General features: G+C 38.3%; 5 protein-coding genes and 1 long non-coding RNA gene across 26 annotated transcripts in view; 4 read left to right on the top strand and 2 right to left on the bottom strand.

The window, feature by feature from the left end:
• The first annotated feature begins 380 nt into the window (after window positions 1-380).
• LOC123754323 (uncharacterized) lies at window positions 381-58,588 on the top strand. Of its 2 annotated transcripts, XR_006772375.2 has the most exons (4): window positions 395-550; window positions 19,168-19,570; window positions 42,054-42,238; window positions 58,281-58,588. It is a non-coding gene; the product is annotated as an uncharacterized lncRNA (long non-coding RNA). The 2 variants fall into 2 exon arrangements; XR_006772374.2 differs by lacking the exons at window positions 42,054-42,238; window positions 58,281-58,588 and having other exon boundaries at window positions 381-550; window positions 19,168-19,729.
• Window positions 28,994-61,680, bottom strand: LOC123754322 (zinc finger-containing ubiquitin peptidase 1). Of its 9 annotated transcripts, none has more exons than XM_045736614.2 (12): window positions 61,449-61,640; window positions 59,800-59,929; window positions 58,924-59,688; window positions 56,851-56,986; window positions 56,417-56,523; window positions 52,971-53,139; window positions 52,309-52,432; window positions 48,730-48,871; window positions 46,942-47,033; window positions 45,341-45,468; window positions 40,633-40,862; window positions 28,994-30,931 (listed from the first exon to the last, which is right to left on the bottom strand). In XM_045736614.2, exons 2-12 carry the CDS (start codon window positions 59,857-59,859, stop codon window positions 30,887-30,889), a joined length of 1,998 nt encoding a protein of 665 aa, XP_045592570.1. In that variant the 5' UTR covers window positions 59,860-59,929; window positions 61,449-61,640; the 3' UTR covers window positions 28,994-30,886. The 9 variants fall into 9 exon arrangements, with proteins under 9 accessions (XP_045592570.1, XP_045592575.1, XP_045592569.1 ...); XM_045736619.2 differs by having other exon boundaries at window positions 59,874-59,929; XM_045736613.2 differs by having other exon boundaries at window positions 61,472-61,640.
• Window positions 61,681-63,741: 2,061 nt separating this feature from the next.
• Window positions 63,742-84,091, top strand: Cdc45 (cell division cycle protein 45). The gene is made up of 13 exons (XM_045736608.2): window positions 63,742-63,893; window positions 65,524-65,676; window positions 66,211-66,348; window positions 68,477-68,545; window positions 69,272-69,421; window positions 70,641-70,702; window positions 72,093-72,254; window positions 73,179-73,310; window positions 73,601-73,861; window positions 74,803-74,941; window positions 77,116-77,321; window positions 79,253-79,329; window positions 83,747-84,091. Exons 1-13 carry the CDS (start codon window positions 63,843-63,845, stop codon window positions 83,809-83,811), a joined length of 1,665 nt encoding a protein of 554 aa, XP_045592564.1. The 5' UTR covers window positions 63,742-63,842; the 3' UTR covers window positions 83,812-84,091.
• A 511-nt stretch (window positions 84,092-84,602) lies between these two features.
• LOC123754320 (mucin-3B) lies at window positions 84,603-94,776 on the bottom strand. 5 transcript variants are annotated; one of them, XM_045736610.2, is made up of 2 exons: window positions 94,620-94,776; window positions 84,603-89,534 (listed from the first exon to the last, which is right to left on the bottom strand). In XM_045736610.2, the coding sequence occupies exon 2, from the start codon at window positions 87,051-87,053 to the stop codon at window positions 84,876-84,878; it is 2,178 nt and encodes a 725-aa protein (XP_045592566.2). In that variant the 5' UTR covers window positions 87,054-89,534; window positions 94,620-94,776; the 3' UTR covers window positions 84,603-84,875. The 5 variants fall into 5 exon arrangements, with proteins under 5 accessions (XP_045592566.2, XP_045592567.2, XP_045592568.2 ...); XM_045736611.2 differs by having other exon boundaries at window positions 94,629-94,770; XM_045736612.2 differs by having other exon boundaries at window positions 94,294-94,765.
• A 9,144-nt stretch (window positions 94,777-103,920) lies between these two features.
• The window catches only part of drn (doctor no), a 126,524-nt gene continuing 108,548 nt past the window's right edge, over window positions 103,921-121,896 (top strand). For 2 of the 8 annotated variants that reach the window (XM_045736596.2, XM_045736597.2), the window contains exon 1: window positions 103,929-104,051. The gene's annotated coding sequence lies outside the window, so the exon portion shown is untranslated. Of the gene's footprint in view, window positions 104,052-104,160; window positions 104,293-121,896 lie in introns of those variants that run through there. The other 6 variants (XM_045736603.2, XM_045736599.2, XM_069326399.1 and 3 more) reach the window with 5 other exon arrangements.
• LOC123754556 (PE-PGRS family protein PE_PGRS33-like) overlaps window positions 119,399-121,896 on the top strand; it is a 5,919-nt gene continuing 3,421 nt past the window's right edge. The window contains exon 1 of the mRNA XM_069326748.1: window positions 119,399-119,478. Within this exon, the coding sequence (XP_069182849.1) occupies window positions 119,399-119,478 (80 nt within the window). The remainder of the gene's footprint in view (window positions 119,479-121,896) is intronic.

Raw genomic sequence — 121,896 nt, 5'->3', positions numbered from 1 at the left:
AGTTAATCATACTAATAAGTGCATCGTTAGTGCCTTTTTGGGGTCTGAAGCCATATTGGCAAGAGCTAAGTATATTGTGTTTGACTAGATAAGAGTAAAGGTGCTTGCAGATTAGTTTTTCAAATATTTTTAAGTTTGGCTTTTTGTCTTATCAAGATCTTGATAATTTTCAACTGTGAAGACGTGGTCGAAGGACTCCACACCCATTATGCTTCATACAGTAAATATTGGTAAGTTATCTTATTATCATATTTGCAGAGATATATTAACAGAACAATTAAAAACGTGTAGTGTACTCTATATATCAAAATATATTACTTTGAAACCCGTATTAATTACTTAAAAAAAAATGGGCTACTTCTATTACAAATTCGCTACTTTTAGACCGTCAGCTCGCTACTTTCAGCAATTTGGCCCTGGCAACCGTGCCTCAGGGCCGGCGCTGGTGGAGACTTGTCTCGTGTTGGGCCACACATTTGTGGTGTGACATCATTTACCTGATTTACTCTAGTGGCCTCGACGAGGTCAGGAAGACGGCGGTTTGTCGAAGGTCTCCCCCATTATTATTATTTGTGCTGATGATCTTTCCAGAGTGACTTTAAAATTTAAATAGAGTTTTGGCATATACTGCTTCGGTGGGTAGGCGGTTCCATGGGTTTATAACCCCGCGGGTGTAAAAGCATCTCCTGTTCTCAGTCCTACATTGTGGCTTGTTGAGCTTGACACCGTTGTTCCTTTGGGTCAAAAGGAGCAACCATTGCTCCTTTGGGTGATAGTCAAAACACTAGAAAAATAATTAAAACCAAATGGGTAGAACATAAGAGAGAAATGAACCCTAATGAACTGAAAAGCTATCCAACTTTTGTCTATTCAAATATAAAACCAAACAGTACCTAATTTCATCTTCATAGTCTTCTACCTAGAGCTTTATCTTCACACTGTTTCTAGTGCTACCCAATCCCCCATTCTTTGTACCTAAGCCATATTCTTCACCATTGTTATCTTAGATCATCTGTTATCATGGTTGTTGTATTGAGTGCATATTCTACTGCATTACTCCTAGTAATGATCCTCATATTGTGCTTCAGTGATCCAATGTATAACCCTTAGATGTTTTCCTAATTGTACTTGGGATTCCTTGTTCATTATTGTGTATTGTTATTCTTGTGTATTGTTCTGATCTGCTTTTGTGTCAAAAATTCTTGCAATGTACCTGTAAACATTTTTTTTTTACAATTTTACTTTAATTATCCTATTTAAAATCATCTGTACTTGTAAAGTAAAGCTGTAAAGTACTTGTTAAACACTTTTTATCAATTTTACTCTTATTTCTCTAAAACTTTCTGTTAGTTTAAGGATTTGCTCTAAGGTTAATTTAAGGACTTTCCTGAAATGCTATGCGTGCTAGTGGCTTTACAATATTGTAATTTCAACTTAAACTCTATGTTCTCTCTTAACCCCCAATGTACTTTCTTGTATATATATAAATAAATAATAAATAAATAAATAATATAAGTGTGGTTTTCTAACAGGAAGATCTTGCGTAAGAAATCTACTTAATATATATGACGGAGATTTTAAAGGAAAGAGATGGTTGGGTTGATTGCATTTTTCTGGATCTAACGGAGTTTTTTGACAGTCGCACATAAAAGATTGTTTTGGAAACTGGAACTTATTGGAGGGATGATGTGAAGACTTCTAACATGCATAACAACATTTCTGACAGAAAAATGAGGGCCAGTAGTCAGAGGCACTGATGACTGGAGAACTGTTACTAGTGGAGTACCACACGATTCAGTTCTAACACCAGTAATGTTCATTATCTATTTCAATTATCTACCAGAAGGAATACAGAATTATATGAACATCTTTGCTGATGATACCAAGCTGCTACTTGGGAAGATAAACTTTTATGATTGTCATGCAGTACAAGTTGACCTGGACAAAATAAGTGTATGAAGCAACATATAGCAGATTAAATTTAATGTGAATAAATGCCATGTATGGAATATGGAAAAAGAGAAAATAAGCCACACAACCTACAAATTATGTGAAAAGGCTTTAAAAACCTTGATAAATTAAGAGATCTAGGTTTGGTTCTGGATAGAAAGCTGTCACAGAAGATCACATAGAGAACATTTTGTGAGGAACATATGCTGTGCTTTCAAACTTTGGAATCAATTTTTAAATACATTGATGGCAAAATATTAAAAGATTTGTTCATGACCCAATTTATTCATAACGGTTGTATAGTGCCATTATCTCAAGAAACACATCAATGAACTGGGAAAGATGCAAAGATATGAAAATAAATAGCTTCCAGAACCTAAAACATGAGCTTTGACGAGAGACTAGAGGTGTTAAATGAAGTATACCAAAGCTAGAAGATAGAAGAAAAAGAGGCAATATGATCACTACATACAAAATATAGTAGTAACAGAAATCAACAAAATTGACAAAGAAAATTTCTTGAAACCTGCAGCTTCAAGAACAATAGGCCATAGCTAATGTAACAAAGATGCCAAAAAAACATCTGAAAGTTCACTTTTGCAAACAGTGGCCGAGGGTTAGAACAAGTTCAGTGAGAAGGCAGTGGATGCCAAAACTGTCAGTAGGTTTCAAAGCACTATATGATAAAAAAAAGGGTACAATATTGGAAATATGGGACATGACTAGTGTAGCTCTCATCCTGTAACTACACTTGGCTAATGACAAATGCACCCTGCCAACCCCATCCCCCCTCCACAGCTGTCATCTTGTAACTATGCTTAGATAATTACACACATACATACACTTCCAACAATTTCAAAACGTGTTTGACTAAATATCTTTGAACTCAACTGACTTGAGTTTGTTCAGCAATGGCTTAAAGCATATATTTAATTATTATTAGATTGATTTACCAATTTTTAAAGCAAATTACAGTATATCTATATTATTTTATCTACGTTTAAGTTGATTAATATTGAAGATCAGAATATTAATGAATCATTATTAAACATTCTTTTCCTTCAAAACATGATTATATTTTTTTATAGTAATTTATGGTACAGTACTTAGTTAAAAATTCTGAAATGTTTATGTACAAGATGCACATCAGAATCTCAGTAGCTACTCTACAGTGAATACAGTATTAAAACATTACACTAAAGAAAGAACCACAAAAGCATTACCTGTACTATGCAGCTGTCTTAGTGTTCTTCACAAAAAATTAAAGATTTACTACTGCATCTACAAAACAGTGGTAAGAACAACAACAATAATTTATCGTTCATTATTATTTAGTCATAATATTTTATTATTTAGTCATAATATTTTATTTAATGAGTATTGGTATCAGTTCCTTACTAAATACAGCTATATGTCTCTGGATGGATCACTTGAGGCTTCATGCCTTAGTCTAACTAAATGTCTTTTACTGGGAAGCTCGTAATGGGATTCTTGTATATAGGTGGAGTTCCACTTGGGCAACACCATTTTCATGGAATGGGTTAGTTTAGTATTCTTTCCTCATAAACTACAATAAAACATCATTGTTACAATCACTAGGTTTACTTCACTTACAATCCTGTACTGTATCCCTATTTCATATTACTGTATGCAGTTCACATACCATTACCAAATATTTGCCAGAATCCAGTACAGCACAAAATACAAACTTCTCATTATCAACCAGCAGGATAACAGTTGTAAATAATTAAAATACATCATATACTAAGTCACACAATCATCTGAAGGTAGCCAATCATTCATATGTGTGTTTAATAATAGTAGATCTTCTATTTGTATGAAGATAACAAAAATTAGTTTTCCCCAACATTTAACAAAATTGTATGTAGGAGCCTTAATTTATGTCAATGCATCAGACTAAAGATTTTATATATACAGTATTTCCTTGCCAAGTTGTACCAAAAATGAAATTTGCTATTAGATGGAATGTTCTGTTTCCATTCTATTTTTCATATCTGAGTTGCATATTAAATTTTTATGATCAAGTTTGCCAATCAGTTATTATTTCAAGTAATAAACACTACTATATACTGCATGTGATTTGTAAATAATACAGGTTTTGGTTACATACTAATATTAAAATTAAAATTAATACAAAAAATACCAAATGAATTTACATTAACCTCTCCTTTTAGTATTCTAAAATACTAAAAATAAAATTTAATATTTACCTAAATTTATGTAAATTTTTATATTACAGTACATCACACAAAAATAGAAGTAATACCAAGAATAAAGAGAATTGCTTAGGAACTCCAGGGAAAAGAACTCATAATACACACATACTGTGCAGCATAATAGTCAGAATCTGATAGGTGTAAGAGGCACTTATTAATTTTAATCTGATTACAGTGTGACCTCAAAAATCTGGACTATAGTATTATGTACCATTTTGGGACCATACAAGGTTTTAAAAAATTTTGTTTTTAAATTTTGGTTCAGTTCTTAGCAAAATGCTAAGATATTTTTTGATAAGTGCAAACTCAATATATAAACAAGGATTTGTTCAGTATTATTTTTAATTTTTAAGTTACCTTTTATTTATTATTTATTTTATTTATTTATTTATATGTATACAAGAAGGTATATTGGGATTGTGAGGATACATAGCATAGTAATTACATGCTTGTAAAGCCACTAGTACGCGCAGCGTTTTGGGCAGGTCCTTAATCTAAGAAAATTTTAAGTAGGTAAATACTAGCAAAATTTAAAAAAATGATAACAGTTACATAGCAAGAAAAAATAAAAGATGAGAGAAAATTGTAGGTATATTAACACACATAGGTAGCTCAGGTTGATTGCAATGACAGCTTGAATGGTAGTTTAACAAAAATTAGTAGGCACAATACAGCATATGGCTAGCACATAAAAGAAGACAGCAATGAACACAATGATAAAGTTGTTAGGATTAAGTACATAAAGATTGGGAGATTGGGTAACACTAGATACAGAGCAAATTTAAAGCTTAGTGTAGGAAACTACGAAGATGAAATTAGGTACTTTTTGGTTTTGTTTTTGAATGAGGCAAAAGTTTGACAGCTTTTCAATTCACTAGGGAGTGAGTTCCATAGACTAGGTCCCTTTATTTGCATAGTGTTTACACAGATTAAGTTTGACCCTGGGGATATCAAAGATATATTTATTTCTGGTGTGGTGATAATGGGTCCTATTACATCTGTCCAGTGAGAGTTTCAGAGCATGGTTTGCATTTAAGAACAGGGTTTTGTAAATGTAGTTGACACAAGAGAATGTGTGGAGGGAATTAATATATAGCATGTTAAGGGATTTAAACATTCTTGTACAGCCACTAGCACGCATAGCGTTTCGGGGAAGACCTTAATCCTAATATTCCCTGGAATATGACCCAATGATTTGATCTCTGTACCCCATTTTTCCCCTGCTCCTGTGAAGGGGCATGCCATTTTGAAATGGTATATGCTCCCAATGGGCTGAGAAATCACAAGAGCATGGTGTACTGTGACCTTTTAGTGTGCATGTAACCTTTTAGGAAGTCCATATTTATCCTTGCAAACTGTCTGAACTATCTCACTGAAATTTGTGACACTGAACGCTTCTCTTTCATTTTCTTTTCTATTAGAATTCTCTCTCCTGGTAATAAATTCTAAAATCTTTATTACACACAGAAATCACAATAGCGTGATGCATCAATGAACAAATCCACAAGGGCCGTGGCGAGGATTCGAACCTATATCCGAGATCATCCCAGACGCTGCCTTAATCGACTGAGCTGCGACATGGTCAAAAGAGTTGAAACCAGAAGTTCTACTGAACTTACTTGGATCCTGCAGCCTCTCCAAGACACAAACCAGGAGTTGCGGGAGTTGTGTAAAACCCTGGTTTGTGTCTCGGAGAGGCTGCAGGATCCAAGTAAGTTCAGTAGAACTTCTGGTTTCAACTCTTTTGACCATGTCGTAGCTAACGTAGGTTCGAATCCTTGTCACGGCCCTTGTGGATTTGTTCTAAAATCTTTACTTTTAGTTTTTCCCCAAAACAATGTGTGCCAACAGCACACTTGACCAGCCTCCTTTCCCCTTCAGCCATGATCACTTTTAACATCAATTTATCATTTGGTGTATATTATGATATCTGTTCTTCCTCATATCTGGTATATAGCAAAACTATTCTTCCTGGTAAACATCTTTTGTACTTGTAAATGAAGCAGTATTCAAAGATAAATCTATGAAAATTCCTGGAGTAATGAGAGGTTGACGGCACCAGCACAGAGTAAAATTCACATGGGCTAGGACAGACTCATACTGTGTCAGAAGGACTGGAATAGCTACATAAAAAATTGAGCTTTAAGTATAATAATAAGCCACTCTTTGGGTAGAACCTTTGAGGCTAGAATCATCTTTGGCACTGATATCCAAGGGACATTCACAGTACACCATGCTCTTGTGATTTCTCAGCCCATTGGAAGCAAATACCATTTCAAAATGGCATGCCCCTTCACAGGAGTAGGGAAAAATGGGGTACAGAGATCAAATCATTGAGTCGTATTCCAGGGAATATTAGGATTAAGAACTTGCCCGAAACGCTATGCGTGCTAGTGGCTGTACAAGAATGTAAGAACTCTTGTATATATAAATAAACAAAAAAATAAACAAAATTCCACCACTGATTGAGCTTGCCCAAAAATAACTAAAGATACAAAACATACAATCTTACCCCAAGACATGTTAAATATTGTAAGAAGTTGTTTTTTCCATCATCATGGGGCCTGTTGGCCAGTGGGGCCTGATGGCTAAGTGGATAGCGCTCGGGGTTTGAAATCCTAAGGGTCTGGGTTTGATCCCCGACGGAGGCGGAAATAAACGGGTTGTTTCTTTCACCCTGATGACCCTGTTCACTTATCAATAAATAGGTACCTGGGAGTTAGACAGCTGCTATGTGTGGGGATGTGTGTGTGAAAATTAGGATTAAGGATTTACTGAAATGCTATAAGTGCTAGTGGCTGTACAAAAATGTAAGAACTCTTGTATAAAAAAATAAAAAAAAAAAAATAAAAAAAATAAAAAATAATAGTAATCCTTCTCCCAGATGAAGTAGACTTCCCTTCCAGTCGGAAACTAGCCATGTCGATTATCTGGCCGAAGCCCTCACCTCAAGGGATCCAAATACCTGTACTGTATCAGCCACAGGTTTGTATAAGACATGTGGTTGATTATGAGAAAGTTTTATACCAGTAGACACTTGTTCACTTGGTAGCAAATGAGGATGGAACAAGAGAGGGTAATTTTAGCTACAAGTGTAGCAAGGAGGCCTGTACTAACTGCATAGCCAGGACCTTTGACCCCACATTTGGGAAAGAAAGGGAATTTGTATACTGCTTAGGACTAAAAACTAAAAGAGGAACATGGTCAAGTATTGGTAAGGCCATACATCCTGCCTCCTGATTGGTGAATCCTTGCTCAAGGAAGTGAGATGTTACACTAATCAGGAAAGTCATTCCTTTGTCAGTAGCCATAGGATAGCCATAGGATCTATGGGGCGGGAAGATTTCGTTACAATCCGTGTTTAATGTCAAGTTAACCTACAGTGACAATATTCATAAAGAGTATTAAAAAATCCATTGGAATTAGTACAGTATTTGTATAACTCTATTGTTTATTCAAGATTTGTTACAGTAACAAACATAACATGATAATCATAAAACAGTTGTGTACCTAGAATTTGGTCTATTAAAGTATCAGTGAGGTGATTAAGTACAATGGAGAATGGTTGCAATGTAAACTTATTATACACTTTTCAAGGAATTCTAAAAGATAGATATGTTTGTACCACAAGGTACACTGGGAATCAAGCCTGAGTATTAACAATGTCAAATCTATCTGAATTTTTCCCATGTTAAAAATTCGTGATAATTAAGGGTAGGTTTCCTGATATTGAACAACTGTTCTCATAGTAAAATCCTAAAGAATTTTTAAGGTTTTCATTCCAGAATTTTGAAGCCCAGATTTTTGAAGTCACTGTATTTCACACTCAGATACCATTCATTTACTGTACTTGGTAACATGACAAATAAATATACAGACAAGATTTTCAAATACATGTACCTTTAGGATACAGGCAAACTTACTCTTTTATATCACAGCTACAAATGAATGTTAAGTGGTTGTTACTACATCAACTTACCTCATTCTGGTGTGCACACCAAAAATAATTTATAACCTTGTAAATCACACTTTCTGGGAGGGCCACATCAGTAAGTCCCAAATGCTACAACCTTAGCCAAGGAGTGCCTACAAGTGACTGGGACCAGAACCTGGCCTCATCAAAGAGGCTAAGGGAAGCCTGGGGATCAGAGATCACTACACTACAGTACCAGGAAAACCCTACCAGAAAGCAAACCATTGCTCCAAAACAAGCATCTACTTGAACAAATTTGGAACCCTGATAATGTTAATGTGAACCTGTTGGCAAGTCATGGGCCTTTGATGTTTACACTGTGGTCCCTAATTGAGCTTATAGCACCACGACTTTTCATTAGATTTTTTACTTTGTAACACATTTCTCACCTCAGTATATTATAATTTTATTGTGCATAGTTTGGAACTGTATACTGTATTGCTGTACAGTATCATCCATAAGCACATGAAATATCTCTCATCTACATTCCAAACTGTAAGTTACGGCAACAAAAGCAATGCCTAAATATGCTTGCCTGCCACTAGATAGGTGATCCAGGGTCTTGACCAGTCAGCCAGCTCATTCACAAACTTGGCTCATATCTGATGACACTCAGCTTTAAAGAGCTGTCAAATTTTGACCTGAAGACAAGTGGTTGTGGCTATCCCTGAAACAATCAATGGTGTGGAGCCATTAATTGATTTTGTTCCATATTTAGCTTCACATTTTCTTTTCCACCCATCTGGTGAGTACCGTGAGTTGTCAGTTTGCTCCAATTGTAGTGGTCAGTTATACCAATATTCAGTTTGTAATGAATTGTAGTGGAAGCAATACTAGTGCTTCCCTGGTATTCACCTTGCAGTGCCCTGCCCCTTACCTTCTCTGATATACTAGCTTGTATTGCCCCTGCCCTTCCAGGATTATCTTCCCTGCAGGGCTCAATTTGTCTCTGTTCAAGGTATTGTATCTCGCTTCAGGGAACTATCAGCTTTGGTCCCTCTCCGAAGCCAGTAGATGGAATGCTAATTTTAGCAGGCCAAGTGGTATGTTTTTTTCTGTAATCAGGCACTAGACTGGAACTGGAAGAATGTTGGCTTAAGTGTTTCATGTGTATCTAGGTTTTTCCTTCAAGGCAATCAGTGCTGCTTTATATGTGCTGGCCTTGCCATGTGAGGTTGGGGCAAGCAGATCCATGTCTTAGTGCCTAAGTAGTCCAAGTCATTGTTGGCAATGGATCACAAGGCTTGTCTCAAGTTGGCATATATTCTCAGGGTCTGTGCAATGCAGATCTTTTCTGGGCAGTTGCATTTGGAGTCTGGACGCCTTGTTGTCAAACCCGATGGCCACTGCTTTGTGGTCCGTGCAGCAGATAATATGCTCAAGCTACTTGCACTGCTTTAGTAAGATGCGGTGATGGACTTCTGTGCATCTCACCAGACTTCATGGCAGGCAGTGTTGAATTCTCTCCAGGATTCCACTTGGTCTCTTCCTTTGATTTTCAGTATCCTGTTCTCTACTGTTCCTTGAAATGGAGGTTGTACAGGTGTTAGTGTCTGTACAACTTTTCAACTGTTTAGCTAAATGTTTCCGATGTGATTCAGAACCTAAACTCGGCTTCCAGGCAGTCGAGAAGTCGGACTCTTGGCTCAGTTAGGGATTCTGTGGCATAGGTTCCACGGGCACTTGCAGTTCTACCAGCAGAGGCATTTTACCTGGTTTGGTGGGCAGTATGGTTCCTTCCACTAATCTTATTGTTGCATGCCCCAGTAATGGTGTGGTGATGGAATGTCCAAGTGCCTTTTGACACACACCCAAGATGCTTGGGCGTAAAGTGTCGTGTCTCGGTCTTCGGTGAGTGTGGCCCTCCGTACCTTCAGAGCCTTTGAGTCTTGCACAGCCATCTAACTCCACTCATCTGCAGTCACTGGAAATTTGTTTGGCAAGTGGTGATCACTGTGATGGCCTTGCAGTAGGTGTTTCCCATCTGTTCTTTGTTCCCATGGTGACACACACACTAGAGCCATATTTCAGTCTTAACCTGTTAATATCAACAAGTATATTTGCAACTTTCCAGATGACCTTGTGTGTCCCAAGTTCGTCAGGTTATTTTTTAGCAGTCCTTGGTTCATTTTATTGGGATTTAGTCCAACATGAAGTTCTTGGGATTTAGTCCAACATGAAGTTCACATTCTCAGCATGTTGAATGTGCCTGTGGATGGCCTCTTCTGCTTTCATCTGATTTTTGCACAGTAGTCAATGAACAATGTGACCTTCCTCTGGCTTTGGAAGGCATCTTGGCTGTCCTCAAGTGTACCTGTTCAATTGGTTATTGACATTTGGTTACAGCCTGGGTGGCATCATGCTCTTTGTCTTCTCACTATGTTTTGATGTTAAATGCACATCATTTCTGGAGTGTACGTTAATGCTTTGTTGGTTACGGCTGTTTTCTCTGGTTCCTTGTTCTAAAGTTTGTCTGCCCCAGGTCACTCAGACGGTGGTCTAGCTTAGCCTGCCCGACATACTGCATACCTCTGTTCTAATGATTCCATGGGTTTGAGATTTTGTCAGCCTTCTTCACCAATATGTCTATGGGAAATAACAGACCAAAGGGTTTCTGGAGGTCTGAGTATTAGCCTTCATTATTTGTAAAGTGTTCCTCGGCCACAATATGCTTGGGTGTCTGGTCTAGTGCTGAGTACCATTGCTTTTTTACATCTCTTTGATCTACTCTCTCCAGTGGTAAGCTCTAGCCATCTTCATGTGTTGTTTTAAATTTATGTTTGTTTTTCAGATTTGGCCTCCTCTGATGAGGCTCCATTGTGAAATAGCATCAATAATAGCTCCTGATGGAGCCTTCCCAGAAATCCAGTGTTGAATGTTATAAACTGTCTCTTCTTTGTAGGCCACTCAATAGCGCCTTATTATCTTCCCATACAGTTAGAGGGGGTTAATTTTGGATGATTCGTGATTGAGCTGGGTAGCTTACTGAGATATCTGATTCTTTGGGCTGCCATCTGGTGGCAGGTAAGAATCTAAAAGGTGATTTTTCCACAATAACAACTGTTGACATTATCATCATCAGGATTACAAACTTCTCCATTGCTTCTTGGTGAGATTTTCTTGGTACGGAAAATACAATGGTTGCGGGTCTTACAGGGTTGGGGGGTTTCCTCATGCCTTGAGAAGCTACTGAGTGGTTCATTATAAATGGGCATTTCATTACTGTACATTCAACGCTGCATTTCGGTTTAATTCCTCAATCATTTAACTTTTCTGTAATACTACAATGTAATATTTGCCTTTTTTATTTTTATTTTTCTTGGTTTAAATATATTTTGGATTCTTTTTTACCTATATTTCACTCTTCAGAAAAATAATATTGTATTATTACTTGGAATAAAATATATTACTTGTGCTGACATTAGGACGAGAAAAGTAATGAGTAAATTTTTGTGTAAGCATTATTAATGATTGAAACCAACCAAGCCATATAATAAAAAAAAAACTAGTTATGATCTTAGCCCATTTTACCTTTAATTATAGAAAACACTTAATGTGAACTTAGCAGCATTATTTGTCTAATAATCAACAACTACACCTTAATTAAAGAATAAGTGCCAAACTGATTTGCATATTTTCATTGGCTATAGCTTGGTCCCCTACTTACATCTGTTTATTTGCAATAAAGCTATCTTATTACCTAGTTTATATCCAAGATCAGGTTATTAATGTCTTCATGATAGTTAATACAAACTTCAAATAAAGATGTAACAACGAGGAAAAAATATATGGAACTCATCACAATAAATTTTAACTTAATAATGGAGTACGTCAGTGAGTGCAATTGTAATTTAAGACCATATTTTGCTGCTTAGCAGATCAATGCAAATTAAGACTACAGAACTGTATAACCTATCAATATAGATTAAAACATTTTAAAAACACTTTAAACTGTATATTAAAACTTGTATGAAAGATAAATTGCAATACAGTACTCTAAAAAAATCAAACTGCAAGGAACATTGGAATGAATGGGTGGGTTGGAAATAAGACACTAATCCATGTATTAACCCTAGCCCCAGTTAGTGTGTCATTTATAAATATATATTTATCAACATACTCTATATAATAATTACACATTTTCAACATGCCACTGATAAGGAAGAGGGCAAGACAAGAATATATATATTTCTGACACACCTAAAAACTTTCAAAGGCTGATAAACAATGTACGTAATCCACTTGCATATTGAATTTCACATCTGTTGAGCTCTTAACAAAAATAATGCCCAATTCGTGGTACAGCTGCCTTTGGTGCATATTATTTTATGTGATTTGCAAATTTTTTATCATTTGACTTCTAAAGTAAAAAAAAAAAAAAAGAAAGTCACTAATGTTCAAAATATTATAGTAATTGAGGATGCCAAGAGTTCAGCATTTAGAAGACAACCATCTTTACGTTTCCTTCAGTTAAGAGTGTGGATTGATGAGACTGACAGAGATGTATAAAAACAACATGCTTTAATTACCTTTACACCAAGACCGACTGATAAATTCCTATATTATTTTAACAATCCAAGATACCATACTAAATATCATTGGAAAACTGGATAGTAGTAGTTTATCACATCTAACCTCTAATTGGCAGTGGGTGAGTTCATGAGAAAACATACAATTGCACATAATTATATTATATTATATATATATATATATATATATATATATATATATATATATATATATATATATATATATATTAATATGTGCAATTGACAATCACGAAACACTGATCATTTGTAAGCAGAAAATCCACAGAGAAACGGAAAAGAAAGATGAACGTTTCGGCCGATGAAGTCAACACCAGACTCGGTCTGGTGTTGACAAGGCCGAAACGTTCACCTTTCTTTTCTGTTTCTCTGTGGATTTTCCGAGCACGCGCGCACACACACACACACACACACACACACACACATATATATATATATATACTGTATATATATACATACATACATACATACCACGGAGGAAGAATTGAAACAGTAATTTCCTTAAGTACTTTCATATATTAATACATCTTCAGAAGGAATGATTTACAAGTTATGTTGTTGTTAAAGATTTAGCTACTCAGGACGAACTGTCCATGTAGCACGGGCTATGGTGAGCCCGTAAACAGATAATATAAGTTATATTACAAGTTAACACTTTCGCGCTTTATATTAGAGATAACTCGTCGCCGTTTTTTCTTACGATTCCGCATAACAGCCTACTTTTCTCGTCCATCGAAAAAATATTTCTATAAATTCCATTTTTTAACCGATATGGATGGGGATACTCTCAGATTATATACGTTTTATTTGCGAATTTCTTGGTACCAGAATGAATATTATATCACATAAACTTCTATGAGTAAAAAAAAAAATACACAAAGTATGTTTGGGGGTGTGGCGAGCGTGTGGCAGTGGGTTCCCGTTAGCCGTTGATATATCCAACACGTGGGAAATATTTGTATGTGTTATGTATATGTCTGTGTAGGGAATTTTACTGCGATCACTGTCATACAAATTATAAAATGTTTCAACAAGTATAAACATGACAAACATCAAACGAACGAAAACAATGCGTTCGTTTCTGCCGCGAACGCATACTGAGCGACGTGGTTCTATATTTGGCGCTTTTCTTACACATGCTTTGTACAAATGTTATACATTTCAACTTATAGAAAATTTTATTGCGAACACATTGGTATAAAAAAGAAATACGTACATAGAAAAGTAGGGTCAGGAAACATATAAACTTTCCAAGCATCATTTCCCCCCTGTGTTTTCGCCAGTGCGCTCGCGGCTAACTACTCTCCACTTCACACACTCTTGCGGGTGGGCAATTACCTATATTAAACATTCATATGCATATGTCCGTGTAGAGAATTTTATTGCGATTCCAATGATACCAAAATTAGCGATGTAGGACAACTGTAGGCTTCGCAACCATTAAGAGAATGGAAACATTTTGTTGCTGTTTGGCGCTCTCGGCGAGTGATCTGCATAGTTTTTTATTTGGTGTTGATACTCCTTATGCTTGGGCGGCATTTTATAGGTATGGTCTTATAGACAATTTCATTGCGAACACAGTGATACCAAATTTAAATACGTGCGCCTTCAATTATTGTCAGGACAGTCAAAAGAGTGTACACTTTTTCGGTCTTACCGCGTAGGCGGGCGAAGTGCCGAAAGCATCTGGGGTATTGCTTTTTTTTGAGCGCCGAGAGCGCGAAAGTGTTAAGTACAGTATTGGACAAATATATAGGCAGGAGAGAGAGAGGTGAAGTGAGGTGAGGTACAATGAAAAATGAATGGAAATTAGGTGGATATAAATAAGAGCCACATAAGAAATGCAGAAGGCCTATTGGCCCATACGAGGCAACTCCTATTTATACCCACCAATAGGCCCACACATGGATAATAATAGCATAAGATAGTAAATATTTACAATGAATTAGTGAGACAAATGTGTATCAATGATCCTATTCAAATCGCCCTTTAATTGATAAATCAAAAATGGATCTAAGTTATATAAACCACTGCTAATGTTCAAAATATATTCTTTTGTAATCTGTATTAAAGTAGATTCAATTATGTTCCTATTGAAAGTGATTTTACAATTCGTTATTGAAGAAGCCATCTTCCAATCTGGTGAGAATTTTCTGACAAATGAACAAACAAAGCATTAGACCATGTTTTTACAGAGTACAGTATTTATGTTGCGAAATTCTACATTTCAAATCTTTAGATGTTTGCCCAACATAGAACCTATTACAGTCTTTACAAGGTATTTTATAAATGACACAATTATCACTAAGTGATAATACGGGGCCAATAGGCCTTCTGCATTTCTTATGCGGCTCTTATTTATATCCACCTAATTCCCATTAATTTTTCATTGTACCTCACCTCACTTCACCTCTCTCCCCTACCTATATATTTGTCCAATACTTGATTTATATATCATTCCTTCTAAAGATGTATTAATATATGAAAGTGCTTAAGGAAATTCCTGTTTCAATTCTTCCTCCGTGGTCTGACACTGTCACATTTTTCATCACGTGTTAATTTTCATGATTTACACACACACATATATATATATATATATATATATATATATATATATATATATATATATATATATATATATATAATATGTCGTACAGTACCTAGTAGCCAGAACGCACTTCGGCCTACTATGCAAGGCCCGATTTGCCTAATAAGCCAAGTTTTCCTGAATTAATATATTTTCTCTAATTTTTTTCTTATGAAATGATAAAGCTACCCATTTCATTATGTATGAGGTCAATTTTTTTTTATTGGAGTTAAAATTAACGTAGATATATGACCGAACCTAACCAACCCTACCTAACCTAACCTAACCTATCTTTTTAGGTTAGGTTAGGTTAGGTAGCCGATAAAGCTAGGTTAGGTTAGGTAGGTTAGGTTGCCGAAACACAATTAATTCATGAAAACTTGGCTTATTAGGCAAATTGGGCCTTGCATAGTAGGCTGAGAAGGACGTTCTGGCTACTAGGTACGACATATATATATATATACTGTATATATATATATATATATATATATATATATATATATATATATATATATATATATATATATACGCACACACACATACATACATATATACTGTATATATAATTTAATGAATGCCACACCACAGTTGCCTAGCAAACTGAGTTTTCATGAAAAACATAATTTCAAAAATGTTCTTTTATGGTATTTCATTGAATTATATATGATTATAATTTTGTTATTTGAGTCAAATATAGAAATTTCGCCAAACCTTACCCTCTCAGAAAATTTATTAAAAAGGACTGAAACGACTCTACAGGTCTCTCAGAAAATGTAATATTATGAATCAATACAATTTTTAGGGAAAAACACCAAACAATTTATACCTGACTCCATGAAAATTGCAAGGGGGATCTCTATAAATGCTGATATTTCTTAAATCATTGACGTTAGGCAAATCCCAACATGTGTATGTCCAACCTATACCCCAGATCATTTTCCCTGCCAAGTTGGGTGAGGCTAGCCCCAAGAGTCTAGCTTCCATCCTTAAACTGACATTTTCTATATACAGTACTGTATACAGAATATATACTAGTGTGGATACCCGGTGGCAATACCTGGGATAGTCTCTCCACCCCATTCTACCTCTCCACACATCACTCCTCTCCCATCCCTATGCCTGGCCAGGATGAAGCCAGAGGAAACTGGTGGAAGTCCGTAGCGATTCTGACATGCAAATCAATTGTCGGAGCTGGGTATAGGGGCAAAAGTCTCTCTGAGCCATCTAGTGACTGGTTCCCTCTTAAGTTTCCCTCAGGATAGATGCCAAGCTTGCTTGAATGCTGAAGCTTCAGCGACTAATCTGAGTATCTAGTGGACCATTTTTGGTAAGCAGAACTAGCACTGTGGGATGAACCAAATGTTAAGTTAAGGCCTAAATGAGTGCTCATTTAGATCCCATTGAAAGGCATTAGATCCTCTTCCATCCCCCACTACTCCCTCCAATCTCTTCAACTTTCCTTTTCTCCCCCTCCCTCCATGTTTGGCCTTCTACCTGAAACAGAGACATTTCCATTTTACATACTGGGAGCGAGTACTCAGCATTGCCCGGGTCTGTCTGTCTGTCTCTCTCTCCCTCTCTAAATACTTACATTAATTTTACAGAGCTATTTTCACCACTAACCATCTTCCCAACTACTATTTTCATCACTCAATCAAATTAATTGAGTTAATTGTTTTCAAGTAAGCTATAAAGCCTACAGACATCACATTCGTGGTTTAATTTAAGACTTCAAGCGATTTCATGAAAAAAAAGATGTGGCATGGGGGTAAGTTTCAGGCTCGTATTTTTTTTTAAGTATTTAACATGCCTACCCTGACCAGCTTATGTCTGTCCCATACTCCAAACTATTCCCCATGCAAATTTGGGTAAGGCTAGTCCCTATTGTCTGGCCTCCAATTTTTGACAGAAAAGACATTCTTATAATATAGCTATAATAATAATAATAATAATTTATTCACAAGAAGGTACCTTCTACTTGAAATGGTAGGTGATATTACATAAGATTGGTATCTGTACATTCTTGCAAAGCCACAAACATGCATAGCATTTCGGGCAGGTCCTGTATCTAACATGTCAGGTAAGATAAAAAGGTACATTGTAGTAACGTTTTATATCAACAAATAACTACAATATAAATTGACAGAGGTGATTACACTGGTAAAGATATGTCTTAAGTACAGTACTAATATTGGGGAAGTGGTAGTACAAGATACAGTGAGAGTTTGAAGCACAGTAGGAAACTATGAGGATGAAATTAGCAACTTTTTAGTTTTGCTTTTGAATAGGGCATAGGTTGGACAATTTTTTAATTCATCAGGGAATGAGTTCCAAAGACTGAGTCCTTTTATTTGCATGGAGTGTTTGCACAGATATAGTTCGACTCTGGGGATATCAAAAAGATATTTATTTCTGGTGTGGTGCTCAGGGGTTCTATTACATTTATCAAGGTAAAGTTTCAGATCAGGATTAGCATTCAGGAACAAGGTTTTGTACATGTAAATAGCACATGAGAATGTGTGAAGTGAGTGTATGTTTAGCATGTTAAGGGATTTAAACAGAGGGGCTGTGTGTTGTCTGAAGACAAGAGTTTGTTATAGTTCTGATAGCAGATTTTTGATGAGTGATGATGGACTTGAGGTAATTTGCAGTGGCTGAACCCCATGCACAAATACCATATGTAAGATAGGGATAGATTAATGCATAGTATAATGAGAGGAGAGCAGAGTAGAGAACATAATATCTGATTTTAGAAAGTATACTGACCGTTTTTGAGCTTCTTTTTGGCTAAGTGTTGTATGGGGGTGCTGAAGTTCAATGTATAGCTCTTGTCAATGTATAGGCCAAGGAACTTTACCTCATTTTTATTGGTAATGTTAAGAACATAAGAACATAAGAACAAAGGTAACTGCAGAAGGCCTATTGGCCCATACGAGGCAGCTCCTATTCTATAACCACCCAATCCCACTAATCCCACTGACAATGTTAACATTGTCTATCTGAAGTTGAATTTAATTTGATTTAGTACCAAATAAAACGTAGTAAGTCTTTTCTATGTTTAGTGTGAGTTTTTTGGTTGACATCCATGACTTTTTTTTTAATTCATTATTGACAATATTATTTAGAGTGTGGGGGTTGGGGTCAGAATAAAGGTAGCAAATACCTTCATCTATTCGACTGGGAGGTAGCAAATACCTTCCAGTCAGCAAATAGTTAAGGTTTAAGAATGTTAGAAACATTTGGTAAATCATTGATGTATATAAGAAATAGGAGAGGTCCTAAGATGCTGCCCTGTGGCACTCCTACTGTTAATGATGGAGTGGGGGGAGGTTATGTTATTGATGGCTACATATTGGTGTCTGTCACTGAGATTGGAACGAATATAGTTCAGAGTAAGGCCTCAGATACCATAGTGATGAAGTTTATGTAAGCAGTTGTTATAGTTTACAGTATCAAAGGCCTTTCTCAGGTCAATGAAGAGGCCAATTGGGAACTCATTTTTGTCAAGGGCTGTGTTAAAGCAGGCTAACAATGGCATCATTGGTACTCTTGCAGGAATGGAAACCAAACTGGCAGGGGACTTAATATGTTGAGTTTTACAAAATAGGAATAGAGTTGTTTGTAAATAATTTTTTCAAATATTTTTAAAATTATAGGTAGATTTTATATTGGTCTATAATTATTCATGTCAGCTGTCTAGCATCCTTTATGAACTTGCATCACTCTTGCTTTTTTAAGGATATCAGGAAAAGTATAACACTAGAGAATTGTTGAATAGCAGAGCTATGGGTAGTGCAAGAGCAAGTAGATATAGGGGTACCTGAGATTGCCTGGGTCAGTTGGTCTGAATGTTTGTCTCTTCTCCCTATCCAGCCCAAGTAGCTGGATGGTAGAACAACGGTCTGGCCTCTATCCTCTCACCTTCGTCACGACTAAAATCCATCACCAACAAGTAAAGAATTTACAACATTTATGTATGTTTTGGTGTCCCAGACAATGTTAGACGTCCAGACAGTCAACTACTCCTATCCTCCCCCCTCCCATCAACTTCTTCAAGACCCAGACGTACCGGCACTCATAATGTAACCAGCAACTAGTTTAAGGAAGTGTTGGCACAGGATGTTATGTCACCAGGAGGGGTATATATAGCACCTGATTGGCTCGCTTAAGTCAGTCTCTGCAGGTGGTCTCAACAGAGGTGTTTCAACATTGCTTGCTGCCCATGATCCACGGAACCCATTTCGTGCCCAGTTTGTGGTGTTTGGAATATTAATTCGTAAGCCCCTTTTTTGCTTGAATATTATTGTTTAATGTAAATTTAAATTTCATGTGTTCTCTTTATTATTGGTATCGTATAGCAGTCAAGATTTGTATGTCAAGCTTTGAAGTCATTTATTTTTTGGTTTCTTTTTTGGAAGTAAATTTGTTATATTTTTACTTGAGTTTACTTTAATGTTTGCCCATACTTTCACACTGCAAAGGTCAAATGGGATTTTTGTTTAACTTCATGATTATGCATGAAGCATGCCACCAGCTGGGTATTACTACAGTACAGTACCTACTTACATTACAATCAGTCAATCTATATACAGTACTGTATATACAGCATATATATACAGTACTACAGTTTACAGAGCGCACACACACATATATATAACAATATAACAATCAGCGTTCGAAGACCTCGTCCAGCTCCTCAGAAGTTATATATATACAGTATAGTATAGTACTGTATAGTATAGCATAGTATACTATATATATATTTACTACTATACAGTATAGTATAGTACTATACTGTACTATATCTATATCTATCTATATATATATATATATATATATATATATATATATATATATATATATATATGTCGTACCTAGTAGCCAGAACGCACTTCTCAGCCTACTACGCAAGGCCTGATTTGCCTAATAAACCAAGTTTTCATGAATTAATAGTTTTTCGACTGCCTAACTTACCTAACCTAACCTAACCTAACTTTTTCGGCTACCTAACCTAACCTAACCTATATAGATAGGTTAGGTTAGGTAGGGTTGGTTAGGTTCGGTCATATATCTACGTCAATTTTAACTCCAATAAAAAAAAATTGACCTCATACATAATGAAATGGGTACCTTTATCATTTCATAAGCAAAAAATTAGAGAAAATATATTAATTCATGAAAACTTGGCTTATTAGGCAAATCGGGCCTTGCATAGTAGGCTGAGAAGTGCGTTCTGGCTATTAGATACGACATATATATATATATATATATATATATATATATATATATATATATATATATATATATATATATATATATATATATATATATATATATATATATATATATATATATATATATATATATATATATATATATATATATATTTTATTAAATATGACCGAAAAAGTAAGATTAATAATTCTAACACGAATTTTCTCAATCTTTCGTACATTATGCTTCACTGTTGGAGGTAAATCAAAAATCACTTCTCCAAAATTTATTTTTATTTTGGAGAAGTGATTTTTGATTTACCTCCAACAGTGAAGCATAATGTACGAAAGATTGAGAAAATTCGTGTTAGAATTATTAATCTTACTTTTTCGGTCATATTTAATAAAATATGTCTACAGGAAAGACTGCTACCAAAATATACTAATATATATATATATATATATATTGCCCCTTCTAGGTTTTTAAAAATATATATATATATATATATATATATATATTGCCCCTTCTAGGTTTTTAAAAATATATATATATATATATATATATATATATATATATATATATATATATATATATATATATATATATATATATATATATATATTAGTATATTTTGGTAGCAGTCTTTCTGGTAAATATATGCTGTTGAATATGACCAAAAAGGTAAGATTAATAATTCTAACACAAATTTTCTCAATATTTATCTTTTTCTTCACTGTTGATGGTAATTGAAATATCAATTCTCCAATATTAATTTTTTATTTATTGTCTGACGCCTGAACGCGTTTCGTAATTTCTTATTACATTTTCAAAGACTTAGTTTACACATAAAAGTTCAAAATTGTGCATTAATTGGCTATTAATGCACAACTATATTCTACCACTTCAAGACCCCGAACCAACACAGAAGCAGCAAGAGGAGGTATGTACCAATAGGCCTTCTGCAGTTACTTCCATTCTTATGTTTTCATACCCAATTTATACCCATTGTTTCGTGTTCTGTCTTGTGTTTGTCACCTCACCCAAAACTTTTGTGCCATATCACCTTGTAGTGAGAAGATTATCCCAATAATATACTCGCTCCAAATGCATTGTCAACCTTTGGAGATGAATGAGGTGAGGCGTTGCCCGGGCAACACAGTGAGGTGTTGCCCGAGCATATAAGCAGCAGAATAGCAAACATTAACTAGTCTTCTTTCAAGTGTGGTCTAGAGCAGACACTTGCGAGATACTGTACCGACGCTCAGTGCGCTCAACTCACACCAAAGTATCACCTGTGTACTTCTGTATATTCGACCAAATATATATATAGTATCTTAGTGTCTGTGTTTATTTGTCACCATACTTTACGTAACAATAGAATCGTTACAACCTCACCCAAAACTTTTGCGCCATATCACCTCACCCAAAACGAGTATAAGTACGATGAATTTTTTACGTGTAAACTAAGTCTTTGAAAATGTAATAAATTACGAAATGCGTTCAGGAGTCAGACAATAAATAATAAAAAAAAAAAAAATGAATTTTGGAGAATTTATATTTCAATTACCATCGACAGTGAAGAAAAACATAAGAAATATTGAGAAAATTCGTGTTAGAATTATTAACCTTACCTTTTTATCTTAGCTCTTTAATATCGCCTCTACATTGTCTTCTATGGCTCACTGAACACAATGTTTAATTTCAATTAGGACATATCAATTTTGTCTAATGGAGGTACTTACTATAATCCAAAGATTTATCCCTCTTTCGTGGAAGAAATGAGATCAGCAATGATCAGACATTCCCTTACCCTAATTCTAGTAGCTAGCTTTACTAGCTAGTAAAGCCATGCTTTACTAGCATGGCTTCACTCTTGTAGCCATGCTGATGTATAAATATCAGTAGGATAAAAATTACGAATTTGCTTGTCCATTTGTGTTTGATGCCTCAAAAGCTTTTGATCTACTGACTTCAGTGCCAACAATCTCACTATTTTTATTTACTCATTATATTATGTATCTCATTATTGTTATCAGTTTCTCCAGCTTGTCATCAAGTTCCACTCTTGTCCATGGTTACTTGTCGGTAGGCTGTATTTATGATCAATAATTTTTTTGGTCTGGTTTTGAATCTCAAGTGCTAATACCTAAACATTTGAGTTTTACATGTAGGTGTTCCTTCACCAATCCGGCAACACCACCTTTTCTGTATATTCTAATTAGGAAAGACCTGGGTAAACACTAGCTTAGAAATAGGGGAGTTGATTTATTAAACAAATTACCAGGTAATATAATAGATGTGAGATCACAGGATTGTTTTAAGTGAAGATTAGACATGCAGGTATATGAATGGGTAAATCTAATTCCATAAAATTTCAAATGCTTAATTCAGAATTTGGTACTGTATAAAAATGCTTACCTGCATAACATTGAATTCGGTTTGTTTTATAGAGTACCCCACAAATCAATAATTGCCTGTGTGTGTGTGTGTATGTAATTACCTAAGTATAGTTACAGGATGAGAGCTACGCTCGTGATGTCCCGTCTTCCCAGCACTCTTTGTCATATAACACTTTGAAATTACTGACGATTTTGACCTCTATTACCTTCTCACCTAACTTGCTCTAACCGTCTACCACTGTTTGCGAAAGTGAATTTTCTTACATTTCGCTGGCAGCTTTGTTTAGTTTAAACCTATGACCTCTTGTTCTTGAAGTTCCAGGTCTCAGGAATTCTTCCTTTTCGATTTTATCAACTCCTGATACTATTTGTATGTAATGATCATATCGCCTCTTTTTCTTCTATCTTCTAATTTTGGCATATTTAATGCCTCTAACCTCTCCTCGTAGCTCTTGTCCTTCAATTCTGGGAGCCACTTAGTTGCATGTCTTTGCACCTTTTTCAGTTTGTTGATATGTTTCTTAAGATATGGGCACCATATAACCGCTGCATATTCTAGCTATGGTCTAACAAAAGTCTTGAACAATTTCTATAGTATTTTGCCATCCATTTATTTAAAAGCAATTCTGAAGTTAGAAAGTGTAACATAGGCTCCTCACACAATGTTCTTTGGATGGTCCTTAGGTGATAGAGATTTAAGGGTGGTTCTAGATAGAAAACTATCAGAATTCTTTAAAGATTTCACACATTTTATAGGTTGTGTGGGGTCTATGTTCTATTCCACATTCCATAACATGGCATTCATCCACATTAAATTCCATTTGCCAATTGGTGCTCCATATACTTATTTTGTCCAGGTCTTCTTGAAGGGCATGACAATCATCTAAGTTTCTTATCTTCCCTATTATCTTAGCATCATCAGCAAACATGTTCATACAATTCTGTATTCCATCTGGTAGATCATTTATGTAGACAATGAAACCGGTGCAAGAACAGAACCTGTTGTACTCCACTTGTGACATTTCTCCAGTCTAATACAGTTAAAAAAAAAAAAAATTCATCCATGTTAGAAGCTTACCTGTTACCCTTCCAATATGTTCCAGTTTCCAGGACAACCTCTTATGTGGAACTCTTGTCGAAAGCCTTTTAGGTGCAGATAGATTCAGTCAACACAACCACCTCTTTCCTGTAAAATATCTGTGTCTCGATTACAGAAACTGAGTAAATTCGTTACACTAGATCTTCCAGATCGAAAACCATACTGTCTGAAATTATATCGTTTTTCTTCAGGTGTGCTACCCAGTTTATTTTACTTATTTTTTTCCAATATTTTGACTTGTGTATAATTGATACAAGTGTATCATTGATACTTGTCAATGATACAGGCCCATATTTGAAGGGGTCTTCCCTGCTGCCACTTTTGTAGATTGGAACTATGTATGTGACGGAACATCCACTTCCCTCATTCTTGTGGCCTGCTTGATGTGTTGATACATGAATGTCTCCAGAATGAGGGTACCTGCTTGAAGGGCTTCTAGGAGTTCTACTCCCCAAGCCCGACCCATGGCCAGGCTCGACTTGTGAGAGCTTGGTCCACCAGGCTGTTGTGTGGAGCGGCCTGCAGGCCCACATACCCACAGCCCGGTTGGTCCGACACTTTTTTTTTTTTTTTTTTAGAAAAGTCTAGTTTTCTCTTGAAGATGTCCACGGTTGTCCCGGCAATATTTCTTATAATTGCTGGGGGGATGTTGAACAATCGTGAACCTCTGATGTTTATACAGTGTTCTTTGATTGTGCATATGGCACCCCTGCTGTTCACTGGTTCTATTCTGCATTTTCTTCCATGTCATTCACTCCAGTATGTTATTTTACTGTGTAGATTTGGGACCTGGCCCTCCAGTATTTTCCACGTGTATATTATTTGATATCTCTCAACTTTGTTCTAGCGAGTACATTTGGAGGGCTTTGAGATGATCCCAATAATTTAGGTGCTTTATCGCGTCTATATATGCAGTATATATTCTCTGTGCTCACTCTATTTCTGCAATCTCTCCTGCTCTGAAGGGGGAAGTGAGTACTGTACTGAGCAGTACTCAAGATGGGACAACACAAGTGATTTGAAGAGTACCACCATTGTGATGGGATCCCTGGATTAAAAGTTCTCGTAATCCATCTAATCATTTTTCTGGCTGACGCAATATTTGCTTGGTTATGCTTCCTAAAAGTTAGGTCGTCAGACATCATTATTCCCAAATCCTTTACATGTTGCTTTCCTACTATGGAAAAATTTGATTGTGGTTTTTTACCCTGTATTATGTTTAAGGTTCTCATTTTTACAGTATCTGAGTACCTAGAATTTATCGCTGTTTACAAATATTTAAAACAGGTTTACAAATATGCCTGTCCAAATGTCCTTCTTTCTTGCTTTGTAGGCCTCTCAGTCTATTGCTTTAAAGTTGAAGTCACCCAGTATCAACAGTAATGATTTATCTATCTGCTGCTGTTATAATCTCTCTCATGACCATTATGTGGGCCTCTCGTTTGTCATCCAGTTCTTCCTTTGTCCATGTGTTGCTTGCTGGTGGTCTAGACATTTACAAGTATCAGTTTATCATCTAGATTCCAGACATGTAATGCCATTTTGTCAACTTCTCGAGTGCAGATGAGTCGCAATAATGTGGCTGAAAAATATTGACCAAATCACACACTAGAAAGTGAAGAGACAATGACGTTTTGGTCTGTCCTGGACCATTATGAAGTTGATTGTGTACCATTATCACAATCAACTTGATAATGGTCCAGGACAGACCGAAACGACGTCGTCTCTTCACTTTCTAGTGTGTGGTTTGGTCAACTTCTCGAGGGTTTTCAAGTATGAACTCTCTTGCCTTCAGGTGTTCTTTCACCAGAACAGCCACTCCTTCCCCCTTCCTAGTTTTCCTGTCATGTCTCCAAACTGAGTAGCCCCTTGGGAATACAACTTCATTTATAATATTTTATTCAAGTTTCGTCTCTGTTAATGTGACAATATCTGGGACCTTAAGCTGAATTATGTCTTTCAGCTCTTAATATTTTTTTATCTCACTCCATCTATGATGGTATATACAATTTTCAAAAACAAGTTCCCTTTCCCTTAGGTCTTTACTTCCCTTTCCACTATTTTGTTGCTTTGTTTTCATGTACCATTTCACTAGCCTTTCAGTTCCCAACACCTTGTAGAAAAAAGAATTTCTCTCTTCTTCATTTCTATTCCCATTTAGATGTTTTGCTTCAGTGAGGTTCATTTTCAGCTTTTCTCTGTCTTCCTTTGAGAGGTCTTGTCTTATTGACCAAAGTTTGCCATCCTCATCACACTGCAATTTCCTGGCATTTCTAAGCACTTCCATCATGTTTTCGGTTTTGTATGTAATAGAATATACGTAATAGTAATATGTATGTAATGCATGTAATAGAATGGCAGTGAGTAAACCTAGGAGCAGGTTGTAGACAATGCAGTGTGGGAGTGGTACAGGCATGAGGAGATACAAGTGTCAGTGGCAGGCTGGTGGCTTGTGGAAAGAACCAGAGAATTCACAGATCAATGATAAGTCCTGAGCAGTATTTCTATATTGATGGATGTCTCAGTAGCTTTACCAATATTCTTCAATTTGCAAGTGGATTAAAACTTTTCATATTGGCGAATACAAATAAAAAAAAAGTCAAATTTTCCCCAGCTAACTGTCAATAATTTCCCTTAGATTTTCTTGGTGACTAATCCTTTTTTTCGTGTGGTTAAATTTTTATGTTAGATTTGACTCAAATAAAAAAAAATCCCAATTAAATATAACTCAACAAAAACATTTATCATTTCACAAGAATAAATATTTGAAAAATTTAATATTCCAAGAAAATTTTGATTGTTAGGCAACTCTGGTTATTAGGTGTGTGTGTGCGTGTATGTATATATACACACACACACACAAACACATACATGCATGCTTATATATACTGTATATGTAGGCAGAAAAACTACGTTTGAAAAATTAGAGAATGCTGAACACATTTTTGGCTCAATTTGCCTTCATCAGGACATTTTAGAAAGGAGGAGGAAACGTGGATGGCAACCTTATAACTGCCAGGGCAGGTCACCTGACCACCAAGAACATAAGAATAAAGGCCTATTGACCTATATACAAGAATAGGAAAAGGGGGGGATCCCTACGGATATAAGAGGATGAAAAAGGGGCTAAATGGATGCTATATTAAATTGACATGCTATATTGAAGCTTATATTGGGATCTAATTTGTCCATGCTAGGGCTTACATTAGGTAAGTAATTACCAAAAGAAGGCACCAAACCGGGAAGGCTATGTAGCACCATATGTGCGGAATAATCAGAGGGCGCTAAATATCACCATGGATGCCAATACAAGAACAGAAATACATAAAGCAAACGATATCAAAAGTATCCAATTCACCAAGAATTCTATTGAGGGACAAGTGACCGCGAGGGACGGTCAGAAAGCAAAACACACGCTCGTCCTGGAAGTCAGGACATTCAACCAGCATATGCACGACTGTAAGAGGGACAATGCAATTTGGACAATATGGAGCAGGGTGGCGCTACATTAAGTAAGTAATTATCAAAAAGAAGGCACCAAATCGGGAAGGTTATGTAGCACCATTAAATGTGCGGGATAATCAGAGGGCGCTAAATATCACCAAGGATGCCAATATGAGAACAGAAACGCAGAAGGCGAACGATATCAAAAGTATCCGAGTCACCGAGAATACTATCGAGAGACAAGCGACAGCAGGGGACGGTCGGAAAACAAGACACACGCTCGTCCCGGAAGTCAGGACATTCAACAAGGATATGCACGACCGTAAGAGGGACAATGCAATTAGGACAATAAGGAGCAGGGTGGCGCTACATTAAGTGACCATGTGTTAAGCGAGTATGGTCAATATGTAACCTTGCCAGAGCCGTTTTCCACCGCCAGTTATGGTAGCAGGAGGAAGGCCACGGGGACACACTACGCTTAAGAGTACGCAGTTTGTTACCAACAACGACTTACATTAAGGGTGTTGTTACATTGATTGTTCAGAGCGGACTCAATCACATTTTGTTCAACGAAACCCTTACCTTTAACGATACATTTTGACTTCGATATCGTCCCTCTGAAGTCTATATCGACTTCAGAGGGACGAAATGTATTGTTAAAACAAAAAGTAAGGGTTTTGTTGAACGAAATGTGATTGAGTCCACTCTGATCAAGCAATGTAACAACAGCCTTCATGTAAGTCCTGCCATGTACAAATCAGATCCCCCATATAAGCTTCAGTATACCAAATCAATGCAATATAAGCATCCATTTAACCCCCCTTTTCATCCTTTTATATCTAGGTCAGTAGGCCTTTATTCTGTGACCTGCCCTGGCAGATATAAGGTTGCCATCCACGTTTCCTTCTTCATTCTAAAATGCTCTGATGAAGGCAAATTCAGCCAAAACCACATTTAGCATTCTCTATTTTTCACATGTGGTTTTTCCGAATTTTATATATATATATATATATATATATATATATATATATATATATATATATATATATATATATATATATATATATATATATATATATATATATATATGTCGTACCTAGTAGCCAGAACTCACTTCTCAGCCTACTATGCGAGGCCCGATTTGCCTAATAAGCCAAGTTTTACTGAATTAATATATTTTCTCTAATTTTTTTCTTATGAAATGATAAAGCTACCCATTTCATTATGTATGAGGTCAATTTATTTTTATTAGAGTTAAAATTAACGTAGATATATGACCGAACCTAACCAACCCTACCTAACCTAACCTAACCTATTTTTATAGGTTAGGTTAGGTTAGGTAGCCGAAAACGTTAGGTTAGGTTAGGTTAGGTAGGTTAGGTTGTCGAAAAAACATTAATTCATGAAAACTAGGCTTATTAGGCAAATCAGGCCTTGCATAGTAGGCTCAGAAGTGAGTTCTGGCTACTAGGTACGACATATATATATATAAAATCAGTACAGTATATATAATCAGACCACAAAGGAAAATGAGACAAGAAGCTCCTTAGTACTTTTTTATTATTCAATACATTCCCAGCAGAAGGATGAGTCTTACAGTTCAGTGGTGGGGAATATATAGGCAGGAAGAATACAAGTGAGATGAAAATTATATCTTTGGTTTATAAACATAAGAACGAGTGGAAACTGCAGAAGGCCCATTGACCAATACACGTGAGTTCCAGCAAACAACAATACTAATGAGATAACTGTATTAATGATGTTTCTCATATGTTTTTAATTGATCACTTAAAAATGGTTTCATATTGTACAAACCATTAGTAATGTTTATATTATATGGCTTTGTAGTTTGTATTAGAGCAAATACAATAATGTTTCTGTTGAAAATGATTTTACAATTAATTATTGAAGACCTCTCCTAATCAATTTGGCAATAATTTTCTGGCAAATTAATAAGTAAGTAATTATCAAAAGAAGGCACCAAACCGGGAAGGCTATATAGCACCATCAAATACGCAAAATAATCAGAGGGCGCTAAATATCACCAAGGATGCCAATACGAGAACAAAAACGCGTAAGGCGAACGATATCAAAAGTATCCGAGTCACCAAGAATTCTATCGAGGGACAGGTGACCGCGAGGGGCGGTCGGAAAGCAAGACACACGCTTGGCAAATTAATAAGCAGAGCATTAGATAATTGGCCTTTTTTTTACAGAATAATATTTATGCTGAAAAATTTGAATGTTTGAGCTATGTAGAATGTTACAATCTTTACATGGGATTTTGTAAATGACACAATTATCTCTACAAAGGTTGTTTCTAACTAATAATTTTCCAACAGTATTTTTGGTGGGAAAATTCTCAGAGAAATTTTCCACCAAACTCATGATGCCTAAACCACACATCAGAAGATGAAGAGACCATAAAGTTTCGGTCCATCCTGGAACATTATCAAGGCGATTGCGAAACTGGTCAAGGATGGACTGGACCACAACTGACTTGATAATGGTCTAGGATGGACCAAAATGTTGTCTCCTTCATTTTCTGGTGTATGGTTTGGTCATCACTTCTCACCAAACTGATTGGAATTGGGAGAGGTCTTCTTCAATAACTAATTGTAAAAGCATTTTTCAATAGAATTATTATTGAATCTGTTTTAATACTAACTGCAAAGCCATATAATATAAACATTAGTAACGGCTTGTACAATTTGGATCCATTTTCAAGTGATAAATAGAAACCTACAGTATTTGAGTAAGATCATATTACATTCTTGTAAAGTCACTATCACACATGGCGTCTCGGGTAGGTCCATAATCCAAATTTTTTCTGCGAATACGACTTGCCAAATCATTTAATAACCAGGCACTCATGCACAGCTGGGTGAACAGGGGCTACAGTTAAAGATTGGCGCCCGGTCAATCCTCCCCGGCCAGGATACGAACCCAGGCCAAAGCACTTGCGAAGTGCCGGGTGAACGTCCTACCATTGTGCCACGGGAACTGCTTAAGATTAAGATGATTAATAGTTATCTCATTAGTATCGTTGCTTGCTGGAACTTACATGTGTTGGTCAATGGGCCTTCTGCAGTTTCATCTTGTTCTTATGTTCATAAACCAAAGACAGTGTTTTCACCTCACTTGTATCCTTCCTGCTTTTCCCCCACTACTGAATTGAAATATTTATCCTTCTGAAGATGTATTGATTAATACAAATGTACTTAAGAATTTCCTGTTGCATTTTCCTTCATGATCAACATTATCACATTATTCATCACATGTTAATTTTGATGTGATTTACACACACACACACACACACACACACACACACACACACAGTTTTTATATAAAAAAATGCAGTTTTTCTATTACTTGAATTTACACAGAGCAGATAAAATTTTAACAATGGAAATTCTAATTTTGGTTAGTGCTATGTTCATTCCTTTGGTATCCTGGTTGATGCCTGAAGAATCTTGCTTTGCTGTAAAGGAAATGTATTTCTTTTTACTATTAAATATATATAAATTATATATATTTTATATCATGAAGTCTAAAAAGAATGATTTAACAAAATATTAATCGGCTCTTAAATGTTTTTAAATGCTAAAATATTTTAAAATAAATAATAAATTAAATAGAAAATTCAATCCAACAAAGCTGATTTCTTTTCTCTTCAAAAAAGTGACTGACCAAAAAAAAATCCAAAGTTTAATGTAATGAAATGCCCCTTTCTGGTACCCTGTATCTGTTATATGGTATCTGTAGCTTGTCAGTGCTTATGCTCTGATACTACTAAGACAAATACTGTAATTTACCACACCTCTGAAATCTTCAATAACCTATCAGGAGACAGGACCTGAATTTGGCTCTCATTACAAGCAGGAAGGCTAGAGATCACATGTGAAATACTCCTGTCAAATACAAGGGGAAAAGTTCTCGGAGCCCAGGAGAGGTGACAGGAACTTGCGAAACAATGGGTTGTTGCTTGTCCTCACAGTCAAACTGGACAGATAAGAGACTGTCCAGGAGGATAATCTACACCCAAAGCAAAGAAAATTGTGCAGAGAGCCATAGCCTTAGAAAGCTTAGACCAAAATATGGAGTCCACCATCACATCTAGAGAGAGAGAGCTGACTTTCTCCAATGGAGACAATGATGTAGGCTGAGGAAAGCCAGATGAAATGTGTTATAGACTGTACCACACCGCAACCAATTCTCTAACTGTAATGCATGCTTGCTGAATTTTAACTGCCCAAAGGTCCACGATTGTCAAGGAGGTTCTGGAAACAACCACCCAGCTGAGAACCAAGGTATCTGGATAGAAGGTGAATGCTGGAGAGGAAGATACCACTGAATCAAATAAGGAAAATGCATGAAGTAGTTAGCGATGGCAAAATGCTGCAGGACAATCAGGGATTGAACTTGGCGGCTCTAGCACAGGCAAAACAGGCTCCCCTGGAGAAACTGGAAGTGCATTCGCAGTCAAACACTACTCAGCGGGAATACCAAGCTTGCAAAAACAGGATGCCGCATAAGCACTCTAGAGGCAGACAAGAATCCAAGCAGTCCGCACCGGAAAATGGAAGCAAGGCAACAGCCAAAACAAGGGCAGTGGAGGAAAAGAAGGGATGCCACATGAGGCCCAACCATGCCGAACTCACAACGTCCAGAGCACCACGGGAAAGGCGGACTCAAAGGCCAAAATCATTCTGAGGCCAGTACCAGGAGAGGTGGTAAAGTAGCCAGGTACATGCCCCCCTCCCCCCCTGGGCGGCCTTGGCCTCTAGGAGATGAATAAAGGAAAGGGGGCACAAAAGGCAATGAAGCCTGTACTACCCAACATTTCCCCTTCAATATAAATACTGTGGAGGCACCAACACCAGGACATCCAAGCCCAACCAAACCTGCAAAGCAAAAACGGGAAGTCCGGACACCAAAACAGCCTTGGTTCAAAAAATAGGGCAAAGCTTCATTGACCCAGCATATGGATTGGAAGAAGCAGAAAGTGTATTCAATGGGGAGAATTATTACACAGGAGGGAGAAAAAACTAGCCCCATCTCCAGCCAGAGGAGAGGAAGGGCCAGGAATAGAGCCAACATTCATCCCAGAGCCCAAAATTGGGAGGAAGGAATGAGCACCAGGCACAGAGGTCTTTGACCCTACCAAAGTTGAGCCCCAAAAACCAACCCATCCTCCAAATTGACAGAACGTTTTAATACTAAGTGTAATAAGTACATTGCCTGACTGCCATACATAATACATTATTGCACTTATGGGGCTGTTACATTTACCTTCCCACTTAATTTACATTACATTTACTTCCCCATTGTAACAAATCTCTTCCACACTGTTTACTTCTGCTCTTATCTTTGTACCTTCTTTAACTACCTTTTCAACTGATTCCTTCTTTCCAGCCTCTTGAGCAAAGGTTTGTATAATTTCAGTCTTAAAATCTTCTACAGCATTTCCTTTGAAACTTCACTAATTTATTTATTCCAGTTTTTATTTTCCTTTTAAATATTCTTTTCAAGCTTTTCAATGTGAAATGTCATCTAAAGTTGAGCTAACACTTGCAACTGCATTCAGGAAATCCTAGTTTCAATGTTCAAAAGGTGTTGCTTTGTCTCAGAATCATTTCATTTGGTGAAACTTTAACATATCTGGAGTAACAATAATCACAGAATGAGCTACCCCGCAACCATTTAACAAAACTAATTTATGAAAAATTGACAAATGTGATTTACCAAATCACTCATGTATGTTGAAACACAAGCCAGCCTGATATTATTAACAACTTCAGCAATTTCATAATTTTCCACGAGTCATATAGTGGCTGATGCAAAAAATTTTATTGTAAAATTTTCACTACTCATGTAATAGTTATATATTTTTGTTTATTAACACATTCACACTTAATGGGATACCACACAGATATCCCAAAATCTGCACTACATTCTGTAATAGGCAACAAAATTCTGGGGGGGCCCCCCTAGATGGAGAGAAATTGCTGACCTGGAGAGCATGCAAATATCTTTTACTGCTAGAATCTACTCAACAAAACAAATAAATTATTGGGACCGCTTAGGAATTTTAAATCGATATTCCCTAGAGAGCAGGCAGGAGAGTTACAACATAATTTACATTTGGAAAACTAGAAAGACTGGTTCCAAATCTGCACACAGAAATAACACCACATGAGACCAGAAGGCATGGCAGGATTTGCAAAACAACTCCACTGAAAAGCTGAGGTGCAATAGGCACACTGAAGAAAGAACACAATCAACATCAAAGGACCAAGGACGAGAATACTCTTCCTCTACACACACACACATATACACACACATAAATATCTATAACTGGTTTACCTCTCATAATGTTCAAAAGAGAACAAGATAAACACCTTCAAAGGATTCCTGATCAACCAGGCTCTGATTCATATGTCAGATTGTGAGCAGCTGCATCAAACAGCCTGGTTGACCAGACTACCACCCAGGAGACCTGTTCAGAGATCAGGCCGCAGACATTGACCCCTCAGAATTATCAACAGGTATAGGTAAAGCTAATTGAATGTGTGCATGTATTTACTATCTGTGCCTATAGGATTGAGCTGTTAGCTCTTGGACCCCGCCTTTCTAACTATCGGTCGTCTGATGTCCTGACTCCCGAGCCATTTTTCCCTTATTATATCTACCACATACAGTATATTTCTCCCTAACACACACACATTCCCAGGATGCAGCCTATAGCAACTCCAGGTACCTATTTACTGCTAGGTGAACAGCAGCATCAGGTAAAATAAACTCTTCCCATTTGTTTCTGCCTTGGCTGGGAACTGAACCTGGGCCCATAGGACTACAACCCCTGAGAACTGTCCACTCGGCCATGAGGCTCTTTTTTTTTTTTTCTACCACAAACTGTGTGTGTGTTTATATATGTGTAATTACCTAAGTCTTGTTACAGGATGAGAGCTACACTTGCGGTGTCCTGTCTTCCCGGCATTCTTTATCCAACTTGTTCTCCTGTTTAGATAGTACTTTTTGTAACTATGTGCACAATACTACAAACATTGATGTACTAAGCAATTAGATTAGAATTTTGTACTATTCACTTTACAGTCAGTAAAAATGAAGCTAAAAAACAAACTTAAATACAGTATTCTTAGGCCTAGTATAGCACACACACATGTACTCTATTAGACCTAGGAAGATTAGGTTAGGTTAGTTTAGTTTGACTTTGAAACAAGTAGAAAATTTAGTTTTCTGATTTGTCCAAATTCCAGTGCATCCTCCTGTTTTGGTAGTAGTGTATACTTATAGTAACGCTGAGGACCATAGTATATATACTCACGAACAACCAAATTAGAACATAGAAATCGGCACTAATGAGTTGGACAAACCAGAAAACTATTTATTACTTGTGTTCCTTTGACAAACTAAACTAAAATAACCTAACCTTTCTAGGCCTTATGATATCTGAGGCCTAATATAGTACATGTGTTATACTAGGCCTAGAAATATTTAAGTTTTTTTTTTTTTAGATTCATTTTAGTTTTTAAGATATCTTTACTAGTCAATATGCTACTATCTAAAACCCAAGTACGTACGAATTCATGACTATTGACAATCATCACAATAGGTACTATCTAAACAGAGGGATGGGTTGAGCATAAATGTGTATTTCATTCACCCGGGCTGTATGGGTCTAGAACTGTGAACCCCACGCCCGTGAGGCCGAAGCTCTATCACCTGGGCTATGAGTAGTCTTAACACTTTCTGCGGATGAGGACTCCTCCCGGAGTCCTGTTTCGCCTACCCGCTCCCGCAATGTGGACATAAATTTATGTCCTCTTTTAAAATATTTGTATAAAATTCAATTTTTATCCGATTTACTTTGGGTTTGTTTCAAACTGCGCGCCATGAGGCTCTCTTTCTCACCAATAGGCTGCATGGTACAATAAGTTCATGAAAGGTTCACAAACATAACAAAAGTAAAAACATTTCGTGTGTGTTTGACTCTCACTGATATGTTCCAGCGTTGTTTTATATTTGGCGCTATTCTATCTTACGCTTTGTTGATCTTTTTTACCTACGGGTTCATAGAACATTCTATTGCGAACACATTGACACAAAAATGAATGACGTACATAGAATAATAATGTCATGAGAGTGAAATAAGTATAAACTTTCAAAGCGCCGTGTGTCGTCCCGTCACCGATACCGGGTAACAATTTCACCACTTCCCACACTCTTGCGGGCGGGCCGCAATCATTATTCTACGCTTATATTCATATCACCGTGTTGGGAATTTCATTGCAAGTCCATTGATACCAAAATTAACGCTGTAGGGCAAGTGTGGAGGTGATAACAATCCCAAAAGTAAAAACATTTTGTTGCTGTTGGGCGCTCATGGCGAGTCATCTTCGTAGTTATTTATTTGGTGCTGGTATCCCTATACGTTTCGTGACTTTTTTTACTGATGTTCTTCTAGAGAATTTTATTGCGAACACGTTGGTACCAAAATGAAATACGTAGCTCGAGAACTAAGGTCAGGAGAGTAAAAAGAGTATACACATTTTTGTTTTTACGCTTACGCGGCAAAACGCCGTGACACACTATTAATAAGGAAAGTTTCCAGTTTCGTGGGGTCCATGGTTCGAGATTCCTACAGCCCAGGTGAATGGAATGTTTATTTCCGCTAAAGTGTAGATGACAAATTATATAAATATCTAACATACGTTTAAAACAATCCAACGATCATATAAAGCCTATTTTATCAATTGGCAATTTGTTTCATAAATATTCAGGAGATTCAGGCCATTTCACCCTAACCTAATACTGTACCAGGTAATCAGTAGTGCAGCTACCTAGTGGTGGCTGGGATAGGTGACTGATAGAGAAGCAGTATAGGGTATTGTAGTTTAAAAATGTTCTTGTTATTTTTCAAAATATCAAGAATGACTTACAAGGAGCTTATACAGTAGTGGTAAGAAGGGTTTGAGTGGGTTATAGTGAGAAGTTACTTCAGGGATTGTTGACGTATGCATTGCACACAGTTTTCCAATCTGCTTAAAAGCTGTTTGAAGTCATTCAAATTTTAGCAGTTTAAAAAAAAACTCTAGTAAGGTCTAGTGCAGGTAAACTCCTAAGATGACCCTTGCTCAGAAATACAGTTTTTATCATAATTTTTATGTGTTAAAAAAAGTTTTATCAGTTTCAGTAAAAAAACCATGACAACTGGTAATACTGTAGCAAAAACCAACAAAAGCCTTTATTTAATGAAAATCATGATCAATATAAAGAGGGCCAATGTTTTTTTAAATAATTGAACAAAAGCAACCTGGCCTTTATCACTTCTTTCTTTTGTTAACATTATTCAAATTCAAAGTTCAAAAGACTCCCTGGAAAACTATTTAGTCAGTCAGATTGTCTGTGTCTCAGAACATGCAATGCTATGCTCAGAAAAAAAAAATGGTTGAAAACTCCCTGGAAAAGAAAACCTCCATTTCAGACTACATAAGGAGTCATTGGAGCATATAAATATAGGAGTCATTTTAGGAGCCAGATCTTCTTAGAGGGGCAATAGAGCCAGCCTCGAGTCACCTGGCAGCTGATAAAGAAAGAGACTTAGGAGTGGGTCTGGTATGTAGACCTGTTACCGGAGGATCATAGCAAAGATGTTGTAAGAGGAGCTTATGCTGTGCTAGCAAATATCAGATTCTTGTTTAAATATATGGATGGATATAAAGTATATACCAAAGAAACTGTTCACAACATTTGTGACACCGAAATTAGAATATGCAGCAGTTGTGTAGTGTGCATATATCAAGAAACACAACAATAAACATGTTACAAAGTCATGCTACTAAATGGCTTCCGGATCTAATGTACAAGAGCTACGAGGAGTGACTAGAGGCCTGAAATATACCAAAGCTGGAAGATAGAAGGTAAAAAGAGGCAATATGATCACATACAAAATAATGACAGGAATTGACATAGTTGACAACGGAGAATTCATAAAACATACGGCCATAGATTTGGTAAGGAAACAAAGGTCCCCCCAAAATACATAAAGTTCCCTTTTGTGAACAGAGTTGTAGACAGTTGGAACAGCTTAAGTATTAAGTATTTGGCAGACCAGTAGTACTGCCAAAATCATCAGTAGTTTCAAAGCATTATACAGTATGACAAAGATTATAAGATAGGATACCATGAGAATTGCTCTCATCCTGCAACTACATTAAGGTACGTACACACACACACACCAAGAAAACACACACACACACACACACACACACACACATGCATGTTCTGGAAACTAGAACATGCTGGAGGGGTGATAGTGAGACCTCTGACATGGCTGAAAAATTTTATAACTGACAGACAGAAGAGGGTGGTAATCAGAGACAATGTATCTGACTAGAGGAGTGTTACTAACAGAGTACCAAGGGTTCAGTTCTTGCACCAGTAATACTTATCGTCTACATAAACGATTTACCAGAAGGATTACAGAATTATATAAACATGTTTGTGGATGATCCCAAGATACTGGGGAAGATAGATGCAGACAATTGTAATGCCCTTTAAATTGAACTAGATAAAAAGTGCTTGGAGTGACATGTGGCAAATGGAATTCAATGTGAATAAATGTCATGTTATGGAATGTGGAAGAGAAGAAAACAGACTACACACAACCTACAAATTATGTTAAAAAGCTTAAAAAAAATTCTGATAAAGATATCTCGGGGAGAGTTCTAGACATAAAACTGCTGCCTGAGGATCAAAGAATATTGTGCAAGGAGCTTATGCTATGCTTTCCAATTTCAGAATTGCTTTTAAATACTGTACATGGATAGTGAAATACTAAAGAAATCTTTCACAGCCTTTGTGAGACCAATGTTGGAATAGCCAATGGTTGTATGGTGCCCATATCTTAAGAAACACATCACCAAACTGGAAAAGGCGTGAAGACATGCAACTTCCAGAACTGAAGGACAAGAGCTATGAGAAGAGGCCATAGGCACTAAATATGCCAAAACCAGAAATCAGAAGAAAAAAAAGAGGCAATATGATCACTATGTACAAAATAGTGATGGGAATCAACAAAATTGATAAGGAAGAATTCTTGAGGCCTAAAACTTCAAGAACAAGAAGTCATAGCTTTAAGCTAACTAAACAAAGCTGTCAAAAAAATAAAAATAATTCACTTTCACAAACATAGTGGTAGACAGTTGAAATAAGTTAAGTGAGAAGGTAGGAGGAGGCCAAAACTATCAGTAGTTTCAAAGCATTATATGACAGAGTGCTGGGAAGATGGGACACCACGAGTGTAGCTCTTATCCTGTAACTACACTTAGGTAATTACATACTGTACACACACACATAATCCGTCAATAATTTCAAAGTGTCATATGACAGAGTACTGGAAAGACAGGATACTACAAGTGAGCTACACATTGGTATACTTGTCAAACCTTTAGTATCACACCCTAGACTCTTTTGAATCAGAAGTGCCTACTAGATATCAGTACCAGTAACTGATCCCCTCATTAGGGCACACCAAAACAGACAACTGTATGGATAACACACGCAATGCTGACCCTAACTATGTAAACAATCATTAACTGGGCTAAACCACTGATTTGTCATATCTGATGACATCCCTTGGACCCCAGGAGCCCTAGGTTGTTTACCCCAAATTCACAAACTACCGTCATACATCACCCCTAAACCCACGGGAAGAGGTGGAAAGGTAGGTACTAGCAACTACTGAGGGTCCCACCAGGAGGAGCAGTTTCATTACATTCATTGCTGGTTTTCTGGAAGAGCTCCCTTTGGTGATTCCCCGAGCTGTCTCGCCATAGAAAAATGGTAGAAAAACGAGGATGACTCACTATTAGGAAAGGAAGGAAACACGAATACTACACAGGGCATTAGTGCCAGGACAATGGAACTAAAGCAACACAAGCAGCATTTCACAGGAATACTGTCCTAGAAATGAGCCATGAGCACTCAAGAATAGCTCCAAAAGCACAGGACTGAAAGGCAGGCAGGTAGTACAATGCTACAAAAACAGATAAAGTCGCAAGCATGCAGACAACAAAAGCCCAAATGAACAACACACCAGACTATTGGAACATGTCCTGGAACAACAAGCAGCATGGAAATCCAAATCCCTTGGTCACGCAAAAGTAATGAACAGGAAGAAAAGGGTATGCAGCCAGATAAAATACCACACATTTATTATGTTACATAACAATACATTCCTTAACAAAAAAGGCTCAGCAAGAGAATGGCCACACACATCTACTAAGCCTTGCAGAGGAGCAAAAGCTCCTGAACTGCTTGGGAACAGGCCCCTCGAGAGAAGCCTAAAAAGAAGAGGCATCCAAACATTCTCAAAGAAGGTAACCCTGGAAGAACCTGGCATCATGCTGTTGTAATGAACACTACATCTTTAACATACCAAGTGAGGTGCAAAACATGCACCTGAAGCTAACAAGAAGCACAGGCCCCTATGCTAGACAAAGTCCAATAGATGGCTAACACTTATCTGAAAAGTAGACTCTGGGCCCAGCAGTTGGCCAGTCCAGTACTGGACAGGGTGAAACCAGTTATGTGAATGGAGTAGGTGACCCAGCTCTCCTGATGACCAGGGTGGCAATTGGTTGTGTAATGATAGGTAGTGCAGTTATGGTTAGTGTTGTCAATGTGTACATGCAGTTGTCTGTTTTGGTGCACTCTACCTTCATCTTGGTCTTTCTCTTAGTCTTTTATGTTGGTCCTAAACTTCCCTTCCCTCTATTGAGAGGGACCAGATTCTGGTACTGTTCTCCAGTAGGTACCCATGAATCATTAGAGCCTGATGTGGTAGATACTGAGGGTTTGACAGGTATATCAGTGTAGCTTGGGGTGCTACAAGGGGTGGCCCTCCCAAAAACTTGTGCTAATTCACTTTTGCAGTGGCTCACAAATGGAATAAATTAAATGAAGGGTAGTACTGTACTCTATATGCCAAAACCATCAAACCCTTCAAAACTTCATATTACAGAGATTACAGGGACAACAGCACACCATGAGTGCAAGTTTTATCCTATAGCTACACTTGGGTAGTTACACGCACAATTATATCCTCTGGTCATCCAGCTTGGGGATGAAAGTGTTTAATACTGTACTAAATCTGACCTGATATTCCTGTTCAGTTTCAATAAGGCCAACTACAACAACCATTTGGTATTGCTTGGCTCGCATGCTGGACAGTGGCTTTCGAAGTAGTCTCATGGCTGCAGGTGCTGAATGTGTGTGCAGAAGCTGTGCTATCTGTGTTGGGGAGTGGGACGGGTCCAATACCAGGAGGCGGATTCCTCCTTCAGTACCACCAAGCTGTTCAACGCCAATGACAGTTCGGCTGTGACCTGAAAAAATGTATTGACATTTTGCACATGTGAGATACCAATGGCACTACTATTTTATATAACAAATATTGTTAACCTTCATTTTCAATAAATCCTATAAACTAAAATGGCATTGATCCACAGAACTAGCTCCTAACATTTACCATAACAAAAGTTTCTTTAGCTTATGCCACTGGCATGACAGGAATGTACAGTAGTGGATATGATAGGATCCTGTAAGCATCTCAGCTCTCCAAACATGGAAACCTTTTTAAAACTGCTTTACCAGTCTACTGGTTGAGGAGCATGTATCAACCCCGTGCTGAGGTGAAGCACACTAAAAATTTGAGTCGCAAACACTCGACCTTCTTGAGAAGGTTGAGCTCAACCACTCAATCTTTTGCCCAATTACTTGGGCTGGATGATAGAGTGACGGTCTCGTTTCATGCAGGTCGTCGTTCAATCCTTGACCGTGCAAGTGGTTGGACACCATTCCTTTCCCCTGTTCAATCCCTAATCCTTATCCTGACCCCCCCTTCCAAGTGCTATATAGTCATATTAGCTTGGCACTTTCCCCTGATCTCCTTCCCTCCTCCTGAGAAATGTTTGTTAGTCACCCAAACAAAATTCTGAAATGATTGAAGGAACCCAAAAGTTTAACTGTTTCATTAACTCTGTGCATGCAGTAAAGTATATCTGCACACTTTCCTTCTATGAAAGGCTTATATTCTCGGTTATGTCTTCTATGAGGATGAGCAACGGTGTGAGGACAGTACATTGTAGAACCAAGTTCTGCACTTTGAAAACCCACCACCCAACTCTACCCGTTTTTTCTTTAGCTTTTATTTTAAAGGCTATTTTATGGTTACACTCAAATGTTTCTGCAAAACCTGTATATACAACATGCCTCTGTAATTTTGTCAGAGATCAAGTAGTTGCAAAGATCTTCCTGCTCTAAGACTGTGAGGATCTGGAGTATATAACTCATTCCTTTCCATATAACCATTACATTGGCATTTTAGCACCCTCTTAAAAGCCTTAATGATGTGTAATGTCAGTGTAACCAGTCTGTAGTTTTATGCCAGTGTTTTATCACCTTTGTGAAGTGGGGTGATGTCCACAATTTTTAGGATCTGCAGGATGACATGTATCTCCAGACTTTTCCTACATATTATACCAAGTGCCAGGGCTAATGACATTCTTCACTTCCAGGAATCTGACCCAGGAAGCAAGTGCATGAGCAATGGGTCTATTTCTTTTTTGAAGGCTGTGGGAATTTTCGTAATATATGACATCTGCCTTTCTGCGCAGGCTGAGCAGTTAGGCACATAAAGGAAACAACCATACGTGGGAAAAACTGGCCAGGCTCCCCAGGATACAAGAAGAGACATCTTGTGGTAAGTGGTGCTAAGTAGTGGACCCAGACAATGAATATGTACATACTCCACAACAGGGTTGCTGATGCTGTCCAAGCAGTTCATCGTTTGATTGTACTATCTTTCTGGTGGCCTTTCCTTCAGTACGTTAGGGATCTTGAATCCCCAGACTGCACGTTGCCTCTATTCTACCAGATTCTAATCCAGGCCTCTGGTAGGTGCTCATGATTTATTATAGCTTTGAATGGTAACCAAGATTTGAAGTATTCCAGGTGGGAATACTAGGCCCTGGGAAACCCTACTAGAATTCACACAAAATTAATTTATTGTGCATACTTCATTTTGACTGTCATATACTATAGAGTATACAATCACTGACAAGCAATTTGGTGTTAAAACTGGATATATATTCATCATTATTGAACACACAAATGTAAAACTTATTATAAAACAAAATGAAAGTGAGAGAGAGGGTGATCATGCAGCCAGCCTCCCCTCCTGCCTTATATCCTGAGTGTGGTAGCAGCACTTTACACCTACTTGTGTATCATGTCAATTTTCTGCCCAATGGAAATGTATTTCTACTTTTTCTTATTATCTTCAGCACCATTGTTGTTGCTGTATGACATAGTTAATACATAGTTAATAAAAAAAAAAAAATTAAGGTGCATATAATGTGTTAACTGCTTACACCATTGTAGACTCGGCCAACCAAGCAGCTCTGTTGTTTGAAGGCATATTATGACTGACTTCAGAACATTTCCAAATCTATTTTGGTAATATTGTCAAGTTATTACTGACTGACAACAATACTTTAATAATAATTTATTTGTATTTTTCTCTTATGTATTTTTTGAGTACTTGAACATGGCATAAATTTTTTTTTGGCATGTGCAATCCACAGTAATATTTTTTAATTTATTTATTTTATTTATATATACTGTACTGTACAAGAGTTCTTACATTTTTGTACAGCCACTAGCACACGTAGTATTTTGGGCAGGTCCTTAATCCATTGTTCCCCGGAATACGACCCGTCAAATGGTTTAACAACCAGGGTACCCATTTTACTGTTGGGTAAACAGAGGCTACAGTTAAGGATTGACACCCAATATATCCTCCCCGGCCAAGATACGAACCCAAGGCCAAAGCGCCAGGCGAGTGTCTTACCACTACACCACGGGGACTGATAGACTGATATGTAGCGCAATAATAGATTTCCTTTTGGATGTCTTTTGAATTATTTCATTATTACTAGTATTTTATAATACCTGTACATTACTGTACATAAAATATAAAATATTGTCATATTATAGTTTGTTCAAAAGCATTTTATGTACTAAATAATAGTTAATCAGATTAGGTTGGCAGCTAACATGGCTGCATCCTACCGGTAGCTAAGGTGAACAATCCTCACTAAAATGAACATTTGTTTGATCCACTGAACAATTTGCTTCAAACACACTGTTCAGACCATGAAGGAATAAGAGAGAAGGCTCACCGAGTCATAGGATCACTTAAGGCCTGAAATTTTTTAATATGGTAGCATTTAATACAGGTTAAAATGAAAAACCTTTAATTGATTAAAAATGGTTTCTAAGACAAACTAAACACATCAAATTAAACAAACTGTATAAATAAAATATATTTAATAAATATATTCCAGAAGAAATATGGTATATTAACATTAATATATATTGTACAACTAGTTTTATGGCAGGAGGCAGCTTCTTTAAAATTTAAATCGTTACTCTTTTAGATGTAACTTCTCCAGGAGTACTTCTGGTGGTGTACACAAGTATCTGTTGAGAGTTGTCAACCAATCACAGGTCTTGACGAGTGAGTAATTACGTAAGTGTAGCTACAGGATGAGAGCTACGCTCATGGTGTATTGTCTTCCCAGCACTCTTTGTTTATAACACTTTGAAACTACTGACAGCTTTGGCCTCCACCATCTTCTCACTTAACCTGTTCCAACTGTTTACCACTGTTTGCAAAAGAAAACTTTCTAATATTTTTCCAACACCTTTGTTTCCTTAGCTTGAATCTGTCTTGTTCTTGAAGTTGCTGGTTTAAGTTCCTCTGTCAGTTTCGTCTATTTCTGTTATTTTTTGTAAGTGGTGATTATATCACCTCTTTCCTCTATCTTCTAGTGTCACCTGAGGTTGGTGTTCTTGAATATTTTTAGATCTGTGTGAAAGTTGAAGCACTTGTAAATGAGATCTGAGGAAAGTGTAAGTTGTTCCCTGATAAAGATGAAGTGGATAGTATCATCATCTACTGCCTTTATATCAAGGAATACCATTTCTGTTTCACTCCATTACAGCAGCTCAAAAATTTCTTCACTCAGTTTTGAATTTTCATCATTGCTAATATTTTTCAACAAATGTGTTGACTTCTCCATCACTTTGTACAGACAGGTTTTGCTGCTTTTACCCAGAGATAGAGCACGATTTATTTTCAATTTACGGTGTTTTGGTAACATCGGAAGTTTCTTTTTCTTTTTTTTCTTTTTCTTTTTTTTTGCAGGGATATTCTTGCGTGGGCCCTAAGCCTCTGGCTGGCCCACTAAGTGTTGCTTGTTTCTGTTTTACTTGGGCAGAGTATGAGTATTTATGACTTGTATTGTTACTTCAGTATGATTTTGTCCCATGTGTTTAACAACAACTTCTGCTCTGTTGAATCTAAGTAGAAATCTTAACAGGTTTGTAACTGTGCACTGTGTTAGATAATGTTCCAGTGGTCTGTCGGGCATGTTTCCACAGTGCTGATATTTCCTCTCATCTTTCATCTGGTCAGAGAAAACCAAGACAACATATTCATGTTATTGGCATTGATGAAATCAGAGCAGTTAGCCTTGGGAGTTCTTGGCCTGCTCCCATAGTGATTCTATCCTAATTTTATTACTGCACTCTAAAGGGCGCCCCCATCCATCTATGCCTTCTTTTGCATTATGGCACACTAAGCAATTAATAAAAGAAAGCACCAAGTCATGAAGGCTTTAGCACTGTATGTCATAGAATAATCAAGATGCCAATACAAGAGCAAAAAGACATACGGACAAATCCAAATAAAACAAGTCTATAAAACAAAAAGACATAATTAAAATCCATAGAATCTAACCCTGATGCTGGAGATATACAGGAGGCTTGAACTCTGAAGGCTTGGAAAAATAGTCAAGGCACCATCGGAACAATTCTGGGTGGGTCCCATCTGCTCCTGTTGGTCGATGGCAGTCAATCAACTGACACCTGGAGTTGAGGGCTATGTCAAACTTGTGAAACACAGACTTGTTATTGAATTAAATTCAAAATTCTCCATACTTTTTAATAAATTATCACAATTCAGTTATTTTACTTGAAATCTTAAGTTCCAGAAATTAAATACTGTACACACACACACAACAATGACAGATGGGTTCACTCTCAACTCGTAATTGGGAATCCTAGGTTTGAGTCCCTGGTGGGACAGAAATGATTGGACACATTTGCTTTCACCAAATACAGCTGTTCACTTAGCATTACATATGTACCTGGAAGTTAGGCAACTGCTGTGGGGGTTCAATCCTGGAGAAGGTAAAGGCAGTAATTCAACCATCGGGGACCTCAATATAAGCCTAAAGTATATACAGTGACACCTCGGCTTATGAATGTCCCTCTTTACGAACTTTTCGGGTTACGAGCCCAATTTCTTCATAAAATCCGAGTCAGGTTATGAACTTTGCATCAGGTAACGTAGTTTGTTGATATGAGTATGGCCGACCTAGTGCGTGGTGGCACGACGACTGCGCCTCAGTTTACCAGTACCTCCCACCTAGCAACAATCGAGCTTGAATTCTTTGTAAAGAATTTCAGTGTTTTTCGGATTTTAGTGAATTTGAACATAAAGTAATTATTATATATCTGGCCATGGGTCCTAAGAAAGTAAGTGGTAAGGTTAAACCTAAGAAAATAGTTGTGAGTAGAGGCAGTAGAGGATGCGCCTTCCTCATTAAGAAAATGTGTAAAGTATAGGAAGAACTGCAAAGTTTTGTTGAAAAAACTCACTCAGATAAAGCTGTAGCAGGCCGTTGCATTGACAATTTGAATGACAATGTGATGTCTCACTACAGACAAGTATTAAAATGTAAGGGAAAACAAATGTCTTTAGACAGATTCTTAGTATGACAAGCAAGCAGTGAGCCACAACCAGGTCCTAGTGGTACTCCTGAAAAACTTAGGAGATAGAGTACTCCAGAGAAGTCATCACTGCCTGATGTTATAATGGAACGGGACTTCCCTTCCAAACACCTCTCCTCCTCCCCCCTCCCTCACCGTCTTCCATATGCCAACAAGAGTCCTCAATAAAGGTAAGCAATAACTTGTACATACTTTAGTACTAATGATTTGGGTGAATTAGGTATAAAATTTACTTTGAAAATAATATTTTTGGGTGTGGAACGGATTAATTCAATTTACATTATTTCTTGTAGGAAAATTCTTTTCGGTTTACGAATTTTCAGGTTATGTACTATCTCTGGGAACGGATTAAATTCGTAAGCTGAGGTACCACTGTATATACATAGGCTACAATACCCCGACAAAATGTATTATTACTGTATTTATTACAGCCAGTTAACATACAGTATATTTATATAACTATCAACAATTTATCCTGTCGTTTATTTTTAATTTCTGGAACTTATGATTTCACATAAAATATTGCTCATATTACTATTAATTCACCTGATTCTGAAGGATGAGAGTAAGGTTACAACTTCTGTTGCACCAATCCATTTCCTCGTGTTGGATAACTTACCACCTAACTGCTCACATCCCTGTAAATAAAAGTAACTTCAATAAAGACAAGAGGTATCAAATAATGGCGTTCATTTACTGTGCCACACTACAGTATTCACTGGTTGCTTGGGTTAACTGGAAAAAATTAAACCAGATTTTCAAATAATTTTTTTTCCACTGGTGAACACAAAAGCAGACAACTATTGTTAGCAGACTTGGAGCTTTCCCTTTCCACATCTCCTCTTAATCCTTAAACTGCACAAATCATCATATGATGTTTGACATTGAACTCAGTTTTTTAACATTTTTTGAAACGTTTTCAAATGTTTTGTGCATAATCTACTAGGCAAATTCTTCAACTTTGTCTAAATGATACAAGTGTAACTTGAAAAACAAGAAAAAATAATTAGAAAATTTAATATTGAAAACGTCAGATTTTGAAATCAGCTACAAAAATATAAAAATATCACCAACTGTTCATTTGGTGTTATTATGCTCTCAGAATAAGCATATGATCTTCATTTTCATATACAGTATTTAGAATACTGTATAGGTTTTCAGTATAGTTTACTGTAAACAAATTTTGTCAGTATGACATTTGAAATATGCGCAAATTTAGACAACAAAAATTTATAACTCCAAACATTTAGAATTTATGAAAAATTAATTTTATAGGGATTCTAGAACAGACAGCTGTACACACTATATGTAAAAATGGTGAGAATCGGTCAGAAACTAGATTTTTGTATACTGAAGTTGAAATTCTAGTTATAGATATAATTGAAGTTGAAGTTATTGACAATGAATAAGGCAGTTTTAATTCACGAATTTATATGTATGCTGTAATAAACATTGTTTGGCATTCGTACTCAAGTATGTGAAAGTTGTAGGTCAATGTGTTACAATGACAAATGTAAGGAAATGCTTAATTAGCTCAAAGTCTAAGGTACCACCACCAAGCCCTTTGAGTAAAAAATGTCTACCGATGACCAGAAACAGAATCTGGGCCCCCCTCAATAGGGGCTAGGGAATCTGAGGATCAAGCCAGAATGAAAGGAAAACCACCAGAAAGGCAGAGCCCAAAAATAAGCAACTGGAAAACACTGGTAATTCTGACAAAAGCTATGTATACACTTGCTGTCCAGTCCCAATTACTAGTTAGTTACAGGTGTCCACCACCAAATGGCAGCCCCGGCAACTTGAGCCCCTGTCAGCTGTTCCCATCAGACATGCACCACTCACATGTTTGATGCACACAATACAGAAATCACAAAAGCTTAGAAGGAAGAGAAGGAGGCCGAAGTAGAAAAAGGTAAGAGAAAGTACGAAGAAGCAATGACGAAATGTCAACGCCAAAAGCCAACAAAAGAGGCCTCACCATAATCAACAGACAAGAAGCAACAGTATGAGGCACCAAAAGACTGTCTTTCAATACATAAAAATGTAGCAGCTTTAGTAATCTAGTGCAATTCATACTACTGGGAGCATTAGGGCATGGGTGAAGGAATTATTATGTAGCTATTCTAATTTGTCAAAATATTGCTCAATTTCTTCCCAACCCCAATAATGTATTCAAATGATTATAAAATCATCATAACCATTACCTCCAGGGGATACATCACTCAGTAACAATATAGTTATGAACCTTCTCTGCACATAATTGAAACAAGCAAATATGCAAATGCCTCTCTATCTAGGATAATTTAATAAAAATTTAAGTTAACAAACACTCACTTGTAGATCAAATCCATTTCTCCATGCTTGCTCAATTAATTTCTGGATTTGAGATATTGAAGGCATCATGTTTGGTCCAGAAAAAAGTCGAGCATAGTAGCCTGTATGATGTTGTAGAGAACTTAGCAGCATCTGTATATTTCTGCAAAGAGTTGTGCACATATTAGAAAAAATCATATGTTGAATTTAATGAAATGCCCTTTTCTGAAAGGTACTCAGTAGCTTTCTGGTGCTTATGCATTGGTACTGCAAAGTCTAAATATAGTGCCAGTCCTCTGACACCAACATGACCTGTTGGGAACCTGAACCAGAATCTGGCTGTCAGAGAGGCACAGGGAGCAATGGTCTATGAGCACTTTACATTTAAAGTACTGTACTGTATGTTATAATTGCCATCGACCGGGAAAAGAACCAGAAAGATAGACAAATCAAAACAGACCGCTGTCTGGTTAAACTTTGAATCTACATCCAAAAATATCACAATAACTCTCCTAAAAAGAAAACTAATCAGGCAACCCTTCACAAACGGTGTTTAGTTATTAGGTGTGTCATTTGTGATTATCAGTTAATTAGCCATTTCCTTTGATTTACTTGTGTTTACCTAATGTTGGTCCTTAATACTGAACCGGTCACATTTCCTTAATCTAATTAGATGTATGTATGTCTGAGTAATTGTATATTATGCTTTAATATACACTGGTGTATAGTTGAATTAGTCTCTCATTCCTTCCAGTCTAAACAAATCACCTAGTGCACATGTGATTTTGGGGAAATTTCAGGGAGACTGCTATTCACAAGCAGTTAAAGGCGGCACGTAACAATGACCTCAGACTAACATAGCACATATCAGTTCGGATAGCTTCGAGAGCCGACGAGGCTCTCCACAGAAATGTCTCTTGTGGTACCAGCACAAGTGCACTGCAGATGTAATGAGGGGCCAGCCCCCACCCTGCTTCCCCAATCTCCCACTTGATCCACTCATACCCACTTCCTCCTCCCCCTTTCATTTCATTTCTGACTTTATTTGATGTAACTGAAAAGGAATTTTGTTTTACCTAGTTTGCTTTAGTTTTTAACAATGTGCTCTATGTTAGAACTATATGAAATGACCAAGCTGTTCTCAATGGCAATCTCCTGCTGCCTAATGGTGTCTGTCTGATAGTAATTTGCTTTGGAAACTTTCAAAGCTTCAACAAGGAACCAATTAGGGTATCCTGCTTTATTGAGTTGACTGTATATTTTATTGATTTCAATGTCTAACCACTGAGGACTACAGATTTGCAATGCTATTGAGAAAAGACCTGAAGCAACACTACTATTCACTTTCTTCACACAATTGCTGAAGTACTGTAATGGAGAAAGCTACGTGTATATGTATCTTTCCTGCAAACGATGAAGCGCAGCGAGGTGTTACTCCTTATTACCGAGATGTCTAGAAAGGGTAATTTATCATCTGATTCCCATTCAACTTTAAATTTGATACTGGTAACTAGTGCTTTCAGCCTCTCAAAGAATTCAGAGAAAGACCCCCAGTTATCCTTCCAACATGTAAATATGTCATCAATGAATCTGTACCAAATCATGTCTTAAGGGTTGATCTAAGAGAGGATGCATGTCTCTGAGTACTGTACTCCACATACAGGTTAGATAACACTGGAGATAAGGGACTACCCATACTACAACCATATTTTTTACGGTAAAAACTGTTTCAAAACAAAAATACGTTAGTAGATACACACAACTGTTAGTTCTGTTTTCTTAGTTACTGGAAAAGGCAAAATATGTTGGAAAGTTTTCAATTTGTCCTCAAGGAATAATAGAACATCATCAACAGAAACCTTAGTGAAAATGTAGTTAACATTCAAATTTAACTTTCCATTACTACAGTCCAAGTTCCAAATTTTACTTATAATAGAATCTACTTTTATAAACAATAATCCAAATTTTAATATCTCCTCAGGGCAATGGTTACCAGATTCAATAAGCAATTATGTAACAAGGAGGTTATTACCTAATGCTTACACCTCTCCCCAGGAGACCTGACTTGACGCCATAAAAGCAGCTGCAGCTATTATTCTCGCTCACTGTTACCGGATTGGGTTGTAATATACAGGCCATGTTTCCTTGTGTTTTCAAAGCAGTGGATTATCAAAGTACAGTATTTTTATTAATTAGCGTGCTATTGCACTTCATTCTCATTTATATCATATCCATAGGAGTCAGGCCTAAGGGCAAATGGATAAATGACTTTCATAGGTAACAAATGTACATCTCTGGGAGAAATACTGTAGTCTTAAACTTGTTTACTGAAGTTTTATTTGTATTTTTTAGCCCTCTTAAGCAGATGGCATGATTATACTGTAGAAGTATGAAGAAGTGTTACTGGTGAGCTGGAGAAGTGCTTGGTTCACTGGAACCTAAGGACTGACATACCAAGCAGTAGCTATTCATGATTCAACTATAGGGGAGTAATCACAAAATGCAACAACAGTACCATGCTCAAAAGCCTGTGGATATAAAAGGTATGCAGATACAGCATATGTGAATGGACAATCAATACCCATTATTTATTTTACAGTTTATATGACCCAAATTCATATTTGAGTCAAGTTTTAGATTATGCCAGCTATTCTGGTCTGTATCCAGATGGGTTCACATTGTAAAGGCTTACATGAACAAAGTACAGTAAAACATTAATTGCACAAAAATTTTTTTACTGGATTAAAATGTGTTCAAACCAACCATAAATTTGCTGGATAGACATACTGTACTGTATATTCTTGGTTCACGCCTATACAACCTTACTTCTGTGCAATGTTGTCACATGTCTCCCAACTTTAATATTTTTTTTTCTAATGAACAATGACAACTATTACCCGCTATGATATTTGAGCATTAGAAAGATCTCTGGTTCCGAGTGTGACCTTTAGTGAGCAAGGGCCACAGCTTAAGGGTCAATGTTGTTACGTTTGGGTGGGAGGCCACCTTCACACCATGATACCAGAAACTTAGAGTCCCAGGCCTATCAGTTCCTCCAAGTCACAAGTCAATGGTACCCTTGTTCTTACATGCTTCATCAGATAATACACCTCATCAATACATATATGTTTTCCCATACTATATATTTTTAATGAATATCAAGTTTGATACACCTGTCTTGCAATACAAACTGATATCAAACATCACTATCACTTAAGATCACTGGTCTAAGGAACAAGAACAACCTCAAAAGGAAAAGGAACCCATTCCCAGGAGGATTAAGTAAGTCTGTGCATGACAAGAGTAACAAGCCCATTTCACACCAGAGGTCTTTTTCCTTTCATCCACAGCAGCTATCCTTGATGCATCATAAAAAATGCACATTCTTGACAAAGCAAATTTAATTATTTATTTACTTTCAAGTTCAATATCCACAAGTAAAATTAAAGATCTCATAACAATTGGTATAACTTTTATGTTTGAAAACCAGACTGGTCAAGATATTTATGAATACAGTATAGCTACGAGTCTAGCATATGAATCTGGAATGTAGAAAATATGATGCACACGTTACTTATATAAAATAGATTATATGCTCACCTATAACCACAGCCCCAACCACGGTCACCGTAGGTGGAGCCATAATGATCAACGGTGGTACAAAGATACGTTCCTTTCACGTTGTTGCCACCTTCGCTGACTGCCTTAATAGGCCCCAGGAGACCTGAGACAAGGTAACCACACACCACTTACTTGGGTGTCCAACACACATTCCTTCCATTATCTACAACTACTATATATTTTGGAAAAAACAAATAAAGAAAAAATCTAATTCCCACATCAACTATATCAAATATATTTGAGAACATAACCGCTCCAAAGACAATTGGCACTCACAATAATAATACAGGGAGAGAAGTCAAAGGAATTCTTGAGCAATTGGCAAAATAACTAGATATAACCTAGTATGAAAAAGTTTAAAACCCAATGAATATTTTTCCTTTAGGAATAAAGCAACGAACTCTAGCAACTACACAAGACAGATGTTTGTGACCAAGAAAATTGGAGGAGAGACTACATAGCCTTGTCTAGTGGAGAAAAGAACAAAGTGCATCAAAATGACATTCAAAAGAAATATGGAAACTAGGGATTTTTAAGTCCAAGTGAAAACCTCGGCTTAATGTGGACAGAGAATGTCTTGTTTGTAAACATCTACACAGTAGTATCAAGAATTTTTTTTTAAATGCAAAGCCGCCACTTACCTTTTGTACACGAGTGTCCATCATCAACACCGTTCTTTTCAGCAACTTTTAATTCAATTTGTCTCTCATAATAATCTGCAACTGTCATTTCCCCCGCATAAACTGCTCTCTGCATGTTGCTTAGAGACTGCTGTGAGAAGTTTCCTTCATTATCCATGCCATACTGAGCCTACAGATAACCACAAAGAATAAAAAAATAAGTTAAGAGCAATATGTTGTTATTCTACCTACAACTGTCAAGGCAACACACTTTTCATTGGCAAAATTGAAGTCCAATATGCTAGAATTGGATTTGAACATGTCATACAGAACATCTATATAGAGTACATACTTATAGCCTGCAGTATATTTTAAAACAAGAGCAATAAGGTGATTATATTGCAATTACAGAAATAGTACAGCCAATAATAAATCCAAAAAATAGAAATGGCCTTCTAGACTATCTCAATACAGTACAGTATTTAACACTTTCGCGCGCCCTGGGATGGTAAAAAAAAAAAAAACGGTATGTGCGCGCGGCGTTTTTGCCCGCGTAAGCGTAAAAACAAAAATGTGTATACTCTTTTTACTTTCCTGACCTTAGTTCTCGAGCTACGTATTTCATTTTGGTACCAACGTGTTCGCAATAAAATTCTCTAGAAGAACGTCAATAAAAAGAGTCACGAAACGTATAGGGATATCAGCACCAAATAAATAACTACGAAGATGACTCGCCGTGAGCGCCCAACAGCAACAAAATGTTTTTACTCTTGAGATCGTTATCACCTCCACACTTGTCCTACAGCGTTAATTTTGGTATCAATGGACTCGCAATGAAATTCCCAACATGGTGATATGAATATAAACGTAGAATAATGATTGCGGCCCACCCGCAAGTGTGTGGGAAGTGGTGAAATTATTACCCGGTATCGGTGACGGGACGACATGTGCGATACGGCGCTTTGAAAGTTTATACTTATTTCACTCTCCTGACATTATTATTCTATGTACGTCATTCATTTTTATGTCAATGTGTTCGCAATAGAATGTTCTATGAGCCCGTAGGTAAAAAAGATCAACAAAGCGTAAGATAGAATAGCGCCAAATATAAAACAACGCTGGAACATATCAGTGAGCGTCAAACACACACGAAATGTTTTTACTTTTGTTATGTTTGTCAAGTTTATACTTGTTGCACACAGTTATTTTTGGTTGTACATTGATCGGAATAAAATTCCCTAAACAGACATATGCATATAATACATGATATGGGGGAAGCATTACCAGTATAAATGGCTAAAGTCACCCACCTGCAACCCGTTTGGGACACTCATGTAGACACACGCTACACCCAAAAAAAATCTATGAAGGTTCGAGTCTACTTATGGCAGTTTATGTGATACAGTGTTCATTCTGGTATCAAAATACAAAATACATTACCTGTATAAACGGCTAAAGTCACCCATCTGCAACCCGCTTGGGACACTCATGCAGACACACGCTACACTCAAAAAAAATCTATGAAAGTTCGAGTCTATTTATGGCAGTTTATGTGATACAGTGTTCATTCTGGTATCAAAATACTTGTTTCAGTTTGTAGTTCATGCGATTTTCAGAATCAACTGAATCGCTGGAGGTTCAACATTTGAGTCAGAGTCATCTGACAAAACCGTCTCGTCAAATGGCAGTGTGCCAGACATCTCGGGTTCTGATTCGGTTGCTGCTTCAGCTTGAGGTGTTGAAGTGAACAAGGGCCGCCTCACACCAGATGGTCCAGGAGTTTGCATGGCGTCAGCATAGGCAGGACCTGTGTCATCATTTATGTCTGGAGCGTGCCACAAGTGTTGAGATACTGTTGCTGTTTGAGGCAAATCTTCCGGGTCTCAGCACAATAGGGTCCAATTTGCCACCTCGTGGAACTGTAGCAATGTTAGCTTTTTTTGATCAGTTGTGTTGTATTTGTACAAAACAAAGGCATTATGCAAAGCCATTTGCAGGAAATAAAACGTTATCTTTTAGGTCCACTTGTGAGTTTTCCGGGTAAAATGGTAATACCATTTGATCGAAGTGGTCCACACCTTTCATGAACTTATTGTACCATGCAGCCTAGTGGTGAGAAAGAGAGCCTCATGGCGCGCAGTTTGAAACAAACCCAAAGTAAATCGGATTAAAATTTAATTTTATACAAATATTTTAAGAGGACATAAATTTATGTCCACCATGCGGAAGCGGTGAGGTGAAACAGGACTCAGGGCGGAGTCCTCATCAGCAGAAAGTGTTAATATATGCACACATTAAGATGTAGCTCATTTTCAGCAAGCAAACTAGTCCATAGGAGCCCTACAAAGTACAGTGTGTACAGTGCTGTGAAATATTGGTGAAATGATAACTGGTTTTACAAAATTTTTAGTGGAGGTTTGATCAGTCCATCTGATCTTGCTTCTTGACTCAAGTCATTGGCCTCCAGCTGCAAGTTACTTCACTTTTGTTGCTACTTCCATGGCTCCTGCTGTGGCAAACTGTGTACCCACTCTTCAAATATGATTTCTTATTACTTGCACTGCAGCAGCTTCTCAAGTTACTGTTTGGCTAAAACCAATCCAGAAATTGAATACTGTTCTGTCTCTCTTTCAGAAATTCTATAGCTATCTTATGGAGTGTATTTTCATCTCCAATCATTCATGAAGTGCGTTTCTATCGTTTCTATCTTGTCTATTAATCTTTTGTAAGGAGGTATATCATAAACTTTTTAGCAATCCAGGAAGATGCAGTCTACCCATACTTCCTTCTTTTGTCTTGTCTTATTTTGAAGATCCTGTCACAGAATTCATTACAGTTTGTTAAGCAAGATCTTCACTCTCAGAAGCCATGCTGTGCATCTGTTAGAAAATTTGTAAGCATCATGGCCTACTCCAGTTCCCCTGGTTGTAAATGTATTATCAATATTCAGAGCTATGCTCTTGCTCTAGTGGCAATCCCAGCATTCTGGGGTGGAAGGATCTAGGGGGAGATGAAAATCTCCTTGAAATTGTTAGCCAATTTTTCCAGATGTTTCTTCTACTCCCAGTATCATACTAAAATTGGCATTCCATAGTGGGAGAGAAAGTTACAATGTGTTCTGCCATCTTGTACAAAAAGGTCTAGGCACCCAAGGTGGTGTTAAGGCAGAAAGAAAAGCAATATGCTGTCCATGCCTCACATTTAGTGTATAGGATAAACTAACAACTTCTGGCATCTACCCTGCAAAACCTCTGCCACATTGTTTTTTGTACTATTTAGTTAGATTTTAGTTAGATGATTTCCTCATGTGCTCCCTAGCACCAATACACTCTGACCTTATGGGGTCATTTAGATTACAATAGAACAACCTTATGTTCTTTGGTAAACTAATTACCTTGAAGTCATATACATTACATAAACCTTGTACCTTCTCTTACATTTAGTGTTTGATATTTACGGTGACATACCCTTAATAGAGAAAACTCTTGCTGTTCCCTCATGCGCTGAACTTCTTTCTCTTGTTTCTCCAAGTCTGTAACAAGGCGTCTTTCCCATCCTCCCTCATCTGGAGTAACTAGACAACAGATTGTCATTTATTTTTAAATGTAATTGTTTTTAAATATTAAATTAAAATATTCTGACACCTAACAAGTTAAAATTATACTTTTTAACACCAAACTAATGCATAAATTAATGTGAATCACATTAAACGTTAAAATGTTCAATCCCATCAAAGAAATATATGTTAGAGAAAGGATAAACACACTTTAAACTACCCATCATTCTAAATGTGCAATGTTTAAGAAAATAGATTCTTGAATCTATGTTCTGGGCTTCCTTTTCATTTATCCATAATGTTATGAAAGCTAAAAAAAATAGACAGAAATCTAATAATACCTACCAATGGATGATTTACGTGAGAAGTGGGTATCAATATGAGCAGCAAGGTCGTTATGAGAACCAAACCCCGCTCGACTACACACTGGACAAACACCAATATCACTATCTTCACTTTCCACAGGCGTTTCAACATCGGACTGTTAAGACAATCATGAGTAAGCAAAAGTAACATAAGGATAAAAACAGAACAAAATACAGAACAGAACAGAACAGTACAGTACTGTACTTTTATATGTACAGTAGACATTTTTAGTTTACAAATAACCCCATCCATTCAACATGTGCACACAAGACCTCACTTCTCAAATGTACATATTGTAGCTACTGGTACTTGCATAATCACTTCCTCCATAGGAATGCACAAGTGCACAATCAGAATTTCAATTATAATTTAAGAAATGCATTTGAAATTTATTTTAGATATAACTTTGTCTCATATTACATCAGTTTACTTTACTCCCAAGGCATTATTATCGATTTAATAATGATTTTATTACCAGAGCTATTATCAACTTTATCTATCACAGCAGAGTTGTTAAGAAGCACATTCATAATGACGATAAAAAGCAGTGGTTGCCATCATTAGTAACTAAATAGCCCAGAATATTAAATGTTAGCGACAATAAAAACAAGGATTACTCCAAATACACCGAGTATTAAATCGGTATTTACCAATGAAGAACTTCATATTTTATGTACAAATGCCTGGAAAGAAACGTTGTTGTCTTGCCTATATACTGAGTTCTTTGGGGCTTACAGTCCCCAAGTGGGCATTTAAAGGCATAGACGACGTTGGTCTCCTTTAGGGCGTTCTGCTTGGTATCTGGAGAGTTTTTCACGAGTAGATTGGCCGTTTTTTTGGTTTTATGATATATTGTCAACCATCAAAAAAAAAATGGCCAATCTACTCATAAAAAACTTTCCAGATACCAAGCAGAACACCTTAAAGGAGACCAACGTCGTCTATGCCTTTAAATGCCCACTTGGGGACTGTAAGCTCCAAAGAACTCGGTATATAGGCAAGACAACAACGTCTCTTTCCAGGCGCTTTCTCTTTCTTAACCACTGCACTGCGCAAAGCGCCTTTAGGCGCTCTGAGATTTGTGCTTTTTGTTTTTTAATTAGGCTATATTTTAATACTTTTAAATGTTTTCATTACTCTTTGTGTTTTGAAATGGAAATAGTTGACTTTGGAAACATTTTGACATTAACTTTACCTGAACAATTATAAAAATAACAAAAATATATCCTTGAGAATTGCACCAAGACATTTTTGCCGAAAATGGGTGAGCAGTGCAGGGGTTAAGCTTGATATCAACCAGGTATCAACCAGGCGATTAACAATGCATAAGCAACAGGGCTACATCAAGGAACATAAAATCTCTTCTCCATCACCAGAGAAATCTTAAACAACACAGATATCATCGATAGGTACAGTGATAGCAGGCGGCTCGACATCAGTGAGGCACTACACATCAAAAAGTCAACACCAGCAATCAACAGCCAATTAATGCACAACTATATTCTACCCACTTCAAGACCCCAAACCAATATGGAAGCAACAAGAGGAAGTATGGGCCAATAGGCCTTCTGCAGTTCTCGTATCCAATTTATATTCATTGTTCCGTGTTCTGTCTTATGTTTGTCATAAGTCTGTTCACCTTACCCAAAACTTTGTACCATATCACCTCACCCAAAATGAGTATATGTTCGATGAATCTGTGTATAAATTAAGTCTTTGAAAATGTAATAAGCATTACGAAACGTGCTCAGGCGTCAGACAATAAAAAAATGAATTTTGGAGAATTGATATTTTTATTACCACCGACAGTGAAGAAAAAGATAAGAAATATTGAGAAAATGTTAGAATTATTAATCTTACCTTTTCGGTCATATTCAACAACATAATATTATTATTATTATTATTATTATTATAATTATATATATATATATATATATATATATATATATATATATATATATATATATATATATATATATATATATATATATATATATATATATATATATATATATATTATATATATATAAAATTTATATATTTTTTTTTTACCTTTGAAGGACTCAGGATGTCCTTGTGCTCAATGTTGACGTGAAGCTCAAGATCTGGGCTACATTCAAATTGCTTCATGCATACAGGACAAGTAAAGATGACTTCTTCCTGAGGGGTAACAGCTGGGAATGAGGGAGACATCAGGTCAAAATGGGCTCTATTGACATGCTCTTCAAGCTTAACTGGTGAATGCTCTTTCATTCCACATATTGGACACGTTGTCACCCTGGCATCTAACAAGGGGCTGCGCACACCCGGACTTGCTAATCTGTTTCGTCTCTCCAGTTGATTAAGATTAAGTGATAATTGGGCACGATCTGGTGATCCCTGATTGCTGGAATTTCCCCCCTTGCTATGAGAAGGGCTTAGGTTAGCATTATAATTGTCATTATCATTTTCTTCTACTGTAATCACAGGCACATGATTGTCCAATGGTTTATTATTCAATCTATCTTCTCTTAAAGGGCTAGTGATAATAATATGGTCACCAAAACCATTTGTTACCATTAAAGTATCATCTAAACATTCATCTTGTGGACTTAAATAGTCCAAATGGGCAGAATTAACATGATGAATCATTTCATCTGGGCTTATATCTCCTAAATCACAGAAAGGGCACGATGATGTTCCTTCTATATGAGCAAACAACATGTGGGACCGCAAGTCCTCATCCGAAAGTCCGTCCAAACCACACACTTCGCATGAATAAAGTGCTTCTGGCATCTTGGCAGCCATGATGAGAATCCTCTTTCTGTGCTCACACTTCTGAAATAAGTCAAACAAACTATTAACTGAAAATAACAAACATGTACATATTCTATGTATCTCACTTGCACTTACAGTATTGCACAAAATTCTATTGGGACAGAATGTTACTCTGTTATATGCTGCAGGCAGTGTGCTCTTTCCAGGGTTCACTATATGCTTCATCCTCATTCAGCATTACATACCAAGACATTTTCCACTGGCCAAGGTAATATGTAAATATACGGCTGTGTATGATTTCCTGGAATATAATGGTTTCACTATCTATATTTATTTGAAAGTCAAGTGAAAGTTTTGGTAAATAAATAAATCTCCTGAGCATGAAAAACCTTTTCCAATGCCATATTACACTACTTATACACTATTAGAAAATGCCTTCCCACCATAAGGAAGTGGAAAATGGAGTAATAATGATAATATAATGTATAGTGGACATATATATATTGGTTGATCAGTAATTTTTGGGTACTGAACTGTATATTCATTATGAAAATGAAGATGCACAAATTATTATTTGATATACCTGTACAGTACTATTCATAAAAAAACAATGTTCCATTACAGTAATCTGTCTTTACAAATGTTTTAGTCACATAATTCACATTACATTGTTGTTATCACAACAACAGCCAACCCTCACTCAGAATGAGGCTAGCTTTTCAGGGAAACCTTGTGCAGAATAAAATCAATCATATATGGGAAAAAACTGGGTTAGGCCAATAATCCACTGACATTCACAAGTTTCTCCTATCTTATTAAAATATGAATCTAAATACTGTATTAGTAAATAATCCCATTTTCGAATAATAAATACCAGTACACAATGAAATGCAGAATACAGTACTTCGGAGGTGTCATAATGTAAGAAAGTAATTCAGTGTAAAACTGATGATAATGGCAAGTACTCATACGAATAAGGATATCTCATCCCCCAACATCGTCACATTTTCTAAAAGCATTCATAAATCCAGTGCATTGACATTTTGCTCATTTTCCATGGCATAAACAACTATATCATAGCAAGAATTGTGAGAGGCCAGTGTTCTACTGTAAGCCCATTCTGGCCATGATTACATAGTCATTGTGATCAAGTGTTTGGCGAATTTTAATCCATGATAATTTTCTTTAATATGTGTGATTTCATAAGTTATCCCATTTCCAATTGGCTCCTAATCTAATCAGCTTAGCATATTAGTGTATCCAAAGAAACAAACTGCCACTTTGTACACAACATTATTTGTTGACACTTCAAGACTCTTTACAAAATACACAAATATTCTTGAGGTGAAAAAACTGTATAATTTGACACTAAAAAATAGTGAAGCAGATTCCATTATAATGGAGGTTTACAGTTGCCTTTCTCAGTATTGTGACCTGCTTCACTGAACCATATTTATTAAGTTATTAAACAAATTTCCTTAATTTTGTGGGCTAGTTATCTACGAATGACAGCAATATTATTAGGTGTTTAATGTGAAGAATCGTGGAGCAGTAAACAAATGTGGAGTTATCTCAAGCGTGACTATATAGCGTGAACATGAGACAGGCAGCAAGTGGTGCCAGGACCAGCAGGGTGCAGGTTAAGGCTCGGGCAACATGTGTCTGGTGCCGGCGCTTGACCAGGGTTGGCACTGTACAAGTCTGCATGTGAGGCGGGCAGGAGTGCCAGGCACCCCTCCACCCCCACCACTCCAGGCCAGCAGGGCCACCAGGGCCCAGGACATGACCTCTGCCGCCCACGGGGCCACCACAACACTCACCCTCGTCAGCAGAACCCACTCACCCACCACAAGCGTCGACCACCTTATTAAACACCTCCACAATAACCGCTGCTGCCTCCTGCATTGATTTTTGACCCGCCATCAGCTGTTTTGAACTTCCCGTTTTCTGGTGGGGTTCCCACACTCCATGGAAGAGGGGGGAAGGGGGATGGATGGGGAGGGGTAGACGGGAGGGGGATGAAAGGGGGACTCCCTGTTGGTGGCTGCCTCTGTCATGTCTGCCCGAGGGCCGGATTTACACGAACCCTTTCGTATGTTTATATACATATGCGCTGGCTTATGTTCGCTGCTGTTCTCGTCTTCCAAGACACTATTATCACCAAAACCGAGGAAATAGAAATTGATAACAACTTAAGAATAGGAATATATTCATGGCACTTGATTATATAATTAGCGCATGTCTTCAGATAATATTTAATCAAGTTCGTTTTGCTAAGCAAGCTTGATAATCCAGTCGCATTGTTTATTAATCTATTTTTCAACAAAACTGCAATGAACTGACAGATTTTATAAGATATTAACAAGCTTAGGTATACACAGCAATGTGCTGCTACCTTATATCTATATGAAGAATTATAACGTGTAAATAAAAAATTGGCTGTAAGTTCATTTAATATCCGCGTCTCACAGGCTTCACGGAGAAATTAACACGTGATGAATATGAATTGTATGACATTATAGACATATAATGTATTACATATAGTTATATGACATTGTAGACAATGTATAACCACGAGGGAAAAATTAAACAGGAAATTACTTAAAAATACTTTCGTGTTAAGCATCACATCAACAGAAGTATATTATGATGTGTTAATTATTACGAAAGTGCCTAAGTAATTTCATGTTTGATTTTTCCTTCGTGTTTATACATTGTTATATGTATACATTTTCAGATTATAATCGTTAATATGTAAGTATCTCCGAGTGAAATAGTGTATGCGTATTTGTTATTTGCATCACAATATAAATAATGAATTATTATAACTTCCCTAATTTTAGAGTTTAAGATATGCAACTTCACCAGTGTAATCACTCTCATCAATTTATGTTGTAGTTATTATGGTGAACTCAATTTCTTTTTTTACAATATTATGTTAAACTCAAATTCTACTACAATTTACTTATTAATACTTTCACTTTTATTGGATTATAAATAGTTATAAATAGGAGCTGCATCGTATGGGCCAATAGGCCTTCTGCACTTGTCTTTATTCTTATGTTCTTATTAAGGATAGCCACCAACACACATAGCCAGATATAGCCAATTTACATCAGATTAAGATTAGGATACAAATATATCTGGCAATACGGTGTTGTCAGTAAGGAGTGTAAATTATGTAGTATGCCGCACGCCCACACCTTAGAACATTATGTATTAGAGTGTCAACTTATTGATAACTATAGAAATAAAGAAATAAGTAGTGTACCACATCAAATTGTTTGGATGTGTGATAATGTTATGATAGACATAATACTTAGGAGCTACAAGAATTTGGTCCCACGAGAGTAACAATTATATGCTGTGCTTACTATGTTAACCTGCAATGTTAAATGGGATTCTTGTAATGTTATTTGTCTATTTGTACTCACTGAATTTGTGCGCCCCTTGAGGATCTTGAAGTAGAGGGGGGTAGAAATAGCCTAAGCTACTCTATCCTTTTGAGATATATTTCTTTCTTATCTCAATACACATACTTGAACTTGAACTTGGTGGCTTTACAAGAATGCAAGAACACCAGTGCTATGTACTCTCTCAGCCCAGTGTATCTTCTTGTATATAAATGAATAAATAAATAAATAAATAACATTTTGTTTGATTAATTCTAATTCTTGTAGGCGCGAACATTTGTGAACACTAGCTAGCGCACAAGTACAAGAGCATCTAAAAGACATATACAGACAGACGTGTGGCTTTTGACCTCGTTTTTTATTAATATTGCATGATAAGCGCCTATCTTTAATACCTATTATTATATACAAGTATAACTATCACATATTAAATGTAATAGAAGTTTACACAAAAACTGACCATTGCCTTGTGTTTTATGCGTTCGATCATGTTTGTGGGCATTCGGATATGTAGTATTTACGCTGGCGGGCGACGTTCTTACCAAATCCGGATTATGTTCATCACATCACTAAACTTCATTTAATAACTATATGCCTGTTAAGTAGAAGATTTTAAGTCTTAATAGCATTATATTATGATTTTAATATTGAGCAATTATTTATATATATACGAAAGGTACAAATTTTGTGTGGGAAATGGTGTAAAGTATATAAGTGTAGGGAGAGTGTAGTGGCCGTCAGCGGGAGGTTGGCGCCAAAAGGTTGAGTGTGAGGAGGGTGGCGCCGAGGCCGCCAGCAGTTATGTTCCTCTCTGACGCCCGCACACAATTCTACGACCTTATCAAAGGCAAGGTAAACCCCTCCACCAAATTAAGTAGCTTCCCGTCTTGTGCTGGCCATTTAGGTTGTTCTTGTAAAAGGCTTTTGTGTGATGGGGATTTAACAGGTTCGATGGTGCAGTGTTTCAATGTTTAGTTTTATACATTTCTCAGCAGTTGATGTCATTATCATGTTATTATATTTGAAATTATTTGTACCTTTCGTACATACACAATGTTGAAATTCAACTTCAGATAGACAATGTTAACATAGCAATAAAAATTATGTAAAGTTCCTTACCTTGTACTTAGACAAGGACTCTTCTTTCTTAAGATCAGATATTATGTACCTCGTCCTACCCTGGTGACGCTCTATTACTCTCTCATCTATCCTTATCTCAATTATGGTATTTGTGCTTGGGGTTCACGACCCAAAATCATCTTCGTCCTCTAATTACTCAACACAAAGCTGCTATTAGAACAATATCTAACTCTGGCCCCCAGACAGCACTCTTTGAAGATGTTAGATAGTAAGTCACTGGCACATTCTCTCATGTGTACTCTATATATTTAAGACTCCGAACTGTAATGTCAATCCTGACCTTAAACGGTTCCTAGAAGGTTGTAACAGACCCATGGACACCACACCAGAAACAAATTCCGAGAGTATGACTTAACCAAACTAGAAATGCTCTACAAATCAAGGGACTAAGAATGTGGAATGACCTTCCCAATCATGTCAAAGGCTGTACCCCTCTCAACCAGTTTAAGAGAAAAACTAAATACTACCTAATAAACTTCTTTGTACCTTACCTTACCCCCTAAATGTCAACCCATGTTTTGCTATTTTCAAACAATACTGTTTGTTGACCAACTTGTATAATTGCTGATTTCTGCCATGTACCTTTCAACATTATTTATACTTTAATCTCAATTAGTATTAAGTTTTAATCTAAGTGTTTTTTCTCCCACACCTTACCCGAAATGCTGTGCATATTAGTGGCTTTAGGTATTGTATGTACTAGCTCTATCTATAAATCCAACATTGAATTGAAAAAAAATGGTTCAGAGCTCCATAGATATAGACAACGCTTGAAAGAATGTGCAGAGACTTGATATTTAACGTGTTCAAAGATTTCAGTAAGGGAGCAAAATGGTGCCTGGAACTGGAATTTGTTTTTGTCCTAATTGTTGATTTTTGTTGAGTAATTAGGGGTCGGAGATAATTAAGGGTGGTAGATCCCCCCCCCCCCCATGCATAGATACCATAGGTGAGATATGGCACTTGTTCTGTGCCTTATATCGTGGGACTGCATTGGTTCTTGCGGAAGTCTTGTTACTATACCCCACCGAGGTCTACCGGTCTGTCACCCTAAACTTCGAGGATCCTATATTTGCTCAAAAGGAATAAATTAAAAATAAATTAATTCTAATCATGTATATTTTGATTATTTTGTTTGATCCTCATTAGATGCATGAACTTTGATATCAAATATTTAACAAATATTTTCCCCAGATTTTCATTTGAGAATACTGTATTTGGTATATTGACATGTCATTGTGGTGTATATGCAAATTTTTTCTCTTTCTCTGTTGGGAGAGAGGAGGCTGGCTAGAAAATTTTATTTATCATTTAAACTTGCTTAATGAAATTCTTTCTTCAGCGTATCTTGCTGCTGGTACACTTCGACATTGACGGCATTTGTGCTAGTAAAATTCTTCAGTCGCTGTTTCGCTCTGATCTCATATTGTACACAGTTGTTCCTGTGCAAACTCGAACTGATCTCATTAATGCCGTTCAGCAACATTCAGAACAGGTATGTGTAATGTTGTATGCTCCGATTTTATTTCACAGTGCAACCCATTTTGGATTTTGTACACAAATGCATGATCTAAATACTTTGCAGCATTACAGTACTATTAACTTTAATTAGGAAATTCAGTACATCCTCTTTAGCAAAAGGATATACAGGCAGTAATAATTTAAGACCAGAATATTTTAATGTTGCCATAATTTAAATAATATACTGATACTGACCTGTTTGCTTTAACTTATGACCTACTTTTGATGCGTGGATGAAGGAACAGTTGGTTGTGTCCAGGATAACCAAATTTTGAACACAGTTTTATTCTTCATGAATTGAAAGAAGTGTACCTTTAACTGCTGCTGGGAAAGTCAGTTTAATTACTGCCTGAAATTCTATGAATTTTAGTGGCTTTGCAAAAATGTAAGAACACTGATATTATGTACTCTCACAACCCAATATACCTTGTATACAAATAAATAAAGAATACAGTACAGTATTTGTATTTGTAAAGCACTTTGCATATTTAATGTTGTTTCTTTTCAGGTGAAACACATAGTGCTAATAAACTGTGGAGGTTGTGTTGATCTTGTTGACCTTCTGCATCCTCCTGAAGACCTAATTTTCTTTGTTGCTGATAACCACAGGCCTCTTGATATTTGCAATATTTATAATGCAGAACAGGTAAAGATAGTAAAATATTTCCGTGAATCTCTTAGTGTTTAATCCTTTAGCTATTTTTTGTTTGCTGCATGATTCATGTGCGACAGCTTTTTCACCTAAAAATAGATTTTATTTTTGCTGCCTTTTTATTAAATTTGAATACAGTATAAGAAAGGAAGTTTTCCTCTGGTCTTGGGATGGAAACATGGCTTGAATGCTGTTAAGTGGTGTTTGCCAAACCATTAATTTCAGCAGCAAAGATGAATCACTTCAAATGAACTTGTGCTGCCAATGGTGGGGTCATGGGCTTTGTCAGCCTTTGCCCCATATTTCTTAGATATTCTCTAGCCTTCTTATAAAAGTGAATGTAAGACAAGTCTTGAAATATCATGAGTGGACCACATTTTTTAAATTAAACTGCAGGTAGTGGATTCATGCTAGATTACAACCTTTCTTACAATTATCCCCCATAACAGCTACCTTGATGCAGTAGTGGAGCTAGAGTTCTTAAAGAAAGTTCTGCTAAAGTCTTCCCTGCCAAACTGATGGTTGGGGTTAAAACAGGCGATTGTCATAATATTCTCAGATTGCCTTCACATGAGAGAACTCTACACAGCGACTATGGCGCCTGGAGAAGGGATGGGGGGGGGCGGAGGGATACCTTGAAGTTACCTTGAAGTGTTTCCGGGGCTTAGCATCCCCACAACCCGGTCGTCGAACAGACCTCCTCGTTGCTGGACTGGTCAACCAGGCTGTTTGATGCAGCTGCTCGCAGCCTGACATATGAATCACAGCCTGGATGATCAGGTATCCTTTGGAGGTGCTTATCCAGTTCTCTCTTGAACACTGAGGGGTCAGCCAGTTATGCCCCTTATGTGTAGTGGAATTATGTTGAACAGTCTCGGGCCTCTGATGTTGATAGAATGTGCGATGTATGACATCCTTTAAAAATAGGGTAGGGGCAGTAATGCACAACAGAATAAATTGGCTGGCTAGCAAGCAATGATCTAGTTCGACTTGGATTCTATTCTTGTTGTTGGGCTCTGGTAAGTTGGGTTACTGTGAAGTGAAGGTCCCAGTTTATGCCTATTTCACCTACTTTCCAAATTCATGTTGTGGGCAAGGAGGCCTCCTACCTTGATACACTGGAAGAACCTTTAAAGGTGAGCATAGCAGTCCTCAGAGTTGCTGTTCTCAGCCTCCTTCCTGTATGTTACCTCTAGAGAAATTGGTGGAGCTACTGTTATCAGAGCAACAAGACTTGTTCAAGCCAACCTCACCTAACATTTACACAGAATATTTGCTAAAAAAATGTCCTCAATATATCCTATTATTTATATACATAACATAATCAATATTTTTTACTGCATCTGCATGTAATAACTTGTCAACATCTCGGTCCACATCCATTCTTGCACAAGGCGTTCTCAATCATTCAAGATCCTTATGACGTGGTTTACTATTTTGTAATGTAATTTTAATACTTTTTCATGGTATGCCATATGTGAAGGTGACCTTTTACCAAGTAAAAAATGGAAGACCATTCCAAAATTTAAAATATTTGACAATTATGCTGATTGGATGTGTTTATTACAGAATACACTGTACAGGATTTTGTTAACACTTTCAATTTCTTATTTGGACAATTTTTTTTTTGTAGAAACAATGGTCTAAAACAGCTTTTACTTTTCAAGTACAGTGGAACCTCGACTTATGAATGCCCCTACAGTACTTGAGGATTTTTCAAGTTACGACCCCCAAATTCAAATTCATTGGAAAATTTTACTCGACTTATGACCTTTGCCTTGACTTGCATTGCAGTATTTTGATTATTAACAGCATATTATTACATAATGCAAATTGTGTGAAAACCCTGTATAAACTGAGGGTTCATTTTATTTAAATCTGAATGCGTAGTGGAACTAGTAAAGTAATTAGCAAAACAGATTACACCTTGCAAATAAAAGCTAATTAGCTCTTTTACCTACAAGTTGCCAAATTTCAATGAAGGATATATAATTAAACTTGGACGCTGCATTTAACACCATTTCGAGAGTGCTGGTAATATGATAATTATGGTGACAGGAGTCTCTTCTGCTATTTTTTTTTAATGTGTATACTTTTTTAACCAAGAATTTTATTAATACAGATTCGAATCCTGACCAAACTTGGTGATGAGGAAGTCCCTGCTTTTGCTGATGTATTTCGTGAGGATGAAGTAAGTGTATCTCAAGTCCTTAAATGTTACGTATCCATTGAAAAAGCTGCTAGCATTTGTTTATATTGGAAACTAATAAATTTGATAAAAGATCTATTATAACTGTGGAAATAATTGTTTTCTGGCATGTGGTAATAAGGAATGAGAGGGAAAAGTGTGTGTACACACGCATATGCATGCTGTGTGTGTACACACACATGCGGCATATGCATGCAGCATATGTGTACACATACAAAAAATTATAAACATTTGCTGGTGAATGAAAGTGGTGAAGTTAGATTGCAGGAATAATGGGGTGGCAAGTAAAATATGCACACATGGGGAGTGAAGAAGCAGGGACTGAGTGTGAACATCATTTGAGAAGTGGTGGAGGATATGGTTAGTTGGAATCGGCTTGTTAAAGCTTTAATATTTTATTATGCACAAGCAGCACTGCATGCCTGGTCATATGGATGGGTGCTGCTTTGGATAATTTTGTTAGCAATAGGTTCTATGTTATAATGTTTGTGTGAACAAAAAAGGCAATTGGTTTGGTGTCTGAGCATCTTTACCCTCTTCTTATACTGTATTGCTTGCCTAGTATCTTCTAGTAGTAGTATCTACTTCTAAGTATCTACTTCTAAGTATACTAAGTAGTATCTACTACTTATCTAAGGTAGTGTCTTCTCATGCCTTGAAAGTTGGAAATTGGTAGTTGTTGTTTAATATGAACTTGGCTCCTTACAGAGTGATGATGATGAAAGTGATGAGGAAGGGGAGAAGAGAGGACGGTTTGATGAGGAGGCCTTGGAAAAACGCAGAGCTAGGCGACACTGGGAGCAGCAGCGGCATAAAATTATTTTTGACTACACGCAATTTTCCTATTATGGAAGCTCTGTAAGACATATCTATACTTGTAGCAGTTTTGACACATATTTGTGAACACACACTAGGCTGATTTGGAAGCTAGAACACAATGGTGGGGTGACAGGCAGGCTTCTGGCTTGGATAAAAAAAAATTACAGATAAATTAGAGCAATAATCAGAGGCAATGTATCAGACTGGGTTGTAATGTATCAGATGCTAAGTTACTAGAGAGAGTAAAAGACTTATACGACTGCCATTCTCTTCAAAATGATATCAACAAAATGAATAATTGACACGTGGACAAATACCATGTAAGGAGGTGTGGAATAGTGGGAACAGGTCACAAACAACCTAATATAGTTATGTGAAAAGATATTATAGGACTCTGAGTGAGTGTGAGAGAGAGAGAGGGAGTGTGAGTGTGAGTGTGTGTGTGTGTGTGTGTGTGTGTGTGTGTGTGTGTGTGTGTGTGTGTGTGTGTGTGTGTGTGTGTGAGAGGGAGGGAGAGAGAGAGAGAGAGAGAGTGATCTAAGTTTGGGTCTGGATACTGAACTGTCACCCAGCTTGGGAAATACAGTACTGAGGTAATTATACATAACATTAATGAGACTAAAAGTAGAGTATGCAGCAGTTGTAAGGTGTCCATGCCTTAAAAAAAAAACTGAGGAACCACTGCATTAAGTGTACAAAAAGCTAGTAGGTAGAATGGGGGAAAAAAAAGATGTGATTGCCACAAACAAAACTGTAACAAGAATCGACAAAGTTGTTTGAGAGGAACTTTCAAAACCTGCAACGTCTAAAACTTTGGATCACAGTCTCCAGCTTAGAAAAGGCAAAGGTGCTATGGTGGTGATCAAAAGTTCTCTTCGTTAACAGTTGTAGACAGTTGAAATATATTGAGTGAGATAGTGATCACAAACTACCACACTTCCCAGTACCACTCCCAAAACTGGACGAACCATTGCCAGAACAGCACACCCTGGGGTGAGGGTAGAGAGGGAAGAGAAACCATTTCATAAATTGTATTAATTTTCTAATTTTTGTTGTCCAGAAGCCCTGCAACTTTGGTATTAAAAATAATTTCAAGCTCTGTTCTGTGATACATAGAATAACCAGAATGCATTCCATTCACCTGGGCTGCATGGGTCTCCAACCGTGGACCCCAAGGACAACATGCATTGTTAATATTTGACTTAATATTAATACTTAAAAGTGTTTTCAGGATATCAAATGCATCTTATTTTTGCAGACTGCAACACTAATGTTTGACCTGGCATGGAAGCTCTCTAAAGATTCTAATGAATTATTATGGTAAGTTCATAACTTTTAAGCTTAAATTTTATGTAAGGTTCATTATCTTTTAAATATTTTATTTATATTATCTGCAATACTAATTAAATTAATTTTTTTTTATGTAGCAACCTGCTTGAATCATTTAGAAGGGTAGTTTTTAATGTATTTTTCCATTTTTCATTATTGTATGGGAACTGTTCTGGATCATTTCCATGAGTCGGGAGGGAGGGATGAGTGCGGTGTTGCTGTCTCTTGTTTCTCTAAGTTGTTCATGTTCTCTTTTCAGAAGAAGAGATATTGAAGGTTTTGACTACAGTGAGTGCATCTTTCCAGCCACCTTACCAGGTGTTCTGTATTAAGTCAGTTTTATCTGCTTTTTCTCATAGAATCCTTGTCTATCCATTCTTGGGCTCCTGATCTATGGAATAGTCTTGGGGTGACCAGGTCTTGTTGGGGTGTGATTCTCTGATGCTTGCTTGGCATAAGGAATGCCTAGGCATTTTGTCTGGTCTCTCAGGGTTTCTATTGCATGTGGTCGTCAGTCTTCCCTTGCGTGTTTCAGATTTCTGCTCGGCTATCTACTCCATTATTCAGCATTTGTACTTTCTTGAATAAGGGTGTGAGGGAGATGACATACACCCTTCAGGTGCTCTCTTGATCTCGGTTCCGAAGAAACATTTTCCTCATCCATGATTTACCGCGGATATGTTATGGCTCGCTTCCCATATTTCCTGTTCAATATTTTGTATGAACATGTTCCAGGTTTGCCAGGTGGCTTCATGCCAGTCCTGACTCATTTCCTTACATCTGCACAATGCTTATTTCCTTATTGTTATGTTTTGATCCACCCAAAGATGTATGTCTCCCTGTCAGTTAGGGGTGTGATTCTTTGGTGGTGTGAAAACACAGTTCAGTGCAGGAGCAAGTGGCATTTTGATTCTCACTTCTGTGCTATTTTTCTGACATCTTTGTATGCCATCATCTTTTGCCTGGCTTTCTGTAAGTTTGGTTCTGTAAAGGGGTGTGGTAATCCTCTCATTCCCATGCCCTTTGAATAGGCTGGGGTTTAGAGTAGGATGTTTTAGTTTACCTCATTCAGGGTGTCTGGTATTAACTTGGGTTTCAGATTCTTTGCTTGGGTAATTGCCATTTTCATGGCATCTGGATGCTAGCCTACTTGGAAAACTGGTTGGTTTTGGTCAATCTGTCTTCTGGCCAAGTATTCAGTTCTTCAGGTGTTGATTCACTATAGCTTCATGGTCAATTTGTGAGTTTCATGTGGTTACATAGTCTCAGTCTACGTTAGGGGGTTGGATTTAGATTTCGAGAAAGAGCGAGTTTCTGTTTCCCTAGTTGTCAAATTTGTGCTCATATTTCTAGTAATATTTGAATCTCTTCTTCTTTTCAGGTGGGCAATTGTAGGTGAAACAGAACTGTTAATGTCAGAACGAACAGAACAAGACAAATATTTGCTGGTAACGGCCACCCTTCAAAATCATGTATCTCGTCTAAACCACAAAGCCCAAGATGAACAACCACTAGATTGCCTCAGAATCACATTTGAAAAAGAGTATCCTTTACTGCATATTATTTTTGTTTGTCCTTTTACTTTCCTTTTTCCAAAAGTCTTTTCTGCTACTTTAATCATGTGTTGACTAACATCAGTGCATTAATAATAGTACTATAATGACATTTTATATTATTATATATTATTATTTTAATGGCATTTGAATACCAATGAAGACTATGGTTCTGATAGTTCTCAATAGATGTCATGGCATTGCCCAGGACCTATACTGTTTTACAGTTTATCCAGTAGATCCTTGTGCAGTGAATCTCACAAATGAGGCTTTTTATTTTTTATTTTTCCTCACTGGAAGCGGCTAGTTTATTGTGTACCCCATACCCATCCTGTGAGGTAGTGCAAATAAGGATTGCAGAGAGCACAAAAGGTCTTTTATCACACCTCAATGGAGATTATCCTTCACACTTTATAATTATAATGTCAGCTAGTTACAGAGAATGTTCCATTTCAATGGCTGTGTGTTTATAGTTAATCATACATTAATTGTAGGTCTTTTTGCCAATACATTATTGTTTGAGGTATGGAGATATTACAAATACAGACTGCCCTTTCACCGAGTGCTTGTGGGTCATATATAAAACCTGGACTGGTTTCAGTAGGGGCCTCCAGACTTCCTGTGATTTCAGTCAAAATCCGGTTGTATGACTTGAATGACATGAATATGAATACAAGTCACAGTGGTCTAGTGGTAGAGTATGCAGCTTGGCAAAGTCAAACTCGTAGCTTCAGCTCCACCTCATGGCCCTAGTGGATTTTCTCTTCTCGATGTGCCTTACTTTTAAAGTTTTCAGGAATTTTTGCTCCTAGATGTATTAAATCATACTGTATAAATAGCTAGTGATAGTAGTTAATAAATTTTAATTATTACTTAGTTTATTTGAAGATGTAAGTTTCCTTAATTTTCATTAGATTGCAGCTTGCACTATACCGTCATTGGAGTTTGGTAGAGAGTATGCGGCACTCACTCTATCCTGCTACCACTCTCAGACTTTGGACCCTCAAAGGAGAAAAGAAACTACACGAGTTGTTAGCAGAAATGGGGTGAGAATATCAGAAATTCTGAAATTCGTTAATATTACTGTACTAACTGTTGCAGTGTGTGCAGTACACTCAAATTGCACTTTTACATTGGATATTTTATATGACTAGGAATTTGCTATCTAAAATTTTCCCAGGGTGTGGGAAAAGTTAATGTACTGTTAATTAATTACCTAAACATCCAGAGGTATCATTAGGTCCAGGTAAGTGAGGTTGCACTGTAGTCTTCAATATTGAAGTTTTTATCGGTACAACCATAACATCCTAAGTACTGTAATTGTCTTTTGTCACAGACTTCCTTTGGCACAGTGCAAGCAGAAGTATTGCGGCATGGATGTCTCCCTTCGCAATGAGCTTCAGTCTCTACTTGAATCTAAAGCAGAAAAATATGGACTGAACAACCTGCTGTTTGCCTCCTTCTCCTTATCTCATGGCTTTAGAAGTAAATTCAGTGCTCTGGATTATGTGTATGCCACATCAGCTCTCTTAGAAACTGCAGAGAAGGAAAAAACCGCTACAGATGCATTTTTGGATGTTGCAGATAGCCTTATCATGTAAGTATTTTTTCTTAAGCTAAACAGTTTTCCTTCTGTATTGCAATGGGGGCCATATGAATTATGAGATTAAAATGGGGAAGATTGATTAATTAAAATACAAACTTAATATAAATGGTCAAATAAAATAACAAATGCAATATACAGTACTGTACTGTATGTTCATAGAACTGTATTATGAAATATTTATGACTCACATTTGTGGTATTATATTTCAAATATTCAGTATCACAAAAAGGGCCAATTTTTTTGTTGGGGAAAATTTAGAACTGCTGTATGTAAGCATCTCGTGTGTCTTTACTGCTTTGGTCAAACACTGTGTGCATTAGAGGCTTTAGGTATTGTATATACTAGCTCTATCTAGAAATTCAACATTATGTTTGTAACTCATTTTGTATGTACTTTTACCTGAATAAACATTATTATTATTATTAAAAAGAAATAAAAATGCAATGAGAAGTGTTATCAACTTGCAGTACTTGATTATAATACCAGCTATCTGTACACAATCAGTCTCACAGCAGGAGGGATGATCCTTGCCCAGCAGTCTCAATCCTGACCTTGACTCCCTAATGGACACCACGCATGTGAGGCCAAAGCTCTTATCAATCGAGCTATTGAGTAGTCTTAATAAGGAAAATATCCAGTTTGGCAGCATCCTGGAATTTTTAACTTTACCTGACTTGTTCTCCCTCCTCCACCTCTATTTACCTGATCTCTTTGTTCATACTCTCCTTCCTCCACCTCTATTTACCCCCATCTCTTGTTCATGCTCTCCCTTCTCCACCTTTCCCTACCCCCATCTCTTATGCATGCTCTCCCTACCCCCATCTAATGTTCTTGTTTGCCCTTCTTTCCTTTTTATGTTACTAGTATATGTGGGATTATGTTTTGGTAACAACAAAATGTGTAATATTAAATGTTTGCGTTGTTATTTGCAGATCTAAGCTTGTGGTTCTGGAGAAGGGTATAGAGAGCAGTAAACAACAACTAGAGGCAATTTATAGACAAGTACAGACCTTCCTGGATATGAATCAAGTAATCTCTGCTGGTCCATTCCTTTATGCCACTGTTATTGAGGTAAAATGTGTTTGTTCTTGATATTTTCAACCAGATAGTTGCAATAAAATATGCCACATGCTGGCTGATTGAAGGTCCACCTTGTAGGTACCTTCAAAAGGGTCCATTTTTTGCATTTACAGGACTATGTATGGTCCTTTGAAATTAAGCTGTCAAGGGTGAGTTTGCAGGCTGCATTACAAATGAAACTATGCTGTTATTAAAATGATCACATGAAGAATTGGATATTTATTATTGACCATCTTCATGCCATGCACCAAAATGGATTGTTTGGCAAACTTTCCGTACATGTTTAGGCCACACACATGGAAGTATTGCGACCTATATACAGTACAGTAAAATCAATTTTAACAAGACAGGAATGTAGTACTACTAATTGTACATGAAAGCAATGATTGTAGTTATTCCATACAGAAGCCTTCAAACTTGAACCTATCCTGTGTCTACTTTACCTGAGGTCTACCATTTTTAGTAGCATTAATGAGCACAGGAAGCCAGCAGCTTGTCAAAGGTTCCCATTATTTCTGACAAGTTTGTTTGCTTACTGCCATGTTGCTTGTCTTGTACGTTTGGGTGGTGCTACACCAAAATTGCCAAATGTGCTATGTTTTGGATGTATGGGCAAGTTTTTCTATTACATTACATAATAAATATCTACAGTTGCACTTCTGTAGTATTACCACATTAAAACACACAAATCAAATTATCATGATATACTGTACATCAACGAGAAAATTCACTGGGACTATAAGTGGGCGCAAACCTACGACTTCAGCATTGCTAGTTGCGTACTCTACCACTAGATTTCAGTAGGAATCAGATTGTATGACCTTAACAAGTCATCGGTGGTCCAGTGGTAGAGTACGTGACTGGCAATCCTGGGGTCATAGGTTCGCGCCCACCTGTAGTCCCACTGGATTTTTTCATTACCACATTAAATATGTAAGCCCAATTTGTCTGTCCTTTTTTTATCTGAAGTACTACTTACCTGAATTTTTCAATGTAGATTTGGTGGCACCCTGGTGTAGAAGCGGTCTTCCTCTTCCTGGGTTGTTGGTCAGTCAGTTTCACATTTAATGTTCATTTGGTACTGGTACATATGAGTGACCTTGAAACTTTCCTGTATAGGCACGAGGAAATATAGTTTATCCTTATAAACCAAGATCAAATGCATGTTAATCCAGTTGTGTAACCCATTGACTAATAAATAATTTTAAGTTTCATTGAGATCTGCCCTGTCATGCCTGGTTTACAGTGTTCTTAGCCCTGTGGCTATCAACCATTCCTGATATGAGAAATGACTTGGCTTTGGAATTATTTTTGTTGCCTGGTGTTGCACTTTCTCCAGAGCAGCTATGTCCTGAAGATCAGGTCTCCATGCTTGGATACTGTTATCCAAATGGGGGTGCACCAGAGATTTATACAATTTAATAATTATATTCTGTTCCTTAAAGTCAAAGGTACACTTGAATATTCCAAGGGTTTAGTTAGCTCTTCTGACTGCTGTTCCTACCTGTTGTGCAACTTTCAGTGAGTGGTGGATTTTCACCCCACGGTCCTTGGAGTTAAATGACATTCGAACATTTCTCGAACAATGCTTCACCCACATACTACAAACATAAGTAACTGTTCACAAAACCCAAACACCTAACCTAATTTAGGCCAAATTATACACTAAATTATAATATATAATGTTAACATGAGAAACTCAATACAGACTGAATACACAGTACTAAATGTTAAATGTGCGAGTCATTGGGGTCAGCCACTGCTTAGACGAGCATAGCTCAAGGACAGGTTTGGGAGCGAGTATGGGGAGATGGGGTGATAGATGCATATTTGTTGTAAATTGCAAGTATTGTGTTTTAGTTTTTAATGTATTTTATCAATACACCATCTGGACAGTTAGTTAAATTCCTTTCCAGCATACATGAGCCATATGGTACTGTAATAATTAACTTTTTACTTTTTTTTTTTTTTTTTTTTTTTTTTAGTTTGTAAATATCATATTTTTATTTTTTCTGGTAAGTGATGGTGCTTTCTCGTCTCATAAACTTTGAGCTATAATATTTGTTTTTCTGGTATTAGATAGAGAATTTAGAGAATAATTTCTGTTCCTTATTTCAGCTACAATATAATCTTAATGCATTGGATCTTCTCTCTTTAATTATTAGGGTACCCCAGACGCTAGATTCTTTGCAGCGCCCCAATGTCTGTCCCTTCTTGCACGCTTCACTTTAAAGGCACACGTTGCAATCTCTCGCAGTAAGAAGTCACGCTCGCTACCTCTCATCATCACTACTCCAGATGTTAGGTCATCGGAGTCAAATACATGTCTTGTTTGTGGTATTCCTCCAACTTCTGAAGATTCTCCTAGAAAGTAAGTAGCTAATGCATTAAGTTTTGTCATAGTCGAGTAGTGTTACTGCATCCACTTTCATGCCCCATTTTGTTCATTAAGTATTTTAATTTTTGGCACTTTGTGCTGGTGAAAATAGTATGTATGTGAAAAAAGTGGCATTGAAGGGAACTTAGTGGAGACTGTTTGTTAGGAGGGAATGATTAGTTGTAATTTTGTCTGATATTGATCATCAGTATTTAACATAAAGTATGTAATAACTGTTACTTTTGTTACTAAATTTTTTCAAATTTTATGATTTGTTAACTTTTCTTCAACCTTCAAGGCTATTGTCCTTAGGGCAGGAAGGTACTAAATCTTATGAAAATGGTAAAGCGTGTTACTCAGTGTATGTATTTTAGAATGTGCAGTTCTGAAGCTTGCATGTCAATTTACACATGCCAGTTTGCATCTTGCATCTCAGTTTAAGACTAAGGCATAGCTTTATTAGATGTATGGTATGCATAGGTGACAGTATGGTCTGGTTCAACAAAATAGGACAAGGTAAAGGTGCTGATGGGGAAATTTTAGGCATCCTCAACACTAATATACACTACTTTTAATTTTTCTCTTGCCAAATAACACCACCTGTATGGTGTTATTTGAATGTAAATGTTCAACGTCCTCCCAGCAAGCATAAGAAATATTGCCGGAACAACCGTGGACATTTTCAAGAGGAAACTAGATTTATTCCTCCAAGGAGTGCCGGACCAACCGAGCTGTGGTGGGTATGTGGGCCTGCGGGCCGCTCCAAGCAACAGCCTGGTGGACCAAACTCTCACAAGTCAAGCCTGGCCTCGGGCCGGGCTTGGGGAGTAGAAGAACTCCCAGAACCCCATCAACCAGGTATCACCTGAGGACCACAGAAATGTCATTGTGCGAGAAGCCTATGCTATGCTTTCCAATTTCGGAAATGCTTTTAAATACAGGGATGGCAAAATACTAAAAAAAAAAATCACAACTTTTGTAAGACCAAAGCTGGAATATGCAACAGTTGCATGGTGCCCACATCTTAAGAAGCACATCAACAAACTGGAATAGGTGCAAAGACATGCAACTAAATGGCTCCTGGAACGAAAGAAAAGAGCGATGGTGAGAGGTTAGAGGCATAAAATATGCCAAAATTAGAAGATAGAAGGAAAAAAAAAGAGGTGATGTGATCACTACGTAAAAAATAGTAACAGGAAAAGACAAATTTGATAGGGAAGAATTCTTGATACCTGGAACTTCAAAAACAAGATTTAAGAGATATAAGCAAGATTTAAGCTAACTAAACAAGGCTGCAGAAGAAATATAAGAAAATTCACCTTTGCAAACAGAGTGGTAGACGATTGGAACAAGGTAAGTAAGAAGGTGGAGGAGGCCAAACCCATCAGTAGTTTCAAAGTATCGTATGACAGTGCTGAGAGGACATTACACCACGAGTGTAGCGTCTCATCCTGTAATTACACTCTCCATGGTTTACGAATTAATAATACAGTATCTCCATTGTTGAATGTGTGTGTGGATCATCTTGAATAGAGGTCGTACCAAGTTTACAATAAGAATAAATGGAAGAACTCGAACTTTGTGTGTATGATGGTTACTGCAAAAAGTAGGTACTTTATGTAGATTCATGAAGTTGAACATTTTTTAATGTATGTGAGAGAAGACTTCTGAATGTGATTTTATGAGTTGTTTATGATGCGTCTGTATCTCGTGAAAGTGTGGAACAGGTATATAACTATGAAGCACGGATATAGTGTAAATATTTAGCCTTATTTATTTCACCATGGTTAAATATCAGATCAGAATGAATTTATACTCGATATTTATTATTTCTTAAGATTGTCATCATATCCTTTCATCATAGTTTTTTTCCAGTACTTTTAAAATAGACAATATTAATTAAAAGAATTATTTTTGTCTCACAGTTTCTTTGGAAAAGCTTTTGAGCAAGCAGCTGACAAGACAGGGTCAAAAGCAGAGTTAGAGTTCTTTGATACAAACAGTAAGTACAATATAAATATGATGACAATTATTTTAGTCTCAAATTTTATCTGTCACCATTCCTTAACAAACAAATTGTATACTCCACATGTGGTTATGCATAATTGGAATATTATCTTATTATTCTTCCATCAATTGTGTATTGCTTCTCTATTTTTGTGCTGGCATCCAGTAATTATCATTATTACCTCCACTGGTTATTAAATCATAAATAATAAATTCTACATGGAATATCGTGCTTCTAGAGGAGCATGCGATTATGCACACTTTACTTTCGTACTGCGAGTTATCTAAATTGTGTTCATATAGCACAACTATACCTCCTATTTACTCCCATGCCTGAAGATAGTTTCATCCTCATTCCCAATACAGCTTTGTCAGTGCTATGCTCCCTCAACTGGAAGTTAAGGAAGCATACACATACACATGCTCCACACACATGCAAAGATATTCAAAGTATTAAAAAAATCATGTCCCAATCTTCTAACCACGTGTAGAGTTAATGTAGATGTTAGGCTTCAATATAATGTTTACTTCTTACTTTAACATAAATCTTGGTGTCATTTTTAAATGTATGTGGCTTGTGATGTTCTCATGTCATTAATGTATATGACATAAGAAAACAAAAAATTGGTCCCAGGCTGGACCTTTGGACCCCACTTACCACATTTCTCCAGTCAGATTAGTTTCCATTTAGGATGACTTTTTGCTTTTTTTTTAACCAGTTTTGTTTTAACCTGGTTCTGCCACTTACTCCATTTGCCTGTAATTTCTTTGTCAGTTTTTCATGTGACACCTTATCAAAAGCACTAGAGAAGTCAATGTATATATATACTATGTCTACTGCTTTCAAAGGTGTGAGAAGGATATTGTGAAGCAGGATTCATTTTTAATAAAAGCATGTTGCATTGATTTTACTAACTTTTGCACAGTAAGATAGTGAATGATTCTCTACATGAGCTTTCAAGTATGTGAGGCTAGGCTGATTAGAAGGTACTTATATGCTGAGCTGCTGCTGCCTTTTTTTTTTATACATACATAATATATATATATATATATATATATATATATATATATATATATATATATATATTAGTATATTTTGGTAGCAGTCTTTCCTGTAGACATATATTATTAAATATGACCGAAAAAGTAAGATTAATAAGATTGTTTCGTGTTCTGTCTTGTGTTGATGAAATTAATACCCTATTAAATACCACCTCACCCCATCCACCTCACTCAAATGTAGATATAAACAAATCGGAGATATGTAAGTTCTATTCAGTTGTGTATGTGTAAAGTCTTTGAAAATGTAATAAGTTTTACGAAACGCGCTCAAGTGTCGCGTCAGACTAGAAATAAAAATGAACTTTGGAGAATTGATTTTTGAATTACAGTACCTCCAACAGTGAAAAGAAATGTACGAAAGATTGAGAAAATTCGTGTTAGAATTATTAATCTTACTTTTTCGGTCATATTTAATATATATATATATATATATATATATATATATATATATATATATATATATATATATATATATATATATATATATATATATATATAATGGTGACATTTGCCAGTCTAGGGAAACTAACACCTGATCTAGAGATATTCTGAGCTGTAATTTCTTTAACTGCCAGATGAACTGGCAGTTATACTTTGGATTGAATTCCATCAAGACCTAGGGCTATTGAATCTTTGTTAATGCTCGTACTGATTGTGTCACATGGTATGGGAATACCTGTTAATTCGTTGTCTTTCCCTGCTTCAAACATTTGTGTGTGGTGGGATATTGTCTAATCTTTCTACTGTGAGCACTGATGTAAAAGTATTCATTCAATGTTGCCTGTCCTTGTTTCATCAGTTATAAATTGGTTAGTCTCATCTTGTATGAGCCTTGGTCAAGTCTCTTGACTTTGTTTTACATTTTTCTAGGCATAAAAAGACATTTGCTCAAAACAGATCCAGTTTTCTTTGATAGTTTCTTGTGACTGAATTTAATGCCCTTCTGTATATCTCGTAATCTATGTTTGTGGATCAACACCTTTTCCAGAGGTTACTTAGTTTGTTTTTATTTTTTTACCGATTCTCATCCATCCACGGGGTACTTGTCTTTTTCTTTCTCCTCCTTGGCACAGATTTTTGAAGTACGGTACTTCAATGATGGTCTTTTTGAAATTTTCCTGTGGTGCTTCGATGAATTGATCTGATAACTCCCTCCAGGTGGTGTTTTGCAATTCCTCTCTGTCCTTAGTAGTCTCCTTGAAGGTAGTCTTCGAAAATCTCCTTGAAGGTAGTCTTAGAAAATCATCATCCTGTACCTTTATCATGGCTACACAATAATTGATTGTTGAAAGTCCTCAAGCTGTTTCATCATTTTTTTCTGATCCTCTTGTAGTTAATTTGTTGTCATAAATATTTTCCCTTTATTCTTCTCATTTCTCCATGTGTATTTTAGGGGAAGTGCTGGGTTCATTGACTTGATCATGTATATTGCAAGAAAAAAAGTTATTTTTGGCTTGCTCATTGTTGTATGTGTTGAATAATAAGTCTGATATTTTTTGACAATTGGCGCCTTACACTGGAGTGAATTCTCTGTAAGTAGTCTTACTCTGACATATAGACAATTACCGCAAATATATTGGCTACTCACTCTAGTCTTCCAGCTAGGCACTTGTCTTCCCAGATGTGTGGTGGGGTAAGAGGAGTGACCACTCGACAGGCTAGACAGTGTATCTTGTTACTTGCACTACTCTTGTATTATTAGTATATTTAATTCTTGGATAGCACAAAACTAATTTGCTTTTTATATGTACAAAGGTTTACTTAGTTCTATGGTGCCTATTAGTCATTGACTTCTGATGTATAGTGATTCCTGGAGCCTGAGGCACTACAATTGTAGATTGATAAATTCCCCTTAATACTGTAATTGGTCACTATTATCAGCCATTTTCAAATTGTTGTTTTTTATGGTTATTGATGTCATATCTATTACTTCACTCGCTAGGCTGGTATGCTGTGAATGTTTGTCATATTGAATCAATTTAATCATTGAATCAGAATAAGTATATCATTGGTACATTTCCACTGGGCTGATTCAGTCACTTGCACAGAAATAAAAATTGTAAAAGTAATGCCTCTTCCTGCCACTCATACAGTACTACTGTATTAACATTAGCTCGGGCTCTAGAACAACTTGGTTACTTCCAGGATATGTCACATTTTCACTGATAACCGAGCCTCATTGCCCATAAAAATACGGGAGCACTACTCGCTTGCTTCCACTCCGTTCCCATCTTCACCAATGGGGTCTAAGTCTGCTGAGGGTGTGGGCTACTCTGTTGTTTTTCCTGACCACACTTTGTGTCACCTTCCTCTGGAGGCTAGCATCTTCACAGCAGAACTTTATGCTATTCTCTATGCTCTTCGTCTTCTGCTTTCCCGGTGTCAATCCTCCTTTGTGGTTGTAGTCGACTCTCGTAGTGCCCTCATGGCTTTAGGGTCCTTTAATCCGGTCCACCCGGTGGTCAACGAGATTCAACATTGGCTGTTTCTTATCTCCAGTAAATTTAAGTCGGTTGAGTTTTGCTGGGTTCCTAGCCATGCTGTGTCTTTAAATAAGCGTGCGGATGCTGCCGCTAAGGAAGCTATCCGCACTTGACCTATCTCCCGTAAAGGTATTCCTTATTCTGACTTTTACCGAGTTATTCGTGCCTCCATCCTTGCTCGCTGGCAGAGTTGTTGGTCTTCTGTTATTGGTAACAAACTGCGTACTCTTAAGAGTCGTTTGTCCCAGTGGCCTTCATCCTACCACCGTAACCAGCAGTGGGAAACTGCTCTGGCTAGGTTATGTATTGGCCATACCTGTTTAACTCACGGTCACTTAATGGAGCGCCGCCCTGCTCCTTATTGTCCAAATTGCATTGTCCCTCTTACGGTTGTGCATATCCTTGTTGAATGTCCTGACTTCTAGGACGAGCGTGTGTCTTGTTTTCCGACCTTTCCCCGCGGTCGCTTGTCCCTCGATAGAATTCTTGACGACTCGGATACATTTGATATCGTTCGCCTTATGCGTTTCTGTTCTCGTATTGGCATCCTTGGTGATATTTAGCACCCTCTGATTATTCCACACATTTGATGGTGCTACATAACCTTCCCGGTTGGTGCCTTCTTTTGATAATTACTCACATGCTTATGCCACCTACCTTTGTATCAATATGACTGGGCACCAAGCCAATTTATATTTGTGTACAGTATAGAAAAATAGATGGTAAATGTTGTACAAAAATATGCTTTACACAGTACTATTTGATACCATTAGTGTAGTGTGTAGACAGACTTTCATGTAAAAATTTCAGCATTCTATTTTCTAATCATACACAAATTTGTAAGTTAATAATGATTTACCTTCACAGTTATCCGGCTGAGTGTAGATGATCGCAGCAAGTTTTTTGATGCCCTTATATCATTGTTGTGCTAGGTATCAAATGTTGAAGTGGCCTGTAATGTCTCCTATTGAAGTCAAAAGGTATGATGGTGATTTATTTAAGAATTGAAATAAATCCAAATTACTGAACTTTGTAAGTGATCAACAATTGGATAACTTTTAGACAATTATTCACATCCTATTATCTAAATTGTGATAATTTTTTTAAGCTTTATTTTATTTGTGCCAAGTCGATCTGGTAATTTATTGATAAATGTTAACTTGGCTCTCTTATTGTAAAAAAAATATATATATATGTATTCTATAATAAAAAGATTGATTTTATTTTATAAAGATCCAAATGGTAAATGAAATAGTCTGACTCAACAATGTTCCCACAATATTAATAATTTTGTTTGTTAAGAGTTTGCCTTGGAACAGCTCTTGCCACTTACTGGCAATATGAAGGCACCTCCCAAAGGCAGTGCTATATCCTTTAGTCTTCAGTTGCACTGGATGGTGTTTATTCCATGCTATATCTTAAAGACCTCAACATTTGCTATTGTGGTAAAGATTCCCATCTTCAGCACAGAGTCCAGACTACAATCACTGAAGTCTCCTCTTAGTCTAAGCAGGAACAGCCAGATTTCATTTCAACTGATGAAGTGAAAGGTTTACATTTCAACCTGTATCATTGAATACTGTACTGTGCAGTGACCTTTTAAAATTGACAACTATTCAGACAATATCAAGAGACAAAAATAAATAACTCGTTTTGTGTGGCATATTATACCACTTATGTATAAATTTTAATGGTATGTGATCCACCTGGTAAATGCAAGTCCTTTGATCCTAAGAAATTTATTGGTAGCAACATAAAATTGTATCTACAAACTAAAGCAAAGACATTATACTGTGCCAATGTTTATAGTAGGTTATTAAGGATTAAAATCTGCACTCAAGCTAAAGTTCCATATTTTAAGTATTGTGTACATTACAAATACCTGTACTTTACAAAAAAAAATCATTTTTACCTTAAGCTTGATCTTAAAGAACGACTTTCCTAATATAAGACTGTATATTATATATACTGTACATAAAAATGTAATATTGGGTAATTACTCGCAAGTCTGGCAAACTAGGATGAAAAAACATAAAATACCATCATGGAAATTGCCCATGAAGATACCAGAGGACGAAAGATTAGATACCATCATGGAAACAGCCCATGACAGCACCAGAGGAAGAGAATTAGCAGATACTATCATGGAAACAACCCATGACAGCACCAGAGGAAGAGAATTATGAGATACTATTATGGAAACAACCCATGACAGCACCAGAGGAAGAGAATTAGCAGATACTATTATGGAAACAACCCATGACAGCACCAGAGGAAGAGAATTGTGAGATACTATTATGGAAACAACCCATGACAGCACCAGAGGAAGAGAATTGTGAGATACTATTATGGAAACAACCCATGACAGCACCAGAGGAAGAGAATTGTGAGATACTATTATGGAAACAACCCATGACAGCACCAGAGGAAGAGAATTATGAGATACTATTATGGAAACAACCCATGACAGCACCAGAGGAAGAGAATTATGAGATACTATTATGGAAACAACCCATGACAGCACCAGAGGAAGAGAATTGTGAGATACTATTATGGAAACAACCCATGACAGCACCAGAGGAAGAGAATTATGAGATACTATTATGGAAACAACCCATGACAGCACCAGAGGAAGAGAATTATGAGATACTATTATGGAAACAACCCATGACAGCACCAGAGGAAGAGAATTAGCAGATACTATTATGGAAACAACCCATGACAGCACCAGAGGAAGAGAATTGTGAGATACTATTATGGAAACAACCCATGACAGCACCAGAGGAAGAGAATTGTGAGATACTATTATGGAAACAACCCATGACAGCACCAGAGGAAGAGAATTATGAGATACTATTATGGAAACAACCCATGACAGCACCAGAGGAAGAGAATTATGAGATACTATTATGGAAACAACCCATGACAGCACCAGAGGAGGAGAATTTTCAGATGCCATCATGGAAACAACCCATGACAGCACCAGAGGAAGAGAATTTTCAGATGCCATCATGGAAACAACCCATGACAGCACCAGAGGAAGAGAATTTTCAGATGCCATCATGGAAACAACCCATGACAGCACCAGAGGAAGAGAATTGGCAGAAACGGCCCATGAAGGCACCAGAGGAAGAGAATTTTCAGATGCCATCATGGAAACAGCCCATGACAGCACCAGAGGAAGAGAATTAGCAGATACCATCATGGAAACAACCCATGACAGCACCAGAGGAAGAGAATTTTCAGATACCATCATGGAAACAGCCCATGACAGCACCAGAAGAAGAGAATTATCAGATACTATCATGGAAACAGTCCATGACAGCACCAGAGGAAGAGAATTATCAGATACCATCATGGAAATGACCCATGACAGCACCAGAGGAAGAGAATTTTCAGATACCATCATGGAAACAGCCCATGACAGCACCAGAGGAAGAGAATTTTCAGATGCCATCATGGAAACGGTCCATGACAGCACCAGAGGAAGAGAATTATCAGATACCATCATGGAAACAACCCATGATAGCACCAGAGGAAGAGAATTATCAGATACTATCATGGAAACAACCCATGACAGCACCAGAGGAAGAGAATTTTCAGATGCCATCATGGAAACAACCCATGACAGCACCAGAGGAAGAGAATTATCAGATACTATCATGGAAACAACCCATGACAGCACCAGAGGAAGAGAATTATCAGATACTATCATGGAAACAACCCATGACAGCACCAGAGGAAGAGAATTGGCAGATACCATCATGGAAACAGCCCATGATAGCACCAGAGGAAGAGAATTGGCAGATACCATCATGGAAACAGTCCATGACAGCACCAGAGGAAGAGGATTGGCAGATACCATCATGGAAACAGTCCATGACAGCACCAGAGGAAGAGGATTATCAGATACCATCATGGAAACAACCCATGATAGCACCAGAGGAAGAGAATTGGCAGATACCATCATGGAAACAGCCCATGATAGCACCAGAGGAAGAGAATTAGCAGATACCATCATGGAAACAACCCATGAAGGCACCAGAGGAAGAGAATTGGCAGATACCATCATGGAAACAACCCATGAAGGTACCAGAGGATGAGAATTATCAGATACCATCATCGAAACAACCCATGAAGGCACCAGGGGAAGAGAATTAGCAGATACCATCATGGAAACAACCCACAAAGGCACCAGAGGAAGTTATCCTTTACCATCCCATGATGGTGTAGAGAAGTATTAGAAACATAGAAAGAACCCATGTAGGTTCTCTAAATGAGAATGATTAGATAGTCATGGAAATGGCCCATTAAATTATTGGCTTAAAATTTAAAAAAAAATTAGTACTGTAAATTATAATGGGAACAACCCATGACTTTACAAAATGAAAAGAATTATCAAATATCATCATGGAAACAACCCATGACAGAACTGGCTGGTCCGATTCATCGGAGAACAGTTCAATAATTTCTCTTGGCAACGATCAACATCAGGGATGGTAATTTGAGAAATTCATGTATGAACAGCCTGTCTATTCTTTCCTATTCTCTATAGTTCCCAGTATTTAACACAGCCTTTCTTCTCTACTTCAATTTTACCAAGAGAAATATTGGTTATGAAATTTTTTATTCTAATAACAATGATCAAGGTACATATATACTGACCCATCCTTCCTCGTTACTGCCCATACAGATTGTCCTTGTGGATAATTAATTTATCCTTTTTCTTTTGACCTTCACTTATGGACATTATCTCTTCCCTGCACAGTAACAGTGAAAGCTATGAAGACATCATAAATATTTTGCACATATCCAAGAAGATAATTACTGTACCTAGACCATTGAAAGAAGAAGAATGATTTAAGAAATAATTTAGAAAACAAAAATATAATTTTAAAGTTTGGGAATGGGCAATTGTAAAATATGCTCAATATTCTAAGTTAAAATAAAGTTCATCAACTACAGTATGTATTTGTACCAGATTTCATCATGTACAGTAATGCTTCCATGAGAATGTGGACTAAAGCATGCTGGTGACTGGTTTTAAGTTTTCTACTCTTGCAACCTAGGCCAGGCCAGTGATAGCCTAAATTATGAAGTTTTCACAATTTGTAGCCATGTAGCTATCACAACTCTACTAATGAACGTCCTGCAAAACCTGTCCGTTCCTTCTTGAAAACTTATGGTAACTTTTAACATAATTTATAAACATAAAATCTGTATGATCAGCCTTTCCACTTAGGACAGAAGGTGTAGAGTTACTAGGCCATGTTAGATGCTGAATGGAGTAGAGAGCATAAAGACTGGTCATACAATGACCCTTGACCAAGCAACTTTTTTTAAATATAGAGATTAGACAATTACATCATCATACACACCTTCATTACTATTAGTGAATTATTTATGCAACATTGACTCCCAGTCGCTTAACAACAGAAGTTAGTCTTTCCTTGTTTCTAAAGAGTTGCTGAAAAAGTGACAGTTGCTGTTGAAGAACTTGGTTTTCTTGCCTCAGATTATTCCTCTCCTGCAATAATTGTGCAATTGTTGCTGGGGTCAACCCAACTGGTGTATTGGCAAGTAACTGCTGAGGAAGTGGCAGAAACAACATGGGACCTGAGGGTGTTGACACTTGGACTATGTTCCTGCTATGTTCAGCAACCTGTTGGGGGGTCAAGCACACAATACGAGCCCGTTTGCTTGCAAGTAATCCCTCCATTGTTATGGGTTGCCTATTCCCTGTGGCACTGCTTTCAGCATTTACGGGACTGGTATTTTCTACACTGGGTTCTTGGGGACAAGGACGCTTCCTGGAGGTTGCTACTGTGGAAGATGGAATTGCTGCTCCAGTTTTCAATATTCCAGAATTTACTCCAATGTTGCTTCCTAGCTTACTGCTTGCATTCAGCTGGTGTTTCTGGGAAATACTGGGTCCAGCTGACTGTGCTGTCCTGGGTCCTGTCAATGCAGGGGGTAATACTGGGGACACAGGAACTGTAGCAGCCAAAGTGGATGTTCTGCCCAAGTCGAAACAAACCGAACCAGCAGTTCTGTTATACCCACTGCCTGGGACACGTACTAAGGATCTTACCAAGTCACCTGTGTCATGTGGAGCAACCATTTTAGAAGATTAACTTGGGAAAACTAAATAATCCAATTAAATGGAATATGCTGCTTATGAGAACACTATATACCAACTAGTGCTCTTATCTTATGATCAGTTATTGTCTACTTGACATGTGCACTTGTCAGGAAAGAAGTTTGCTAATTTTCAGCCTTTTCAAAGCACTTGCACACACACGTGCAAGAATAAGAAGGAATAATTTTTTCAATTTGTTTTCATTTGGATACTGACAACTGACAAAAGTGGAACTTTACACTTAATTATACATTTGTACATATAGTTACTGTGAATTTAGACGGCGTGTGTCTTTTGGGGGGGGGAGGCAGGTGGTCTCGTCAACTATTATTGCTTATTCAGGTCCGTCTCCAGTAAAATTGTTGGATGGGGTGGTCTTGCCAACTACTACAGTATTGCTTGTTCACTTTTTCACTGTCTCTAAAGTTATGTCAGACTATGTGACTGCACTACTAATCCATAAAGTGTGTTCTGCTGCAGGCTATCTATCAACAAGATAGTGACATTTTACACTACCTGAAAGACAAAATGTTTATTAAAAATGATACACACACACACACACATTGGTATATTTTTTACATTTGCATAGATTCTTTACTATGAAATATATTTAATATGAAAAACAAATCTTTTTACATAATCTAGTACACCAGTGTACTACAGGACCCTTTGTCCATGGCTCAATTGAGAGACCCGGATTAAATTTCCTTATAATTTACGTCTACGTTTGCCTCGCAGTAAAATAGGTAGTCAGCAGTTGAACAACTGTTGTGGGCAGTCAGGGTGATAATTATAAGGTCTTCAGTACATCAAATAAAATACATGTTATGATAGCAGATATAGAGGGGCAACCTCAGACCATTATATCTGGACATGGCAGAATATATATATATAATTTTTTTTTTTAAGTGGTGGTACTGTACTTGTGATGATACTGATAACTTGTAGGCAGTGTTAGAATCTACACTATTTCATCTAGCATTTATATTACTGTACTATGGAGGAAGGCCACTTATCACTGGGTCATCCATTCTCAACAAACTGGTATTACTATTGCTAGCAATACAGAGTAACCACACTAACGTGATGCATCAATGAGGAAAAGGAGCCATGATGAGGGATCGAACCTATGCACTTGGTGTTCCCAGGCACACTCCAGACAACTATGCCACAACATGGTCAACAGGAGTGCAATCTGGGGTACTACTACACTCACGAGGATTCCTTTGGCTCCCCAATACTAATATTAACTGCATTCCCAGAAAACCTAAAGAATCTTATCATAAACAAGCTCAACAAAAATCTTATTCTAGGTGACTTCAATATTGACTTTGTCAACAAAATAGCCCTCATGTCAATTATTTCCTAATCAGCATGAACTCCTGAATGCTAATCCCCACAATCACCAAGCCCACCCCACCACTCATATAATCACTGACAGAACAATTGACTACTATCCACCTTCCTCATGGCAAACATGGACATAACACCGCCAGATACCATGAAATCTACCTTCAGGCTACACAGTGAAGCAGCAATAGACAGTAAGCCTCTACAACACATGTTACTACATATCTTACAGACAGCTATCCAAACACTTCTTTTACCAGTCAGCCCGACAAACATATCTATCATTCACTCACTAAAAACCAAAGCTGGGAACATTAGTGAAATATCATCTATGGTATACGAGAGTGCCTCCCATGCCCTTGCACCACCCATACCTCTGTATTCAATAAATTTCTTGTCATACTTTCCCTGATATCCTTAAAACAGCAAGAGTAGTGCCAGTTCATTAAGGAGGTGATACGGCAGACATAACAATTACAGACCAATATCAAATCTACCTATATTATCAAAAGTATTTAAATAATTAACTATAAACAGCTCTACCCCTTCCTCGTAAAATTCAACACACTGTACTAAGTCCCCGTCAATTTGGCCTCCGCTCCCAAAAGAATACCAATGGCGCAATTGTTAGTCTGCTTGATATAATTTACACAGCACTTTACAAAATTGAGTTCCTAACTGGACTCTTCATTGACCTAAGAAAGGAATTTGATACTGTTAACCATAACTACCTCTTACTTAAACTTCACCATTATGGAATCTTAAGCCTTGCCCTGAACTATATTCAGTCCTATCTTAATGATAGACACCAATATGTAGCCAGCAATGATATACTGTAACTTTCCCTACTCTACCATTAACTGTAGAAGTGCCACAGGGCACTACCTATCCAAGGACTTCTCCTATTTCTTATATACATCAATGATTTGCATAATATCTCTAATATTCTTAAACCTATACTATTTGCTGATGATACTACCTTCATCTACTCAGACCCCAACCCACATACACTAAATAATATTGTAAATAGCCAATTTAAAAAAGTCCACTCATGGATGTCAACAAACTCACACTAAACATAGAAAAGACCTATATTTGGAAGCAAATCAACAAATGGAATTCAGCTTCAGATAGACAATGTTAACATCAGCAATGAAAATGATGGAAAGTTCCCTGGCCTATACATAGACAAGAGACTCAACTTCAGCACCCACATACTTCCTCAACCTCACCCTCAACTTCAGCACCATTATAACTAACTCTGCTTTCAGACAACACTCAGCTCCCTTGTTTAAATCCCTAAACTTGCTAAATATTAACTCCCTCCACACATTCTCTTGTGTCAACTACATTTACAAAACCCTGTTCTTAAATGCAAACCATGCTCTGAAACTCTCCCTGGACAGATGTAATAGGACCCATTATCACCACACCAGAAATAAATATCTCTTTGATATCCCCAGGGTCAAACTTAATCTGTGTAAACACTCTATGCAAATTAAGGGACCTAGTCTATGGAACTCACTCCCTAGTGAATTGAAAAACTGTGAAACTTTTGCCTTATTTAAAAGCAAAACCAAAAAGTACCTAACTTCATCTTCTTAAGTTTCCTACACTGAGCTTTAAATTTGCTCTGTACCTAGTGTTACCCAATCTCCTAATTTTTATGTAATATCAAACAACATTATCATTGTGTTCATTGCTGTCTTCTTTTATGTGCTAGCCATATGCTGTATTGTGACTACCAATTTTTGTCATCTACCATTCAAGCTGTCATTGCAATCAATCTTATATTGTTTCTGCTGTATTGTGCCTACCAATTTGTTGTCAACTACCATTTTAAGCTGTCATTGCAATCAATCTTAGCTACCTATGTGCTTTAATATACTGTACCTACAATTTTCTCTCATCTTTTTTTTTTTTTTTTTTTCATTTCATGTAATCTGTTATCATTTTTTGTCTATAAATTTTGCAAGTATTTACCTCCTTAAAATTTTCTTAGATTAAGGACCTGCCCGAAACGCTGCGCATGCTAGTGGCTTTACAAGACTGTAATTACCATATTTGTATCCGCACATTCCTTATGTACATTCTTGTATATGCATAAATAAATAAATAAATAAATAAATACAACATACTGTATAACCAGAAAAGTCTAAAATCCTGTCAGTACCAAACTCTACTCTGCTCTCTTATTATACTATGCACTAATCTATCCCTATCTTACATACAGTATCTGTGCATGGGGTATAACCACTGCAAACTACCTCAAGCCTATCATCACCCAGGAAAAATCTATCAGGACAATAACAAACTCTGCTTTAAGACAACATACAGCCCCCCTGTTTAAATCCCTCAACATGCTAAGCATAAACTCACTTCACACATTCTCTTGTGCCATTTACATGCACAAAACCTTGTTCCTATATGCAAATCCTGATCTGAAACTCTTCCTCGAGATGTAATAGAACCCATAATCACCATACTTTAAATAAATATCTATGATATCCCCAGAGTCAAACTAAATCTGTGTAAACACTATGCAAATAAAGGAACCTAGTCTATGGAACTTGCTCCCTAACGGATTAAAATTTTAAGCTGTCCAACTTACCCATTCAAAAGTAACACCTAAAAGTACTAGTACCTAATTTCATCCTCATAGTTTTCTTCCTAGTGCTTCACAATCACACTATCTTGTGTTACTCCAAAATATATGCCTAAGCCACATAATTTCACCATTGTAATAACTCCCATCATCTTATATCATGGTTATGTTGAATGCAAATTTCACTACACTATAGCTAAAAATAATCCTCAAATTATGCTAGAAAGTACCTGTTGATAATCCTCCAATTTTACTCTAATGTACGTACCAATCTTCTAAAAGTTTTTTTTACAATATTCCTGTTATTTCTTTCTCAATTTTGCTATAAATTACCTACTTAAATTTATCTGTTAGATTAAGGACCTGCCCGAAACGCAATCCCCCGTTAGTGGCTTTACAAGAATGTAAGAACATCAATGCTATGTACTCTCATAAACCCACCCAATGTACCTTCTTATAAATAAAATCAACATTCTCTGGATCGTCATCTCCCCTCAATCACCCACCACACCTGCTACCAACGAGAGCGTCAGGGGCCAGATTCACGAAGCAGTTACGCACTTACGAACCTGTACATTTTTTCTCAATCTTTGGCGGCTTTGTTTACAATTATTAAAGTTAATGAGCTCCCAGGATGGTGTTTATAACAATAACAACAGTTGATTGGAAAGTTTCCATGCTTGTAAACTGTTTAATAGATGTAACCAAAGCCGTCAAAGACAGAAAATATGTACACGTTCGTAAGTGCTTGCGTAACTGCTTTGTGAATCTACGCTGAGGTGTGGGGCCCACGGCCACGGACGCTGCTCCCCGCCCTGCACCAAACGTTTCAGATATTGTCTGATTACAGTATATCCTCCCCGGATGCTGTGACGTCACACACGCCCCACGTTTGGGACGTGTACAGCAGTGCGCACTCCGCCGCATTAATTAAAAATGATCTTTGTTGTGGCACCTTCCTGCCAGGCCAGCGGTCACCCTGCAAGGTCACCCCCTAGTTACTGTTCACACTCCACAAAATATTGAAAATATGTTCAATAAGTTAAATGTATATATAATGGCTGCCTGTCGCCACCCCAACAATTTGTTGTTATATTTATATTTATAGAAGAGTTCTTATATTCTTATACAACCACTAGTGCGCAAAGCGTTTCGGGCAAGTCCTTAATCATGATGTTCCCCGGAATACGACCCGCTAAATGGTTTAACAACCAGGTACCCATTTTACTGTTGGGTAAAGGGAGGCTACAGTCAATCTTCCCCGGCCAGGATACGAACCCAAGGCCAAGGCGCTTGTGAAACACTAGGCGAATGTCTTACCACTTCGCTACGGGGACTACTTACAGTCCCGGTGGACTGTGTTCATAATAATGAATTATTATATTATTTGTAGCACTTTAACTGCGCACATTTCCTGTGTATTGAGCAAGACAGTATTGAGAGTGAGGTGTGGAGGCGCGAGACCACAGCCTGGCTACCACTAAACACTGACAACGGTGGTTACTGTGCTCGGTATACTCCAGTAGAGCACCGTAGAGTATACATAATAGCTCTCTAGTTCGGGCCAGCCATCTTGTTCCACCAGTCTGCCTTCACACACTCCCGTTTGTGTCTTCCGGGCTTCACACCTTTCAAGAATAGCTTACTGTACACACTGCAGTACACAGGACACCCTGCCACAACAAATATCCCAGTGTTGGTGTAGGTGTGTAGGTGTAGCCTGGCCTGCAGGTGTGGACCGTGGCAGGAGAGGACCAAGACTGGTTGTGCTCCGTCGCCGCCTGCCGTCACTTGCCACACTCTCTTACACTTTTATCTTCTCTTCTCCCCTCTACACCCTCACTATTATTGTGCTTTATAATGTCCACCTCATTTATACAATACTGATGAATGACTTGTGTTATACATATATATTGTGAGATGTATTAAATATTATGGTGGCTAATATTTGTATTGGCAACATGAACTATGCACAAAACGTTTTGTGTCAGCCCATCTGTTGGGGGTGGTGGTGGGGGCAGGTTCTATTTTAATATCATTATTAATTTCAAATGTCACTATAATACACAATTAGTAATTATTTTTATATTCACATTGCAATATACATTTAGTAATACAAGGTATCTTAAAATTTGATAACTATAAAGTACAGTTATATACGATGGACGCCCTTTCGTGGCAATACGTAAAATACGTTTCATGTCACTCTCAATACGTAGAACGCGAAACTGAAGGTGTATCGGGTTCACAATCTTTATGTACTCACCTAGTTGTACTTGCCGGGGTTGAGTTTCGGCTCTTTGGTCCCGCCTCTCAACTGTCAATTAACTGATAAAAAAAATGTACTCACCTAGTGTGCTTGAGGGGGTTCAGCCCGCTTTGGACCCGCCTCTCAACTGTCAATCAACATATTTTGTTTCTACACACACACAGTTCCTTTAGAAGGAACTTTTTCAGTGTCAGAGTAGTTAACGGATGGAATGCATTAGGCAGTGATGTGGTGGAGGCTGACTCCATACACAGTTTCAAATGTAGATATGACAGAGCCCAGTAGTCTCAGGAATCTGTACACCAGTTGATTGACAGTTGAGAGGCGGGACCAAAGAGCCAAAGCTCAACCCCCGCAAGCACAATTAGGTGAGTACACACACACACACACAGGAAGCAGGCCATAGCAACTGTCTAATTCCCAGATACCTATTTACTGCTAGATGAACAGCAGCATCAGGGTGAAAGAAACTCTGCCCATTTGTATATCGATCTATCCCCGCCTTCGCCGGGGATCGATCCCCAGACCCTAGGACTACAAATGCTGAGCGTTGTCCACTTAGCCGTCAGGTCCCCATTATGTGATCATGTCTCCCCCCTAAATCTTGTTTTCCAGCGACGTGAGGTTTTAGTTCCGGTAGTCTCTCCTCGTAGATTATACCCTTCAGTACATACCCAACTTCAGTTGGGTATAAACAAATACTTCAGTATTTGTTTATACCCTTCAGTTCCGGGACTACTCTGGTGGCATACCTTTGAACCTTCTCCAATTTAGGTTTATGCTTGCCTAGTTACGGACTCCACGCTGGAGCTGCATATTATAGGATTGAATTTATCTGAATTCACATGAGGGACATTAACGTTTGTTGCCTTGACAAGGACAGGAAGCTGGCGGCTTGTCAAAGGCCATTACACAAAGTCAAAGGTCCTCCCCCCCCCCTCTCCATTTACCCTGGTGATTTTTTCCAGCTGATTTTAAAATTTAACAGTTTTGGCATTTACGGCTCCGGCGGTTCCATGGGTTTATATCCCGCGGGTGAAAAAGCATCTCCTGTTCTCAGTCCTGCATTGTGGCTTGTTGAGCTTGAAACCATTGCTCCTTGTTGGTACTTGAAAGGTCCCGGTAGTTCAATGGGGTTATTTTTCGACTCACAATCGAGAATTCTTGGCTCAAATCCCGGGCGAGACAAATGGTTGGGAGCATTTCCTATCACCTAATGCGCCTGTTCACCTAGCAGTAAGTAGGTACTCGGGAGTTAGTCAGCTTGTTGTGCGGTTGCCTCCTGGACGGGGTCATTAATTTGTCCCTTGATATAAGCCTAACGTGTATGAATACACTCTGGCCTCCTGTCCCTCGACACTAGGAATTATTATTATTATTATTATTATTATTATTATTATTATTATTATTATCTGACTTTTTGAAGAAATTGTCTAGATCAACACCCTCTAAATTATTCAGTAGTATTTTGAAAGTTTCCATGAGATCCGCCCTGCCATGCCTGGTTTGCAGTGTTGTTAGCCCTGTGGCCCTCAACCGTTCCTGATACGCGCGTTGACTTAACTCTGGAATAATTTGTGTTGCCCGGTGTTGCACTTTCGCCAGAACAGTTATGTCCTTCTGAAGAAGAGGTCTCCATGCTTGGATACAGTAACCCAAGTGAGGGCGCACCAGAGATTTATACAACTGAATCACTACCTGTTGTCCATTTATTTATATATACAAGAGTTCTTACATTCTTATAAAGCCACCAGCACGCATAGCATTTCGGGCAGGTCTTTAATCCTAATTTTCTCCTGAATACGATCCGCCAAATGGTTTAACAACCAGGCACCCATTCACTGCTGCGTGAACAGGTAATGAAAGATTGGTGCCCAGTCAATCCTCCCCGGCCAGGATACAAACACAAGCCAAAGCTCCCGCGAAGCGCCGGACGAGTGTTCTTACCACGGGGATTGCCCGGGTTACACTCGTATCCTTTCACCTGATGGCTATGTTCACCTTGCAGTAAAATACGTACCCAGGAGTTAGGCAACTGTTGTTGGTTGTAACCTATGGGAGGTCAGGGGCGACCTGCTCTCGACAGCGTTTAGTTTGAGATGTCCACATGAAATGGACTCTGTTACTATCATTAATAATGTTGTTGTATTTGTGTTTAGCTTCAAACACGAGCATGTTACAGTTATATCTTAAAGAGTTGAGACTATTTAATGATGATAAAAGTCACTTACAATAAATATATCAAGTTTGGAGCCTTGTACACATTTCAGTGCGAGAAGCAAGGCAAATAGTTTGGTCTGAAGGGTAGAGGCCCAGTTGTTTATAAGGTTTTTCCACTCAAAATATAAGCCATCGTCCAACTGCACTTCCACCTGCACCCGTGGAACGGTATAGGGAACCATCAGTGTATATGATTTGAGAGAGAGAATGCTCTGTGGACAGAGTATCAGTATGCCTTAGGGCGTTGAGCTTTGGCTCAAGACGAAGCTTGGGTTGAGCTCTAATTTGCTTCTTGGGTGGAAAGGGAGGGATTAAAATTCGACAGGATGTAATCTCCCTCGATGCAGGAAAGTGCCGTTGTTGTCTCTTGATACAAATTTTAAATCAGATACATTCTAAGTTCATTTCCAGTTTTAGTTATCCATTTGGAACAATGTTGACCATCAATAAAGAAATTTTGTAGGGTTTTTGTGCAAAGGTTAGGATGAGCTAGCCTAAGTATTTTTATAACAGTTTGACATTTCAGTAACACGATCACAGCTGAGCAGTGGAGTTGCAGAATTTGTGGTGAGAGTGACAGACACTGCCTTGACCACTACCTGAGAGAATGTGAATATCTAGAGACATTAGAAATGTGTGTGTGTAGAATAGTAAACCCTACATTGTTTGAGTTAGGAAAATACCACCTGTCAAATACAAATGCTGTTCTCAAAAGATTTCCCCATTTTACACCATTTTAACGTAAGTTTTTAAAGGTTGACAAATGTTAATCTTCTTGTTTGATAAGTTGTTTACTTGAGACAGTTAAGCAAGTCCCAGCTGTGTCTGGGTATAAGTGACAGGATAAACAACCCAGGGAGTTTTCTTCCTATTGGGGGGGGGGGTTGTACATGCTGCTATGGCGGTGTGTCCACTCACAGGATGAGTGGCGCTGCCCAATACTGTCACTATGGCGGTGTGTCCACTCACAGGATGAGTGACGCTGCCCAATACTGTCACTATGGCGGTGTGTTCACTCACAGGATGTGAGTGGAAAAATACAGATGACTTCCTGTTGGATAAGTAAACCTTGATCCAACAAAGAAGCCGACCACCAATATTCATTTTCGCAAGCTCACTCAAGATAACATGTAGGTTTGCAATATCAAAAGCAGACTTGAGATCTAGGAAGGTGGTATATGACTTTTCAGTGTGCAGGGTAAGAAAGATGATGATGCACACTCCTTCCATGCATGAAGCATGGAAGGAATGTGCATCATTGGTTTATTTGGTTATCATTGGTTATTCTAAACCATCTCCCCATCATTGGTTTAGGATTATTCTCTCGAATATTTTGCAATTGCAGCTAGTAAGGAAAAATTGGGCCGATAACATTATCTTAATGAAGAAAACGAATCGGTTCTTTATCGAAGAAAACGTCAAAAGAGCAGCACCAAACAACAGGCAAAACTACAGTATATCAGTCAGGGGCCATGTTCTCTTAATATATTAATTTCATAATAATTTCATTTGTAAAATGTAATTTGCACAATTATAATTTCATTTGTAAAATTACAGGGGGACTAAATTACAGTAGTTAGTAGGGATAGTATTTTTTGTATCCCGGTAGTACAGTCGCGTTCGTTCTGGACGCATAATCAAGAATTCTGGGTTCGAATTCTTAGCGGGACAGAATTGGCTGGGCACATTTCCTATTACCTCAAAACTCAAATTCAAATGTTTATTCGGGTAAAAGTACATACATAGAAGATGAGTTACAAACATAATGGTGGAATTATAGATAGAGCTAGTACATACAATACCTAAAGCCACTAATAGTTTAGTTTAGTTCATTTATTATGCACCCCATACCCATCTTGTGGGCGGTAGTGGAAAGGGTTACAGAGGCACATAATGGGCTCAGGGACTGAACCCCACAATTCATTTAGCTAAGCAAGTTACAATCTTGATGAGCTAGTTACAAAATTCAATATAAGTCGTCACATCAACAATGGGTTCGAGATCGACCTCAAGTACAGGTTCTAAACTAAGCAACAGACATATGTGGAGAGCTAGTGTCACAATTTATATGTTTGTCCTGCACACCGCCCCCCATCCAGTGGGCAGCGGTGGATAGGTTACAATCACTCAGTTACTACCTACAGTTAGCAAACTGGGGATATTTGGCTAAAATTTCTGGTAGCAGATCATTTTGAATGAAATATTTACACATCGCTGGAACATTTGTTATAGAATTGTCTCTAAATTCACGTATCTTTTCGCACTCCATCACATAGTGACGGAGGGTGTGCGAATAATTTTGTTGACACAGTTTACATTTGGTCAGGTCTACATCAGCAGATAATGAGAATTCCCAGATATACTTGTAACCGAGTCTAAGCCGAGCAGTAGTAACATCTAGAAGTCTGCTGATTTTATTGGATGATCCATAGATGTGTGGCTCCTCTTGCATGATAGTATGATGATAGATGGAATTACTGGTGTCAATTTCACTTTGCCTCAGATCTACAAGATCTTGTTGAAGTTTCGCCACTAATACACAGCGTTTCGGGCAAGGTGCCACTGTTAACCTAATGTCTCTGTTCACCTAGCAGTGAGTAGGTACTCAGAGTTAATCAGCTTGTAGTGGAGTTGCATCCTGGGCGGGGTCAGTAATTCGACCTTGGGGGAGGGGGAGCACATCGATATAATAATAATAATAATAATAATAATAATAATAATAATAATAATAATAATAATAATAATAATAATAATAAAAATTTCACCATTAAGGAATTAGAAGACTTACCCTGAACTATATTATATCCTATCTTAGTGACAGACTCCAATATATAGCCATTAATGGCATAACCTCCCCTACTCTACCATTAACCGCAAGGGGTGCCACAGGGCAGCATTATAGAACCTCTCCTATTTCTTATATACATCAATGCTCTGTCTAATGTCTCTAACATTCTTAAACCTATATTTTTTGCTGACAATACTACCTTCATCTACTCAGACCCCAACTCACACACACTAAATAATGTTGTAAATAACGAAATAAAAAAGTCCACTCATTAATGTCAACCAACAAACTCACAATAAACATAGAAAAGACCTGCTACATTTTATTTGGAAGCTAATCTTCAAATCAAATTCAACTTCAGATAGACAATGTTAACATCAGCAATAAAAATGAGGGAAAGTTCCTTGGCCTATATGTACCCATTATTAATCCTCAAATTATACTACAAGGTACCTGTTATAATCATCACTTTTTACTACAATGTACCTATTAATATTCTTCAGTTTTTTGCTACAAATTACCTACTTAAAATTATCTGTTAGATTAAGGGTTCAGGACCTGCCGGAAACGCTATGCTTGCTAGTGACTTTACAAGATTGTAAGAACTCTTGTTCATACATTCAATAAATTATTGAATGTAAGATTATAATAATAATTGGTATTATTATTATTATAAATAAAATAATAATTTTATTTATAAGGTACAATGGGTTTGTGAGATTACACAAGATTTGTATTTTTATATTCTTGCAAAGCCACTAACACGGTATGTTAGCCACTAACACGGTATGTTAGCCACTAACACGGTATGTTAGCCACTAACACGGTATGTTAGCCACTAACACGGTATGTTAGCCACTAACACGGTATGTTAGCCACTAACACGGTATGTTAGCCACTAACACGGTATGTTAGCCACTAACACGGTATGTTAGCCACTAACACGGTATGTTAGCCACTAACACGGTATGTTAGCCACTAACACGGTATGTTAGCCACTAACACGGTATGTTAGCCACTAACACGGTATGTTAGCCACTAACACGGTATGTTAGCCACTAACACGGTATGTTAGCCACTAACACGGTATGTTAGCCACTAACACGGTATGTTAGCCACTAACACGGTATGTTAGCCACTAACACGGTATGTTAGCCACTAACACGGTATGTTAGCCACTAACACGGTATGTTAGCCACTAACACGGTATGTTAGCCACTAACACGGTATGTTAGCCACTAACACGGTATGTTAGCCACTAACACGGTATGTTAGCCACTAACACGGTATGTTAGCCACTAACACGGTATGTTAGCCACTAACACGGTATGTTAGCCACTAACACGGTATGTTAGCCACTAACACGGTATGTTAGCCACTAACACGGTATGTTAGCCACTAACACGGTATGTTAGCCACTAACACGGTATGTTAGCCACTAACACGGTATGTTAGCCACTAACATAGCGTGCTGTAACTGATCAGTCATAAGAATCTCAGGTCAACGGCTCAAAGCATCAAAACTAATGCCAGAAATGGCCTAAGGATTGCCATTGAAACTTAAGGTGATTAAATAGCAAGATTGATAACCAGATGTGAAAAGCAAAAAATATTATGTGCAAAGTAAGAACGTTAATTATAATAATAGCTTGGCTAATAAAATGGTAATTATACAGTATGAGGCCTTTGAATATCAGCAGACTGCTAAGAAACCAGAGATTCCAGGTAAGGCTAAAACTTCAGTACACAGGAGTTTCTATGTGAGAATACACAGTCAAAATTTCAAGATGTACCGAGAGACGAGTCAAAGGTAGATTCTGTTTGTGACTGCTCTTCTGACACTCAAAAGGGCAGAAAGCACGAGTATAAACAGTTATGATATATTTGGAGCCGAGAAGTATATATGTTGACAGCACAAAACATTCACTAGTGACTAGACAATGTGACATTGTAATTACCAGAATTAGGCTGGGATATCGATATCTATGGCAGGTTTCTGCAGATATTTCAATTTCAATTTGTGGATGATTTTATGTATGTACTGTAGTATTTGTTTTTTTCTTAATAAAAGAGAAAAAAGCAATTTGACCTTGGGGAAGACCTCGATACATGCCTAAAGTACATAAAGACAAAACGAATTATATCATAACAATGAAGTGGCCACTACAAGTTGTTGTTTAAGATTCAGCAATAAAAACAAAAAGTTCCCAGTAGATTCAACAAGATTCACTCCTCTTAATAGCATCCATGTTCATATGCTGTCTAGTCCCACATCTCTAATCATTTTCAGCTTCAGGACATCCCTCCATACTTCATATCTGGCAATGTCAAAGTCCTTCCATGTCGCTTGGGTTGACACAATCCATTTTCGTTCAGAAACTTCCTCGAGCTTGTAACGTACGATTATGTTACGTTGTTGGGTAGATTAGATACACAGTGTTTAGTGGGTTTTCATATTTATTTAGAAGTCTTGGATACAGCAGTGTCGTAGACGTTGAGACGGAGCTTGGAGCAGAGAGCTGAGTGAGGCCGGAGTCGCGGAGCTCGATTTAGGTAAGCGTGCCGGCTCGATGGGGAATGGTGAGTGTCTAAACTCGATGATTGATTGATTGATAAAGATTAAGCCACCCAAAAGGTGGCACGGGCATGAATAGCCCGTAAGTGGTGGCCCTTTTGAGCCATTACCAGTTATTACTAAACTCGATGAGATGGTAAGTGTCTAAACTCAATGAACGTGGTCTGTTCTATGCCGAAGCTGAAGCGTCTTGGGGCTGGTTGGAACTATACACGCCGAGTGCTTCATTCTTGAGGTTGAAAGTGTGTGGTAACTACCAAGTGTCTGTGTAGTTAACTGATTGATGAAGATTAAGCCACCCAGAAGGTGGCACGGGCATGAATAGCCCATGAGTGGTGGCCCTTTTGAGCCATCACCAGTATCAATAGATGATACTGGAGATCTGTGGAGGTGCGACTGCACCCTGCGTGACGGGAGATGTCTCCCGTGGTAGTTAACTGAATCACTGTGGAAATTATACTGATGATTAATCGTTGTTGTTGTTGTTGTTATAGATTCAGCTACTCGGAACAAGTTCCAAGTAGCACGGGCTATGGTGAGCCCGTAACTTATCTGGCCCCGGCATAGCGGGGCAAGAAGCGCGGGCTATGGTTAGCCCCATTTAATCGATGATTGATAAAGATTAAGCCACCCAAGAGGTGACACGGGCATGAATAGCCCGTAAGATGATTAATCGCTTTTCGATTGCTTATATGATTGGACTACACCTCACCGTCCTCCAATAGGTTGGAAGGATGGAAAGAATGTTACCTGCAATTAGGGAAAAAATTATATCTTCTCAATTAGTGCTAATAAGTTTTGCCATTAAGCAAATGAGAGATTGGAGCGAGTAAATTGTTTACTCGCTGCAAGCTTTATTGTGAAGGACTCGACATGGCACCTGTCGAGTTACTCCCGTGTAACAAGCCCACTAGGTACTTGCGTAGTGAAAGTGCCAGTGAAAAAGCACCTTTGTTATTAATAAGGGCCTCACCATGGTCCAAGGGGATGCAAAATTTACATATTTTCACATTCAAGTTATCCTCTGAAGAAAACTAATAAATGCTTTTGACTGCCAAAGAATTGTATGAGAGAAAACGGCAATATTTCGTCAAGGTTTAAATGACTCAGCTGGCCAACCAGAGTCAAGCTGGTGATCACGTGACCTGCAGTTCTGTTTTGTTATCAGTTCCTGGTGGCCAAGGCTCGCTCGCCTCCGGATTTCTTATAGTTTCTTCTAAAATCTGGTAAGTGGTGAATTTAGAATGCTATAGTAAATGAAAAGACCTCTGAGGGGTGTGCACAGGCTAGAGAAAAGGCTCCAAGCGAGCAGGGACGTGAAGATATTTGAGAAGGACATTGCTAACCTCATGGGAGACGCCATTTTGCTGCACGGAATCAGCTGTTTTGTGTGATTGCCTGCTTCGAGTGGTTTGCTGTGGTGGTAGTGTTTCCCGCAGCTGCTGCCTGGCTTGCTACTTGGTTCTGGTAAGCTGTGTATCCTTGGGGCTGGGCTTTGGTGCACCAGATGGGTTCGGGCCACATAGCAATTACTGCCAATTGATGCACCTGAACCCCAGTTGGCTTGGACAAAAAAAGGTGTATCCGAAGTGATATCCAGACCTAACCAGAATATTTCTAACCTTACACACCGCGCACAATTTATATAAAAAACACATTTGTTATTTTGTAGAGTTAGGATTGGCGTTTTAAGCATAGCAATGACTAAGCATTAATGTTTTTTGCACCCAATTTTTTTTGTAATCCTACAAAAAAAGGCTAAAAGTGGCGTAATGTTCATGAGATGAGACACAATACACATCAAGTGACTACTCAATTTCTGTGGGAGACTTTAGAATATCTACCTAACTTCTACAGGCCCTTGGGACACTGCATTATTAAAGACAATGCAATGTAACGTGGGAATGTTAAGAAATGTCGAAAATTGGCAAAATGTTTGCTTTTAGCGATATTTCTATTAACAATTATTTGCAAGAGGTCTTTTACCCTCAAATATGCCACTAACTACTTGGTGGATGTGAGGTAAACCAGAATTTTTGTTGCACAGAACCTGTTGGGAATAATTTTGCTGTCGGTGTGTAATTACCCAAGTGTGTTTATAGGGATGAGAGCTACGCTCGTGGTGTCCCGTTTTCCCAGCACTCTGTCATATGTATGTCATCCTTTGTCATTTGTCATCACGATTTGTGCCATGCATTGTATCCTATAAAAAATGCAGGCATGGATAAACTTACTTGAGGGGCTGGATGCATGGAATTAATGAATTTTCTCATCTTGACACAATGTGATGCTTGCATATTGGAATTGTCTAAAGTTAAATTCCCAGTAATAAGTTACATGAATCGAAGCTGAAACTTTGCACAGGTGTTTCATGCTATATTTCATGGCGTGTGTTCCAGTACCTCTACCACAAGGTATAGGTACGCCAAGTAAGCAGTATAATAACTCGATGGGTTATTGTTTTTTGGGGGCTCATGTTATTTAGATTAGGTTAGGTCTAGTGGAGTGCAGATTACCAACTTGCTACTGGACTGCATCAAAAAAAAAAAAAAAAATAGTAACACCAATGTAAATTTGTTTAATAGTTAAATTAAGTGTAAATGGAGGTTCAGTATTTTGATGTTTGTAATACTGTACTTGATCCGTGCTTCATGTGAAACTCACGGAAACTGTGTACAGTATTTGGTTAAAAGTAGTTTTGTACAAAATGCATTGTTCCTATTGTGAACTTGAAACTTGTACTAATTGTTGCCATGTTGGTGTAAATTTTTTTTTCTCCATGCTGCTCTCATTTGCACCCAACGATTCACAATTCTTTTTTGTGATGTGCCTCTATTCAAATCTGGCAATCCAACCATCACTTGACCTGAAATTGTTAACCTGCCTGTTACTTTCTTCACTTCTTCTATTTCTTCACTGCAGATTTCTGTAACCACTGTGGTGCTGTGCAAACCATTTATACACAGCCTGATCTAATGGTGCATAAGCACACTTGAAGGTTTTCCTGTTAAAATCTCTAGAAGTGCTTGCTCCCTCACTCTTGGTAGTAGTCATGTACTGTGTTGCTCCTTTTGTGTCCTGATTCCTCAAAATCCCGGCAACGCTCAGAGTGGAACAACTATTTTTGCAAAAGTTCAAAGATTTTAAGCCTGTCCTAAATTGATAGTGCAACTTGCCTTATTTTAATGCCTCTAAATGTTGATTGCTGCTACTACCAGACATCTTGGCAAGAATATGTTTAATAAAAAAAATTAGGAAACAATCTTCTGTGTGTACTGTAGTTTCATGTACACACATGAAATTGTGTACATGAAAATTCACACACAAATTAAGGATCCAGATATCTGAGGTCCAAATTAGTGTGCTTTTATTGTAGGTATTTTTTTTAATTGGAAAACCTTAACTTTACCCCCATGATTACCCCAATCTAAAAAATTGTCACTCTAGAGAATGGTCCAGGACCGACTGAAACGTCGTTGTCCCTTCACTTTCTAGTGTGGTTTAGTAAACACTTGTCACCCTAACTCGGTGATTCCAAAACATTTTTGTATTTCTTGATTCTATAACTTTTCCAGTGCTCCCTACTTTTTCAATGGTATCATCATGATGTATTTTTAAACCAGAAAATAGAATGAAAAATTTTGCATTTCCAAAAACCAGTCCAGTCATATAAATATAGCTCTTCTTGAAATTGAATCCAGAACCCCAAGCTTAACAGACTGGCAACAATGCTATGAATGTTGGTAGCTCTTTTACCCACCATGAAAAACCATTTACAATAACAATGTATGCGACGAACTAAAGGCGATATTAATAAAACCAAATTTATAGTGGCATTATATACCGTATTTTCATGTTTATTCAAAATCTGATGCACATTATTCACAAAAGTGGTCATTTAAATAATACAAATAAGTGAATTAATGGAGCATATTGCAGACTTAAGCCCCTTTTTCATCAGCTCTGGTCATGTGATGGGTGAGCTTGATGACTGTATCAGTTTTCCAACTTCTGGTTTAATGTTACTTTGCAGGAGTTACAAAAGTTCAATAATCTGAAGTTATTCTTTGCTTCATCAGATGTTGAATGACCATTTTGCAACTCATTTTTCCTCCTTTACTCCAACTTCTTCATAAACTGAAAATGAACTTGACCCAATCTGGCATATGCAACAAAGCATCCTCAAATTTGACATTTTTATGCAACTTATCCAAATGGTCACAAACATGCATATCTTCATGTACCTTTCTTTTATTTTCTAGTTTTTATCGGCTGGGAAATTGGTAAATCACACAATGGCCTGTTTGAAAACAATTATTTTATAATAGAGATAATTTAGCCTTAAGCTTGATCTTGTCTCCTTGCAGTTGCAAGGAACTTAGTGGTCAGCTGTATAATGAGGCGTCACCATTCCATGCCACTTCTACCTTCTCCCCCTGGTGCTACTCATGGTTTTTTGGTGCCTCTTAGTTCCCCCACCCCCTTCTGTACCCTATCTGCCCTCATTTTGGGGTGGTCAGTGATAAACATTACTGGACCAAGCTATTTCTTTTTAGATATAATACTTTGATTTATTGGTAACCAAGACTTCTAATATAATTCTTCAACTTCATTATGCCCTTGTTAGGCCCCATTTAGACTGCAGTTCAGTTTTGGTCTCCATATTATAGACTAAATATAAATTCACTTGGTGAAATAACCTTGAGTATGTGCTGAGTAGGATGACAAGGTTAATTCTTGGTATTAAAAATCTCCCTTACAAAGATATTGAAAAAAAAACATGACTGAAGTAGAGGTATATAAATTGCTGAAATTGGATATAAATAAGGTTTTAAATATATCAGCATGAAATAGACCCCAAAACAAGATACTGTACTGTATAAATTTTAAGCATTTAGATTTAGGAAAGACCCCAATAAATACTTGCTTTAAAACAGGATTGTTGATTTATGGAACAAATTACTGGGCGATATAATTGCATTAATGTTTAAAGCATAAGTTAGAAGTACATGAATGAGTTTGGGTGGATATACTGGTAAATAGGAGCTGCCTTATATGAGCTATTATGGAAGGCCCTGGCAGTTTCTTTTTATTCTTGAGGATAGCACATGTTAATTAATGCATAGTAAATTCAATGGAAAAGGAGGGATAGTATAAATGAAGTTTAGTTTGAGTTAGAAATAGGATTATACAGCTTTCTTAATAAATTTGATATGGTTAAAGTAGGACAGGAATTATTTGGTAGAAATCGACTAAATAAGTTGTAAAATTGACGAAAGATTGGGCAATGCAATTTAAACTAGAGTTCCAAACCTAAAAAATGATAATACTGTACAGTAGTTACCATATATCAGCTACAGTGTTGCAATTGTTAAATCTGAAAGGGAGAAAGATCTGGAGATGGATTAAGTTTTAGGGGAAGGACTTAAATATTTGTCAGGCCTGCTCTTAGGAGGCCTGTATGGGGCCACAGAATTACCATTCAAAGAGTATCTCATTGAGGTTTTAAGTCTTGTGTCTTCCATAGTAGAGGGCAGTACAGTACTGTAGTGTTTGTGTTCACCTATTAGTGTAGGGAAAAAATTCGCTCGATTGGTAAAAGCAATCACAAAACTGTATCATAGAAGAACTGACCAATTGCCACAAACTGCAATACTTTACTGCATTGTAACAATTTATCAGCTGATGGTCTGAAAACAGTGGAAATCAAAGAATTATACTAGAGGTTTTGAGCTGTATTCAGTATAGTACTAAAGTGCAGTAGACTTGTTGGTTGGTCAGCAAGCTATCCATGTGGTGACCTTGACACATACATGACTGGTGGTTTGCTGATGTTATTATTCATGAGGATTGTTGCCCCTGTCCTTGGAGAGGGGGGGGGGTTAGGTGTTGGGTGTCGGGTGTCGGTAGTAGTGGCAATTGTGATGACCTTGGTATTATTTTGGTGCTGCTGTGGGATTTCTTTTGTTAAATTGACAAAAATAGGATTGGTAAATAAAATGCTACAGTATATATATAGATATATACACTTGTTCAGTTTATCCAATTTCCAAAAGTAATAATATAATACTTTATTTTCCAACCTAATGCTAAAAAATTTGCCTGAAGGGCAAATTTTTGTATTCAGCTTTATACAGTTGTATACAGTTTATACATATTGTATAGTTTTATACAGTTAAACATTAGCCTGAAAGGCACCTTTTTTTTATCATAAGGTTGGTAACGGTAAAATTTTTTCCCAAAGGCCAAGTATCATTTGTAAGCAACTCGTATATTAGACATATTTAATTAGTGTACACATATAATGGATCAAATTTCTGTTATTCGTCTTTTAAACAATCTTTTTATGAAAAGTGAATACCAATTATTGTAATTACCGTATATACATTATTAATGTGTACAAAATATGAAAGTTCCCATTGTGACAATTATTAAATAGAAAAAATCCAAACAGTACAGTAATTTTTTACATTTTTTAAACGGGAGAAAATTTTAGTTATCTAAAATGCATAGCAAGGTGTAGCCTATTCATTATTTTAAGGCTGCAATTGAATAACAATGATTGCCATTTGAGTATTGACTGATGTATTGGCAAATAAAGAATATGATACAATTTGGAAGGCGACTTACAATATACAGCATCTTCTTGAGGTTATCGCGATTTCGTGGTTTAGCTTCCCCGCGGCCCGGTCCTTGACCAAGTCTCCTTTTTGTTACACACCCCCAGGAAGCAGCCTGTAGCAGCTGTCTACCTTCAGGTACCTATTTACTGCTAGGTGAACAGAAGCATCAGGGTGAAGGAAACTGCCCATTTGTTTCTGCCTGCGCTGGGGATTGAACCTGGAACCTTAGGACTATGAATCCTGAGCGCTATCCACTCTACTGTCAGGCCCCCTATATGTAGTTGTCCAAAATATAGCAGTAATTCCTTAATGTGAAGTGTCCAGCTTTTATTTCCATAATACTGTACTCTATATGACCAAGATTACAGATGAAAATGTAACATAAAAGATGCTATTAAATTACAAATATTATAAAATTTTACTCAGACCCAACAAATATTTCCTAATTCACATTGTAACACGTTTATTAATTCACTTGATAACATTGAGTAATTTTGTAAGTTGCCAAAATAATCAGTGGTTATTATTTATTTGTGCAACAATAATTTTTGTATTGTACAGTTTATAATCTACTTCAATAAATATATTGGTCTATGTGAGGTTTGATAAGGATTTTGTCATTTATATATCACACATTCAATCTGGGTTGGAAATTTTAAATCATGTTCAGTATTAAAATAAGGCAAAATGAACACACACACAAGTAGGTTAAGGTTTTATTTAAAAAAAAATCACGTTTTTAAGCCTTAATATTTGATTTACCATAGAAGGATTTTATCTGTGTGCCTATAATTTTTTAATTAACAACCTTATTGATGAATGCCATTTAGTACCATAATTAAACAATTTAACATGGAAAAAATATTAAATGGTTATCTTTTTATTTAACTATTCCTATATCACTTTGGCATGATATTTATCTTTTCATAAAATACATATATATATTTAGAGCCTTGAAGCATTTATATTCCGCATGCCTCGCCTGCCGCAATGGAATCTTGTTGGCGACGGGTTGTATAGTAGAGAACTTTGTCTTCATTTACATTACACAAGGAGTGGTTTGCTGTCACCTTTGGTCGGTGGGATCCTATTGTGGATTTTGGAAATCATGAACTGTTTCTTGAATCCCAACATGTCCCCCCCCCCACTCCCCCCCTTAGCACTATTATGGTGGACAACTCTAAAGTGGGTATATAACTATATAAATCACTCCCCTGGGGATCAGCATAAATATGGTTCTTGAATGAAGAAATCAGTGTAAAAGTATTCATAATAAGGCAAATAAGATATTGGGTAGCAAACGTTGTTGGGGGCATTGGTTTGTTTTAAAATTAGGCAAGACAAATCTAAGTGGCTTTGGCTGGATTTAGAAAGGAACAACTTCGCATAGGGCCATAGGGCTTCTGCAGTATAGGGATGGCCACGTGTAGGCATAGGCCTTCGGCAGTATAGGGGCAGCCTTGCATAGGCTTTTGGCATTATAGGGACAGCCTCGCATGGGTATAGGCCTTGGGCAGTACAGTATAGGGACGACCACGAGTGGGTATTGGCCTTCGGCAATATAGGGACGGCCTCGCGTGGGCATAGGCCTTCTGCAGTATAGGGACATTAATGTGGCGGAGTATGTATTATTCAGATGCACATTTTACATTGCATTGGAGGCCATTAAAGCTAGAAAGGAAAGGCGAGGGAACCTTGGCAGGCGCGTGTGGTGGTGTGTTGCTCCGCCTGCCAGCCCTGTGATGAGCTCCACCTGGGACAGTTGCTTCTTGCCTTGGAGCACGAGTTTCCTCCCCCCCCCCCTCCCACCCCTGTGTTTTTTTGTATTGCTTCTCGCCACCTTTCCCCGCCTCTCCCACCCACTTCGTTGAAGGGTTCTCCATACTTGTAACCCTTTCCTAACTTTTAGTAAATATTGTAAAGTTGTGGTTAAATGTGTGTGTGTGTGTATATATGTATAATTTTTTTTTTTTAAATAGGAACCTAATTCCCATGCCTGTGGGTTCATTTCGGGAGGTGGGGAGGGGTGGAGAGAAGGGGGGGGCTTTTAGAGGTTAAAGGCCGAGTAAAGGTTGGTGGGTTTGGGTGATGGTTTCTGGGGGCGAGAGGATGAGTGTGTGACGCCTGGAGCCACGTGGACGGCAAGTCCCGGGGCGTATGGTGGTGGGCGGGTGGTGGGAGGGGCGTCTCCATGAGTATTACCATGGTAACTGACTGCCACCATGGAGATGGTAGGAGATAGCAGCGGGGGGTTGAAAAGGGGTTACCTTGAGGTGATTCCGGGGGTCAAGGTCTCTTGACCAGGAACCAGATTCACGAATCAGTTGCACAAGCACTTAGGAACCTGTACATCTTTTTTCAACCTTTGGCGGCTTTGTTTTCAATTATTAAACAATGGGGCTCCGAAGCCCCAGGACGCTGTTTATAACAATAATAGTTGATTGGGAAGTTTTCATGCTTGTAAACAGTTTAATGAATGTAACCAAAACCGTCAAATATTGAGGAAAGGTGTACACGTTCGTAAGTGCTTGCGTAACTGCTTCGTGAATCTGACACCAGGTCTCTTGATCTGCGTCACAAGATGTGACCAAACACCCTGGTGATGTTTGGTCACATCTTGATCCTACACATCCTGTTGCCCGTGTTTGGTCACGCACAGCTCCTCCTGCCTTGCACATCTGCTGACCTGTTCGATCCCACACTGTCTTTTGTTGTTTGAAATTATTGGTGGTTGTGTATGGGTGTTAATTTAAAAAAAAAAGGGTTCCCTGGATTTCGCGCGTCAATATTATTCCCCAGCTTGTGAGAAAAGTAGGATTAAAGAAAACTGGGGATGAAATAGTTCCTGGAAGGCTTCCGAGTATTGCTTGGTGGGCAGAAATAACAGGTTTGAAGGCCTGGTTAAGTAATCCTTTCTAACCGTACGACAAGCAGACGCTGCCGACACCCAAGCTGCCAGGCGGGTGACGAAACCTTACGTCAGCTCCACCAAGATGGCCGCCTTGATGACTGGCACGGGTGTGGAGAGCAACCATGCAAGTTCTTGCCTTAAACATTTAACAGTAGCTATTGCATTATAGCCCCCATTCACTTACATTTAGGGGCGGTGGGTTATATTAACGTTCACCTGTAATACAGGTGTTGAAGGAGAGTCCCTTATACGACAGAAGGTCTATGTTCATATAAAGCAGTTCGTATATATAAATATATATAATATCCATGATGCCTAATTGGTGACGTTTTCAGTGTCTGGACAAGGCAATTTTCTCGCTCGGCTCACCATTCCCCAGTTTCCACACCCCCATCCTATCCCCCCCTTCCGCGCACCATTCCCCCCCCGCCCCCCTCCCCCCTCCCTCACGTGGCGTCTATCAGCTGTTTTTATGACGTCACGGGTGTGGGAATCCCCTCCAGTTGAAGCGTCGTGCAATGTTGCCATATTTCCGGTTAAAGATTATTCGTGCAGGGCTTTGGGGTGGGCCCTCTCTGCCCCCCTTCCTCCCCGTCCTGTCTCTTCCTCTATTTCTCCCCTCTGCCTGTCCCTCTGGCTATCCCTGTGCTTGTCCGTCTCTCTCTCCCTCTGCCCTTCTCTTCTGTACGTCTCCTTTTCCCCGCCCTCCTTTATGTCAGTCTGTTTTCCCAGTGTATTGGTGGACGGGGTTGAGTTTGACGCCGTTGGCGTGGCTACAGCCGTTCACTTTAATGAGGAGCGGCTCTGGTGGGGTACATAAATGTGGTGGTATGTGGTTGACATGTTGCCACTGTGTGTGTGTGTTGACTGTGTTGGTACCTGCTAGGACGAGCAACATTATTAACGAGGGGGAGGCTAGTGCGTCTTGTGGACTGGAAGAGTTATTGCGCACTTGATTGTTAAAGTTCCTCACTCCTCCCCCGCCTCCCTCCCCCCCTATTGTTTCTTCCTACAGCGCCTCACCCAACCTCGCGGGGAGAGGAGGGGGCGGGGGGTAAGGGAGGAGGGGCAACTCAGCCCCTCCGTGGAGCGTCGTCTCATCCCGGTCGATGCAGAGGAAGTAATTCCAATATTGCATGTGCATTCTGGCTCTCCGGGTGGGAGAGGTGGCGTATGGGAGGTGACGAGCGCGTAGCAGTATTGATCGTGTGTGGGGGGGGGGGGAGGGGGGCAGGAGTGTGGTGCCCCTCCTCCTGCCGCAGGTGACTGTGTGTAGCAGCACACTTGATGCTCGTACTGTCATGGGGGCGAGGCAGGTTGGGATTAAGGGCAGAGCTGCTGGACACATACACCATGTTGGGTGCGCTTGTACCGTTAGTGATGTGGCTCACAATCGGGCTTGCAGACAAAAACATGAAGTTGTGGTGTTTGTGAACGCGTGTAGAGTTGTCAAGTGTACTGTCACAATGTAGGCCGATGGCTACCGATAGCGGGACTATGGGACTAATGCTATATGTGAAGCAGATGCGAGTGTGTGATTGAAGGGGGGGCCCCATGCAGGCGAGAGTTTGGGTGGAAAAGGTTGGATGAGACCCAAGAAGCAGGGAAGCACCATTGACAAGCGTGTGGGGGTGATGTCACCTGTCCTCTCTAATAGCATGTTGCAGTTTGCCGTATAAATCCCCACCGTCAACATAACACATACTGTATATCGTAGTGGCTAGCTAAATTGACACCTCCGTTTTTCTATTCGTGGATCCTCTGTTAGGCTAGATTGTGGCAATTTGGTACGTCATTTTTGTGACGTTGTGACAACTGGACGGTCTGGGTGATGCGTGTTAACGGTGTATGTTGCGGGGGAACGGAAATAGTGTGTGGTATTATTTCTTGGGTATTTATGACCCTTTAACAAACAAACTTCACCATTTGCAGGTGGCATAAGGTTGATGTGGTTTTGGTTATGTCAGATAATGGATGGTTATGACGATATTCTCTGTCGGCATTTTTCCCTCCGTCATGGTGGAGGGCGGCGCGTCAAGGAAGGTTGTGTAGTGCAAGGCTGTCGTGACCCATATATGACGGGTGGAGAGAGAGCTTTGGTGGTGGTGGTGGAGGCTTCTCCACACTCGTCTTGATGTGACCTGTTCTCCTGCCTTCACTTGCTTTCTTCCTCTCCCGAGCAGTGATTCTACGTCATTTATGCCTCGTGGTCTCCAATCCTGCGCATGTTGTTGTGGTGCAGCATTAAGCCCTTTTGCGCCGTGTTCTCGCATGGTGCGTCTTGTCTAGTGGTGCGCCGTTGTTGCATCATTGAGGAGCTTTGTGTCGTGTTCTGGTGTTGGCGTGAAAGGTTCTTCTTGTCCACCTTACTGTTCTTGCACTTGTGACATTTACCAAAAATTGGGTCAATTTTGTTTCTAAATCTATTTGCTAGTTTTAGACAAATTTGTCACTTAGCCTTTAAGAGGTCATTTGTATGAGATTGCTTATTTAGACTACTTCCCAGTTTCCTAAAATAACTGTTTGTTGCAGCTTGTCTTATAAAATTATCATTGTCGTTTGGCACTGGTTTAGCGTATTTAATATACATTAGGGATGGTTGTAGAGTTTGTGGATTCAGCGTGGTCGCCGGGTGGCCGCCTCGACTGTGGAGTATTTTGTTAGGAAATGTGAGAGGTTGTACCGCCGAGCATTATTGTTGAGACAATGATAGAGTAGCCGCAAGGCGGGTGTTGCCGGCGTGGGAACCACGGAGGAGGAGATTACCGCAAGTGGCGTATCTGTGCCAGCAGCAGCAGCAGCACGGTGTTATGGGGTGGTGGTTGTGAAGGCACTTTCACCACTACTGCCGACAGCGGTGCACTTTTTGTTTTATTTGAAAGGGATATGGCGACCTATCTTCTTGTTTTCTCTTTGCTTTCTCACGTTTTATAGTCGTCTTTACAAGTTCTCCTAATACGAATTTTAAACGTAATTTAAAACGTGCCCAAAACCATTTTTACTTGGAGTCCATTCTAGCCAAGAGCACACTATGCCTGTCCATAATCAAAACTGTGGCCAGATGCTCTGTAATCCACCCGTCAAACACCGTTTATCAATGGGAAAAACGCTACCCATCACTCGGTTAAATACGTTTCAACTTGATCAGTTTCACTTGCTTCCTATTTTCGAATCACACCTCCGCTACTGCCTCTCCATCGTACTGGTAATACAAATAATTACCAAAAGGCGAACTTGAACGCCTAACAACAATACTAACAATACACACTTTACTAATACACAGTATTCAAAATCGATATTTTCTCAAATATAAATTATATTTATTGTCATAAATTGATGAATTTGATTAGTGGTACTCACCTAATTGTGGTTGCGGGGGTTGAGCTTTGGCTCTTTGGTCCGCCTCTCAACTGTCAATCAACTGGTGGAGAGGACGTTCAGCTGTGTTCGGGCATTGTAATGGCTTCCTGAAGGTAGGTGGGGGCGTAAAGGGAAAATTCAAGAGGAGGTTCAGTTTATTGATTTGTTAAAACTGCGGAAGGCGCGTTGGCCCATACGAGGCAGCTCCTGTGTGTACCCATTTGAATGTTGACTCCGTGGCTCATTTAGGTGCTTGGTTCCCAAATGTCTCCTTGTTCGTGTAGCACGCATGTCTTCCTAATTTGTAATCACTTCCCCTTGTCAAGAGTGTTCCAACAAGACGACGACACATTCTCACGACACTGGAGGAGGAACGGAACAGATGGTATAAGATCTACATATAAAGTACTGAGGAGAAGAGCCAAAGTGGACAAGGTCTCTCTTGGAACCGGGAAAACATAAAATACAAAAACATAAGTGGATTCTGGAAAGTTGTTGACCAAACCACATACTAGAAAGTGAAGGGACGACGACGTTTCGGTCCGTCCTGGACCATTCTCAAGTAGACTCCTCGCCTGCATATGGACTCTGGCAACTCAAATGGGTGGAATAGATGCAAGGAAATGCTCGTACTCTGTACAGATTGTCAACAAGTTATGTACACTAAAAAACGTCGTAGCCACCTTCATCAACAATTTCAAGGCCAGACACGACAAAGAACTTGAGCGTCAGTAAAGTGGAACAAAAACGCTCCAGTCACATGGTAGGCAGCGCATGAAGAGCTTGACCGTATTTGTGCACAGTTACTCTTAGTCAAGACAAAGTAATTGTTATTCCAGTAATAGTTGAACATTTACACTAAATGGATTTTTTGTTATTGCTGCAAAATGTGATTGTTTAAATGGTAGTGTCTTAGATTGTCAGGCGGAGAGAGCAGGGACCTTGACACCTGCCAAGTGCGGGAGGTGTGGGGAGGGGAAGGCGGCCTTGACACCCACCAAGTGCGGGAGGGGCTTTACACCTGCCAAGTTCCATGGGAAGCTTGTCGGATAAGCTCTTGACAGCCATCATTACTGTGTTGGTCAGTGTGTCCTGGACGATACTGACAGGAATCTTTGCGACTTTGACACGAGGAAGAACAAACAGTGTAGCGTTAAATGTTGGGTTTAACTCGCAGTTTCCTTGTTGACAAGCCTAGGGTTGGATACCTGGGTGTTTCTCGGGGTGTTTAAGGCACGGGCCCCAACGCAGCTCCACTTGCTAAGTCTCCACCAAACGTAAGAAGTTTCAAATGAAAGCTAACAGTTCGTTTCATGCTGTCTGAAGGTATTAGAGAATGTTGACAAACTGAATAAAGCTTGTGCCTTGCTTCCTCTAAGACGGTTACAGCCCCGCTCCTGCGCCAGGTAAGTCCACTACGGGCTCACCATAGCCCGTGCTACATGGACACTTCGTTCAGAGTAGCTAAATCTGAAACAACATAGTAGTAGTACCCAGCCCACAGTGAGGCCAGACACAGCTTGTTAGGCTACTGCACTTCCCATCGCTGCTCCCACGGGCTCCCCGTGCCACTCTGTCTCAGCTTGTAGCCTTGTAATAAATTGGTGTTTGTGTGTACTGATGACTCAAGCTGCTGTGTGAAGGAGACCGAGACATGGAGGTAATGAATGATGTAACATAGTTGGAGAGTATAAGACATGGCTGAACTAACAACGTCATCTGATAGCGTGCGGTTGGTGGTGCGCCTCACACACTGTAGCATTATTGTAGTCTCTCTGGTGCTTGAATTGTCGTATTGAAGAATAAAAAAAACAGGACGAGATGGTAGGTGATGGCAGTGGTGTTGGATAACTCGTGCAGTCAAATCACCACACGACTAACTTTGAATTCTGCAGGTGATTCGTAAAGCCAAAAAAAAGTTAGTGAACGTGGCGAAGACTCAAAGAGTTTAAGAAATGTACAATCTCTCTGTCCTCCAAGACGGAAATACCCTTCAGAGGACATTTTAAAACCTTCAGAAATGTTAATTAAATATGTTTGTGGGTAGAGAAGGGCGGCCTCAGTTTGTGTTGGGAGCTGGCCCGGTGCCAGTCTGGCTAGCTCCTAGTGCCTTCCTACCTCTCTTGTCACCACCCATATTATTGCTGAATGTTTCAAGCAGATATCAGTATTTTGCCTCGACGCCAGGGAGTGTGGCAACACAGTCACGGATCCTAGTGTTGACGAGTGACACTCGCAGGGAGGACCAGTATTACCTTTGGCACAAGCAACGACGCATCAGGTACTTCTGCCGGCCCCTATACTTTCCCTGCCTTCTCCTTCCCTATGCTTCCTTTGCCCTTGACTTCCCTTGCGCCCCTGTGCTTCCCTTGCCCGTGCCTTGCGACCCTGTGCTTCCCTTGCCCGTGCCTTGCGCCCCTGTGCTTCCCTTGCCCGTGCCTTGCGCCCCTGTGCTTCCCTTGCCCGTGCCTTGCGCCCCTGTGCTTCCCTTGCCCGTGCCTTGCGCCCCTGTGCTTCCCTTGCCCCTGCCTTGCGACCCTGTGCTTCCCTTGCCCCTGCCTTGCGACCCTGTGCTTCCCTTGCCCCTGCCTTGCGACCCTGTGCTTCCCTTGCCCCTGCCTTGCGACCCTGTGCTTCCCTTGCCCCTGCCTTGCGACCCTGTGCTTCCCTTGCCCCTGCCTTGCGACCCTGTGCTTCCCTTGCCCCTGCCTTGCGCCCCTGTGCTTCCCTTGCGACCCTGCGCTTCCCTTGCCCCTGCCTTGCGACCCTGTGCTTCCCTTGCCCCTGCCTTGCGCCCCTGTGCTTCCCTTGCCCCTGCCTTGCGACCCTGTGCTTCCCTTGCCCCTGCCTTGCGACCCTGTGCTTCCCTTGCCCCTGCCTTGCGCCCCTGTGCTTCCCTTGCCCCTGCCTTGCGACCCTGTGCTTCCCTTGCCCCTGCCTTGTGCCCCCGTTGTTTTCCATTGCTTGCACCGCCTTGTCTGCTCCAAGGTTCACTGGGTGTCATCAACAATTAGAGAAGAGTGTAAACATCAGAGGCCCAGAGCAATTCACCAGTCTCTTATCTGTTGTGTACCTGTTGTTGGGCCCCGGAATCGATGTCTCCGCGGCCCGGTCCGGCCTTCTGGTTGATCTGGTCAACCAGGCTGTTGTAACGCCTGCTACCATTGTAACCCCCAACCTGATACCATTGTACCACTGTAGGTTTACACACTGCTGCTCATATCTACTTGATGGGCTAGTTCTTCTATTCCCCAAGCCTGGGGAGTAAATATATTTCATAATATACATGATATATCATAAGTATTTCCTTAAATTGTGTAAACAATGTTTACAGTAGAGTGTAACCTGGTGGTACTTGTGTCTCACAGAACCAATGGTACGGTCAAGGAAATGATTTTTCTTAATTCAAAGGAGAGACTGGCTGCCACCACCTCCATTACATTGGTTACTACAAGAGTATTGATAGTTACCAAGTAGGGGATCACCAGTGGGTCATGGGGGGGGGCACCGCGCCCTGTTGACTTTAATTACTACTGAGAGATTTCTTCTTTAGAGGTAACCGGTTACCGAGTTATGTTAAACATTTTAATGCTGGGGACTAGGAAGGCTCTACAAGGAGGGTCACCGTCCTCGATGACACACCAGAGATGACAAAGGGTGAAACTAGTGACACATAAAGATGGAATATAACAAGATTTTATTGAATCGAAATAAGGATATTCACCAAACATCTCTAAGTTACTCCTACACTGGCAATGGGTAAGTAATTTAGACGTGGACAATAATATGAGATATCACACGTTATCTTGGACCACACTGGAGAATGACTCCGTGTCCTCCACCTGGGTCTTGATGACACGGCTCTGCTCCCGCCGCTCTCCTCAGGTACTCTTAATCCTAGCATCTGTTGTTATAGATTCACCTACTCGGACAAGTTGCAAGTAGCACGGGCTATGGTGAGCCCGTAGTGGACTTACCTGGCACAGGAGCGGACTGTCCTATTATCATACACCGCTGGTATATATACCAGGAATTGCCCCAACTAGTGTCAGCAGTTTTTTTTTTTTTTTTCTTTTTAGCTTGACAGCTACAAGTGGATGACTTGTGGTGTCTGCTCCCCGCACCTGCATTTTGAAAATATCACACTTGGCATTCTATAGGAATTTCTAATTAAAAGCTGTTTGACATGAGCTTTTTCCAAACTATCTCGTAACTGGTTGATCAGGTATTCTTTTGCAGGTGTTTTAAAATGATCCTTTGAACATACAGAAATCACAATAGCGTGATGCATCTGACGAGGATTTGAACCTACGTCCGAGATCATCCCAGACGCTGCCTTAATAGCTCAGTCGATTAAGGCAGCGTCCGGGATGCTCTCGGACGTAGGTTCGAATCCTCGTCACGGCCCTTGTGTATTTATTCATTGATCCTTTGAAGACTGTGAGAGGTGTGCTAGTTATGCCCCATGTGCTTAGAGGGAGTGTTTTGACAAGTGTCAGCGTCTTGTGTTGATAAGATTGGCTTCCCACAAACACGCTTAAGAAATGTTTGGAACAGCAGAGACCTTCAAGATAATTGGACAAGTTTCTGCTAGTGTTGCCTGGCTGATCAATAGCCTAGAGGCCCACATAGGCCTGGGCTACGAAGATAACCCACAGACCAGGCTTGACAGTATAACAACTTTCAATAGCAAATTAAACAGGCATGCCCCCCCCCCCCCCCCACACACACACTTGCATGATGCAGATTTGATATCCAATTGCGCAGTATTTGACATGGGCCTAATAAAAAAAATGTATTACTACTGTATTGTCGAGAATCCGGCTACTGTAATGAGTACGGTGCTGCTTTTTTGTATATATAGCGGCTTGAGGCCTATCAAGAGGTCACAAGAGCTGTACTAACAAGCAAGTATACTTTAAACTTTACCTTACAGTTACAGACAAGTGTATACAGAGAAGTGGTCAGAGGACGCACCCAGCACGTGTGGTGGCGCGTCTCCACCACCGCCACTCATAAATAGTGTATCACTTGTCCATTTGTGAAGACGTTGAGTCAGGCGGAAGTTGGTGTTGCACCAAGGTTATAGGACGTCTCGGCGGACTCCAGTGAAGATATAACCACATAGGTAATGTGATAGTGGTGAGGGGGGGGGGGAGTTGAACACGAGAGTCAGGCGAGGGTCAGTCCAGCAACCAGGAGGCCTGGTCGACGACCGGGCCGCGGGGACGCTAAGCCCCGGAAGCACCTCAAGGTAACCTCAAGGAGGGGGGGGGGGGGACACCAGTGGCTACAACTACCATTCCAGTCCTGCTCAAGATGTACGGTTGTAACATCTGTTTGTCGTTAGTCAGCTGTTTAAGACTTGCTGCTGCCTTTTATTCCCTCCACTATTTCCCGCGCCCCTCCATGTGCAAATGTTGTTGAAATATAATACTAGTTCCCATTTACATTATGCAGTTCGGTATTTGCCCCTCCCCGCCCGCTAAAATATTTTGTTAAAGGTACAGAGAAAGACGATCTCCTCCCTAAAATCATAGTAATGTACTTATAATAAGTATTTGGTCGAAAGTACAGAGATACTGTTGGAGCTCAAAATATTCAGACATAGTACTACATCAGACGTAGTAGTGTACGAAATACATTGGCAAAAACAAAATCAAACATGTTGACCAGACCACACACTAGAAGGTGAAGGGACGACGACGTTTCGGTCCGTCCTGGACAATTCTCAAGTCGATTGTGACAATAGATTTGAGAATGATCCAGGACGGACCGAAACATCGTCGTCCCTTCACCTTCTAGTGTGGGGTCTGGTCAACATACTTTAGCCACGTTATTGTGACTCATCGCCTGCAAAATCAAAGATCCCTAGGCCTAATGCAGTGCACATGTACTATACACACAGAGATCACACTAACGTGATGCATCAAATGAACAAATCCACAAGGGCCGTGACGAGGATTCGAACCTGCGTCCGGGAGCCATTTTAACCCTGTCGTAGCTCAGTCGATTAAGGCAGTGTCTGGATGTTCCCGGACGCAAGTTCGAATCCTCGTCACGGCCCTTGTGGATTTGTTCACATGTACTATAGTTGGCGTTGGAGCGTATATTGGGCCTTGCGTGCTTTGTAGAGATGCAAGGTGAGGTTCCTTAGTTTGATATTTTTTTTTTAAT

Source organism: Procambarus clarkii, chromosome 18, assembly GCF_040958095.1.
Source record: "Procambarus clarkii isolate CNS0578487 chromosome 18, FALCON_Pclarkii_2.0, whole genome shotgun sequence".
NCBI lineage: Eukaryota > Metazoa > Arthropoda > Malacostraca > Decapoda > Cambaridae > Procambarus > Procambarus clarkii.
The sequence above is the reverse complement of the archived record's forward strand: the minus strand, read 5'-3'. Positions and strand labels throughout refer to the sequence as shown.

Coding starts and splice junctions, on each gene's coding strand:
- LOC123754322 (XM_045736614.2), bottom strand. CDS start 59,859: ATGAGGATGAAGCATATAGTGAACCCTGGAAAGAGCACACTGCCTGCA. Junction 56,524..56,850: donor CTCACGTAAATCATCCATTG/GTAGGTATTATT, acceptor TCTGTTGTCTAG/TTACTCCAGATGAGGGAGGA. Junction 52,433..52,970: donor TGGACACTCGTGTACAAAAG/GTAAGTGGCGGC, acceptor ACCTTGTCTCAG/GTCTCCTGGGGCCTATTAAG.
- Cdc45 (XM_045736608.2), top strand. CDS start 63,843: ATGTTCCTCTCTGACGCCCGCACACAATTCTACGACCTTATCAAAGGC. Junction 63,894..65,523: donor ACGACCTTATCAAAGGCAAG/GTAAACCCCTCC, acceptor TTCTTTCTTCAG/CGTATCTTGCTGCTGGTACA. Junction 73,311..73,600: donor GAGTTGTTAGCAGAAATGGG/GTGAGAATATCA, acceptor CTTTTGTCACAG/ACTTCCTTTGGCACAGTGCA.
- LOC123754320 (XM_045736610.2), bottom strand. CDS start 87,053: ATGATGGTATCTGCTAATTCTCTTCCCCTGGTGCCTTCATGGGTTGTT.